General features: G+C 38.5%; 4 protein-coding genes and 1 long non-coding RNA gene across 8 annotated transcripts; 2 read left to right on the top strand and 3 right to left on the bottom strand.

Annotated features, from left to right (window-relative positions):
• The first annotated feature begins 48,303 nt into the window (after positions 1–48,303).
• On the top strand, positions 48,304–106,908 carry LOC126368250 (uncharacterized). 4 transcript variants are annotated; one of them, XR_007566571.1, is made up of 3 exons: positions 48,304–48,413; positions 106,162–106,340; positions 106,854–106,908. It is a non-coding gene; the product is annotated as an uncharacterized LOC126368250 (long non-coding RNA). The 4 variants fall into 4 exon arrangements; XR_007566573.1 differs by lacking the exon at positions 48,304–48,413 and adding an exon at positions 78,307–78,413; XR_007566574.1 differs by lacking the exon at positions 48,304–48,413 and adding an exon at positions 99,644–99,695.
• Positions 106,815–109,072, bottom strand: LOC126368232 (DNA replication complex GINS protein PSF1-like). Its single transcript, XM_050012137.1, has 3 exons — positions 108,440–109,072; positions 108,286–108,350; positions 106,815–108,170 (listed from the first exon to the last, which is right to left on the bottom strand). The coding sequence occupies exons 1-3, from the start codon at positions 108,509–108,511 to the stop codon at positions 107,720–107,722; spliced, it is 588 nt and encodes a 195-aa protein (XP_049868094.1). The 5' UTR covers positions 108,512–109,072; the 3' UTR covers positions 106,815–107,719.
• Positions 109,073–109,869: 797 nt separating this feature from the next.
• Positions 109,870–128,673, top strand: LOC126368208 (NF-kappa-B inhibitor cactus-like). Its single transcript, XM_050012106.1, has 5 exons — positions 109,870–110,501; positions 112,860–113,188; positions 122,592–122,680; positions 125,490–125,723; positions 126,715–128,673. Exons 1-5 carry the CDS (start codon positions 110,179–110,181, stop codon positions 126,787–126,789), a joined length of 1,050 nt encoding a protein of 349 aa, XP_049868063.1. The 5' UTR covers positions 109,870–110,178; the 3' UTR covers positions 126,790–128,673.
• Positions 128,674–129,635: 962 nt separating this feature from the next.
• Positions 129,636–131,084, bottom strand: LOC126368222 (uncharacterized). Its single transcript, XM_050012126.1, has 2 exons — positions 130,835–131,084; positions 129,636–130,582 (listed from the first exon to the last, which is right to left on the bottom strand). The coding sequence occupies exons 1-2, from the start codon at positions 131,034–131,036 to the stop codon at positions 129,933–129,935; spliced, it is 852 nt and encodes a 283-aa protein (XP_049868083.1). The 5' UTR covers positions 131,037–131,084; the 3' UTR covers positions 129,636–129,932.
• Positions 131,085–131,912: 828 nt separating this feature from the next.
• On the bottom strand, positions 131,913–143,928 carry LOC126368195 (sphingosine-1-phosphate phosphatase 1-like). The gene is made up of 5 exons (XM_050012093.1): positions 143,446–143,928; positions 142,700–142,950; positions 141,417–141,589; positions 138,412–138,564; positions 131,913–137,023 (listed from the first exon to the last, which is right to left on the bottom strand). Exons 1-5 carry the CDS (start codon positions 143,861–143,863, stop codon positions 136,759–136,761), a joined length of 1,260 nt encoding a protein of 419 aa, XP_049868050.1. The 5' UTR covers positions 143,864–143,928; the 3' UTR covers positions 131,913–136,758.
• Positions 143,929–144,179: the final 251 nt, after the last annotated feature.

The following is a 144,179-nucleotide window of genomic DNA, read 5'->3' as shown; positions in this document are numbered from 1 at the left end:
AGTAGGAATGTTCCCGTTATAAACAACTTTCGCTTTACATACATGTATTTATAAAATAACATGAGCCCATGACTACATCCCAATTGGGGTAGTCCGCGTAACTACATACAAGTATGAATGTTTAAAAACTAAAACCCGACTACGGAAAGATCACGTTCTAAAAAAGTATGAAACAAGAAATATTTCTCTGTAGGTAATTCTTCCAAATATAATAATATATCATTCCAGCCCTATTCGGCCATGGCGACAAGTCTCCAATCTAGGAACGCCTAAGATGCGCTCTTATATGGTTGACGTAACCGATCTTAGCAGTGAATGTACGGCCACATTCACTGCACGTCACACCGAATAGTGATGTTATTATACTAACCAATCCATAGTGTATTTCCTCCGTAGTCGGGTTTTAGGTTTTAATTTTATATTTTTATTAACTTTTGGCCACAACTACACGCCTAGAGGACGTCGTAACAATATTGCAATATGCAACTGCGCAATAGTGTACCAAGCATTATAATTGCACCTACCTACTCATTGGGATTCTAGTACTGAAATAGTATAGTTTACTTATAAAACATTACATCTAAATAAGTATAACAGCAGTACACGCAAGCCCAGTTCAAAATCCTAGAAAAAAGATCTTAGTTAAAATACATAAAATACAAAAACAATTTTCATTTATAATCATCTGCCTTTAAGTATACATAAAATTGATAATATAATACTTTTCAAACGGAAATTGTATGAACATTTGGTAAATAAATGTTATTATAGCATTAATTCTATTTTTATTTATATTATTTTGGAGTCTCATTTTATCTTATATATAAGATAACGTGTTCCCACTATATGTTTTATGTCAAGTTTGGAAATAAAACCTATCCGGATCATGCCTCAGCAGTTACGTTGACATCAATTTAACGTAATTATCGAGTAAATACAAGCAAACCCAGTAAAAGCTAGTAAAAGTACATATTTGGAACGTGCAAATTAAGCCACAATACCATTTGAAAAAAAATGTTTCGTCCTCAGTTTATGCCCTCTAGACAAAATCGTCTGAAAGAGCTCGACGAAAAACGCCAAAAACGCAAGGATCGTCCCAAACCCACCTACAGCTACACCTTTAACTCGGATGGATAGCTATTCTGCCTCCAATGTGACCGGGTTTTCAGAACAAAGTTTGGCTTTGCCAGTCACATTCGAGCGCATGAGAGAAGAGACTGAGGTCGCCGTTGTCGGATACGACAAGGAGGACTATATATACAGGGTGTTAGTGACATCGTAACGAATACTCAGAGGGATGATTCAGACCATGATTCTGAGTTAATATCAAGTGGAATTTTCCGTCGCAAAATTCATGTTATTTTTTTAGTTTTTTTAAATTATTTTCAATTCTATACTTTTGCGATGAAAAATTCCACTTGATATTAACTCAGAATAATCAGCTGAATCATCCCTCTCAGTATTCGTTACGATGTCACTTACACCCCATACAAGTACATACAGTAGCCATACAAGTAGGTATGGGTGTTAGTGACACTGTAACGAATACTGAAGGGGATGATTCAGACCATGATTCTGAGTCGATATCAAGTGGAATTTCCTGTCGGAGAAGTCATGAAAATTTTAGAGCTTATTTAAATTATTTTCCGTTCCATACTTTTGCGACGGAAAATTCCACTTGATATCAACTCAGAATCATGGCCTGAATCATCCCTCAAAGTTTTCGTTACAATGTCACTAACACCCTGTATATATATATATATATATAGATATATATATATATATATATATATATATATATATATATATAGAGGGCGCCACATTCAATATAGTGTGACGTCACATAGCCTATAACCACCAGACTATCAAGTCACTTCTACTAACATCTCATTTGTTAGATTCTGACAGGTGATTTCAAAGTTAGGTGGGAACAGATGTGCATACATACACAAGTACATAGCGGCCACACGCATAACTCTCCTTTTTGCTTCGCTGTTTTAGTAGCTTCTCTTTAATGCACCCAACTGTACTACAAAATCACTTTTGGTAACTTGGCTCTGCCTACGTCTATAAAGACTGTAAGCGTGAGTTATACATATGTTTAAATAATCAAAGCAAATCAATCATTTCTTGAAACTTCTCATTTGTAATATATGAACAGGTCTTTAATTATCCAACTTTTTGCCGAGTTAATACCTACTACTGTAGGCATTATATAATTCATCCATCCAATAACTTATGCCAATAGGTAGTGGAAACCTGGCTGGAATTAATTAGAAATTACAAACGGCGGCGCTCGAAGCCATTGAGAATTCTTGGTATGAAATTAAATTAAATATGAAGAAAGTTCAATATTTGTTTAGTTACAATTCCAATGCTGGACTGAGAGCGACTAAGGAATAAAAGACAGCGCTTTCTCTATACCTTTATTTTAGCAGGTTAATTGATAGGTTTGAATATTTTTAAATTCATTCATATAATTTACTTATTATTACCATTAACCAGGCAGAAATATTTGCTTTATCTTTTCTTTTCTTTTTATGATACATCCGTTTTAGGATTTCCTTTATGCAGGTATATTTGTGTTCTCCATATCATAAGTAGCTACAGGTTATCGTTTGATTATATAGAATAGAATAGAATAACTTTATTCCCAGAACAGTGAAGGTTACGATAGTACTTACTTATATAAATTATGACTAGTAGCTAACACTGCCCAGGGAAATGGGACTGACTCAGCATATACGTATTGTTGCTAAGAGTACGAGTACCCACTCTCACGAACACTGATATTCTGCCAGTATCCATGTTACTTGTGGCTCTGCTCTCCCCATTGAGGATTATAGGTGAGATTATGTATGCTATAAAACCAGTTCTTAAACTTTCAAGAGTTTGATTTGTACGTACGAGTTTACCGCTTTCGACGAAGGAATTTTTCTGCTCCTTCAGCATTCTAAGCAATTAACCCTTCAACGATTCTAACTTTAACCCTTTAAACCTTTCAAATCAAAATCAAATCAAATATACTTTATTGCACACAACATACAAAACAAATTAACACAGATGATGATAGATACAGTACAATCTGGCGGCCTTATTTTTAAGTAGCAATTTCTTCCAGGCAACCAGTGGAGTCTTTCCTGTCCTGTATATTCTTATCTATCCATCTTACAATCAGTATCATTGTATCTTCACACAAAATGATCAGCCAAGCCGATAAGTCCGTTAATCATCTCATCTCAATCCCGCAAACATAATTAATCAACAGATAATGCCAGCATAACAATAGCCTTCAATTGTTGCACGCGGACGTCAATGCGTGTCATAAAATCGCCTGCACCGATGCATGCATCACGCAACACGCATGCGATACGACTCAATCGTATGACACGCGTGCAAAACGCATTGATTTAGTAGGAAATATTTCAGATAAATGAACGGTGGGTGTACACGTGACCGAGTGATTTGTATAGTTCCGCGTGCCACAATGGACTAAGCTTTTCTATTCAAAAATGCTTTATTGATGGCCCTTTGGTATTTGAATTCGATTGGACAACTCGTATTTGCGTTACTGTTGATTGTCATTCAACCCATTCCAACAAACACTGACAGGGACCTTCGAAAGAAGGTTTTCAAATTGATATATCGGCTGCCTAAAAGCAAAACGCAGTAAGCCACATTTGGATAATTTTATAGGACAATTGCAACAGCACAAATGTGTTTTAGGCTTAATTAATATATCACAGAAATGAAAGCAATTCTTAGTAAGACTACGTAATACCCTGTTTTTCTTTTTGTCTCTTACCAGGTTTAACTTCAGTAATAACTATTTTTTTGTATAGTACAGTCATGGTAAAAACTGTTTGGAAATCAGCTTTTCATCAATTCGGAAATGTTTTTTCGGAATTAAGCTAGACTAAAATTAGAATATAAGAAAAAGAACGAAACTGACAACTACTCAGAATAATGAGCTGAATCACCCTTAAAGTTTTCGGTACGACGTCACTAACACCCTGTATAAATAATTTAACACGTCGACAACCGTAGGAACGGCGCTGTATTTAGACAATCGAATTGTCCGTCTGTCTAGACATTTTCAAAACATTTACTTAGTTACCGATTAACACGAGGGTTTTACCTGCAAACTTAATTAATTATCGATCAGAGTCGGCGGTTAAGTTCTAAATCAATCTGTTACATGTCCTCTTACTGAGACTTCACGAGGAGTTCTCCAAACAAGACGCCATGAATATTTAAACAGCTTACAATTTCTTCACATACCCTGTTCGTCAACTTTATTCCATTTAGTCACTTCAAAAAATTTACTTACACATTTTGTGCATAGTAAATTTTTTTTACGGTTGAACAACAATTACCTAATTAATAAAAGTAATAAATAGCCTATACACGACCCACTGCTACGCACAAGCCTCCCCTCAATCAACCGGAGGTGTTATGGAGCATATTCCACCACGAACCAACAGCTTAACGTGTTTTCCAAAACACGGAAACACCTTACTTTAAAAAAAAAGAATGTAAGAAAAAACATTTATTTCCATATCGGATGCCACATTAACAAACTTAAATTTAAGTACTTAAAAAAATAATAAGATAAATAGTAATTATCATTCACCTAAACTACACATTGTGGAGTCGTCCAAAATAAAGAAAAAGAACTCCCTCAGCATAATGGCGTGACACGCGCTTAGCACGGACAATCAGGTGGTCATTTAACATTTAATCACGTATTACGCTAAAAATTGTTAATTCCGCAGGTCTGATCCTCCACCTCGAAGATTCTAATTTGCAATCTTCATAGTTTAAGACGCGCGCCGGTCCACTAGACCAGTCTTCAACGCAATATTAAGAGCCTAATGCCTCCAACATTCTTGTCATCTCTCTAAACATGGGGAAAATTGAATACCCGGTTTTACAAAGGGCTGGCGGTTTTACGGAGCTAACAAAACTTAATCTGTGTTTAGTATGCAAATATCAGCGGAAAAGGTTTTAAGAAAGCATCTTGGGGGACATAAACGATGCTATTTTGGGATTGGCAGTGTCTCCAGAGCTTACCGAGCACCCAGCGGCTCGTAACGTCGTAAACATGAAGCCGCTGACACGCTAAAAGCATCGAACGATTCAGGCTTCAATGTAAATTAGAATGCTTAAATGACGAACGAAGCGAGCTTTCTATAGGAATGTTTGAAATGTATACTAAACACAACGTCTACTTCAGTACAATTAGTGATTATATTTCAATATACTTATATCAAGTTTTTCAATAGCTTCAATGCGATACGAAGCCGGTGTTGTGATGTTCATTAGCGGAGTGATGTATCAGTTGCGATTAGGACGATCTATTCTGTTCTATCTACCAATACCTAGTGAACCAATACGCCGCCAGCGTTATGAGCACTTTCCCACCGGGTGCCATAAGAAACGGTTTTTTTTTACTAATATATATGTGCAATAATGTATATGTGTTATGTGTGTGTGTGTATATATATATATATGAATAATCTAATTACTTATACAAAACATCTTTTTGTCTTTTAGATTATAATAATAACCGCACAAACCTCAAACAATGTGTCTAAGTTGCCATCAGGGACATGTGACTATAATGGTAACTTATAGTTGTAATTATTAGATAAATAAATAATAAAAAAAGTGAAAAAGATATATAGAAGATATATTGAAATAAAAAAAAATCTACCAAAATTATAAAAAATATGGGTCCAAGTAACTCTAGATCTAAATGAACCGGTTAATATTTCACTAATAAAAAGTATTTATCGCTCTTATTACACAGGACATAACAATAGCTGGCGAGGACTGGGTGTATTTATAACTGTATATCATAAAACTCTACTTACCGCTTTTGGGATACAGTCTATGTTATGTAGTCGTATCGTTCATATTGTAGTGCCTATCCAGTAATTAAAATCCGCGCGGCGAAGTCAAGAGCACATTTTTTTTATTTTTCATTACAAATGGCTTACACCAGGTACAAACTGCCAGGTCTTTCACCAGGTCATTTTAGACAACAGGCCTGAGGGCGCCTATAGTTAGGCGCGAACTTGCACGAAGCAAAACGTACATAGTAGACTTATCGATAGGTATTTCGTTGAGTCATTTTATCTAATTAACCCCAAATAGTCAAAGAAACCCAAATGGATTTTAAATGAGCTTGGGGAAAAAGCGGTAATTGTTCTCTTTTTAATCATCCCACTTATAAATGTCAGGGAAACCCAGTATTAGTAGGTAAGTAAGTGTTAGGGCGCTTGCAGACCGCACGTCTGTAATGACGTACCTGTAAAAATTAGCACAGCCATAGCTATACAGGCTGTTAGTGACATAGTAACGAAAACTTTGAGGGATGACTCAGGCCATGATTCTGAGTTAATATCAAGTGGTTTTTTTTGAAGTCGCAGGTTCGAATCCAGCACAGGCCTAAAACAATGATTGTCGAATTTGTTTTCGAATTCATATTTGGATCATAAATGATTAGCACGTGCTGAGCGGTGATGGACAACATCGCGAGGACACCCACATTCCGCAGAAATGTATTTTCGGAGATATGTGACCTAACCTGTATTGGGTGGCTGGTTATCCCTTCGCGGGTTGGAAAGTCAGACAGGCAGTCGCTTCTGAAAAAATCGGACCTGTCAAATCTTCAGCTTAGATAATCGGACCCTGTGGCAAATGGGATAATGCTGGGGAAATGATGATGGTAAGGACCAATATTACCTTTTTAGGGACGTTTGTGCGAAATTACGCTTTCAACTTTTTGGTTCCAGTAGTTAGTAGTTAACTGTTTTCTGGTAGGTATATTACACTCAGTTTCACTTGTTATAATATGAAGGTCTGCTTACCTCTTAAATAAAAGGTTTGGCAAACAATAGGCCGTAAATGTCTTTGTGTTCATAAAATAGTTTACTTGTTCATAAATTCTGTCTACCGTACAGATGCGTAGGCGTTTATCACAAACGAAAAGCGTTCATAGAAAAGTTATTTAAAATTATATATTATGCCGCTTCGTCGCCAGGTAAATGCTTCGTAAACTCAAGAAACTCATCTTTAAAAATAATTGTATAAAAATATTCAAGCATGTAAATTGGAACCTTTACTAAATGAGATATCATTTAAAATCCAACAGCTGTGCTTGGTATAATATTTTAAGGGTTTAAGAAAGCAAAAAAAAACAACAGAGATATTACAAAATGACAAAAAATGATTTATGGTAATTATGCATTCCTTCATTCTGTTTCTGTTCCAGGACAGAATAAAAAAATATTAAGATTAAGGTAAGATGGTTTAAGATTAGGGTAAGGTGGTGGCGACCACGTGTCGGACGACGCTCAGTGGGTAGGCCCACTACAAGGTGGAGATCCTTGGGGGAGGCCTATGCCCAGCAGTGGGCGTCGTACGGCTGATAATGATGATGAAGGTATAGTCGTATAACCTATTGAATAGGAGGTCGAAATACGAATAAAAATCCGTGATAGCCCTGTTCGGTAAACAAGTGACTTATTTACATCGTAATATTACAGTTATAAATCCCGGTCGGGCTTTTTATGCCTTTTATAATTATAATTCAACTTTATCGGTTTTTTTCATAAACAGTTGAGCGCTGGGCTCACAATCCGGAGGCCCCGGGTTCGAATCACAGTGGAAACATATCACAAAAATCTCTTTGTGATCCCATTTAGTTTGGTGGACTCTCCGAAAGTAAGATCATCTATGTTTCGGAGGGCACGTTGAGCCATGTCAGGGGCCTTTGGCGGCTCAATTATAACCCTGACACCAGGGTCGATGAGGTTGGTATTCTCAAAATTCAAATTCAAATTCATTTATTTCTAAAGTTTACAAAAACATTGTCTACAGGTAGAGTCCCAAGGCGACAATGCTTAAATATTCAACAGATTAACATTATAATAAAAATATGATTATGTCATGTTTTAATTATACAATGTCAACAATGTTTAAAATTCTAATAAAAATCCTAAAGTATATAAATTCTAATAAAATAATTCTGATCATCGTATTATTATAAATAGTCATAACAAGGATATAAAATAAATTAAAAATCTTATCATGCAGTCAAGTGAACCAACATGGCCGCAGCGAACTCCGCCAGAGTGCAATGAAATACATCAATGTTATTTTTGCTAATGTCATTGATTATTCTACCTCACAACCCACACGATAAGAAGACGACGTTAAGCAGTCGGATCCGGATATTAATATTTAAGTAAGTATGTAGTTCTTACAAGAGCCAGGGGCCTTTGGCGGCCCAATTGTAACTCTGACAGGCCTAAAATTAAAAAAGCAGCAGAAAGCGTTTTATATTATTTATTCACTCTCAGTCTAGCATAAAAACGATTTGTTCTACAGAATATGAATAAACTGTTTTCCAATTCATTGGATAGGAATAAAGTGCCATCGCAAAATAAAATCCGAATAGAATAATATTTTGTTATTTTAAACAAATGTCCATACACACTTAATTTCGCTGTACCATTTGAATACAGAACTGGCATATTATTCATTGAACAACACAAATTGCTGCCATATAAAGGTGATAATAAAACGCATTTCAATAAAACGCAATTTACAATAAATTCGAGTATTTAACAGTAAAATTCAATAGCTTTTTACCCGACTGCGACGACGCTAAAAGAAGGGTTTTGTGTGACTGCTATGTAAGTGTGTGTTTGAATGTAACTTGTTTGTATTATTGGCACGCGGTTATAGGCTGTGGTGAGCGTATTCTTAGAACAGATTGGCATATTATGACGACGATGTTTTTTTTTAAATAAAACATGCTTGCGTTTGACCATAATCTCACCTGATAGTAAGCAAGCTCACCTAGCAAATGCCTATTCTATCTAGCCTTGAAGACTCCCAGATTATAACGAGTTGGAAAAACAGACGACGGCAGATAGTTCCAGTCCTTTGCTGTTCGCATCAAAAAGGAAGAGGCAAAACGTTTAGTGCGGATTGGTGGTATATCCACAACATAAGGATGGAATGCGTCACGTCTAGTTGTCCGTAAATGGAATGGAGTGGGTGGAATTAACTCGTGAAGTATCTGTAATCGTAAGTGGAATTCAGTGATCTCTGCCTACTTTAACAGGAAATAGCCTACCTACGTGCACCGTGTGCGGTATGTACCTATGTGTTAATCATTATATTTTCGTTGGACAGTTACGAAATCCCGGGAACAAAACTTGACTCTTTTCTCCACCAGTGTAAAGCAATCGCATTTTACTATACAGATTACCATATCCGCCTTTATCAACGGTAGCCAGGACTCTTCTAGTTACTTATGGCTCACCACATAAAGGATGTTGGGGTGAGATCATCCCCACTTTAGAACCCCGTCGCATTAACATATTTGACATTTACTGAGACTTACAGTTCAATTCGTTACAAAAGTTAATGTGACATGGTACTTCTTCTAATCTTTTTATGGGTGTAGTACATCCCTGTGGGTATGTAGGGCTCGAATAACAGATTTCTACTCCTCGCGATCATTTGCAGCCTCTGTAGCTTGCTCCCATGATATGCCGAGAGTTTTTAACTCTTTTGGCCGCCCCCTTTTGCCTTTTCCACGTGCACACCAGGTCAGAGCTCGTCGGGACGGGTGTTCCATAGGTCTTCTAAGGACATGACCAATCCACCGCCATTTCCGTGTGTGTATGTGGACATAGTACTAAAGTGTACATTTTTTTTTTTGGGAAATGGGAAGCGCTGAGGGCTCTCACCCGGTACAAAATTTAAGAGAACAGGCCTGAGGGTGCCCAGTTGAGCACGAACCTCGGGTCAGGGCGTCGCCGCGTCGTCTTGGAGAATAATATTTGAAAATTGTTAGTTACATATTTTATAATAATAATAATAATATTTATTGACAAAAATATCGGTACATAGTTTTCCTTAAGTTAAGCATAATTGACATGAATATAATTGAGTAGGTACCATAGCCGACTAAGTATATAAATACTTGTATTTCAGTCTATGATGCCTCTCTCCTGGAGAAAGACACAAAAATATAGCCAGCATACAATCCTATGTTTCCGACAGAGTCAACAAAAAAGTTACAATAAAGTTATTATCATACAATAGGTTGTGAACCTCTCTTTGTGTAAGATGTAAGTGTACGTGAGTGATTGTGAGAGGGTGTGTGAGAAGAGTAAATACAATGTTCTTATAACTAATCATTAAATTGAGTACAAAGTAGATTTTTAAAGGATTCATACATAAGTTTAAGGGTCTGACTGATATATAATATACATGTAATTGCAATTTATTTTTATCATGACAAAATATGTATATTATATAGATTATAATAGAAACACGGTAACTTTCGCCTGCATCTCGTAACACTATAAGAAATATAGGGGAGGTTGGTGGCACGCGTGGTGTGATAATGGCACGTTTAGCATAATGCCTCACTCGCGACGCGCTAAACACTTTAGCTTGAACTTATAGCTGCAGGTTTTCATAAGCGCAGCTGAAGAAGACAACTATCTTTCTTTTTTGAGTGCTCGTGAGAAATTGGATTAATAAAGGTGTTATTCACAAGAAGTGTTAAGTGGATCTTATTGTACGTGTCTAGTGGTTAGAGCGTTGGGCTTCCGAACTGGAGGTCCGAGTTCGATTCCCGATGGCGACATTGTCGAAATCACTTTGTGAGACTATTCTTTTTTTGCAGGACATTGCAGGCTTAATTGCCCGAAAAAGTAAAATTCTTGCGTTGGTCCGTAAAACAATTCTACCAGCCCACAGTGAAGCAGCGAATGAAGAGAGACCTGTGTCCAGTAGAGGGACGTATATTGACTGTTTATGTTATGTTATTTGTTAAGAAGATCTTAGATAATAGATATCACGTGGTTTCCAAGATTTGTGCCCGGTTAATGGTAACAGGCTCGCCTTCTATTACATGGGACTTACACATAGCTAGCAAGGGAGAGAAATTCTTTGCCTTCTGTATTTCCGAATGCATATAACACTGGTGCTTTTAAGGCTAGAGTGAACAGGCGCCTTCTGGGCGTGCTCGCTGCATCTTAGGCCTCGTCAATGCCTTCGGACAAGTCTGGGGCCAAGAGCAAACCCATCAAAAATTAAAAAAAGCAAGGAGTGGGTGTACTACTCAACATTCGGGGATACAGGTGTGATGGTCATCATCATCAATTTAAGAGCCAAGCTGTTGTCGGTCTAGCATTTTCCTGCATGCTACTTTTTTAGGGAAAAATAGGGCAGTGGTTTACCTCTTGCCTTCCGCCCCGCAGTACTCTGTCTGACGCAAGTGGGATGGCGCCCAGAGTAGTCTATTACAAAGCCATACTAGGACTCCTGTCCTCCGCCTCTGAATAGTACTGACAGTTACTGCTGCCCTCTGTCAGGTGTGATGGTACGTTATGCTATTTAACAAAAGGTTCTTCCGATCGTTCATAATACCTACATTTTATTCGAATAGAATCTGTCCGGTGTCCAATATAATACGGCAGTAGAACAGCGCTATTCCAGTGAAACCCAATTTGTGGATATCTAATCTAGAAATAATATCTCGAGGAAAATATTGTTGTCGGCGAAAGCGGCTTTTTCCGATTTTTAGGGTACCGAGCCTGAAAATGAACCGGAAAATATCGGAACCGTGTAAAATATCGGACAGTTCCTATAAGAACTGTCTGTCAAGTCTTTTTCTAGTTCTAACAAGTCAAAACAGTTACTATTTACTAAACGTCAAAACACGAAATTACTACAATACAAATTGTATGATAAAATACACTGTGACGTCATAGAAAAATGTGATAAAAAGTCGGATTTATTATTACGTTTTTCTTGATTAAAATTCATTAAAAAGTTAAATAGCAAAAAGAAAATGATTTTCGTTAGTTAAATCTGTCTTTATTTAGTAATCAGAATTTCATAAGTTATCTTGAACTTAGTACACGACCCAATTGTTTTATTGTTCTATCACAAAACTATATTTTTTGCGATCTTCTTCTTTGCGAGTCGATGGCGATCGAGACTAAATTTTTGCTGACCAATAATTGGCCACGCTTACGGCATTTTTTGCGATTAAAAACTTTTTGCAGTTGGAAAACTAATCTCCACCTACGGCAAAGTCAAAGCTTCAGAACTCTCAGTGCGCGAGTGACGCTCGCGCTTGACCAGATTTTTTTAGATGGCGTAACACAATTCCATGGTAATTGTATACCGAGCTAATTTGGGGATGCGGAACAAATGCTGATGAGAATATCGGCTTTGTTGATATTTTATAAAAGATCGTGACAGAAAATTGATTCAAGAAATAAATTCATTAATAAGAAGTATCTTGCATAACTTTGAACGGAGATAAAAACGATCGTCCATACTTGCTTTATCTTGCTAGGAAAATCTATTGAAGAAGTTTACCTAAGCGTGATATACCATCACTATTCAACAATTTTAAATAACTTAATCTGATCGAGGGCAGCCGCAACTTTTCTCCTGGATTTATTATGGCTCTATCCAGCTTAATAGAGTTTGTAAAGACATGTATCTATGTATGTACAGCCGTGCAACTGTATAATATATTATATTTTGTACATAACATAAACAGCCTACATACGTGCTACTGCTGGGCACAGGCCTCCCCTCAATTAACCGGACTGGGTATGGAGCATACTCCACTACGCTGCTCCGCTGCGGATTGGTTGAGGTGATTGAGACGTGCTTGTGAGGACACTTTTTATGTATTTATGCAGTCGTTACTTGAGCCATGTCAGGGGCCTCTGGTGGCTAAGCAACTCTAGTATCAGAGTTGCTCAATAGCAACCCTGGCACCAGGGTTGATGAGGTTGGTACTCCACCTCACAACCCACACGATAGATGAGTAGACGATTTATTTTTCAAAAATCCATTAACGCTTCATAACTTTTCATCAAAATAGGGAGAAATGTGTAGGCGGACAATATCATGTAATATAATACTACAATGTTAATAACGAAAAGAAATATATGACAAGTCCTCTGGTAATAATGTGGTTATTCCACTACCCACACAGTGGAGTATCGAGAGAGAGGTAATCCGAATAAATTATTAGAGGCGAGCTTCAAAGTGCGGCTAAGACCAGGTTTAAACATTATACAATATACCTAAGGCGAAATTGCTAGCCAAAGAGTATGTTCTCATTTCGTAGAGGCGACCACTCGATTTAGAGGTAGGTAAGTAGATTTGATTTTATATTTATGGTATGGTTACCTATAGGTATTCTAAGTAAAAGGATTTTTGTTTTTTTTATAATCATTGGTTTGAAAATCATTGGTTCTTGTAGAGCCCTGAATTTTTCAAAACAGACATATCATTTTTCAAAACACAAATATCTTTGGAACTTAAGTAAGATTCTCCTTGCCTCCTTTATTCGTTTCCGAACATTAAAAACTTAATAAAGAAGTAAAGTAATCGACCGCTTATAAAGTTTATACCAAAACATTCTATCGCACTTTATATGTGAATACAGTTACAACGAGCATTCCCATTTATGTCGTTCAAAGATATAACATTCAAAGATATAACATTCGGAACAAGTAAATTGTCACAACATCACCAAACTGCTAATCCAGTACGCCACATCTTCAAAGTTTACTTTGTGTAAACACGCGCATTGCAGAGCCCTAAGTAAGTTTTGAAGCCGTTGTAAATAACTTGCTACTTAATAGTGCTAATTTACATTGTTAGCCAACTTGCCCCACAACTTGCGCCAGTAGCTGTAACTTAACCTTAACTTAGCCTAAAAGCTTTCCAGTGAATAGAATACTGACGACGTGTCATCTTCTCGCCTGATTACATTTGGGAACGGATAACTTGATAACTTTTGTCACATGTTAGTTTTTTATTATCATTCTGTATTTACTCATCCCCTGGCTTCCGTAGCGTACATTCGTAAGGCCTCAAACTGGCGAGCGGGGTACGAGCGGTGCGTTCTAGTCGAGCGGTGTCTCTGCGTTTGAAACTCGCCTCCACTCTCCTCGAAAAAAGGAGAGTTTCAAAACGATCATTCCCTATCATTATAGGGATTCAGGTCTTCTTTTGACCATAATAAATCGTACGAAACAAAAGAACTACAATCGAAAATGCGTTGTCGCCGTTTCGACATCGCGTTCATTTGAGACACAACTCTATACCGCCGCAACACCGCGCGATCTGGCCGCTGGCATCGAGAACGGAACAGCGGTCGCCGCGCCGCTATCGCCGACGCGCCGCCCCCGCTGTCATCCAGTTTGAGCCCTAAAAGATATTACTTGCATTACAATACCAAGCCAAATCTAATTACAAGATAAAATTTCAATTTGTTTAAACCTGTAAACACGATATTTCTTTGAGAGACTGTCCTTTGTTTGGTAATGACATTGCAAGCTCAATCACCTGATTGTCCAAAAAAGTAAGATGATTACGTGCTTCGGAGGGCACGTTAAGTCGTTGATCCCGGCCATTAGCCGTAAAACAGCTCCACTAACCGTGGAGCAGCATGCTGGATTGTGCTGCTTACCTCATTCGGTTGATTAAGGAGGGGTTCGTGCCCAGCAGTGGGACGTATATGTATAAACAAAAACCAGGCCTGATAAGAAGAATACAGAAAGCTGATTCCGTGAGTGTTTCTCTTTTTTCTTCAAGCTGGGCTATTTTCAGGTGTATAGGGACAGCGCCAGTGGTTATGATTCTTTCTTTTCTTCATCTTTTTCGTTTTCATATTAATTGTTTTTTCTTATTTTACATTTTGCAATTAATATAATATAATACATATAAGAGGATCCTAGGCTGTTTATGTTTTTTTTTAATACGATATACACTACACTTCGACAAAGACAATAAACATTCTCAATTAAAAAACTGTTGCAAGTGCCATGATAATAACCGCGTAAACTTAAAACAATGAATAAACAGTCTCCTCTACAGAGCTGAAGCTACTCTTTGGTAATAAGCCGGTCGTGCATACGATCTACCGTTGAGTAAAACTAAGCTGAAGTGGGTAAACCGGCCGAAGTTTAAGCCGATATTATGCTGACGTAATTTCTCCAGCCCCTTAAATATCAGGGAAAGAGTTTGACTATTGCAAACGGCGAGTATATTCGCTACGTGACTTAAAACCAATATACCACTCGCTGCCGGCGAGCTTAATGCGCCATCGGGTGACGTCAGACGTCAAACGTGTACATCGGCTTAGCTGCTACTAGATGCTTTAGAAAACAAAATATTTACTTAAACTCCTAAGAACCAGATGCCCTTTCAAATCCAAATCCCATCCTTTAACTTAATCCGTGATCCTGATCCGTGCTTCGGAAGACACGTTAAGCCGTTGGTCCCGGTTACTACTTACTGATATAAGTAAGTAGTAGTTACATGAGCCATGTCAAGGGCCATTGGCGGCTCAATGATAACTGACACCAGGGTTGATGAGGTAAGTAATTCACCTCACAGCCCACACGATAGAAGAAGAAGATTCTTCATCTATTGTGTCCGGAAATCCGGTTCTTACGAAGATAACATAAGTACACGAATAACTGACAAGACATCCGGGAAGTACATCTGGAGCACTGGTGATCCCGAAACACAGGCTCTGGCTTATCTCGTGCGCCAGTCTCCACTCGTACATACCCTTCAATTGTGCATTATTTTGTGAAACCCATCTATGTACATTGTGGAGAACAAATAAAAAGATCTTTATTATTATTATAACTCCGAATTTGGGTAGTGAGAAGTTCATCCATCGCAAGATGAACTATTTATTTATTTGGTTCTCCAACAACGAGTACAATACACATTAAAAAAGAATATACAAAATACATGCTTAAATACGATTGCCTCATTACTTAGAGGACAACACTGCATGCACAAAATGTAACATTTTATATAATTATAATTACTTTTTAATAATTGAGTAGATACCCGGGTCAGAGATAAATTAATACTAAACTTGAAAAAGAAGCCAATTTGCCCGGGTGAGAGCCTTCGCCGGGTGAGAGCCTTCAGCGCTCCCCATTTGTCCGGCCAAGTAGTTAATGCCATCTGCGGCAAATCTACAATAAGTCACGTCAAAAAAAAAAAGCCAATTCGAGATGATTCATATAAACAACTGTTTTTAACATATTAAATTAACTACACCTACTTCTCACCGAGCTTTCTGTTAGATCAACGTGATAAATGGAGCGCCATCTATAATGGTCGAGTTAACTGTGTTAGTGAAAACTGCAAGTTAAATTAATAACTCATTGGTGCAACCCGTTTGAGAAGCAAGCAGCTAAAACAGGACTTCAAAATACCTAATATCGTCGATACACTCTCACGCATTTAAATCCTGTCAAGGTAGATAAAACAATTAGTCTTTACTAATAACATGAAGTTCTTCACTCAATAGTCAGACATGGAGCAAATGTCAGACATGAAAAGTAAGTGCAATAAATGGTCTACATGGCAGCTAGTCGATTCCCCCGCGTCTTGATACTCAGTCTAGCCAGAACTTGATGTTTTTAGTGCACGTAGGTACGCTGTCCAATACTGACACTGGACTCTTCTCTACAGGATGTCTTCTAAAATACGCCTTTTAAGCATGTTAATTATAAGTATCATCATCATCACCAACCCATTAACGTCCCCACAGCTGGGGCACGGGCCTTCCCTATGGATGGATAGGGAGATCGGGCCTTAAACCACCACGCGGGCCCAGTGCGGATTGGTGGTTATTGCATGCTAGTGGCGGGACCAACGGCTTAACGTGCCTTCCGAAGCACGGAGGAGCTCGAGATGAAAATTTTTTTTTTGTGGTCACCCATCCTATGACCGGCCTTTGCGAAAGTTGCTTAACTTCAACAATCTCAGATCGAGCGCGTTTACCGCTGCGCCACCGAGCTCCTCAATAAATAAGAAGTATTAGTAGTCAATATTCTAGATAGACGGCACCGGCGTCGGTTTTATGACGATACACAGATCGAAGAATTTCACATGTACAAGAGGACCCAGTGGTGTAATGGTTAGCTCGCTCGTCCCGGCTTCACTAGAGCTGCGGGTTCAAGTCCCGTCCGCGTCAGAACTTTTTTCCATTTTATTTACTTTCTGATAATAATATAAAGGTGGGAATAACTTCAGAAGAAGATTACGTTATTTTTAGTAAGTATTTGTATTTGTGAAAAAGCCGTACCGAGCATTAAGTGGACTCATCCATGCATAATTATCTAAAAGTGTTTTCTGTGGTGAGCTTAGAATGCGTATCAATGGCCTAAATAGATACCCCTAACACTCCTTACTCTATGCCAAACCTAAGTGCGAGCGAGACGGACAGGCCGCGCGTGCCTTCACTGGTGGAGAGAGGAGAGTTGCCGTTCTATACGTAGTCATCATCTCCCTAGCGTCATCCCGTTTTTCACAGGGTCCGCTTACCTAACCTGAAGATTTGACTGGTCCGGTTTTTTACAGAAGCGAGTGCCTATCCGACCTTCCAACCCGTGAAGCGAAAACAAACCTCCGAAATTGCATTTCTGGGGAATGTGAGTTTCCTCACGATGTTTTCTTTCACCGCTGATCACGTAATAATCACCGTACCGTACCGTTCTACACGTAGTTTTAGTCTTTATTCTTTGCCCTAAGTCCACACACTCAATTTTACTTTAGTATCTGAGACCTATAATTTGCCGGCAGCCTGTACAGTGCTCCCTATCGAGTGTAAGCCTGGAATTAGGCCTTAATTACAGCTGCGCCCTGTACTTGTGTTCTTTCACACACTAGTTCCTATCGCTGGCACTTTCAGAATTAACGCCTCAATCAAAAGAATTACTTGGAATCCACTCTAGTAATGGACTTTTTGTTTGGAGGTCTTTGTGTTTATATTGTCTAAGATAGCGAGTTCTTATAATATTGCAACATAACATAGTATCTCGTCATCAAAGGTGTATAGTATACCCACTCCTCGCCAGCTATCATTAAGGCCCCATGTAGGTAATAGAAGGCGAGCCTATTGCCTTTAGCCGGGCACATTTCAGAGCCTGAAATTCTGATTGATTTTTGAGTCCTAATCTTCTTATCGTGTCGATGGCAAGCTAAATAGTATCGGCCTAAAACTTGGCAAAAAGTATGGCGCTATCTGCAGCGCTCATTAGATCCTCCTGCGTGCAGGTGTTCGGCCACGCAGGATACGATGTCACTAACACTCTGAGATTCTGAGAGGGATGATTCATACGGAAAGTTCCACTTGATATTAACTCAGAATCATAGTCTGAATCATCCCTCAAAGTTTTCGTTACGATGTCACTAACACCCTGTATATGTAAAAAATACGATTCAAAGTGTAACTATGTTACCTAATGAATAAATAATATTTTTTTTATTTTGAGGACTAGGCGAATTACGTCGCGCTTTAAGGAAGATCTCTAAGCTTCAAATTGTACCTGTACGTCACCACATAACTAACTGCAACCCGAGTTATCAAAGTTTCGCGCTAAGACTCGCTCGGGTGTGAGCAGAATACGAAACCCAGTCACCCTCAACTCAAACAAACAAGGTGTAAGTTGTAACTCCGAGTAATTCCCTTCCGTCTTTGATTGAAGTGTTGCTTGTCTGACGAACTCGGTTGCTTAGTCACTGTATACTTTGTCAAGAGAAGTGTATTGTGTGCTGTGTTTAGTGCAACATAAGAATTAAAGTTTAAAATCCAAAACCCGACCACGGAAAATCACGCTCTAAAAAGTATGAAACATGAAAATAGGTATATTTCTCTGAAATTCTTCCGAATAGTGATGTTTAGGAGATAGCCGCGGTCACTTTATTGTGGTAAGCAAACTATTAGGACGAATTGGCGTACGACCACCGCTATCTTCAAGAGAATCAAGACGCTTCTAGTGAGACCTCATTTATTAAATGTTCTGACAAGTGGATGAAAAGCACTCTCCTTTTTGCTCCGCCGCAGTCGGGTAAAAATAGAGCGAAGTGTTTGTTTACGAAATGATTCTACTTCTTCTGTCGTGTCAGGGTTATTATTGAGCCGCAAAAGGCCCCTGACTTGACTCACAAATCTTAGAAACCACGTGATATCGATATTCGCTACTTGACAACTTAGTATAAATTATTTTTTATAAGTTGTTATACTAGTTACCAGCCAGCCAACCGACCACCAATGGAGCAGCGTGGTGGAGTTTGCACATGCCCCTTCCGGTTAATTGACGGGAGGCCCACGCCCGGCAATGGGACGTAAGCTGTTTATTTCATACAAAATCACTATCCCAATACCTGACCAACACACATTTTCAAATGAGAATTTAAAGCTAAAAATATCTTTCTAAAACAAGGGAGAACCTTTTTTTAATAAAAAAAAAAATACGGCTCTTAATTATGCTGGCGACGGTTTTCACCAAAAATATTGACTTCGTTCGAATTTAACCCAGCTTTTCATTCCAATGCGATAACCCAATCCGGAATCGGAATCGGATGCGGTTACGGAGTAAAATTAACCTGCACATAGTGATGCTACTCTAGCAGTTTCCTCCGGTAACTCGGATTGAACACAAAACTCTACTCGACAGGAGTTCGATTCGTCTCGATTCCCTCGGCACTTAAAATAGACACAGTAAATATTGTGACACAATATTCACAAAAATAAAACTTTTTGATTTATTTATTATATTATTATTTATTTTGTAGATGTTCATAAATATATTTCAATAAGAACAATAAACAGAATGTAAATCCACCACAGGCTTTGTCATACGTAATAAAATCCGCACAAGCTTCGTCAAAAAATACAAACAAAGCCACAACTGGCTTCGTCCAAAACTACCTAAACCCTATATATCCTATTATAAAATCATTATCATTATATATTTCAATATTTTTATTTATTATTATTATTATTTTTAATAGTACTTCGTATCAACAGTGGCTGCAAGTTGTCTTTGATTACTTGTGGCTCTGCAGACCCCATTTGGGATTACGGGAGTGAGTTTATGTATGTATATATGTTAATAGTACTTATTTTATTTTTATCCTAATATATTAAATTAAAAAATACAAAACGAGTTTCAGATTTTTATTTCATGTAATGTAAAATGAGTGATTCATTCATATAATGACTTTATCAACTAGCTCTATCATAGTAGCAGCGTATCTGTACAACATGCTTCCGGTCGACATACGTTAAATAAATTCTGTAAATCTTTATTTAAACATCTTATGCAAAAGATCTCTTAGTTATAAGTTAACTGTACGTATAAATATTTTAAAACATAATAACTTAAGCGAACTCCACTCCCTCAGACAAACCGAGCGGGGTATTGTGGGGTTTTTATTGTACCAATATTTTTTGAATTCTTATGAAAAATAAACGTTTTACTTCCTTAATTACTTATATTTTTATTAATTTTGCTTATAAAATTACAGTAAAACGAATAAAATAGAAAACTTTCGGGAATTACGAGTTGATTCTCGAGTCAATCAGAGTTTCGGAACGAGTAAAAAAATAACTACTCGTTACATCACTACCCTGCATACACACACACCAATGACTTTATACATTTTATAGCGGGATTATTTTAAAATGTTCGAGTTGTAAATGTAGCGATTCCACTTGATATAGATATACACTGACCCAGTGACAGACTGAGGATTATAACCCATATATTTGCGTTACCCCTTCATTTCAGAACGCCTCGTACGTAAAATCGACCGACACAATTTGTTCTAACACAGTTTTTACCTACATAGATGGAGCTTATGGGAGTCGCCATACTGTGAATGACTGAATGTGGTCACCCGGATCGAACCCTATCTCACATAGTGAACGAGTGCCCTCTACGCCGGTTCCCAGGTGGCATAGCCGAGCTGCATTGTGTGACGGATGCGGCAGAGACTTGGTTAGAGGAGCTTAAGCTGGATATATGACAGGATATTTTATTTTGCCTACCATAAGTAATAATCATAATAACACAGTTTTATTCGATGTTGGTTTTGATAACACAAGTGAAGGGTGAAAAAGGCCACATCAAAGCAATTCATCTAAAAAAGCAATTGGTATTACAATTCGACATTTGCGCATATAAAAGTAAATCCGCAATGCATGTCAAATAGCAATATTGCTTTCTTAGGTGAGTTTCTTCGATATGGCCATTTTAAACCCCCTCGTACCGCAAATGTCCAAAGTAATAAATCCAAAGCTGTCACTATGGGATCCACCATATCCATTCTTTAGGAGGTCTCATTGCTGTCCCACGGCTGGGCTAAGCCCCGACATCCCACCACTAAATACGAATTTACCAAAACTACTACATTGTGTTATTATTTTAAACAATCACAAAAGCTTAAATGACAAATTTTTGCAACAAATCCAAATATATACTTTCTGCATAATACTTCTTAATGGAGGTATTGTGAACTTAAAATACTACTTACTTCCGTCGTGAAAGAACGCCGTAATCTTCAGAGGACAACATTTTTCACAATTCTTATTATAATTTCAAAGTGGCTGGAAGTGTTTCTCTTGTAGATCATCCGTTGAGTGGCGCAAGGAAATTAAAGCTATGCAAATTGACTAGGTACACTTCATTTTAAATTTAAAATACATATTTCGATATTTTAAAACAGCTCTTAAGGGATTTGGAAAGTTGATTTTTGATGAAGTTCTATTTATAAAGTCTATCTTGTTACCTGTAATTTAAAACCTATATTAAAGTTATTATGGAAATTTAACCAGCCATTAAGTACTAATTATTTTTAAAATATTATAAATTAGTTTAAAAATTCAGTTTTTCTGTTATATTGAGCGCATGATTAATTTAAATAGAATAATTTTTATTGTCTTCTTCTATCATGTGGGTTGTAAGGTGGCTTACCAACCACATCAATTCTGATGTCAGGGTTTCTATTGAGCCGCCAAAGACCCCTGACATGGCTCATGTAACGACTAGCTAGCTACTTACATCAGTAAGTAGTAACCGGGGCCAACGGCTTAACGTGCCTTCCGAAGAATGGGTCATCTTACTTTCGGACAATGGGGTAATCAGTCTGTATTGTCCTAATCAAACTAGGGATCACAAAGTGAATTTTGTGAATGTCCCCACCGGGATTCAAACCCGGGACCTCCGAATCGTGAGCCTAACGTTCAACTAACTGGTAAGGTCGTTATTAATATTCATTGTAATTTTATTCATCACAATATTATTAAATGTATGCTAGTCTGTTTGGGGTGTTTTTACGCATTTCTCAGTTTTTATTTGACGCTACTTGCTGCCGCACCTGTTTCCGCAGATGGCATTATCTACTTGGCTGAGCAAATGGGAGACCTGGGGGCTCTTACCCAGTATTAAAAAAAAACAGACCTGAACCCAGACCTAGCTCAGTTTTCATTCCCATAAATGAATGTAAGCGTGTCTTTCTACTTTCTTGTCATACATCGCATTGGGTTACACTGTGATGTTGCTTTGTCCGGCCAAGTAGTGAATGCCATCTGCGGAAAATGTACAATAAATCACGTCAAAAAATTTTTTAATGTTGTATGTACCTTTATAAATAAAATAAAATAATCTTTATTGGGTGGAACATGCTCCATACCCCCTCCGGTTGATTGAGGGGAGGCCTGTGCCCAGCAGTGGGACGTATATAGGCTGTTTATGTTTATGTTATGTTATTGGGTGAATAAAGTCCTATGCATACTGCGTACCCTAATACTCTGCACGATGTAAATGAAGACGTACTCCTTAACATAATGAACGTAAATAATACCTGCTCTGTTCTCCCTTATTATTCCGTGGAAACACATCTCTTGTCTGAAATAATTAAATTCATTATTTATTTTTTAATTTAAAAATACAGACATTTGAAAAAGTCTGAATTTGAAACAATGTACCTATAAAGGTAGATTGTGTAGAAACTAGAAAATGAAATCCCGACTCGAGATCGCGAATTCGAGATTCCGCGGGATTGGAAATTAAATCCCGCGAGATCCCGAAATTTTCGGGATCTCGTCTAGTTCATAAAAAAAAGTTAGGATGGGTGAAAACGATGAAAACTGCTTATTTGTGATAGAGAAATTAATTAAATAAACTTCAATATTACTAACTAAATAATTAAGTTTTCTTTGGAAATCAGCATAATCAAAATAAAAAGTATAACTTAAGCAGATTCACCCAATCTCGTAAATCTCGAATGGGATCCCGTCATATTATGATTGCATTCTCTAGACGAAACCTCGTCAGTTTTTACATATTTATTATTGCATTTAATTTGATATCTTTGTCTACCCACTAGGCATTATAGACGAGTATCTTTTCATTTTACACGTTCCGGGACACAGGCCGTAGGTTAATGATCTTTCATTCATTATGATATGACACATGTGCGTTCATACATCACCTGTGGACGTTGGGTCCTATACGGATTGATATATTAAACACTAGTTCAAACTATTTAACGCTATCTAAGTACTTCAGATTTTTTCAAATAGAAAGAACGAAAATTTATTAGTTCCGGTCACCACAGACACAGACAGACAGGTACATTACATTCAACATAGGACAGAAACCACACGGAAACCAATACACAGAAAAAAAGAAAAACAAAATAAAACAAAAAGAAAACCAAGATCAATAATAATTAACAAAACAAACATAAAAAATTCCTCCTTTTTTGAAGTCGGTAAAAAAACAAAAAAAAAAAAAACAAACCAAAATCATAAAAATAATAATAAATTTGTCACCCAGTTAAGTTACGGCGGTTACAGACCATCAACGTCGATGGTGTGTAAGCCCACTAGTAGATAATACTTTATGAAGCACGATTTCTATCTCGGTAAAGAGTTATTCCTACGGGGTATAGCGTAGAACCCTTGCCCAGGGATACGGGTGAAGACCTCAACGGTTGCAGAGGCAGAGATGGGAGCCATCGGTATGGCAATGCAGGACGGAAAGGGCGAGTCACCGGGACTGTACCCTGGAACCTGACAGAGGGCAGGAATAACTGTCAGTACTATTCAGAGGCGGAGGACAGGAGTCCTAGTACGGCTTTGAAATATATGTAGACTACTGTAGGCGCCATCTCACTCGGGCAGAAGGAAGAGGGAAAGTACTGCCCTATTTTTTCCCTAAAAAAGTAGCATGGAGAATGCACAATTAAGAGCGTGGCTCCTAAATTAGTGATATGAAAGATGTATTCACAGTATTAAATAGCAAGGAATATTTCGCAACGATTGTCAGGATGCAACAAAATCCAGTTTTCTTCTTATCGATTAATAATTTAGAAGGCTTCTCAAGTAATTCAATGCCAAAGTTTCCAACAATAAAGTTAACGAAATCCAACACCGTTCTCATAACGCTCCGTCTTTTCAGCGATCAATCATCATCAATTCCCAAAGACGGTGATCCGGACTTAATTTAGTCTGGATTTACCGTACCGGATTTATCGGACTTCATGAGGTAAAAAATATTTTAGGTGTATTTTTCTTGCGTAGGTTGATCTACTTTCGCGCGCGCGGCATTGTTTTGCTATTCTAGCCGGTCCACTTACCTGACCTAATGATTTGTCAAGACCGGTTTTTTATTGAAGAGAATGCATATTGACCTTCTAACCCAAAGGGAAAGCCAGCCCAATACAGGTTAGGTCACATGCCTCGCAAACGCATTTCTTGGGAATATGGATTCCTTCAGGATGTTTAATCATTGGTGATCCAAACATGAATTCGAAGATCGGCTCATGCGTTGATGCGAACCCGCGACCTTATAGTAACCGTACCTGGCCCGTATAAGCGTACGACTTTTATCTACGTTGATATCATTCGCTGCGTCTGTTAGTTAAAACCCTCGATATACTTCTTGCCGTGTGGACTGCGGACTGTGCTAACAATAAGTACTACCTTGGTTAGATAAAAACTGTAGGATAATCAAAGGAGCCTTGCTTTTGTGTGAGATATTTATGGGCTTTAGTCGACGCCCTGAATCGCCAACACCATCGTCGCTGATCTGTAAGCGCACTTAATGTCTCTTCCTGTAGCAATTGATCGACCCAGTAGCCGAATTATACGGAACATTCGTGTACCTTACCCAGAATATCACACAGCGGCCTCCGTGGTTGAGCGTTGGGCTCACGATCCGGAGGCCCCGGATTCTAATCCCGGTGGGGACATATCCCAAAAACGACTTTGTGATCCCTAGTCTAGTGCTTCGGAAGGCACGTTACGCCGTTATTCCCGGGTACTACTTACTGATGTAAGTATGTAGTCGTTACATGAGCCATGAACCCTGACACAGGTCTGATGAGGTTGATTCCACCTCACAACCCACACGATAAGAAGAAGACACAAATAAAAACTATGCGGGGTTCAGTTCCGTCGCTTATGAAAGTTGAGATCACAATCAGGTTATTATTGTTTATACTGCAAAAGAAAATTGCGAAGGGAACCATTTCATATTTCCCCAAACTTATTAAACATTATGACACTGCCCTTAGCCTTAATAACGTCCATCAAATACATTATTAAAGAACATCACTTATACCAATTTACACGTAAATGTGCCATCTCTGTGGGCAAAAATTATACTTTGAAATGAGGGGTATTGACCGCAAATTCTCTATGCTATGGAAATCCAGTTCAGTTTTTGACACAAGCCGGATTCGAACCCCGACCTATTTAAATGTATGTAAATCTGTGACTTGCTTAAGTGTACGCAATACTGGCTGACACCAGGAGGCTTGTCAGGCTGGATCAACAGGATAAATGTATATCGAAATGGCGTAGAAATTGTAATCCAATCTTTTGGAGTAAGTACTTAGATATTTGGGACAAAATAATACGCAAATTGCTGTGATAAACTTCAGCTTTGACTTATTTATAAAAATAACATGGTGATGGCCCCAATTCCTGCAGACACCTAATTTTATTTCAAGTTATACCTGTCATTTTCTTATCTGCCGAAAAGGAAAGGGACGGATGATTGTCAACAAGGTAATTTTAAAACGAATGAATAACCAGAGCGAATAAAATAGGCGAGATCGCTGGTATTGTAATCCGTTTGACGTGCTGTCTACTTAACTCTGTCGGGTTAAATTTTTAGACGGTTGTTTTAGATTTCTGCTTAAAATTGACGTGTATTCCATAAATTTTATGCCTGTCGATTACCCGTCCCTTTCTTTTCCAACGGATAAGAAAATGACAGGTATAACTTAAAATAAAATTAGATGACGTCTGCAGGAATTAGCACCATTATTTATGAATGATTCTTTTTAGGTGAAAAAACGCTTCCGGACTGGCGCAGCAGCGTGGTGACGTATGCTCCATACCCCCTCCGGTTGATTGAGGGGAGGCCTGTTCCCAGTAGTGGGACATCATCACATCAGTAATTTAAGAGCCACGTCTTGTCGGTGTAAATTTCTCCATGTTACTTTTTAGGGAAAAATAGAGCAGTGGTTGCACTCTTGCCTTCTGCCCCGCAGTACTCTGTCTGACGCGAGTGAGATGGCGCCCACAGTACTCTATATATATTTCAAAGCCGTACTAGGACTTATGTCCTCCTGCTCTGAATAGTACTGACAGTTACTGCGGCCCTTTGTCAGGTCAGGTGGGAGTATATAAGCTATGTATGTTGTTTGTTTTTTTATACATTACATATATACCGGGTGTTAGTGACATCGTAACGAATACTGAGAGGGATGATTCAGACCATGATTCTGAGTTAATATCTAGTGGAATTTTCCGTCGCAAAATTCATGAAATTTTGAGTTTTGTTTTTAATTATTTTCAATTCCATATTGTGTTTTTAGCTGCATAGAACCCAAATTTCAATAAAAAAAACAATAATGACAAATTATCGAAAATTTTCGATGTAATGGAGACAACAGCTGCTCGAACGGGTCAACGGCCACACGCACCGAGCCGCGCGCCCCGCTCCGCACGCCCCGCTCCGCGCGCCCCGCGCCGCACGCCGGCGGCGGCGCGGCGGCGCGCGGCGGCGCGGCCTACAAAGTAGGCACTACGAACCGATCCTATTTCTTTCTCTGTCTATCGTAAATTTATAAATTTATTTTATTCTTATTCTTAAATGGACGGATAATCAACAGGCATAAAATTTATGGAATACACGTCAATTTTAAGCAGAAATCTAAAACAACCGACAGAATTAAGTTGACAGCACACGTCAAACGGTTTGCATACCAGCGAGATACCTTTTTGATTCGACCGGGTTATTCATTCATTTACTCATAGGAATCGGGGCCATTATCTACCTAAAACAGTTGAAACAGTAAATAATTGTATTCTTTGTTGTCATTAGAATAACTAACAACCAACTAACACAACCACCACAGATTAGGTAATTAGTTACCTACTATGTCAACCATCCACCAACTTAGTATGTAAGTACCTACGCAAAACCTCGCTACACAAAAATCGAGCGAGATCGCGTCTAGAATTGGGCGGACACTCCGCCAGAGTGTTGCCTATCGATATTCTATCGATACCTAGTTAAAAAAAACCAATAGTAGGTACCTATCGATAGATCTTTTAGATCAATACCCATTATTATTACAAAGCAAGACCTATCGGTACTATCGCTAGTATCGATCTAAATGTACTATCACTACTTTCGATAGTTTAGACAATTTTCAAGTTCAACAATTGATAATCTACCTATCGATAGTTCGGCAACTCCGCCGCGTAGGCAATGTCGGCATGTTCAAAGAAAAAAATTGTCCGAGAGGAGTGATCTTATTTTTCTTGTTACATGTTGGTACCGAGGTACTAAGTACTAAGTTATTCGTGGTTTTAAATCTCATTGTTAAATCATCAGTAAAGAACTAATTAAACCTATCCTGTTCTGTGTACAATATTCATGTAACGGCTACGTGCTTACATAAGTACCTAGTAGACGGGAGCAACGACTTAACGTACCTTCCGAAGCACGGATCATTTTACTTTCGGACAATCAGGTGATCAGCCTGTAACGTCCCAACCAAAGGCCTTATAAACAGATTTTTGTGATATGTCCCCACCGGAATACGAACCCGGACCCTCCGCATCCCATCGCTCAACCACTGGACCACATAGGCCAAGAAGGTTCTAAGACATAATTAAAGGATCCTGGGACGCAAGACCTCCGAGTTAGGGCTTGTTTGATCTGTCTTGATGGATACTCGGACGTGAATAGCCTCACGGATCAAGGGCAACGCGCGCCAATAAAGTAGGCATTACGAACAGATACTAGGTATTTCTTTGAGTTGATAGGTATCAAGTGAAGTTTCCTGTCGCCAAATTCATAAAAAAATTAGATTTTTTTCAGTCCCATATTGTGTTTTAAGCTGCATAGAACGCACATTTAAAATAAACAAATAAAAATTACTAATTATTAAATTTTATCAATGTCATCAATAATAATAATAACGTATCTACAACTTCAGCTATGCGCAGGTGAATAGCCGGCGCACGGGTCAAGGGCAACGCTCGCCAATAAAGTAGGCATACGAACAGATACTATTTCTTTCTCTGTCACTTGCACCATAAACATACTTCTCTCTCTCTGTCTAGTCGTCGGCTCGACTCGGCCGCGGCCGGCGCGTCGTCGGCACGCCTTTGATGCTTTGCGCTAACGCCGCCGCGCGCTTCCGCTCAGTCGAATACTAAGCTTGACCCGAATCGCGTGATGTTTTTCGAGGATATTTTTTTTCGTGTTTGTGAGTGTTTTGTGTTTGTTTTATTCTGTAAATGAGTAGTGTCGACTATGATGATAGATCATAGACCATTTACTGCGCAAAAGTATGGAAGATTGTTGATGTTTATTAAAGAGCAAGGTGTTGTGTTTGTGAGTGCGTGTGATACCTACCTACCGCGGAGGAAACGCGATGTTGCATACCTACGTGACGTGACATGTTCTAGGGTACCTACCTAGGTACTTCATCCGAAGGAATAACAATTAAGGTAAGGCAAGAGTAGGGTTTTTATTGTTAATAAGTTAGGAACGTATTAATAACTGGTAGGTAGGTACCGTGCGTGAAAAATCGTGGCAGTAGGTGTTCTACTTCAACAAACAACATTTTTAAACGTTGAACCACTAAGCATCTAAATACAAGAGAATGAAAACTCCTACCTAGATATCAACATCGTATCACGCACGCGTAACGTAGCCGCGCGTAAGTTTAGCGTCTGTGTGGCGCGTTGTTCGACTTACATTGCGGCACAGTAAAAATTCAAAATCTTAATTAAACATTTGCGACAAGAAAAACACCCACCATCATTTTTAGTACAATAAAATAGGCGTTCCATTTTTTTTTTCGTTACGATGTCACTAACACCCTGTATATAAGAAGAATATTGGTTTATAGCTTTCCGCAGAGAGTTTTGTCGACACAATCACAAAATCAATTTAGCGATAAACGAATAAACACAATAAACAATAAATGAATTTGAATTTGATAGCGATATTTCTAAGCGTTTTTAAAAACAACGTTAGATAGAAACGGATAATATTCTTTGTTCAAAATTCTCATCGTTTTCCCACCAAGTAGTTAATGTGGCAAATCTACAATAAGAAAAAAACTGTGTGTTGAATCGGACAAATGTAGAGGTAAATAAATCCGGTTTTTTATTAAAAAAAACCGCATGAAACGTGTCAACTAACTCGGTTGCGGAATATCGAGTCTGGGTAAAAATAATTCAAACTGCAAGTTCAAGTCTGTGCAATCTTTTTGCGTCCGTTTTAATATATCCTCTCTCTTTACGAGACTCATTAGTCTGGCTGCCGGTCCTTAATTACATTTTTCTCATGAAGCTGTTACATGATTAAAACATGTTCAGGTGTGTCCGTCAGTGTGATTGTTCAAATGAATCATTGATGTATTATAAAATAACAAGCTCTTGCTCGCGACTTCGCTCGCTTTAAATTCCGGGTAACACGGTTCCCCTTTTCTAATGTACCAATTTTAAGCTTTCTACTTTGAAAACTGTGAAAAGTTCCATATACAATTTTCACAAATTTAAATTTATTTTTGTTGGTCACGCATGCAAGCATGCTCCATACCCTCTCCGATTGACTGATGGGAAGCCTGTGCCCAGCAGTGGGACGTATACAGGCTGTTTATGTTATCAAGTTTACCTACATTTCAACTCTAGTTTAAAGTTTCTTAGACAATTAGCAGATAGAAGGATGCTCTACATAATTCTGTGATACAGTTTCTTTTTTCATTGAAGGTACTAACGGAACTCTAAGTCACAAACAAGTAGAAGCAGCTGCAATTTCCTTCACTTAACAAGAATAAACGATAAAAATGATTCTGTCGGCAACTGTGCGCATATTACCTCAGTCATTTTTCTTCACCAGACCATAGAGTAAATAATTATACTGTGTATAGAAATGTAGGCCATTCCAATCGAGCGTAGAGCTATAGTCCGGCAATCTCGTGCGCGACCCTCCTGCGGGGCGACAGACGGTGGCGGGGACGGGGTAGCGCGTCATCCTTTTGACATTCTAGAACACGGCTGCACACGTAGAGAAGTGTGCCAGGATAAATGTTGCAATAAGTTGTACTTACTTGTGACGTAATATATGTAGGAGTGAATAAAAAGATAGAACTATTTTATTTTATTTTTATTATTATGCTTGAGGACCAATTATTAGGAAAACTAAAATATTAATAGATTGTTTTATTATAAATCAATTTCCGTATCGCTTTCATTTTCACTCTCCGTTTGATATTCTTCGTCACTTCTCCTTGATTTCTCCGTGTTTTGCTCATTAGTTATTTATGTACAACCTCCTTAAGTTGTCTTGAGATAGCCTTACTCATCCTCAGATATTAATCTCGTGTGCGTCGCCCTCAAAGTAGTACAGATTATCAAGCACGTGTTGCCGCTTCGGCTGCGCGGCCGAGACTGCCGTACTTGACGCGCAGATGCACGCGTTTCCCTTCCCCGCTACACCACCTGCTACCCGCTGACATCTTAGCTACCCCGTCCCCGCCACCGTCTGTCGCCCCGCAGGAGGGTCGCGCACGAGATTGCCGGACTATAGGTTTACCTCACCCACTCTCCGTCTTACTTTCGTCACAGAATAAGGAATAATACTACGTATGGGACGGCGACTTTCCGCTCCCCACCAGCGTATGAGCTGCGTTTACCTCACCCCTTCGGAAATAGTTTAGACTTGACTCGTATGGCGTCAGACGTCACACACACAGACGCGCGTGTACGATAACGTCAATGTGTGGTGTCTGTGTAAAACAAGGTTGTTTGTATGAAGTGTCCGAGGTGTGCTTTAGTCTAAACGGCCGTAAGTCGTTAAGGAGTAAACGGGGAGCGCGCGCATTGTCTGTCTCGTTCACTCTTACGCGTTAGACGGATGCGGTAAGAATGAGATTTTTGTACGGAGTGTCCAGGGTGCTAACAACAATAAATAAATAAAAAAAAAAATAAAAAATAAAAAAACAAATTTTATTGAGTATAAATATGACGGTTTACAGTAAATGTTACCTTAATTGTTAGGTATATTAATGTATCAATAGTACCTACTTACTTATTAATGTATCTGTATGTTACAATTGTGTTCCTATTACTATTGAGATGGTTTATTAGTACTCATTAATACCATAGTAACAGTTATTGTGTACGTCGGTAGTCAACCAACAATAGAATTTTTAAATGTTAAGTATTAATTTTTAACCCCCCACGCAAAAACGACGGGGTCTTATAATATTAATCTGTGGCAACGTAGCTTCCAAACGGATGATCCGATTTTAATGCGTTTTTTTTTTGTTTGAAAGGTATATCAGTCGAGTGTTCTTATCTATGTTTGGTGGAAATCGGTTCAGGTCTTCAAGGTCATCAGGTAGTTTGTTTGTTTGTCATAGGAATGTTACGCGCTTGACATTTAAAACACTAATGTCTTCTAGAACCATTGAGCTGGTCTGCTGTTAGCGTACTTTTTTTCTGGTCGGGAGTTTTTTAAATATTTATAGTATACACTTCCTCTCTTCCCGTTGTTGTGCCACCAGGGTCCATATGTTAGTTCCTATTCCTATGTAACACCCCATTGTACTACACGGAATGCAATAAATAATTGATTATTGAGTATTCGTGTGGCATTACTAGGTATAGGTTTTCTTTACTTTTATTAGTCCAATAAAACTAACAACTGTTAATTATAACAGTTATAAATCGGATCATCCGTTTGGAAGCTACGTTGCCACAGATTAATATTATAAGACCCCGTCGTTTTTGCGTCGGGGGTTAAAAATTAATACTTAACATGTAATGTGTGTATATCTTCATGTTGTAAATGTATAATGTGTGTCGTAGATTTTACCTGAATAAACTTTTTTATTATTATTATTATTATTATTATTATTATTATGTATATATCTGGATTGATTCCATCTCGGCTCTTTATTATTATTATTATAACTTGTATACATTTGTTGGGTTATAGTCTGAACCTAAACCGCACCTAATCTTAAGCCATATGTCTGTAACCTGTTGTGTATACTTAATAAATAAAGAAGTCCTGTGAAGTATCAAAGCTTTATAAATGACTAGCGGCTCCCCGCGACTTCGTCCGCTTGCTTTCCGTCGTAAAAATGTTTAATTGTTAAAGCCTGTGTGTTATTCTGATGTATAAGCTACATTATTAACCTACATTATTGTAAAGTTTCATTAAAATCCCTTCCGTAACTTTTGCGTGAAAGAGTAACAAATATCCAAACATCCATACTCACAAACTTTCACATTTATAATATTAGTATGATGTTACTAATAAAAAAAAAGTTTATTTGGGTAAAAACTCAAACTTAGTCAATATTAGAACCTTTTCAAATCCCTGTTTTTCCCCACGATATAAATGATTCGCAGGTCTCTAGGTCTCCTGACTCGTAACCTAATTACCCCGACACTGATTACAAGACTAATTCCAACTTCGGCAAAAGTGTCACTTGTACAATTAGGACATTTGACTTTTACTTTTTGACCTAAAAGAGCTGCGAGCTGCGACCTCTTAATACTGATTAATTGGTTGCTTTTCGGGTTAATGTCATTTAGTAATGTTTTAGTAAAAAAAATATAAAGAGTACCAAGTACGGACCCTACGGACCCTACCCTTACTCCTTCACTTTATCCTGAATGTAGGGTATTAGGGGAAGGGGGAACTGTATTTTGGGGTACAAGAGGTATGATGTATTTAACTTTATCTATTCGGTAAGTTGCGACAGTTATGAATGTAGAGTACCTATTCGTCATCATCAATTTAAGAGCCACGTTCTTGTCGGTGCAGCATTCATCATGCAACTTTTTTAGGGAAAAATAGGGCAGTGTTTTCCCTCTTGCCTTCCGCCCCGCAGTACTCTGTCTGACGCGAGTGGGATGGCGCCCAGAGTAGTCTGTTACAGAGCCATACTAGGACTTCTTTCCTCCGCCTCTGAATAGTACTGACAGTTACTGCTGCCCTCTGTCAGGTTCCAGGTTACAGTCCCTGTGACTTGCCCCTTCCGTTCTGCATTGCCGTACCGATGGCTCCCATCATCGCTTCTGCAACCGTTGAGGTCTTCACCCGTATCCCTGGGCAAGGGTTTTACGTTATACCCCGTAGGTCCCTACACAGAGGACCTACGGTAGGGTAGGGTACCTATTAAATAAGTTAAATATAAAACTTCAGTTATAAGCAAATACAAAACAGATTTACAAAACAAAAGTTAATTAGTTGAACAGCAAGAATATTATATGTTTAAATATGGAGTTGGAGGACCATTTTCTGTTATCTGACCTTCAACAACATTATTAAATTATTTTCTCTGTAAATAAATACTTTTAAAAATTAAAAATTACTTAAATGCCGCTCACCATTGACACAGGCTGAGTAAAATATGGCCGATGTAAATACAGCTGTATATTTTACACCGCAGTTCCTACAACAGACAGATCGACGGTTGCTGTATAATTTTACTATTTACTCGCATTTCCGAAGGTTGCGCGCCACTGCCAACAGTCATGGCGTAGAGTTACAATAAAATAGAGGAAGTATATCAAACCTACTTTTTAAAAGAATTTAATCTTCACAACTATGACATAAAATTTGTTCAAGAGTTTTTTTCTTGTAATGATGTGAGATTGTATTTTCCCGCGCGGATTTTTTAATTGACGATGGACAAATCACCTATCATTATACGGTACACCATATTCATCTTAGGACTTTGTAACAATGGACTTGTTGCTCTTCTCACCCTTTTTGGGAGTATGACCGTGAGTTTATTTGTTAAAACGTGCAAGACCGAAGTAAGCCAATAAAAGGTAAAGCACAATGAAATTACAAAGACTACCATCCCATTTATTTTCTTAACACGTTCACTGTGTAACTGAAAATTAGATATCAACTCCACACGTGCAATATTTATTATTGTTTGATAAACAAATTGGAATTTATGTACATAAACACGCTATAGCAAGAAAAAATGTGCCCCACATATGGGACATGCACGTATGAGTTTCAAATTTACTGCCTCATGTGGTTCATACACAGTGAACGTGTTAAAATAATAACTTAAGTACTTAAACAAATAGCCTATCCGTCCTACTGGACACAGCCAACCACTCAATCTACCAGAGGGGATATGGTTAAGAATAATTATCTCTATATTTCCCCTAGCTCCACACCCTACCTCATATTAAATTCAGGGGACGCCAACCAGAGGCGGTGATTAATTGGCGGCCATTTGTAATTTTTGAGCCAGACAGGTACAGAGAACAAGTTCATTTGACTGAAGCAGCTCGTCATTCTGCCTCTGTTTGATACGAGGTTTGTTTGGTGTGGTTGGCTTTTTCTGCTATGTCGAGGGGAACAAATTTTAAACGACTTTTTATGAATACTTACCATCTTATCTTTTTTTATAATATGACTCCTTACAAAAACGTCATTTTTACCATGTGCCACGAAACGCGTAATAAAGTGTGAACGAGACACGGTTAGCGCGCTATCTTCTTTATTTTTTACCGGCTTAAGATCCAAAGGAGCTGAGGTCGGCCCTCGATACCAATTGGTGCGGCGCTAACGTGGGTTTTTCCATGTTTACGTGGTTTGACGATAATATATGTCATACGAAATATCCTCGAACTAAACATAGAGAGTGTTAACGACGGGCTCCTTGGAGCGACTATATTGTCATATAAAATATATTTTTTTGATATGTCATTTTTATATTCTTGTATTTTCTTCATGTATTTTCAATCCTTATATATTTTATTTATTTATAAAACATACACCAACAGTTTATATAATAAAACATTAAATAAAATAAAAGTTACATCAGGAATTGCACTGTAGATACTTAAGCCAATGATAGGTGTCATTTGGAGTGTAAGACAATGTAATTCTTTAGGTACTTAGATAACTAAATTACACAAAGACAAAAATATACAGATATTTAAAAATTTAAAATTATGCTGGAGAACAAATATTTGTTAAATATTTTTATATTTTTTTTGTCTTCAATAAATTTGGTATTGCTTGCGATATTCGATGTATGCACTCACAACAATTAAATTAAGAATGTTGTGTCTAGATTTTTATAGTTTTAGTTAAATAAAGCTGACCTCTTATTATTCTTCGTAGTACGAAGACGGTCGATCCCAACGCTTTCCTCCTAGCAACAGAGAACAATTATAAAGAGAAAGCTATTACTTACTAAGAAAAAAACAGTTTCCGATTTCACTATTAACGACTAATTTGCTCCATTGAAATCCATTCTTTAGATAAACAATTGTACTATTAAACGGTTAAGGTAAAAGCACTTTATTTTGTAAGTTGAAAAGGTTAAAAATTAACTCAATTTCTGCGTGTGAATTTTAATTTTTCCTCTCTTGTCGGACGCGGCAGACTTTGCTTAATCCAAGTGACATGCTCAGACTGTTTTTGTTCCCTAGACAATCGCGTCTTGTAACGATAAGAGCTGCTTGCTAAGCTCCCGACCCTGTCTTTATCTGCCTGTAAGCTAGATTTATTGTCCGATGCATTGGGGCTAAGCTAAGCAGAGAAATAATCTCTAGTAATTGGTCTTCTGCGTAGAATGGGGCGTCGCGGTACCTTCTACGTAAAATCTAGATTAATTCTGAATAATCCTTTGGTGTATTATGAATTCTACTCGGAGGAACAATTTGATCTAAGTGATACTGAGAACTATGTAGTTCTCAAGACTGTATTCTGTGTTGAACAGCCTCCGTGGTCTAGTGGTTAGAGCGTAAGGCTCACGATCTGGAGGTCCGGGTTCGATTCCCGATGGGGACATTGTCGAAATCACTTTGTGAGACTGTCCTTTGTTTGGTAAGGACTTTTCAGGCTTGAATCACCTGATTGTCCGAAAAAGTAAGATGATTCCGTGCTTCGGAGGGCACGTTAAGCCGTTGGTCCCGGCTATTAGCCGTAAAAAACACCTCCACCAACCCGCATTGGAGCAGCGTGGTGGAGTATGCTCCATACCCCCTCCGGTTGATTGAGGGGAGGCCTGTGCCCAGCAGTGGGACGTATATAGGCTGTTTACGTTACGTTACGTATTAGGACTAACAATGAAGTTGCGCCGGTTCGAACCCTGGTACCAGACTGGCACCAATGAGTTATTCATTTTTTTGTGCGGTTTTTCACCAACACAGTTGACTCGACCATTATAGAGGTAAACTGTGATACGACTCACCATCCTGTTGGTCTAATAGAAAGCTCGGTGAAGTGTGGGTACTTAGTTCATAATTATTGAGATGGATGTACCTTTATCTACCCCAATTGGGATATAGTTGTGAGGTTATGTATTTTTCATTTTAGGAAGATTTACAGACACAAATAAATAAATAAATAAAAATATTTATTTGACCGTAAGAACAAGTTTAGGACATCGTATGTATATGAAACTGTTTGCACAACTATGTGGAAAATCTTCACAGTTCGAAGCAGCTCATTGAAAAGAATAATAACGCGTCACTGACCAAGAAGTCTATTTATAAATTTACTTATACAGAAGTTTACTGTTTACAAGATCTTGTATCAATTCCAGAACGCTCAATTATCGCTGAAAATTTATCCCTTACGGCTCATTAGCTCGACGGGCAGAATCATTTGGCTCGCAAAAATCGCTGCGACTAATTGTGGAATCGGATACAAACAGGAATTTCCATCAAATTTATTGTTTGTGGAATTAGCATCAATTTCAGGGATCGTTAAAACTAATCGGCCGATTAAATTGTTCAGCCGGTTTTTGGGCTTCACCGGTGTCTGTAATCCTCTGGTATTCATAATTTCATAATTACAAACATTTCACTTGCGCTACTAATAATGGATCATTCACTTTTTATTTGAGTTGGAAAGTTGCGCTCGAATTAGCGCAATTCCGTTTCCGACTTGTAAAAGCGTGCGTTGGAGAGTTTGAAGCTCGTACACCTACTGAAATAAATAAAAAAGAATACGATTTTATTATTTCCAAGAATAACCCTGGTGGGTTGATAAGATTGGTAATCCACCTCGCAAACAACATGATAGAAGATTATCTGCAATCATTCTCAGGATTTTAAATCAAAGCGTGGGTGCAAGTTGTCTTCTGATGGCTGAAGAAGTAATTCATATAAAAAGCAATAAATATTGCTGATTGACGTTTTTTTTAAAAAATTGCGCACTTACTCAGTATTGCTTTTTAGCTTCATGGTGGGTTTTTGAGAGCGTACCCTGTAGGTAAGTTATGCCTGTATCTGATAAAACAATAAAAAGGGCAAACCAAACTATTTATTTATTTATTTATTATTAGGGAGATCAACAGCATTCACTTACTGTCTAATCCTTAAATTAGTAACACAATGCCAATTATAGATCCCCACAAATAGTTGATAGCATAGAAGTAATAGGTGAGACAAAATATAATTATATATTATATATATAACCAAGAAAAAAGAAATACACACGCATCGCTTACAGTGGAAGCCTAATCACTAGAACAACCTAAAAAATTAAAAATAATAATAATAACCTACTATACTTTCATTGAGAAGTTCATACAAGCAACATACAAAGTGCTGTTGCAATACCATACTCGGCCGTCCTCTGGGAGGCGCCCTGATACAGCCAGACCGATGTTACTGCATTACTCATCCAGTTGTTACCATGTTCTGAACTGAAAGTTCTAAAGTTTACTCAGAGATTTATTGCTGTTGAATAATATTTATTATCTGTACTGTTAAAGACATAGACAGATTTTCTACGTCGGGCGTAATAAGTACATTGAGGGTTACCGAAAAACACCGAGTCCTCGACACAAAATTAAGAATAGTGTGTTGCAGGTGACAGCTGGAATTCTCTTTTCTGGATTCTCTTTTTAGCTAAAAAAGTAGTTTTCTAGAAAATAATGCTGTGTGCACCTGTAACAGAGTCCAAAGTAACTATAATAACTTCAAAAATATCGTGATAATCGGCGATCGTTTTCCAAATGCATACAGCACTTACGGAGCGATGTCGCGAGAAGCGAGGTGGTGAATGATTCGTTTTGTCATAGTATAAATATAACAGCAGGTTAAATGGGAGTTGAAATTGATCACGTCTGCGGGTTTACTGTTGAGAGCCTATACGTGACACCTGGGTGCTGCTAATCAATCGACATTTTCGGAGGAAGGCTTCGGCGGTGGCTTGCTACAACTCTCGTAACAAAGCCTTGTCGCCAAGCGATGTAACTCCGTGTTCCGGTAAAATGTCTGGAGACGTTGCTATAGGAAAGAGGTCCGGGTAGTTGTACTATACATGTGTGCTGATCACAGTGCCCTGGTGTACGCACTGCTAGCTAGCTTTAATAGTTCATAGATCATTGGGTAATTGTAAATGGTTCTGTGTTGTGGTGTTATTTGTATTCTGTGGCTCTCGAGTTGCTTATTATTAGGTATTTAGTGTGTACTATTTATATAAGTATATTATTTATTTTTGTACGTGTGTTTTATACTTATTTGCATGTATTTATTGGTAAGTTGTACTTATAAATTGTACCCGCAATCTTTCAATTTTTATATTTTTCCTCGCCTCATGGTTCTCTGGAAGAAATCGCTTTAAGCGATAAGGCCTCCATTTGTCATGTACCTAGTTAAGAGTCTTTTGTAAATATTTCTTTTTATTTTGGTGTAATAAAGTATATTTGTATTTGTAGGTCATCAAAATAATCAGGAAATCATCTACGAAAATAAGCATTCTGATTCTCGCACATTTATTTGACGATAACCTACTGATCTCTCTATACTATGGTTTTATAGTACCAGAGCTTCAAGCAAACAGTGACACGTACATATTGCTACGACGCTTGCGGGCGTGGCAGACCGAGAAAATGCACTGTTTGCCGTCCCGTCTGCTATGTAAATGCAATGTGCTAGTGTTCACTATCCGTCTCTACCCGACATCTCTACTGCTGTGATAGCGGTGTTTGATTGGTTCCACGAGTTTGTATTATAATACGTGAAGCCACTCGCCGTAAAGAGACTCGTTGTAGCGGGAATCGCCGTTCGGGGAGTCGCTGTCAACGCCATAATTCTAAAAAACCTAATTTAAAAAAAAAAATATATGTAATTTATTTTTGACGAAGCCTGTTGTGGATGCCTAGTCTTTTTTTATTTTTTTTAAATATATTGTTATCTAATTATTCATTACTTTAAAGAATTTTTATTTAAATATCGGTCACTAATAACTCTAAACAACTGTTGTGTGCCTTTTTTATAGGTGAGCACTTAAAACACTTAAGCGATTTTCACACGACACAGAAGAAAGATATTTGAAGTGTCCAGTGAGCGCGGTATACGCGCCATGCAAGTATGAGCAAACAGTTCATACTTCTACTTTGCACTCCACTTACGTGTGAAAGACAGCGATCACCCCAGCCCTCCGATTAGTTATCTTGGGATCGGATGTAAAGAGTCCACCGGACGATCGCTGCCGTTCGTGTGAATGCGTGTGTGTTAGGTGTTTTGAGTGGATTCTGTAATATGAAATAGCAAAAAGGGGTCACAATCCCTGAAAGTTTTATTGTAAATACGGGATACGCGGGTTATGACAGATTTTTTTGCGTAGTTGGATCTATGGGCAGGTGTATGGATCATATCAGTATGACGTGTGCGTTTTTTGGAGGTGTTAAAAGATATATTGGTGACAAAGAGGGGACAGTCAATATTAAAATTAAGTAGATCATACAGAAATAACATGTCCAGCATGTCACGGCGTTCTTGGAGCGTTAGAAGTTTACGCTTACGGCAGGAGTTAACATAGGAAGTGTACGGCGTCCTGTTACGATAGTTTAAGTACTTCTCTCTCTCTTTATTTAAGAGCTGCGCTCTTGTCAGTGGAGTAATCGCCTTCAATACTCCATAGATAGGGCGTGTAGAACGGTGGTTGCCCCAATCGCCTTCCGTTCCGCAGTACACCGACCAATTTCTCAATCGGTGATGTTCTAGCTAGAGCCCTACCAGAATCCATTTCCTCGGCCTCCAACCAGTACTGATACCGCTGCTGCCCGGCATCAATCATCATTTAAGTACTTCACGAATTTCTTTTGTATTTGTTCGATTTTATCTACTGAGGAGACCAGATAGGACTTCCGTACTCTAGTATACCACGCACACAAGCGTAATAGACTGTGTTTATATGTGCAATCAAGCGTTTTTGTATTGTATTGTAAGTACCTATCATGATGTTGTGCGTACGAGTCCTTAGGGAATCGAGAGCAATTTACTTGAAGTTTGTATGTGTACGTGGTTGTATATCATAACCACACAAACCGGAGATAAAACAAACGGAAGGAAATCATTTGACGAGGAAGGAAGGGGGCTTTTGCTTCAATGCACCATTACATGTCTTGTCAAAGGAGTCGCTATGCTTGAGAGTCCATTTGCATGATACATATGTACATACTTGTGCATACAGCCATCCGTAATGGCAAGTATAACTTAACATAGCATCACGCCTGCATCCCCGACGGGGTAGGCAGAGATGAGTACACCCCTCGCCAGCTATGTGTCGATCCCATGTAACAGAACGTACCCATACCCGTTAACTGAACACGTGATAAAATTATCGATCGATTGATTGATAAGTTTGTTTATTTCCCTTACATGCATGCCATGTGATTTTGTTCGTCATCATCATCATCACCAGATGGATAGGGAGATCGGGCCTTAAACCGCCACGCGACCCAGTGCGGATTGGTGGTTATTAACGACTGCTAATGCAGCCGGGACCAACGGCTTAACGTGCCTTCCGAAGCACGGAGGAGCTCGAGATGAAAACTTTTTTTGTGGTCACCCATCCTATGACCGGCCTTTGTGAAAGTTGTTTAACTTCAACAATCGCAGACCGAGCGTGTTTACCGCTGCGCCACCGAGCTTCTCATATAACACATACATAGATAAAATCGAACAAATACAAAAGAAATTCGTGAAGTACTTAAACTATCATAACAGGACGTCGTACACTTCCTATGTTAACTCCTGCCGTAAGCATAAACTTCTAACGCTCCAAGAACGCCGTGACATGCTGGACATGTTATTTCTGTGTGACCTACTTCATTCTAATATGGACTGTCCCCTCTTTGTCACCAATATATCTTTTAACACCCCCAAAAAACGCACACAAAATTCAAAGAAACACACACAATGAGACTGCTCACCAAGTGATTTCTACATGTCGAGGACCTGCAGATCTTGAGCCGGATGCTCTAACCAATAGACCATGGAAGCTGCTATCTATTTATTCTGTATGTTAATCATCTGTGTGAATTCATGTTTGGATCATAAATGATTATCACGTGCTCAGTGTTGAAGGACAACATCGTGAGGAAACCCAAATTGCCGAGAAGTGCATTTTCGAAGGTATGTGACCTAACCTATTTTACGGGTTGGAAGGTCAGACAGGCAGTCGCTTCTGTAAAACACCGGACCTGTCAAATCTTCAGGTTCTGTAAGCGGACCCTGTGAAAAACGGGAAAATGCAAGGGAGGTGATGAATTATCGGTGTATTTTGTTTACCCCCAATCCATCCAAGAAGTACCACCATAACATAAAATATTGACTGTGGGCTGTAAATTCCCAATAAACAGTATACTTTAATACGTTTATAGCTTGACTCAGTTATTGTTATGGTCTTCCTTCGTCACTCGGTTTTACTGCGTCATGTCGTAAATAACCAATGTTAAGGAAACTAAGAGGAAAAATTCGAGGAAATCCGGTGCTTTGTGGTCTGAGATGTTGTGCGTTATATATTGGAGTGTTTAAGAGTTTGGAGGCTGGTTGGAACCCCGATACCGGACTTGTACCAACGAGTTGGTAATAAAAAAAATAATATTCAAATTCAAATTCAAAAATATCTTTATTCAGTAGGTAACATAGTTACACTTTGAATCGTCAATTTTACATAACGAACGTCTCATCCGCCTAAAACTACTGCAGCTTCTCACAACCTGTATAGCCGGGGAAAAGAAGCTGCAAGAAAAACCTCGGCACAGGGCCCTAGACGTTCTTTAAAAAAATAAAAATAAACATAAAATATTGGTATACAATTGAGTAATTTAGCTGCCTAATATCAGTTCTCAGACAGTTAATCCCATGCATTCATATCTTCTAAATAATCACTAACTTTATAATAACCTTTTTTGTAAAGTTTTTGTTTAACTACTGTCTTAAAACAGTTGAAAGGCAAATTCTGAATGTCAATGGGAATCTTATTGTAAAAACGTATACATTGCCCCTTAAAAGATTTAGTAATCTTATGTAATCGACTGACTTGTAAAGCAAGTTTATTTTTGTTCCTGGTATTAACAATGTGCCGATCGCTATTTTTTGCAAATAATCCTATATGTTTTTTTACATATATTAAGTTTTCAAAGATATATTGTGATGCCAAAGTTAAAATATTAATTTCTTTAAATTTATTTCTAAGTGACATACAAACAATACAAACACGACTGACTTTTGACCTTCAACTGGAAGGAAATACCAAGCATCATTTAGTTTTCTTCGCTGTTTTTTAATATTTATGACCCACACTGAGTGCACATAAAGTCATCTCTGTATAAGAAAATAAAACTCACATAGGATTCGAAACTGCTACGGAATGTAAGGAACGCGACCGACTGTTTTCTTTTCCTCTTCCAAATAATAAAAACGACTATACAGGATGTTAGTTACATCGTAACGAAATCTTTGAAGGATGCTTCAGACCATGATTCAGAGTTATTATCAAATGGAATAATTAAAAAAAAACACAAAAAAATTCAGAATCATGGTCTGAATCATCCCCCTCAGTATTCGTTACGGTGTCACTAACACCCATACCTACTTGTATGGCTACCTGTATGTACTTGCGCGAGGTGTTAGTTACATCGTAACGAATACTGAGAGGAATGATTAAGCTCATTATTCTGAGATCTGAGTTAATATCAAGTGGATTTTTCCACCGCAAAAGTATAGAATTAAAAATAGTTAAAAAGAAAACTAAAAAATCATGAATTTTGCGACGGAAAATTTCACTTGTTATTAACTCAGAATCATGGTCTGAATCATCCCCCTTAGTATTCGTTACGATGTCACTAACACCCTGTATACATGCAAGACCAATAAGAAATACAACTGTATTGCAAGTTCTTTGTCGAAAGAAAAAAACTGATTGCACGAGTTATTAGAAATAACGAAAATGAACATAATCAATAAGAAAACAGGCGATTAGAGATAAATGGTTCACATCTGCGAGGCAAAAAGTCAAGGAATTATCTAAGTAATATTTGGCCTGATGTCGACCATCGCCGATACAACCTCTAGAGTCCTAATTAAACAGTTTCTGTCCGGTGACACATCTGATTCATTTGTCAGATACTCGTGTGAGATGCCGGCAGACAACGATCCAATCGCTATTGCTTCCGTGGCCTTTCGAAGTTTCGACGTGTTGAGGATCTTAAGCAACCCAATCTCAGCATCCCGACTCCCCCTACAACACAACACACAACATGACTAAATGTGCTGAGCGCTATAAGCTTCACTTCCATCGATATGCCTACCACATTTATGACAATAAATTTTCATTTCATTTCAGTTAATTTTACCTCAGGTAACTGATAAAATAAATAATATGCATAAAGTCTAATATTAACATAACCTTACGAAAACATGGCACCACATACGGGAATAAGTAGGAAGGGGTAGCCAGACGTGTATATTATAACTAGCTTTTGCCCGCGACTTCGTCCGCGTGGCGTGTTATAAAAGAGAGATCTTTGTGTGTGTGGGAGTGCATGTCAAATTTCAAGCATCTAACTTATGCAGTTTAGATTTTTTCATACAAATGTTTTTTCCCGCTAACTCCCGTTCCCGTGGGAATTTTGTAATATCCTGTTGCAACTAAGCTTAAAGTTTACTAAGGTACCTGCATGCCAAATTTCAAACGCCTAACTTGCGTGGTTTAGATTTTTCATACAAAAGGATTTTCCCGCTAATTCCCTGTATGGAACAGATAATGAAACTATTGACAAAGTGTTACTACATCGCAATCCTCCACGGACCAGCTTGTGAAGAAAGCAAACATCCAATATCTGCCTGCGACTACGAAGAGAAATCATTTTGAATTTGCTCAAACGCTGATTATAAGGTTCTCTGTGAGAAAAACCACTACAATTAAAAGCAATATATCTCGTAAAGGCGCGTTGAATACTTTCAATTCTTTGTGAATGCACACTGTAGAAAGGACTCCATGCACACGATGCAAATTCCAGGACACTTCTAACCAAAGAATAATATAATAGGATTTTGGTACTGACTCCAATACCCTTGGCATATAACTATTAACTGGGCAGAACTACTGGAAACCACGGGATATCAATTATGAAAAACTAATATCTGTAGTTACTGTGGTCCTGTGGTATACCAGCTTGATTTTCAATCGGTAGCGCCAGTTCGAACCCCGGTACTGGACTTGCACCAATGAGTTATTAATTTATCTCAAGGGCAGTTTTTCACTAACACAGCTGACTCGGTTATTATAGACGGCAATACGGCTCACCATCACATTGGTCTAACAGAAAACTTGGTGAGGTGTGGGTACTTAGTTAATCTTGCGGATGTACCTCTGACTACCCCAATTGGGATATATACGTAGTCGTGAGCTTAAGTTATGTTGTACGTATGTAATATTAGGCCACTAATAATAATTAAAACGTCTATTTGGTCATATCGTCGATGGTTCCAGCGAATTCCTTCGGTAAACGTTTATTTGTGCCAACACAAACATGTCGGGTTCAAGGCCATGTTTTGCAAAGTAAAGGATTTATGTTCTTGGCAGTGCTTTAGTTGCTAGGCAGTTAAGTCGTTTAGAATGTTAGAGCGAGAGAAACAATCTAAAATATATTGTGTCCGTGTAACGAAGCATTTCGGACCAGACGAGCCTTGTAGCGACATCTTGTGATTTCTGACGTCATTTTATGACATCACAGATGGCGCTGCAGGGTTATCGATGGGCCCAATTTTCTTTACTTCTAAATTATCTGCAACATGTATTTATTTTATTTACGTTTAGTTTTGGATTACACAAATCGATCGATTACAACACCCCGTCTTTGTCGTCTTACATTCGGTGTCTCGACAGATCAGGAGTTAACAGAAATAACTACGCATACTCAGGCTCGTAAACTGTATTTCGACTTCTTATAGTTTTTTTTTTTGATGTGACTTATTGTTGATTTGCCGCAGATGGCATTAACTACTTGGCCGGACAAAAGGGCAGCGCTGAGGGCTCTCACCCGGTACAAAATTTAAGGCAACAGGCCTGAGGGTGCCCAGTTGTAGACTAGACTATTTCGCAGGAATGTGGGCGTTAGGCTCAAGATCTGGAGGTCCGGAACAGCCTCCGTGGTCTAGTGGTTAGAGCGTTAGGCTCAAGATCTGGAGGTCCGGGTTCGATTCCCGATGGGGACATTGTCGAAATCACTTTGTGAGACTGTCTTTTGTTTGCTAAGGAATTTTCAGGCTTGAATCACCTGATTGTCCGAAAAAGTAAGATGATTCCGTGCTTCGGAAGGCACGTTAAGCCGTTGGTACCGGCTATTAGCCGTAAAAACACCTCCACCAACCCGCAGTGGAGCAGCGTGGTGGAGTATGCTCCATACCCCCTCCGGTTGGTTTATGTTATGTTGTGGGTTTCCTCACGATGTTTTCGTTCACCGCTGAGCACATGATAATCATTTATGATCCAAACATGAATTCGAAAACAAATTCGACAATCATTGGTTTAGGCCTGTGCTGGATTCGAACTTGCGACCTCAATGTGAGAGGCTAGCGTTCTACTAACTGGGCTACCACGGCTCCACAAGGTTTTCAAGAAATATTCTTCCTCTCAGACGACGCCCTGAGCTGAGTTTCGCGCCCAGCTGGGCAACCTCAGGCCTGTTGTCTTAAATTTTGTACCGGGTGAGAGCCCTCAGCGGTCCCCATTTGTACGGCCAAGTAGTTAATGCCATCCGCGGCAAATCTACAATAAGTCACGTCAAAAAAAAAGTTCTTCGTTATTGTATGGTTCAAATAAGTACTCTAATTTATTCTAAGCAGGATTATAGCGTCGGATATTTTAGACTGACAAATCTAGTGATGTTTTCATATTTTTGTAGTGAACCGATCTAGACAGCTTGGATGTTAAATCGGGAACGTTCCCTTTATGCAGGCACAATCCGTTCTTCGAGTGGCACGACGTGATGCGAATGATATTATCATCTCGCAACTAGACTCGCAAATAAGAAAAAAAAATGTTACTTAGTCACTTGTTGAAGAAAAGAGAAACATATTGAAGACTATAGAGAACCGGAGAGGAAATAATATGATTGGCCACCTGATACGACACGATTCATTCATAACAAACATCATAGAAGGAAAAATTGAAGGGAAGAGAGGAAGGGGTAGACCTAGGAGAACATTTATGAAACAAATAAAAGAGAAGGTGCAGGTCGTGTCGTATCGGGAGGTGAAGGTTTTGGCGGGAAGAAGAGAGAAATGGCGATTACTCCACCGACAAGAGCGCAGCTCTTAAAAAAGAAAGAGACAAGTCACTTGTTGTATGTAGGTTATCCTAAAATGGAAGGACCGCGATACCGACCCCGCCGACGTGGTCGACGACTTCCCTCAATCAGCGCTTATCGCTATCGAGCCACTAGGCTCGATTAATTCTTGCAAATATTTTTCCTCTCAGACGACGCCCTGAGCCGAGGTTCGCGTCCAACTGGGCACTCTCAGGCCTGTTGTCTTAAACGTTGTACCGGGTGAGAGCCTTCAGCGCTCTCCATTTTTCCGGCCAAGTAGGTAATGTACTCTGCGGCAAAACGACTATAAGTCACGTCAAAAAAAATCCTAAAATGTAATTTAAAAAAGGTAATTACTCGGCCGGTAGCGCTGAGAACCCTCACGCGGTAGGTACACAATTTAAGACCTTATTTGTTCAATTCTGATAAGTAGTTTAGAAGTTATGACAGAGCGGCCTCCGTGGTCTAGTAGTTGAGCGTTGGGCTCACGATCCGGAGGCCCCAGGTTCGAATCCCAGTGGGGACATGTCACAAAAATTTTAGATCCCTAGTTTGGTTAGGACGTTACAGGCTGATCACCTGACTGTCCGAAAGTAAGATGATCCGTGCTTCGGAAGGCAAGTTAAGCCGTTGGTCCCGGTTATTTCTTACTGATGTATGTAGTCGTTACATGAGACATGTCAGGGGCCTTTGGCGGCTCGGTAATAACCCTGATACTAGGGATGATGAGGTTGGTATTCCACCTCACAACCCACACGATAAGAAGAAGAAGAGAATAGACGTCCTTACACAGCGGTCGAAAACATAACCGTCCTCTTTGCTACACCGTATTCGGGAAAAATAATAATATTTAAGAGCTAATCGAAGTAAGTTTTAGTTTTGTTTTAAAAATATCTTTATTCATAGAAATTAAGGTCTAAGGTAAGCCTAGAATAAACAGATAAATAACACTTACATATATTATGTTTTGCAGGTTGTAAACACCTTTATAACACATTTCAACACTAAACATACACTATTTTATATCATAAAAATACTTGTTACGTAGAATAAATTACGTTCGTAGATTTAATAAGTTATTGTGGACACTTAGCTCTGAGTACATATTGTAGAATTATGAATTAAAAATTGGAGAAAATGACATTGTTTCGAAGTATGTGTGTTCTTGGCGTTTACGCGTGGATTTTATACGGCTAGCATATATCGGTCCATCGTCTCCAGTAAAACAGATCTGCAACACAGTTCGTGCAAGATAATCCCAGCGGTCGACACGAGACAATGGCGGCTCTCCAATGAAATAAAGATAACTCTCCTGCTTCGGGGTTTACTGTGAAAGCTTCCTAAAATGCTTTAATAACGCCTTCTGGGACAGACAGGTAGGTCTCTTACAATAGCAATAGAAGCTTATCTCCCTTGACAGACTTATGTCGCGTCAGTCTTTCTTTACAATGTACACATTAACTTTACAGGGGCTTCCACATTGAAGTTCTACATTATACATAAGTACCTGATGTCATGTATGCCAATATCTTCGAATGCAAATAATAAAAAAAAAATTAAAAAAAAATCTCCTGTATTTTACAATATCAAAATTGTGGACCTCCCAGTAAGCAATGTAAATTATGCTCGTGTCGGGAGTGACTTTTTTTTAAATAAAGTGAAAAGAAAAACAAAACGTGAAATGAAAACAAAAATTTGGATGCATTATACGTGTGTGTGTGTGTGTGTGTGTGTGTGTGTGCGTGCGTGCGTGCGTGCGTGCGTGCGTGCGTGCGTGCGTGCGTGCGTGCGTGCGTGCGTGCGTGTGCTTGAGTGTGGGTGGCCAATAATGGCTATAAACTTTGTCTTTTAACAACTTGTTGGTGTCTACCGCCAAAGTGTCGCTTCATTCTTTTAATCCTGAGATATCTTCGGAGGCAACCTAAGTGCTGCGCTGTAGTGAAGGTACTATATAACTACTCGTAACAACTTATGATTGAAACATCAACCTTTTTACAACAAAAGGTACCTTTAGTCTTCTTTGACTCACCTGATTAAAATACCTCTTTACTTGTTAATTCCTAAGTTAAAGCAATATTACTTAACACCGGCGCTGGCTAACGAAGCAGCTCCGCTGAATTGCGCTAGAATTTTAATTATTCTCCTCCGCACAGAAAATGTTTTGCTTTTTTAACAAATCTCCTCTTGCAAGTTTATTAGGTTTTCCTTTCACGGCAAGGTTTTGTTTCATACATTCCGTTGCTGAGTTTGACTTGGTATTCTTTCGTCTTTCTTTTTTGTCTGTAAAGGTGTAAGTTAATTAAAAAGTGTGCCTTTCTGAGGTCTCAGGTTGAAATCTAGCAAGGGCATAGATCAATGACTTTTGAAACAGTGTAATGCTTATATAAGCCAAGTCTTTAGGGGCCTTTAGCGGCTCAATAATAATCCTGACACTATACACAGACACACAACAGAATAAGTAGGGAAATATATAGAATACATTATAATAATTAAGACACCAAGAATAACTACATTGAGATTCATAATACTCGTAACAGTATTTGAAGCTCTGAAGAGAGTTAGCGACTCTGTTGGAAGATGGTAAGGAATTCTATAAGCGCACAGCCTAACGGCCTCCGTGGTCCAATGGTTGAGCGTTGGGCTCACGATCCGGAGGTCCCGGGTTCGAATCCCGGTGGGGACATATCACAAAAATCACTTTGTGATCCCTAGTTTGGTTAGGACATTACAGGCTGATCACCTGATTGTCCAAAAAGTAAGATGATCCATGCTTCGGAAGGCACGTTAAGCCGTTGGTCCCGGTTACTACTTACTGATGTACTTAAGTAAGTAGTCGTTACATCAGCCATGTCAGGGGCCTTTGGCGGCTCAATAATAACGCTGACAACAGGGTTGATGAGGTTGGTATTCCACCTCACAAGCCACACGACAGAAGAAATTACAGAGATTTATTATTTTTATTACAGAGTGTTCAAATTGTGCACTTTAAAACTGCAGCCTAATATAGGAATGCACGGTTCAATACATAAAACCGATTCACATTTTTTTTTCTCCCAAATCAAACTATCTAGGCTCTCCGCAGTGAAATAAAAATAGACTAGCGAAATAAAAAATGGGGAAAACAGAAGGTAAAAAACCCAGGCTGTGCTTTTCTATTTGTAATCGGGTTACCGCGGGTATAACCCCAGGATAGAGGACAAAAACCAGTGACTGACAGGAAGGATGGTTGCAAAGTTTTTGCCGACTGTACCCTCTATATTCCTCTATAAGTATGTATACTCTACGCAACGCACCTGTGCCAATTTGTGCCCCTTTACACTATAAACTAAAACTTTGCAAAAAAGGTTATTATAAGATTAGTGATTATTTAGAAGTTATGAATTAATGGGATTAACTGTCTGAGAACTGATATTAGGCAGCTAATTATTCAATTGTATAATAATATTTTGCGTTTTTTTAAAGAACTAAACAGGTTGTGAGAAGCTTAGTTTTAGACGGATTTAGGATTAGCCGTTCGTTGTGTAAAAAATGATGAAGGGTTATGGGCGAAAATAAACAAGGATTGCAGAGTAAATTATAGCTTTATTAGCAAAGGTTATATAAAAAGAAAAATACTACAGTGACTCATAGAACAGACAGTATGTGCGAGCGAGAGTAACAGCAAAATGTCAATCTACCTGTGAATTAGAGGGAGACATATACAAACTGACATGACCGACGTATCTATTACTGCGTTCTGATATTGCACTACAGCACACGAATTACTGCTTAAACTTAAATAGTCAAAGGCGCTTCGTTTTACTTCCAACAAATGACGATTCAAAGTGTAACTAAGTTGCCTGCTGGATAAAGATTGAATTTGAATTTAAGACGATAAGACATTGTGTACAGTCAAGAGCATTATCATATACCCACTTTAGAACCCTGTCGCACTATCATATTTGATATTTAATGAGACTTACGGTCTAATTTGTCAAAAAAGTTAATTTGACATGGTTTCAAAGTGTATCCTATTAGTACTCGTACATTACGTATGTACCTCTTCTAAATACAGACTTGTTGTTATAGCGATCCGCGGTATATTACAACTAAATAGGTATTACCTCTGAACAGACTACTAAGTATCATTTCTCATGAAGCTCGCTGATGGACGTGTAATAATAGTGCAGGTAATAAAGGGGTGGGTAATTAGAGGGGGGGAGCTGCCGGTAGCTAATAGCTGTCGTCTTTTAGCTTAGAGGGTTTATAGTAATAAATAAGATGCATTTTATTATGATTTATGATTACTGTAGCAGAAATGTTCTAAGACGAAAAGCTACTGCAGTAAAGATTAAGGAAAACTTAGGCTACCTATTTTTACAAATTATTTTTTTTATTTGGTTGGTTTGGACACGTAGAGCGGATGAAGGATAATAAAATTGCAAAAGCGGTATATAAAGCGAAAGTTGATGGTAGGGCTGGCAGAGGAAGACCGAGAAGGACTTACGATGACCAAATTGGAGATGTCCTTAGAAAAGGTTCAATACGATCTACTCTGAACCGGCGTGCGTGTATGAAGCGATTGATGAATGTGGAGGAAGCAAGAGAAGTGTGTCAGGATCGAAGCAAATGGAATTCTATAGTCTCTGCTTACCCCGGTGGGAAATAGGCGTGAGTTTATGTATGTATGTATGTATTTTTACAAAACATAGTGACTACTGAAACTTTTATAATTAATTACATACATACTTAAACTCACGTCTATTTCTCACCGGGGTAAGCAGAGACTATGGACACACTTCTCTTGCTTCTTCCACATTCATCAATCGTTTCATACACGCACGGTTCAGAGTAGATCGTACTGAACCTTTTCTAAGAACAACTTCAATTTGGTCAATGTACGTCCTTCTAGGTCTTCCTCTACCAGCCCTACCACCAAACTTCGCTTTATATACTGCTTTCATAATCCTATTATCTTTCATAATTTATTTTTTCTACTCCTCTACTTTAATCTGGCATTTAAATAACCAAAAAGTCTAATATAAGTACATACATAATTAAACTCTTTGAAAAAGTGTACGCTCTATGGCCTATAAAAGCATTGTTTACAAAGTGTAACTGTACTATAATGTCGCCAAAAAAGCATTGTTGTTGTTTTTTTTTTTTGACCTGGAAACTGGCACCTTTACTTTGTTTGGTGCCATAGATATACTATAAAAAAAAAGTATACATTTGCCGCCATTTTCCCGCGCGTTGGAAAATAAATTGGAAAATTTTTGTGTTTCGTTTCAAAACACTAAAAAGTATAAAATAAAAAGGAAAAATGACGTCGTCGTAGAAAAAGTATTGTATGCAACGTTGTATAACTAGGTCAAAAAATGCTCGTGGCGTCTCTTATTGCGATGTTCGCCAAGGCTCACATCGCAACTCACGCCACTCGCATTTTTTGACCCTTCTTATACAACTGTTGCATAAAATACTATTATTTTCGATTTTTATTTATATTACAAAACAGGTACGTCTTAGTCTGTGGTCTTAGTAATACAAAACTATGTAGTAGTCACTCTGTTTTGCAAACAATAACCAAAATTTTGCTTATATTGTTACATACCCACATGCATGCATAACCTTCACGCTCGTAATCTCTAATGGGGTGGGCACAAATAAGTAAAAGGCAATTTGCAGCCACTGCTGACTATATTTTGTTGAATAACAAGACGATCATGTCGTCACCAACATTACTATCACAACAACATTACTCACAGTTGTGTATAATAAAATACAGTCCAGAATACTGTACAAAATACAGTAATTAACCTTGATTTATCAAAACAATATTTCGTATCTGCTTATTAAATAAAATTCGCCGTATATTTTTTCCGTAGACAGGGCCATGAAGCAGGGACTGGGCGTGCACTGGGTTGTTGTATGAAACCCAGGGGGTAACAGAATATATTTTGATTCACAGCGTTTCGAATTTTAGGACGTTGTTACCAGGCCCGGACTAGCAATAGGTTTTTTTTTTATTGACGTGACTTATTGTAGATTTGCCGCAGATGGCATTAACTACTTGGCCGGAACTAGCCATAGGGCAGGTCGGGGAAATGCCTGATGGACCGGGCGACGGGATGGCCGACTGCCCCAGCTGCTGGCTCGTTCGACCATCGACTGTTCTACTATAATAAATTATTTACACTATGTAAGCAGTTCGTCCGCCGCGTCACTTCGTTTCCGTAAATATTATGAATATAGTTCAGTAAATATAATATCAAAAAAAAAAGTAAAAAAGAAAACAAATTAAATCACGAATTTTGCGATGGAAAATTCCACTTGACATTAACTCAGAATCATGATCTGAATCATCCCCCTCAGTACTCGTTACGATGTCACTTACACCCTGTATGTAATTTAGAAAAAAAAATAAGTATGTTACTTAGGTTTTAAGACTGGTAGTTACAAAATGTGTCACTTTATACATGTTTACAAACTTATAGGGATATAATGGCCCAACATGTTAGAGAGGATACAATCTCTCCGTCGGATTTCTCGACATGCCCGGGAAGATAAGCAGCTGAATTTGAAAGTGTATCGGAAACAAAACGAGTGCATTAAAAGTAAATTATAGACCGTGTAGTCGTAAGCGGAGTAGAGAAGAATGTTCCTCGCGGCTGTTAATGAGTTTTATGTGAAAACTTCGAGCTCCGGGCGACTGTGGGGTAGTATTCTATATTACCTCCCTTTATGAAGATTCTGTTATTTAATATTACCACAAACTACTTCCAGAGACAACTCTGTCAGGGCGAGCTGAATGTTCTGCGTTTGTATTCCTACGCGCAAATACCTATCATTACTAATTTAAGAGCCAGGCTCTTATCGGTGTAGCATTCTCCATTCTTGTCTATCAAAGACCAATTCCTTCATTTTCTTATAAGACACGACGTTCGCCTTCTCTTTAACGGGCAGAGACCATGGGTCATTGATGGTTCATAATAAATAGTATGACACCTTGGAATCCGAACGTCATTAGACATTCTGACCTTGAAAGTATTAATCAGTTCCATGTAAGCTCTTCTTGGTCTTCCCCTCCCTCTATTTCCTTGTAGCTTCCCTTCTATGTTTTTTTTTTAAACAAGTACCTATAGTTCATCATGTTTCACTGTTGTTTTAAATACGCTCCATGCATAGCCGAGAATAAAAAAATAATATTTAATGCCGCTGATATAGTGGCGTTCAACAAAATCTTCACCGTAATTGTACAAAGAACATTGAAGACGTGTTTAGCAATAGAAACGTAGTGCGATATTGAACTGTTCACAGCGATAAACAACAGTTGTATTCAACGCGGCGATAAATCCTCCCCTTCTCGTAAGCAAATAACTATATCGCCCTGGATCGCGTTAGAATGCTATAAACCCGCGCTGTAGACACATTGTGAAGAATAAACGACGAACATAGAATTTTAAAATAGGAACGTTATCTACAACACACCTCTGGGGCTTTAGCCAAGTTGCAAACTATTATAAACATCTACAGGATATTCCTTTACGTAGCTTATTGTAGATTTGTCGCTTAAGGCATTAACTACTTGGCGGGAAAAATCTGTAATATAATTTATAATGGTCTGAATTCCTGTAGACCACCTCCCAATTTTTATTTGTACGTGTCATTTTCTTATCTGCTGAAAAGGAAAGGGATGGATGATTGACAACTATTAATTTTGAAATGAACGAGTGAATGAATACCCCGGCCGAATAGCGGGTGAGATGACGTCAGCTCGGCTAACCTTGAAATGTTAGCTGTCACTTTTGAGCATACTTGGTGGGTGTGCATGACATCCGCGCCGCGCGCGGCTCGAATTATATTGAGCGCTTCGACCAATAGCCGTTTGACGTCCGTCTACGTAGATAGCATTCGTATCGTTTATTGGTCCAAGCGCTCAATGTAATTCGCGCCGCGCGCGGCGTGGTTGTCATGCAGACCCGGCTGGTTTTCTTATACCATGGTAGTGGTATAGAGGTCAGTGGCAGCGGTCTGCCGACGGGTGCCCGTCGGTACCGCCGCCTCACGGATTACTCACCGCATGCATATATTTGAATGCACAAACATCCCCCTTTGTTCAGCTATCGCCTCTCAAAGCTGTAAATTCTATCGAGTTTCAGAAATCAATACAAGTTTGCCTCGAGACAATTGATCGTATTGTAAAGTCAGTTTATACTCGTAGCTTTAGTGGAATTATTTAACTAGTATTAAACTATGAAATATATGTTTGGAGTAGATTTATATTTATGTCTATGCGTTTTATATTAAACTACGGCTAAATAACAGTCACATTTGACAACCACAACGTATGATATATTACGGGAAGTATAATGAGAAGCTTGAATATGTACTTGGGACAACAACTGCCTCTGTATTTCCCAGTGAAAACGCGACGCGTTTGAAGTAAAGAATGTTTGATTTTTCAAATTAAAATTTGGAACATCTGACTTTCCGAATTGAACCTAAAATAACCGCTCTAAAATTATGTTTAGTTTTTATTCCTAATTGGGTATTTGACGGGGTCAAAGATAAATTATAAATTTCCAATCTATAAATAGAAGCCAGTCTACGATGTTCAAAAATCAATCTCTTTTACTTTATGATTTATTTTTGAATTTTAATTACGTATTAAGTAACACTTTTTCATTTGACACCATAAGTGCAGCATAAGTGCACCATCAGTGCTGGAAAGAGTTGAGGAAAAGAGAACCATATTGAAGACTATAGAGAACCGGAGAGGAAATATGATTGGCCACCTGATACGACACGATTCATTTATAACAAACATTATAGAAGGAAAAATTGAAGGGAAGAGAGGAAGGGGTAGACCTAGGATAACATTTATGAAACAAATAAAAGAGAAGGTGCAGGTCGTGTCGTATCGGGAGGTGAAGGTTTTGGCGGGAAGAAGAGAGGAATGGCGGTTACTCCACCGACAAGAGCGCAGCTCTTAAATAGAGAGAGAGATTAAGTAACAATAAGTGACGTTTGAACGCTTTTATTGATGACGTCACAGGATGGTATTTCCACACAAACTTTAAAAAAAAAACGTTTTCACGTTTCGTAAAAAGTATCTCATTTGACTAGGTTATCAAGTAGCCTATTATCTAAGTACTGGTATTTAGTATTTTTATGATAATCCTTACGAAACATTAACTTATGGGGTCACATCCGTTACTTCGTGTGATCATCTTCGCGGACCACTTTTCAGTACACAATTTCTAATTATATCAATAAAATCTACCTATTATTTACCTTCACGTATGACTGAAGCCGATATTTATCCTTATTGTAATTAGAACAAGGGTAAAAATGGAATAAAAGTCTGCCATGCCAAATGTGCTAAAAGAATTATAATTAAATTGTAATTAAAATGTAAATTTAATTTTATTTTTATGAAACTTACCGACTTTATAATATATTGTTTTTAAATTTATAGGTCACTCTAACCTTTTAAGTACTTACAAATGTTCATAGACTTAGTACATTTCTTTCAGCACAGAATTCGTACAATCTTTCTCTTCCTTTCAATGTCCTCATCCGCATCGCCTACGCGAAATTCAAATTCAAATTCAAAAATATCTTTATTCAGTAGGTAACATAGTTACACTTTGAATCGTCAATTTTACATAACGAACGTCTCATCCGCCTAAAACTACTGCAGCTTCTCACAACCTGTATAGCCGCGGATAAACCTCCCTTTCAATTCGTTTAACAACACTCGCTGCAAGTAGATTTATTTACCAATCATCTTCGCACTTCGCTTTCGCAACTTGTCCGACTCTCGGCCAACTGCGAGGGAGAAAGCAATATAGAACATTACATAAATCAAACCGGGACAGCTGTATGCTACCAACTCGAACGCAACTGGCAAATTAGATTTTTCTTCTTTTGTTCAATAGTACATAACAGAAAGAAAGAAAGAAAGAAAATATTTATTTCCATATTGGACGCCACATTTACAAACTTACATTAAGAAATAAAAAAAAAATAGAAAAAAAAAAAACACATTATCATGCCTGTATCTGTAGGCAGAGGTGTACAGTATACAGTCATGAGCAATATAATGTACCCACTTTAAGACTCTGTCGCACTAACATATTTGACATTTAGTGAGACTTACAGTTCAATTTGTCAAAAAAGTTAATGTGACATGGTACCAAAGTGTATACATATTAATGCTCGTGACCGTACATCCACTCCTAGGAAGCTGCAGCTAGTCTCATGTAGGAGGGGGCGACATTAACCGGGCACATATCCTGGGAACACAATGTTTGTGCTTCACCCGGCAGGGTCCACATAATATCAGCGTCATGGTTCACGCCGCGACTTGTGCTGAGTGAGGCCCTTTCATTTCAAGACGTCCACCATCACATTATGATCATTTCTACAAACGCCTTTTCGTTATTGTTTTGTGAAAATTTGGTAGTCCAGTGGTTGAGCACTGAGCTCGCGATCCGGAGACCCGGGTTCGAATCCCGGTGAGGATATATCACAAAAATTACTTTGTGGTCCCTATTTTGGTAAGGATTACAGGCTGATCACCTGATTGTTTGAAAATAAGATGATCCGTGCTTCGGAAGGCACGTTAAGCTGTCGGTCCGTGTTACTACTTACTGATGTAAGTATGTAGTCGTTACATGAGCCATTTCAGGGGCCCTCGGCGGCGCAATAGTAACCCTGACACCAGGGTTGATGAGATTGATAATATAATCCACCACACGACCAACACGATAGGAGAAGAAGTCTTGTTTTTGTCTTGATTTTATAACATGAATTCAAACCCACAAAGTCAAATTCTTTTTTCGTTGAAAAATATTGTTTATTATCAGGAATTACTGAATGCTCTAAATAAACAAAACTGGCAAGCATATCTGTTCATAACGGATCAATACAAGTAATTAAATTTAGCAATACGGTACTATTTATCTACGCTTTTATATTTTCCCTGAGGAAATTGTGTCGAGACATATTCGTTTGTAAAAAAAACAGCATGAACACAGTGCAATTGCCTTATATTTGGCTACGTCGCTCATAAATCATAACTTCTCGTTTTGTTGCACCCCGGGGATTAGATTATATAATAACATGAAATATAATCCTTTTAGCCAGTTTAACATAATGGAAGCTTGATAAACGGTTATATTTCAATTTATATTGTTGACTGCAGAATCCATTAACCGTGTTTCGTCTGTAAAGGATCTCAGGGATACGCGCCTTACCTTCAAATTCAAATTCAAAAATATCTTTATTCAGTAGGTAACATAGTTAGACTTTAATCGCCAATTTTACATAACGAACGTCTCATCCGCCTAAAACTACTGCAGCTTCTCACAACCTGTATAGCCGGGGAAAAGAAGCTGCAAGAAAAACCTCGGCACAGGGCCCTAGAAGTTCTTAAAAAAAAAGAAAGTAAACATAAAATATTGTTATACAATTGAGTAATTTAGCTGCCTAATGTCAGTTCTCAGACAGTTAATCCCATGCATTCATATCTTCTAAATAATCACTAACTTCCACGAACACATACTAACTCTTGCGGCTAACTGTTATCTAAGGTTGGGTTTTATTATCCGCAATATAAGTGATTTCAATAATACCCAGATCCTAATGGTGATCTACACTTCTCTTCTTTTTTCTTTTTAACTTATTTATGAATTTTAATAAAGAAAAATAAAATAAAAAGTGTGACATTTTGTCACATTTTTCTGTGAATTATTCTGTTCTCACGTGAGGACACAGTGAGTGCGGTTTGTCGTAGTGAGTTTGGTGCGAGTTCAGATGGTTCCGAACATTCCGACATCAAATACATAAACAAGCGGCAAAGAAAGAGGATAGACAGATATGTTTGCCCGTAGAAAATTATGGATCTACCTACTCCACTCCAAGCTCATCCCGTGATCATGGCACTTGCAACAGTGTCGAAATATCGGAAGTCTCATAGCCCTGCTTTAAACGTGGTAAGAACCCGTTATTATGTGTTTTAATTATGATGAGAAGGGTAAGAGACTGGTTTAAGGTGGACAGCATAGATCAACTAATTCGCATTAAAGTCAGAACGACATATGGACAAACGATCGCCGAGCTCCAGAATGGAGATGGCACTTGAAGAAGAAGAAGCGCTTCGTTCAATTCCTCAGAGGATAAGCAGCTGACCGCATTCTATGTTCTCTCAATGCAGCAATAGAAGTTACAACACTACCCAAGTTCATCATCTCCCTAGCATTATTCCCTCTTCTCAGGGTCCGCTTACCTAACCTGAAGATTTGACAGGTCCGGTTTTTTACAGAACCCATTGCCTGTCTAACCTTCCAACCCGCGAAGGGAAACCAACCCAATACAGGTTAGGTCACATACCACCAAAAGGTCTCGGGAATGTGGGTTTCCTCACGATGTTTTCCTTTACCGCTGAGCATGTGATAATTATTTATGACCCAAACATGAATTCGAAAACAAATTCGACAGGCCTATAGTTTTGGTTTAGGCCTGTGCTGGATTCGAACCTGCAACCTTAAAGTGAGAGGCATGCGTTCTAGGATATACGAACTAGGCTACCACGGCTCTCACAATACCACACCACCCGAGTTAAATTACTCAATAACCAGCTGGACTAACTCCAAGTAAAGTTACGTGAGAATTAGCTCAACTGAGATAAGTTGGGAATGGCTGTAATTTGCCCACTAATCAAACCTGGGTGTATTCTCACAGCGCTGACCATTACCGGCTACTACGGAAGTACAGAAGCGAGTTCACCCTTGGGAATGCTTACAGCAGTCACCGGTGGATACTGGTTGTTTCCCGGTATGTTATTGACATACGAATTCCTCTTGAAATGAAATAACAAGTCGATAGATTAAGTTACATAATATAATGTGCAACTAACAAACTTTAGACTCGGTTACATTAACAAATCACTAAGTATTTCTTATGCAAAAGATTAGATATGCATATAGGTAGAGTCATGGGATATCAAAATTTCTTTTAACACGACTAACATCTGAGTAGTGCTATGGAAGATGCTAGTTTTCCTATTACACTACCAATCAATGCACGTAGTGTCACGGGAGAGAAAATCTCTCATGGCACTACTAGCAGTGCCAAGCAGTAGTGCCTAAGTAAAAAAAGAAGAATTATGGCTACGGCAGCCATAATATGCTTATGGAACACGATGTTCGTGCGTCACCCAACAGGGTCCACATAATATCAGCGTCGTGGTTCACGCCGCGACTTGTGCTGTGTGAGGCCCTTTCATTTCAGGCCGTCCACCACCACATTATGATCATTTCGACAAACGCCTTTATGTTATTGTTTTGTGAAAATTTGGTGGTCCAGTGGGCACTGAGCTCGCAATCCGGAGGCCTCGGGTTAGAATCCCTGAGTGAGGCCCTTTTATCTCAGGACGTCCACCACCGACAAACACGACGAAGACGAGAAACATCCGTCTTGCTTTTTTTTGTAATTGTTTAGTGGTGGTATGATGTTGTCTTTTTTTTGTGTGGCTCCCTTTTATAATAAACTCTTTCTATTCTATTCTATTCTAATATTAGTCCCATACACTTTAATTCTATTAAGGTTAACGAAAACTGAATATCGATAACTTTCTATTTATACACTTATCTACACCACCTATCTTTTTAAATAATTTGTTTAAACTGTCACTCTAATATAAGACTCTAAACTTCCCCAATTTTTTATGTACATAAACATACACGCCCGTAAACCATAATGGGATAACGGAATCACTTTCAATACGAAATCCAGACGTGGCTATGATGAACCGTATGGTGACTTTCCACGCTTTATTCATCGTAAGTACGTATATTTTGATATTTTCAATTCGAGTCCGCAGTTTCCCGGCGTCGGGGTGTGAACTCATCATGCATGCATAGTGGGCGGAGTATTTCATTAGCGAACGTATCGGAGCGACGCGAAGCGAAGCGGAGTATGGCGAACGGGTCACAGTCGCGTAGAATGCAGTGGGTACATTCCGTTTTAGAGGACGAATACACACTCTTGTAAGGCTTCTTCACGTCAGACACGTTCATCACTCCATAGGGAAAAATAATTTGATATTCGATACCCGCGTTCTCTGATAAAATTATTATTTAAGATAATTGTTTACTATTTTACGGCTAACCGCGCGGTCACCCGCTGTGTGAGGCGGTACACGTGTGTGTCGGTTTAGATACAATACAACACCACCTTGCATATCGCTTATCCGCCAACCGCGGCCGCGACAGCAGCGTCGTGTGATAAGCGCTTTATTCCATGCTTTGAGATGAGATTTACGCTTATCAACGTGTTCTTGAGAGCTGAGAGCCCTCAGACATCCCCATTTATCCAACAATTCACAAAAATGTGCAATTCGCTTTTTAAGCAGGGCCAGTGTACGCAGACAATGTCGACGGGTAGGTATTTTATTTATTTAGGTAGGTATGTTGTACCACCAGTTGCCAACTACTTCGGTGACAGAACATTCTGTAAACGAGTACCGTATCTGTACAATATGCTGCCGATCGACAGACGTCACGAGTGCGATATAAATAAATTCAGTAAATCTTTATTTAAACATCTTATACAAAAGATCTCTTAGCTTATAAATTAACTGTAAGTATTTTAAAACATCATATCTGCATACCCACAGATAAACCGAGGAATTGGTTTTGTGGGGTTTTTATTGTACCAATATTTTTTGTATTCCTATGAAAAATAAACATTTTACTTACTTACTTTATCAGTATATACATACGCACACTAGATGAAGTACGACCATGGTACAGTAAGTCAGAGTGTTCCTACTGGTTCCGTTAACTGTGTCCATTCAAAAGCAGCATCAGTGTGTTGCGAGACGGTTCCCGCGCGAAGTGGCGATATTAAATCACTGCCTCATCAATGCGCATCGATCGAACTGCAATCAATCCAGCTTCAACTATTATACTCAAATTCCTGTACTTTATTGTCCCATATTTAGTAAGTACTCTTAATTTACCATGATAATGATTTTCGATTGTTCTTGCGCGAAAAAAGTGTGTATAGGTCTAACAGAAAGCTTGGTGAGGTGTTAAATTATAGGTATACTTACCTAAAAGTAAACAACATATTCAGTAATATCGTAACAAAAACTGAGGGATGATTCAGACCATGATTCAGAGTTGATATAAAGTGGAATTCTCCATCGCAAAAGTATAGAATTGAAACAATTAAAAAAAATAATGAATTTTGCGACGGAAAATTCCACTTGATATTAACTCAGAATCGTCTGAATCGTCCCCCTTAGTATTCGTTACGATGTCACTAACACCCTGTATTCCCAACTGGGCTAGTTAAAGATGTACCCTCGATCCACCTGAGCTTTCTGTATGACCAATGTGGTGAGAGGTGGACAACCATATCGTCTACCGAATTGTTCCTGTGTCATGTAGGTACTTGTATTGTATTTTTTCAGGTTTTAAAAAATGCCAAGTCAAGATCATACTAAAACCGTAAGAAGGTTTTGATGACAATTGAAGAAACGAAAGTGATGATGTCCAAAAAATGTTATAGGTATGTCAGGGTCGTGACAAGTGGAATTCCGTGGTCTCTGCGGACCTCAATGAGAAATAGGCGTTATTACTTCATAATATTTAATTTAGTTATTTGTTTATTTATTATTCTAATATACGACTAAAGGTTTTACCTGCATTTCCCAGGCCTACATTTCCAGCAAAACACAGTAAGTTATCTCGTAACATATTCCTTATTAATACTGCTGTAACAGTACCGAAGATCACGTAGCATAAACCGCCATATCGATGGTACGCGCGGACGTGAGCGCCGGCGATGTTCCGTCGGATCGAATTAGTGTGAAGTGAGCCGCGAGCCGCAATTTATAGGTATCAGGAGAACAAAGTTAGCAACAAACATCGCTGCAAATGAATTTGTATGCGGGGCGGGCGCAGACGCTGGTGGCTGCGAGAAGCGGTCGCGACCAGGGTACCTTTCAGATAAAGCCAAGGTGGTTGTTCAGATTGATTACGCTTATGGTTACGCTGGTACGGCCGTATCCTAAGACGCGAAGACGACTACTCCTTGAAAAAGGCTTTAAGTATATCCGATCGACTATGTGGAAGCGGTCGGCTGCCTTCTACCTGGTAGTCCAGCTTGCAGAAAGATATCCAAATGAAAAACCTGAGCACAAAGACAACCCGGAACAGAGCTATCTGGAGCGTGTAAGGAGTCTAGACTAGCCAGCTAGTCACAAATTAGTAGAAGGTTGTTCAGACAGATGGTGTTGCTGGATTCAGGCAATATCAGCAACAAAATGGTGCGATCTATTTTCCGAGAACCAAGCTTTTCGAATTGGACACTCTCTTAGCAGCTACAGGAGGTGTGTCTCGTAACTCGTTTCGTAAATTACGAAAGTTTACGCAAATCTATATTCCGACAACGACGCAGAACTGACCTATCCTAAGAACGCATAAGTTACTGGAAACCCCTCCCCGCTCCGCTAGTCGCTGCCTCTTATACCACGACTCGCACCCCCGACGTGAGCGGCGCGTAAATGCGGCCACTCTGCTAAATGGACCCGGCTGCCCTCGGCTTCCGAGATAAAACCAACTCATCAAACTTTTTTACGTTCAACTTTAAAGAGACGCGCAATATCGCGATTAATGATCTCTGAAGTTGAATCGCTTGAGGATCGTTTGCTACGATCTAATAATTATCTATCAGTCTATCTCGGAAGGTGCCCAGCAAATATTATGGCGTCAAAAAGGCGCTTCTTTTTTTCCATTCTGAGGTCGCTGATCGTGTTATTATTGAGCCGCCAGAGGTCCCAGTCATGACTCATGTAACGACTAAGTGCTAACTTTACTAACATAATTAATTGGTGACCAAAAAAGTTTGGTTCAACATGGTTCGCCGTTATAATCTCTAAAGCTTATTTATTTTTATTTATTTATTTATTTGTACACAATAGAACACAGAACTTATTACACACGGATCCGGGAAAACGGGACAAACAAAAACGGAGCGCAGGATCTTGTTTGCGGCTTCATACAAACCCGGCACTATGTGCATGAAGCATTAGCTACTGTAGCACTGAATGTTCGTTAGGCTACCTGGTACGCCATGCTTCCAATTTTGAATCGTTTCGGAGCAACGGCTTACTGCGAGACTTCCAAACAAGCAAATATTTACTTCCTCTACTCAGGCCAATTGTATAGCCAAAGAGACTATAGCGCCAATTTACGTTTTCAGCCGCGCCGTTTCAGCTGTTAGGCAAATTAAATAGAATAGAATAACTTTATTCCCAAAACAGTGAAGGTTACAAAAGCATTTACATAAATTAAGATTAACAATTTGTGACTAGTAGCTAACACTTCCCAGGGAAAGTTGACTGACTCAGCATATTGTTGCTAAGAGTATGGTACGCACTCTCACCAACACTGATATTTTGCCTGTACCCAATTGACGCTTATCAATTGGTAATAAATGAATTGAACGTGCCAACAAAAAACCGTGCCGTGAATTGTTTAAAACGAAAAATATAAACGAAAAAGTATAATATGAAAATCAGTAGTATGCCAAGGGGTTAAATCATAATTAATAGTATAAATAAAAATATATAAGCAAATAGAATAGATTACTATATTGGTATGTAATTGGTAGGTGTATGTATATGTGCAGAGTTCAGTCAACTCATATTTTTTTGAATATTAAGAAGATGTTCTCTAATTTTTTTCCTAAAAGTGGGTTTTGAGGTAACTCTGTTTAATTAACTCAGGACTTGTACGAAGTTTCTTTTGTCTATGTATTCGTCTAAAGAAATTATTCTATTTAATTATTTGTGTACTTATCTTTGAATTGATCTTATACTTCCTTCTTGTTTGACTAACGAACTAAGATAGTTTTGTAAGCTAATTACGTTTATATCTATGATATACTTATTTGGTAATTGTATCGTGGCTTGCACCTTACTGTAAACAAAATATTAAACACTCCATTCACAGATTCATGCCATTCGGATATGGACACTATATCAAAGGGTACTTCGACGAACTAAAGTGCTATTGAATCGTTACGCGACTGTCCATGATAGCTCTATCCGTCATTGAGACAATAAAGTGAAATTGCCTCTTGACGGGAATCCCGGCAAGGATTGGCCCGTGAGTAGTGACGTGTGAAAAGGGATAGGCCCGATCACGGATTATCCAAAAGTAGCCAAACAAATAAATAACCTAAAAGGACAATATCACATTTCATTAGTTTTGGAATCTATTCATAAAGACGCAATAGCTAGATTGGACCTTATTTCTCTCCATATGTTTAAAAAATCATATAGTAGGTACCTACTTCCGTGAGAGCCGTGGTAGCCCAGTTGGTAGAACGCTTCCCTCTCCCTTTGTGGTCGCAGGTTCGAATCCAGCAAAGGCCTAAACCAATGATTGTCGAATTTGTTTTCGAATTCATGTTTGGATCATAAATGATTATCACAAGCTCAGCGGTGAAGGATAACATCCCATATTCCCGAGAAATGCATTTTCAGAGGTATGTGACTAAACATGTATTTGGCTGGTTTTCCCTTCGCGGGTTGGAAGGTCATACAGGCAGTCGCTTCTGTAAAAAACTAGACCTGTCAAATCTTCAAATTAGGTAAACGGACCCTGTAATAAAACGGGATAATGCTAGGGAGATCATGATGAGGTACCTACTTCAAATCACTAGTAAATTCAGATTGTGGTCAAACCCTATTTAGAAAGAGACGTATTTCCCGTTCAATCAATGACAGTTTTTTTAGGTATTTCCAACACAATCAGAAAGTTCTCAATAGTTTCCTTAATTCTGTAATATATTTTCGATTTCTACACATTTCCACGTCCTTCCTTCCTTGTTGTATGTATGTACATTAGTGAAAGAAAGGCCCTTCTATAAATCATGAACTACGTATAGACACGTGGGCCATGTCTAGTGTTACGCGTGTTAGGAAGCGAGACTGTGCGACGCGGGCGTGAGTTAAAAATGGACGGATAGACTCTCTAAAACAAAATACTTAGTACATTTTCCCTCGTACATAAATTGGACAGCCGAGAGTAGGCGTATGTCTATTACACTAAATTGCTCCTCTGCAGGATAGTGGAGAAAAGTGTAAGACATTGATGCAGGCGAGTGAAAAATTGTGAAAATCGGAAGGTAGTTTTGTTCTCCCGTCATTTTGTGGGGCGAGCTTTAAGCTCGATTTTTTTTTTACGTGACTTGAAAATCGTAACTTCCCATATAAATCGACACGTGAAACATCACTAGTGCAACCCAACCCAAGCCCTGTTACCGAAGTTGCAGAACGTGTTGTGCGGTTTTTCAGTTACCAGTTCGAGGGTCCTTCAATTCTACAGTTTGGCTTTTGTGGTTGTGGCTGGGAGGGGAACGAAAGATCACTTTTATATCGACAGTTTTATTTTTCTACGTTATTATGCTGTGTTATTTGATTAGATTTTTATTTTTTAAACCCAGACAACTGTAGAATTTTCTCTCTTTGAGTGTCTAAAATCAGAGCCCTAGTGGCCTAGTCGGAAAAATGCTTGCCCCTCATTGTAAGGACACGTCCGAATTTGTCAAATTAGACATTTAAGATTAAAAATACATCGTCACTGGATAGGCAAAATTACATAAGCGCCAAAAATAATATAACAGTCCATTTTATAATACGTTTTGCTAGATATAGAAATTGAAAAACCGTGTAATCTTACGTTGACGTCATCTTAATTGAAAAAATTGGTAAAAAGTTATGATAAAAAAATGAAATAGCTACTTTAAACGGCTTTTTCTTGAAATGACATTTTGACGTATTTTTGCCTTTTCAGTGACGATATAAATAGAGTAATAAAACAAAACAAAGCAAATAACTATAAAATGTTTTTGACCATGGCTGGGTTGAGGAATGAAAGAAGAAAGAAACGTAAAGATACAGACATCGTGTTCTAGAAAGATTTACAGCCAGGTAAGTAGTTATAACAAAAGTTAAACTAACAGAAAGGAGGACGAGTCTAATGTTGGATATTATGAACTGGAGCCATTCCCGTTTAATCCGGGGAAGTTAGACTCGCAGTGCGATCTGGGAACTTTCTGAGCAACTCGGAATGTTGGTGGGGCTTCGAAATCAGATGGGAACTGTCCCGGATTACGCTAGATTTATTTATTCACAAGCTTAGTATGTGGACAGGCCTGCTTCTGCCAGGGAGCTCATAAAACACTGTTTCTGTGATAAAGTCACATAAACTCTTTATTTTTCACTTTCCTTCCACCTACTGTAATTGGAATAACATTGTATTTAAGTCTATAAATTATGTAGTACAAACTGGATTAAAAAAAAAGAATAGAAAGGAAAACATGAAACAGTAGGACTAGGGCCCTGTGCTGGGAGGTTTTCTGGCCACGTCTTTCCCTCAGCGTTACAGATTCCGATGTGGTAGTAGTTTTACAATTAGTTACATAATATGTAATTTAATTTTTTTTGACGTTCAAAAAGCGCTAACTTTGTAAGCCAATTTTGAAAAATAAATATTTTTGAATTTTGCTTTCCGCCCGCGACTCCGTCCAAGTGGAATTCGGTTACGCGCACGGCTTTTCATTTCACCTTTAAATAAAATAAAAAAATATCCTAAGTTCTTTCTCAATGTCTAATCTATCTCTGTACCAAATTTCATCAAAATCGGTGTAGTCGTTTTGGTGTGAAAGCGTAACTGACAGACAGACATACATAAACAGCCTAGGTATGTACGTCCCACTTCTGAAAACAGGTCTCCCCTCAATCAACCGGAGGTGGTATGGAGCATACTCCACCACGCTGCTCACTGCGGCTTGAGAACTTACATAAAAAACTTGTAATATTTACGTTCCCAAACTTGTAAGCTAAAGTACAGACTAATTACGAATATGTTAATAAGTAAACACAGCATGCGTTTATAAAGCATAACATAAGCTAACGACTATATCCCAATTGGGGTAGTCAGACGTACACCCATCACAAGATGAACTACACTACACATTTTACCGAGGTTTCTGTTCGACTTTGGACTGTTTCTGTTCTTCTTGACGTGTGGTTTATGAGGTGGATTACCAAGCTTATCAACCTCTGTTGATTTGTGAAAGAGTTGAAAAAGTCACATTATTATTCTCTCGTATGGGTTGTCTTGTGTGATTATTTGGGTGAATCTCAAAATTTCAAGTTTGGTGGCGAAATTTCATATTATTTTTTCGTGAAAAATTGGGTTCCGACATGAAAAAGATCCAAAAGGATCCTCGGTTCCGACATACAAAAGGAATTTTTCAATTCCCAATTACCCCAATTTTTCACGAAAAAAATATATGAGATTTCGCCACCAAACTTGGCACATTTTGATATTCACCCATTTATGAATTTGACAGTTTTTACTAGGTAATATTGTTTAAATTGGTAAAGAATATTTCTTGGCCACAAATCTGGTCAGATAGTGATCTGTGACGCGCAACTTTGGACATCTTACATCCTCTTCAAAGCTCACTGCAGGAGGTATTGGAATCTAATCATGGAATATTTCATAACCCTCAGTACTTTGTACGAATACATATTATCTATAGTATATATTTCATTTGTAGTAGCTAGTTGATTGGCATTTAAGCATTATAAGTCAAAACAATTTGTAAATTAGGTTGTAAGCTCCCGAAAAAACTAATAAACAAAATAAAATAAATAAAATTACCTGTGTAAGTACGTAATAATATGAATAGGTAAGTATCTCATAAAATTATAATAACTTTTGAAGTAAGCACACAAGATAAACTTTCGAAATAAAAAGGACTCGAAAGTGTTTAAATTTGTATAAGTTGCAAAGAAAACTAATATTTATCTACAAAACTACTAATATTTTTTATTTCAAATCTCTAACTTCTACAGTTTCGAAAAATATATTTAAAAGTGTAGTACTTAATTTTGTAGGCCAGTGTAGATATACAGTTATGTAATGAAAATACACACAAAATAACTATGATATGACTAATTGCTCTAGATGTACGTTCATGTTGTTCATAGAAGTTGGTAAAGGTATTCCCTCAACGCGAATATTCGCCTGCAATGTAATGTTACAGATCCGAGCATTACATCGGTGAGGCAGGAGAACCTCTAATAAGCAGCTAAGTAGTATTGCAACGTAATGCTCAAAATCGAAACATAGTTATTATATTACATTACAGACGAATGCTCCCGGTGAAGGAGTACCTTAACGCAGATGTACCCTTCAGGGGCCTTAATCGTATGCAACTTAAATTATAAAATGCTAACTGATTACAAAGAGTACGACAAATTCTATAGAAATGTATCGTTTTACGTTTTGTAAAAAGTATCTCATTTAACTAGATTGTCATATTGCCTATTACCTTGTACATGGAACTATACATATAGAGTTACATGACAAAAGAATGATAACGTATATTATTTGTACTGTATACATAGAGCAACACGGACCTCCCCGCGGACTCTACGTATATTATTATTTCTGCTAAGACAGTGAAGTCCCAACAAAGCTGAGACAGTGCCGATGACAGTCCATTGCCGGATGTTGTCAGACTGAGCCTCGACAACCGGAAACAGGACATTCCTCAACTTGCGAACCCAAAGACCGCCTTCTATATGAAGGAATAAATAGTTAACTTTATATTCTTAATCTTTATGCAAAAAAAATGTTTTATCATAGGGCTACTGCGATACAGGGGAAACCTTACCGGGTGAGAGCCTTCAGCGCTCCCCATTTGTCCGGCCAAGTAGTTAATGCCATCTGCGGCAAATCTACAATAAGTCACGTCAAAAAAAAAATGTGGAAACCCTAGTGCAGGGCCCACTATTAACTTGTGTTAATTTTACTTTATTTGAAAAAAATAACTTTTACTTTTTTACTTACTAAAGTATGCTGATTTGACTAGTTGAAAATAACCAATTTATATTATTATAATTTTCAACGAGTCAAATCAGGTACCTTTTAATGATTTCATTTAGTAATCAGTAAGTATATCATAATTTATCTTTGATCCAGAAAGTAAGCTTATTTCCTGGCTGAACTAATCTTATATAATGTCTGAAGGGAAGAAATCACAAGAACATCCATAGGTTACTATGTTACTACTACGTACTTTAGGAGCATTTTTTTAAATAATATACGCTCGCGTCTCTAGTTTGGTTAGGACATTACAGGCTGATTACCTGATTGTCCGAAAGTAAGATTATCCGTGCTTCTGAAGGCACGTTAAACCGTTGATCCCGGTTACTACTTACTGATTTAAGTAAGTAGTAGTTACATGAGTCATGTCAGGGGCCTTTGGCGGCTCAATAATAACCCTGACACCAGTGTTGATGAGGTTGGTAATCCACCTCACAACCCACACGATAGAAGATTGTACCTACCTACTTTTTGTAGGTCGGAAATTCCGTCGCATATTTACCTAATCTTGACGGCAGTCAATATGTATGTGGGAAATAGAAATAACACAGGATATTACTCCTTTTATTTTACACACACCTTATATTAAAACCAAAATCCACTCACCCGACCGACATCGCACCAAAGACTCCCCTTTCTTACTTTTTAAAACTGCCTTACGTCCCATTCATTAACCATCCTCCTTTCATACCATAAACAATCAAATTCCCATTCATTATCCTTCCATAGCGTTCTCACTTTCCTACATGTACCTAATATAAAAATATATTACTGTTCACCGTTCACCGCCTTACTTGCCGTTGGTGTGTCGAATACCCTACCGCGGGATCAACGATACCACGATCGACCGAAGTCTTGCTACAAATATTTCCATTGCCGTCGGTACTATGCGGGACGCGGGAATTCGTGAACATTTTGTACGGCGTGTCGAAAGTAAAATATTGCACTGCCGTCTTTGAATACAGCTGCGAACTATTCTTTAAGCACACTTGTAGCGCACACAGTATATGTACATATTCGCATCCGAAGTAAATCTAAATACAACACATTGTATCAGTTATCCCTTGATCATGGCACTTGCAAGTGTCGAAATATCGGGAGTCTCACATCCCTACTTTAAACGCGGTAAGAACCCGTTATTATGTGTTAATATAATACAATACTTATCACGACATCTGGTCAAACGTTATGATTAAAAAATGATTGTTTTTTGTCCATCGAACCACATCTCTCTCACAAGAATCGTTTTCTGCAAAATATCAACAAGAGTATCCAAAACGCTCATGTGATTTCTAGATTAGTATTTTTTTAGTAACTATTATTGGTCAGCAAAAATTTAGTATCGATCGCCATCGACTCGCAAAAAAGAAGTAATTTATCATTGACCCAGTCATTTAGCCTGTCAAACAGAGGGGATATCCCCTCCATATGGAGCAGAGAACTTTGCTAAAATTCAGGTCGACGCGACTTACACAACGCGAACTTTATAGCAAGTAACGAATGTATACCTAAATAACAATAATAAGCGATTATATTATGTATTAAGCTGTAATGTGTAGGCCATCTGACGCCTGTATGTAACCGCAGATGATACATGACCTCCCACAACAAGTCCTTGATATTATTCACCCTATGCATCGACGGTACAACCAAATAGACTTTAATGTTTCGTTTTTTAGCATAGACTTTATTCTGCCAACTGGAACAAGGAGTTGGGAAAAGCGAGGCCCTACTTTTATAATGGCTTATTTTTTTATTTTATACCTTTAACACGTCGACAGGTCACGAAAGCAGTGGTGATTGGTATCGATTGTTGCGATTGTCGAGCAGCATCTTATATGTGATGTATTAGTCGTATTTGTTAACAGAACCCATTCGTCTGTTATAAGGAGTCTAGAGGTTGTATCGTTGATGTCTATGCATATATACATAGCTCTGTTGAGATGCAACGGTTCAATAGCTTACCGAGAACTCGGTAAAGGCTCGGTAAAAAGACAAATGGCTGTTGAATTAACGTCAATATAGAATGCTCAGAGTCAAACACAGTACCTAGCAACTAGAAGCTAGTATAATATAGAAGTTGTGACTCTGATATCTGGGACAGTGAGGTCTCTGTCAGAGGAGGTCTTAGGTTGCTGATGTATCATATGATGATGATGTTTAGAAAATATTATTTCTTATATTGTATAAATTATAACGAATGTAGCAGTGTCGAGAAAAAAATACCATGACAAAAACTTGAATCTCAAAAATTTGAGTAAATACCTAAATTCAACTTATATGGATTAGGTTAGGTTAGTATGCTGATCACCCCGCTGGCTCAGGCTGAATAGTTCAGCACTTTTGCCTATCCTGGTAAAAACAACGTTAACAATGTCAAAGTGTGAAATTTTAGGTATAATATACCTTTGAAAATAAAAGTTATTATCTCAAAATCTAAAAGATTCCTCACAAAATAACTACCTGGTTTTGAACCGTGCAAAGATTCCCCGTTACTCAAGTATACAGGGTGTTAGTGACATCGTAACGAAAACTTTGAGGGATGATTCAGACCATGATTCTGAGTTGATATCAAGTGGATTTTTCCGTCGCAAAAGTATGGATAGGAAAATAATTAAAAAAAGAACGAAAATTTTCATGAATTTTGTATACTTGGTTTTCCGAAAATCCGGAGGCAGAATATAAGATTTTTACCAAAATAAGAAATCCGCAACGCTCAAACCTTCCAAATATTTTACTAGGAATGTACGTATATTACATTCCATCATAAACTGCCGTCGATCACATAGAGGGGGACCCGATAAAACACGTCCAATGGCCCGACATCCCGGCAACCTGACAAACCGGCAAGTCTGTAAAATAAGAAGGATCATAACGGACGATTGGGCACGTCACCCGCCGGTGACGGGTGACGGGAAAAAATGGCTACAATGTACCCATGTTCATATATCATTCGTGCTTTTTCTATTTTTTTAACCCGCTTTTTCATTTACGCTCCAAAGCTCCTCCAGTCGTGAAGAAGCGGTGCCAAGACGGGTCGTAACATATAGACGCTGTCACGACACTTTTTGGCTTTTAAATGAAACTGCATTTTAAAACAAAGTTGGTTATTTGTTACCAACAGGGATCGGTCCGTTCTGAACTACATAAAAAACCACATTGACTCTTTAAATCAGTGAGAGGAAGTGTGTCAGAGGAAGCCGATCCCTAGTGAGGTTAAAGGGTGGTATTAATAAACTAATCTCAGGTGCGATTGCCCTCAAGACCACGCTCAAGTCCCTGTTTTTATATAAGAACTGTCACATTGACATGATCTTGAGAGCAGTCTCGAAGCTGAGATTAGTTTATTAATACCACCCTAAAAGAAAAATTTGATCTTTTGACAAGCAACTACAACAAACGAACGGGAAATAGGCGTGAGCTTGTGTATGTATGTATGTACAGTCACTGCCCGAAAAGGTTCGTCAGCTTTCAAATTGATTCGTTGCGAGGGTGTGAGCAAAGCCTTTTGAAGATTCGTCTCAGTAATGCCTGTTGCCCAGAATTTTATGCTCAACTGTTCGATTAGACAGTTTAGATTTCTTGCAGCAACAGCGAATTTGAAAAGGCGAATTTGGACTAAAACCTACATATTGGTCTGGCGTGCCAATTATATTTATGAAAAAAAAAATTGGTTAATGTCAATTGTCAAAAATTGTTGTTGATAAAGCAAAACCTTATTAATTAATAGATGACAAATATGACAAAATGTTGGCAGCTCTGTTTTTTGTACCGGTATGTTGGTATGAGTGATTCTTGCAGAGCCAGGCAAAATTTGCTTCAAGGTGACAAACCTTTTCATTCCCTGACTGTACCATCAACTCTTTCTGATTCAAAACCACGTTCGACCGGAAAAACAACCGTTTTCACAGTTTCCCCGGATATTTTTCCGTTGAGATTTTTGAGGAATGTCCCGAGGACATGACAAACAGAAACGGCATGTGACAAATGCTCGCAAACGCCTGCCGAATACTGGACTGCATATCAATAGCTTTGGACCCAATACACGAGCGTTTTTAAAACGGTCAAAGAGATATGACTGACAACGATGCATGTATCTATTAGTTAGCTATAAGTGGAGACTTCATTTGCTAAATAATATACCTACAAACTATCGGCATTTTAAAAATTGTTATTCAAGATGTTTGTTTCCTAATTCGACATCAAATGACGATTTTTTGTTAGTGACCGATTCTTCGTTAACTCAAAGTATATAAACTGGTCGGTCATATTTCTTTTGAATGTGATAGGAAAGTAATAAGCCTACGTTCTAATATCGTCGATTATTGTAAGACTTATTATTGGAGCCGTGGTAGAACGCTTGCCTCGCACTTTTAGGTCGCAGGTTCAAATCCGGCACAGGCCTAAACCGATTAAGTGATTGTCGATTTTGTTTTCGAATTCATGTTTGGATCATAAATTTTATCACGTGTTCACTGGTGAAGAAAACATCGTGAGGAAACCCACATTCCCGAGAAATGCATTCTCGGACTTATATGACCTAACCTGTATTGGGCTGGTTTTTCCTTCGTGGGTAGAAATGTCAGAGAGGAATTCGCTTCTGTAAAAAAACGGACGTTTCAAATCTTCAGGTTAGGTTAGGACCCTGTGAAAATCGGGATAATACTAGGGAGCTGATGATGAATCTAGAAATAAAATCTTGTCTAAATTAGTCTAGATTAATAATCAACCCCATTTTTATTTTTAACTGATTACAAAGAGTACTACGTTGCCCCCATTTATTAATGACATCATATGTTCCCGAAAAATGCATTTTCGGAGGTATGTGACCTAACCTGTATTGGGCTGGTTTTTCCTTCGTGGGTAGAAATGTCAGACAGGCAGTCGCTTCTGTAAAAAACCGGATCTGTCAAATCTTCAGGTTAGGTTAGGACCCTGTGAAAATCGGGATAAGGGAGCTGATGATGTAAGACTTATTATTATTGTCGGTCGTCTGCGGCACCGCATTTTGCGAAAGTTTCCAGACGCCCACTCGCCCACTCCATTCATAAAATTTTCGACCTAATCAACTTTTGGGTTTATTTCGATCTATTTAAGCTTTTGTCCATTCCAGGTACGAATCGTTATGGGACGATCTATTTTTAGATAATTTATCAACAGTAAACTAAAATAACCTATTAGTATGACTTGCTTGAAAACGCCTACACTGTATCGTACCAGTCAAAATCAAAACCTTGCTTTTATTTAAAACCAGGCGCTATAAAACGATTTAGAAAGTATCAACAAAATTTAAAAAAGGTCTTTCAAACCACAGAAATATGTGGTATGATACAATTTTCCACACGCCAAATATATTTATGAATTATTGATAAAAACATGAGTTTCCTCTGTGCCTCCCGGGAAAACCAGTAATCAAATCGGTTGATTCATCACTTCATCACATTTGCTATTAATGTTATTACATTTTATTTTGTGTTTCCCCAACCCTCGTTTTGGTTCCAAGAAACGTGCTATATCGAGAATCTAGGTCGCATTCTCGATATAGTAGGTACGGTCACGAGTACTAATATGTATACACTTTGAAACCGTGTCACATTAACTTTTTTTGACAAATTGAACCATAAGTCTCATTTAATGACAAATATGATAGTGCGGGGGTGGGCGCCTCTTACTTCAGTAGGCCGGAGTGAGATGGTGGCTGAGTTCGAATAGGGACCCAGACCTACGGGGTATAACGTAGAACCCTTGCCCAGGGATACGGGTGAAGACCTCAACGGCTGCAGAGGCGGAGATGGGAGCCATCGGTACGGCAATGCAGGACGGAAGGGGCATGTCACAGGGACTGTAACCTGGAACCTGACAGAGGGCAGCAGTAACTGTCAGTACTATTCAGAGGCAGAGGACAGGAGTCCTAGTATGGCTTTGTGATAGACTACTCTGGGCGCCATCCCACTCGCGTCAGACAGAGTACTGCGGGGCGGAAGGCAAGAGGGAAACCACTGCCCTATTTTTCCCTAAAAAGTAGCATGGAGAGTATTCGGAAAATGCTACACCGACAAGAGCGTGGCTCTTAAATTGATGATGATGATGATAGTGCGAAAGGGTTCTAAAGTGGGTACATGATATTGCTCATGGCTGTCCTCATAACGCAGTACATTCCCAATGTAAGAATCATCGTTTTCCTGAAAACTAAGAATCGTCAATTGCCCGTCCGTGATAGCCCTGGCGATGATGGTGATGATAGCCCTGTTCAGAGAACAGGAACATCGAACGAACATCGTAGTGGCCCTGGTTTGATTCCCGGCTGAGGCTCTAAACCACTGATTCGACTTTATGAGTTTGAATTCATGTTAGGATCATATGTATTTATGTATATCTATTTTATATATTTGTTATTTATCCCCACCGGGATTCGAACCCGGAACCTCCAGATCGTCAGATCAGCTCAACCACTGGACCACAGAGACCGTCGCGTCGGCCCTTGCGTTGCTCGGTTGGGTAGTTAATAATTGCAACCTACTGGGGAAAAACGCGTATGATAATATGAAAATTATAAATAAAAATAGGTACCGTAGTGAATCATTTAGATACTAAAAGTATTATCAGGACAATAAATTCCAGTGATAACAATACAAAGTCCGTGTTGTGTCCTACTACTTGACACAATTATTTGTGCGAATTGGTGTAACTATGATTATGTTATAACTCTCTCTCTTTATTTAAGAGCTGCGCTCTTGTCGGTGGAGTAATCGCCATTCCTCTCTTCTTCTCGCCAAAACCTTCACCTCCTGATACGACACGACCTTTTTTTATTTGTTTCATAAATGTTCTCCTAGGTCTACCCCTTCCTCTCTTCCCTTCAATTTTTCCTTCTATGATGTTTGTTATAAATGAATCGTGTCGTATCAGGTGGCCAATCATATTTCCTCTCCGGTTCTATATAGTCTTCAATATGGTTCTCTTTTCTTCAACTCTTTCCAGCTTATACCCTCCATCCTTCGCCAACACCACATCTCAAACGCTTCCAACCTCTCTCTGTCTCTCTGTTGTCCTGTTATAACTATCCTATACATATATACCTACTTATAAATTAAGGTACTTATATTATGTAGCAATAAAATTGTTAAATCTCGGGTCGTGACGTCACTCTATCAGTCCATCGCTAAACGACATTCCGGCGTTGAAACTTCTTTAGAATTCATTCATCTGAAAACGATTCTTGTAATAGCTACTAACGAGCTACTGCGTAAAAAGCTCACGACTATATTCGGATATCCCAATGAGGTAGTGAAAAATAATTATATATCATCGCAAGATGAACTAAGTATCGCACGTCACCGAGCTTTCTGTTAGAGCAACGTGATAGGTGGTGAGCCGTATCGCCGTCAATACCGTACCTCTATCTACCGCGATAGGGATTATAGACGTGGAGTGTGTCTATGTATGTTTATCATTAATCGGACTCGGTTACCACAAGATAGTAAGAGGAGTGAAACATGTGCGCAGTAATTACTAGGTTTTTCCCATTAAGAGTAATACAGTCATGCATATTATTGATTCCATCGCGGAACTCCCATTTTTTTTGACGTGACTTATTGTAGATTTGCCGCAAATGGCATTAACGACTTGGCAACAAATGGGGAGCGCTGAGGGCTCTTACCCGGTAAGTACAAAATTTAAGACAACAGGCCTGAGGGTGCCCGGTTGGGCGTGAACCTCGGCTCAGGGCATCGAATGAGGGGATCACATTTGAAAGAATTAATCGACCCTAGAGGGTCGATAGCGGTAAGCGCCGAATGAGGGAAATCGTGGACCACGTCGGCGGGGTCGGTATCGGGGTCCTCAAGTATTTGTTGTCGCGATCACGGAACGTATGACATGTACAGAATCTGGGAGAATTAATAATATTACTCGTGTCTTATGGGCAGGATCGACACGAACTATAATACTATATCAATCACCGAACATGTACCTACCTACTTTCAAATGCGATCCTAAATCTACTTCCTACACTCCCAATCTACCCGCATATTCACTTATACATGCGCAGTGGAGACGCGAAAGCGATCGAGCCTGAAGTCTTCCTGAAGTAGTTTTTCGTGCGCTGCGGCGGCGGCGCGGGCGGCGCGGGCGGCGCGGGCGGCGCGGGCGGCGCGGGCGACGCGGGTGTGAAATCTCACGGTGACTTTGATAAAGTATCGCGGCCGAACCCCGTTTTTTGGCCACTAAACTGTGGATTGACGTGACACGCTAAAGTGGCTAAGAGACGTGAAATGTGCGTGAGAGCGCACGATATGTCGGGACATTTTAGTGGAAATAACCGGATTTATTGCCCGTATCAAAGAACCGTTTTTGTAGCGAACAAGTACCCATTGTTAGAAGTTTGTGAGTTGTTTGAAGGAGTGTCGTACTGTAAGTTATAATATTTGCGGAGTGGGTTGTGAACAGAAACGATTTGGTCCTTCCTCGACAAACCCTCTAGTACTTGTTGGTAACCTAACAAATTTATTTTTTTACGAAGCCTGTGGTGGATTTAATGATATATTTTATTAAACCATTATTGTGCTTATATTTATGAAAATTAGAATAAATTCCTTATTACATACATACATACATAAACTCACGCCCGTAATCCCTAATGGGGTGGGCAGAGCCACAAGTAATCGTAAGTAATAAGTAGTAGTAAGTAATAAATAAATTCCTTATTTTTTACTAATATTTTACTATGGCAATTTTTTTCTCTCTGCTAAGACCTAGAATAATGACTATGCGTTCGAATAATAAATACAAGTTCGGTGCACTCGTACCGAATAGTACCTCGAATTTAAATAATTTCTAAATACATACAACACCTACTTATCTATCTTTAGCAGGTATAAGCTAATAATTGGTTTATACATTACAATTAAAACCAATGAACTGGCTGGTGTGTAGATGATGATAGTAAAAAATACGTCGACTTTGAGTTTTTACCACGTTATATGTATTTTAAATTACCGATGCATATTAACGTTGCAGTCGAGCGATCGTAGAAAAAGATAGAAAAAGTATTGCCATTTTATAAATAAAACAGTAAAAAATACAATTTGTTAAATGTTCCCAACAATGAGAGCGAATGAAAACCAATCCACTTCACAGAAACAACGAAATTAGCCAGAAATAAATCTCTCGGAACAGTATTTCTGGATTCCCAAAGGCATTGTTAGAAATTTGGAATTTAGTGCCTACAGAGTTCGCGAACGTTTAACGGCATATCTCGGTGGGTTTCCCAAAGTGTGGAAAACGTCGTAAAAGTTGAACGCGGCCATAAAATGTGCAGCTCTCGTTATAATGCAGTTACTGGCGTTTTATATTCATCATACAGACGGACTTTACGTCTGTTGCACGCCGGTTTATACGCGTTTAAATGTTGACACTTCATGTAGCGGGATATTACGGTATGTTATTATATCACAACCCAGCTGCGATATTAAATCTGTCCAATGGCACTCATTATGCGCGCGTTTCGGCACAGAGAAGTTTTAGTTTATTGTTTTACGGATTCATATTTCTTCTCTCGTGTGGAAAAGGTTCTTCAAAGTCGTCTTCAACACATGTAATACCCAGCGTACTGCGCAAATGTCCTTAGGCGGCGGTGATTACTTACCCAGTGGCCCACCTGGCTAGTTAATGGTCCAAGTCAAATAAGAAAAAGCCTCCTGGTGTCTAGTTGGTTGCACAACCAATTTAAAGTATGATGAGTTAGGTACCATCTAAGACAAAGTCCCTGAAGTAAATAAAAAATAAATCCCCATAACGGAGTTTATGTATGTTTCCTATTAACTTACATCAAGGGAGTTGTATGTCAGCGAAGTATTACGAGGTTCACTTAATTAGAAGGAGTAATACTCGACTGAACTAAGTCAAGTACCAATTTGGTACCAAGTTTGGTGCCGATTGGTGCGGCGGTCATGCATGTCCTAAACTTAACTAAACACTAAACATGTAGATGGAAGCTACTCTAAACGAGACACACAAATTCAATTTTAGCCAAGTTTGTCAATAGTCCCCAATTTAGTTCGGAACTGTGCTTGATATCTACCCGCCTTATAAAGTTGGTAAGTGGCGTCACAGGTTAGTTACTGCCTTTCATTGACATACACCTCGTCCAAATTGCTCCAAACTATAAGTTAAGTTTAGAAAAAACCAGAGCGTGGGTTATCATCAATTTAAGAGTCACGCTCTTGTCGGTGTAGCATTCTCCTAACTCTCCATGCTACTTTTTTAGGGAAAAATAGGGCAGTGGTTTCCCTCTTGCCTTCCGCCCCGCAATACTCTATCTGACGCAAGTGGGATGGCGCCCAGAGTAGTCTATCACAAAGCCATACTAGGACTCCTGTCCTCCGCCTCTGAATAGTACTGACAGTTACTGCTGCCCTCTGTCAGGTTCCAGGTTACAGTCCCTGTGACTTGCCCCTTCCCTCCTGCATTGCCGTACCGATGGCTCCCATCATCGCCTCTGCAACCGTTGAGGTCTTCACCCGTATCCCAAGGCAAGGGTTGTACGTAGTTTGGATACTCAGCTTATTTTGATGGATGATTGGAATACATAATACCGGGTTCTTATCGCGTTAAAATCAGGAATATGAGTAGAACCCGGTATTATGTGTTTTAATTATCCATCGCAAAATAAACTTAGTATTAAAACTGAGTACATACCGCGTAAGCCTCAAACAATTTGCTATGGATATAACCTTTAACTAGCCCAATTGGGAATGTAATCGTGAGCTTACGTTATGTCGTCATATGTTCCACTTTAGAGAAGAAATTATATATTAGATAAATGTTTGCCGAGGACGAAACATCATCATCACCATTATCCTCATAGACACCAAGCGCTTCGCTTCATCTTTCATAATGCGCACAGCCAAGGAATGGAATGGGCTGCCGGCGTCGGTGTTTCCTGTATCTTATAACCTGGGGTCCTTTAAATCACGGGTGAATAGGCATCTTCTGGGTAAGCTCGTTCCACCGTCGATCTCTTTTCCTCGTGGAAAAACGAAGTCAAGAGCAAACCCATCTTAATTTAAAAGAGACATCATTGGCCTATACGATGCAATACGCTTTAGTTTCGTTTCAAAACTAGAAGTAGGCTCAGTTTGTAGTTACAATAAATTGCCGGTGTCCACTACCGACAGGGAATCCTTTCGTACGTCGAACAATACTGCAAATCCGACGTTAATCACATCGATTTTCTATATTACATAGTGGTTGGTACTTCGATTCAATTTCCCAGCGGATTTGTCGATGGCAGTAATTTCGAAAAAGGAACGTTAACTCTCCAGTTTATTTTTAAAATAAAGACCAGAGTTTATTAAAGACAAGTCCGGTATTTTCCGTTTTCTTTTTAACGTTTGGTTTGAAATAGGATAAATGTAGATAGGTACTTACTCATTATTTTTACTAGGTTTTCATTGCTTTGTTCCGCTACCTGCGAATGACGCCCGCCAAAATCTAATCGAAAAAAGCAAAGATAAATGTTTTATTTCTATAATGGACTCCAGAATACAAACTTAACTAATAATCCAGCCGAATTGAGAAACTCCTCCTTTTTTGAAGTCAGTTTAAAAGGAAAATAGTAACCCTGACACCAGAGTTGTTGAGGTTAGTACTCCACCTCACAACCCACACGATAGAAGAAGTAAGAAAATAGGAAAAAGCCTTTTCTTATCCCGATGTAAGTACCTCTACATATTATTACCAATTAAAAATTCTTCGACTGTCGAACTATAAACTATTATTAGTAATTCTATTCAGCAAGTCTAGTTTAGAACATGGCGCAGACTACCGTAAACAACACACCGCAGCGCTGTCAAAATTGCATTTTGTACGCGAACAATAAATAAAGTTTGCATCATATATCAGCCGGTGATGTGGAAACCATAACTCTGCTGCAGCTACCACACAGGACTGGGGTTACGACGGGGATATTTTTATACTGAAATTCATCATACATACTTAGATATAAATACACAAGAAAAGCCTGAAAGAAAGGCCACTTCAAAATACTCTAAGCCAGCGAGCATTCGCGTGATGCGTGACTGTAGGACAGTATTTGAACCACTTATGCCTGTTAGATCTGTCCTGATCTGTCATATAATTTGTTTTATTTTTATGAGTTTTATATTAAGTACTTACTTCAAAAATTAAAACATATTTATTTTTCAAAATTGGCTTACAAAGTTAGCGCTTTTTGAACGTCAAACATAATTAAGTTACATATTATGTAACTAGCTGTAAGACTACTACCACATCGGAATCTGTAACGCTGAGGGAAAGACGTGGCCAGAAAACCTCCCAGCACAGGGCCCTAGTTCTACTGTTTCATGTTTTCCTTTCTTTACTTATATGGAAACTTGTTTGTGACGCTATGGATTTCTGTTATGTTGCAAATATAATAAATGAATAAATAAAATCTTCTTCTTCTATCGTGTGGGTTGTGAGGTGGATTACCAACCCCATCAACCCTGGTGTCAGGGTTATTATTGAGCCGCCATAGGCCCCTGACATGACTCAAATAACGACTACGTAATTACATCAGTAAGTAAGTAGTAAACGGAACCAATGGCTTCGACAATCAGGTGATCAGCCTGTAATGTCCTAAACAAAATAGGGATCGCAATGTGATTTTTGTGATTTGTCCCCACGGGGAATCGAACCTGGGACCTCTGGATCGTGAACACATCACTCAACCACTGGACCACAGAGGCAGTCGTAATAAATAAATAAAATAAATAAAGACTTTGATGAGCGTCGAAGTAGTGAAAGTGGTGTAATCAGAATCGTAATCACTACATAGTATAAAACAAAGTCGCTTTTTCTGTCCCTATATCCCTATGTACGCTTAAATCATTAAAACTACGCAACGGATTTTGATGCGGTTTTTTTTAATAGATAGAGTGATTCAAGAGGAAGGTTTATATGAACAGTCATTAAATAGTGGAGAAATACTGTTATTTTTTGAGGTTTTTAATGTGATGTCGTAAATAATTTCATTTTTTCCTCAGTATTGCACCCGAGCAAAGCCAGGGCGGGTCGCTAGTATAATATAAGAATAAGGATTTTACACATCGCACCGCCAATAGAATAAAAACAAAACATTTCAATCGCACCTAATTACCAAGAACAGATGACTTCATTCAATAAACAATTTCAATGTTACTGGACTGGACTCGCGGTATTTTCCGACATGACCTGTATACTTAATTATAATGAAACTCACGTGCTGTGGTGACGTGAGGTCATGGTGGGCGTAAACCACTTCTCCGCCCCCACTGGCTCCTCCCACCATCCTGGTGGTGATACCACTCCGTGTTTCCTGTCAGCTATGCTTACGTATGGGATTATTGTGTAGGTATTCTATTATGTGGGATTAGGTGTGCTTGGGTACTTAGTTCATCTTCCGATGGATGTACCTCTGACTACCCCAATCGTTGTGGGATATAGTCGTGAGCTTAATTCAAATTCAAAAGTATCTTTATTCAGTAGGTAACATAGTTACACTTTGAATCGTCAATTTTACATAACGAACGTCTCATCCGCCTAAAACTACTGCAGCTTCTCACAACCTGTATAGCCGGGGAAAAGAAGCTGCAAGAAAAACCTCGGCACAGGGCCCTAGACGTTCTTTAAAAAAATAAACATAAAATATTGGTATACAATTGAGTAATTTAGCTGCCTAATATCAGTTCTCAGACAGTTAATCCCATGCATTCATATCTTCTAAATAATCACTAACTTTATAATAACCTTTTTTGTAAAGTTTTTGTTTAACTACTGTCTTAAAACAGTTGAAAGGCAATCTGAATATCAATGGGAATCTTATTGGTGCTAGTTAGTGCTACCCTTCGAACCTTTACTCTACACACATTACACACTGAGGTTAGGTCTCGATTAGTTTATCAACTGCCCATAAGTATTTATTCGGAACTAGCCACCCGCCCCGGCTTCGCTCGGGTACAATGCTGAGGAAACAATGAAATAATTTACGACATCACATTAAAAATCTAAAAAATAACAGTATTTCCCCACTATTTAATGGATATTATTATACATATAAACCTTCCTCTTGAATCAATCTATGTATTAAAAAAACCGCATTAAAACCCGTTGCGTAGTTTTAAAGATTTAAGGGACTTTGTTTTATACTATGTAATGAAGACATTTTGCCGTTGAAAACCTGTTGCTTCCATACGTCGACATAGGTGTGCAAATAAATCCCCTGAAGGTTTAGATTCCCCTACGAGATGTATGAAAGTATGGTTAATAGTGGCCGTATCTTTTAATTGCGTAGTAGCTTGATTTTTTCGAAGCTAGATGTTAATTTGAGATGTCCTTAGAAAAGGTTTAATACGATCTACTTTGAACCGGCGTGCGTGTATGAAGCGATTGGTGAATGTGGAGGAAGCAAGAGAAGTGTATCAGGATCGAAGCAAATGGAATTCTATAGTCTCTGCTTACCCCGGTGGGAAATAGGCGTGAATTTATGTATGTATGTATGTACATGTTAATTTCAACTTGATACCTCCACGCGTTCCCGAGAAAAAGTGTATTGACAGACAGACAGACAACAAAGTCCTATCCTCTTACCAGCTTGTAAATAAAAAATAAACCACGGATGAACGTGGCTTTAAGTATCTGACAGCTAAGCAAAGTTCAATCGAATTGTATGGTAATTAGATTCAATTACTTAAACCCATGTCAAATACTTAAACCCATGTTCATCCCTGGTTTATTTTTTATTTGTAAGGTGGTAAGGGTAATAATGATGATGATGATGATTATATCATATAAAAAACAATAAATTCAAATGTGATATGCAGTTGTTATTAACTTATTGAGTCAAATGCGGAACTCCTAAGATTAGACTTCTAAGAAAAGATACTAGATAGGTATATTGAGTATATCATCATTTGAATAATATGCCGGTCGGGGTTACATTCTGCGGTTTAATTTTACCATGATTTATACCTACTTGTTATTATTATAATACAGACTCCGCCATATTGTTAATGCTATTTATTTGAGGAAAACGTTTAATTAAAACAAACACTGGGTTTTTTTTCTTTGCAACAACAATAGGAAAGTTAAAAATTCGCACATTTTCTAATTTCATACACACATAAAATCACATTCTGAATGCGACAACACACTACTTACATACACACGCTCATATCTGTAATTCCTATTAGGGTGGGCAGAGCCACAAGTATTCAAAAACCGACGTGCAGCCACTGTTGATACAAAGTCCTAAAATGGATATGATAAACCTCATAGAACATCATCACTAATATATAAAAAAAAATTGAATTCTTTAGTCTCTGCTTACCCCGGTGGGAAATAGGCGTGAGTTTATGTATGTGTATGTACTTACTAATATAAAAGCCTCGCTCTTGTCGGTGTAACATTCTCCATTCTTGTCTATCAATGGCCAATTCTTTCACTTTCTTATAAGACACGACGTTCACCTTCTCTTTAATCTGTTCTGTGTAAGCTCTTCTTGGTCTTCCCCTTCCTCTTCTTATGAAACAACAGTAACAAGCGAAACGCAAAATAATGTCAGAGAGAAGATACCTACACTAGAATACAAATTTAAATTCAAAAATATCTTTATTCAATAGGTAACATAGTTACACTTTGAATCGTCAATTTTTACATAACGAACGTCTCAAACGCCTAAAACTACTGCAACTAATTCACACCCTCTCACACACTTGTGATATACTTACACTTCTGGTAATTATCTTTTGTGCTATCTATCTATCTACTCAGCCTGTATCCACCCACTGCTGGGTATAGGCCTCTTCTCTTTCACGCCATCCTTTCCGATCCTGTGCAAGTCTCATCCATTACTTTTCATCATTGATTTTGTGATACTGCTATACTTACCTTAAAATATACTGTTAACTATTACTTGCGCCTTGCACCAATGACTTATTCATCATAATCACCAGCCCATTAACGTCCCCACTGCTGGGGCACGGGCCTTCCCCATGGATGGATAGGGAGATCGGGCCTTAAACCACCACGCGGGCCCAGTGCGGATTGGTGGTTATTAACGACTAATGATTAATGACTAATTAATTTATCTTAAGTGCAGTTTTCACTTACGCAGTTGGCTCGACCATTATATTGAGCGATACGGCTCACCTATCAGATTAGTCTAATAAAAAACTCGATGAAGTGTTCTCCAGAGGTTCACGTTCATAATTAAAAATTAGATAGAGGGGCTCATTAGCTACCAACACAGCGAGTAAAATAAAGGAATTATTACAAAATAACAAACAAAATAATGATTTTGATGCGACAAAATAATGATTTCTGAAATGAAGTAGAAAATCTAAGAAAAGGTACAAAATGGGTCATCGTTAACCGGAAATAATCGCTGAACATACATGGGGTGTTTCTGGTAGCCAATGAACCTCTCTGTCTAATGTTTCATTTCAAACCTCTGGGCTGGGACTCACCCCAACTTTTATGAACACTTTCCTTTTACTTCGACCCTGACACAGTTATCTTGCTCCCTTCATATTCATCAATAGTTTCATACACGCGCACCGCTTCAGAGTATTCAGCCGTGTCTACTTTCTGTACATTTTCCCTTCACTTCGCTGTCGGACTGACAGACGTGTAAACCCCACGAGTGTTCCGACGTAAACAGTTAAACACACAATTTGGAACACCAGTTCTGCACTCACCATGCTCTGCCTTTCGCTGGTTATTCGCGAAACGTTACACATTTTCAGTTCCATTTGCATACACGAAATACCGATACCATTCCTAGGTATACCGATTCCTTATAAAATAGATTATGTTCTCTCTGAAACCAAAGAAAATATAATCACCAAGTACGTTTTATCTAAAACCATATCGCCTTTGTGAAGGAAAGAGAAAAGCATGCGTCTTTTTCCTTCCTTCCGTTCACCTGTCTACACGTTTTCCTCCGCTAATTTGCTCGGACTCGCGAACAGTTGAAGTGGCAATAAAACGTTTCACGTCTATGGAAAATATTGAAAAGTCTCGACCTTTATTAAATTGGCCGGAAACGGTAAAAAAGGCGACGTCGAAGCGAGAAGCCGTTGATTTTACAATTTGTGCGAATCATAAAATACGTAAAGTGGCCATTAGCCGAGGCACGGCCGGCTATGGCCCGTCACGGTACAACGCCGATATGTTGCCACTGGATAAGCTACATTACAATTAATGACTCCCATACTATTCTTCCATTCCAGTCTATCAAAGGCCAATTCCTTGACTTCCCTATAAGACACGACGTTAACCTTTTCTTTAATCTGTTCCATGTAAGCTCTTCTTTTTAAATGCTACACCGACAAGAGCGTGGCTCTTAAATTGATGATGATGATACTATTCTTCAACTGCCTCCGTGGTCCAATGGTTGAGCGTTGTGCTCACGATCCGGAGGTCCCGGGTTTATCTATTTCATAATTATAAGTATTCCGGCCTATCTATGTCAAAGATATCTATGGGGCCATTGGCCATACCTACACGCTGGGTTAGAATTCATAAAGTTTTATAGACTTCCATTGTTCCCGGCGACTGCGCGGTACGGAGTACGCTTGGCAGCTTAGAATCCAGTGTCCATTCTTCCCCTTTATTAGCCTTTCAAAGGGAGAAATGTCGGGATTTCAGTATGTGGATTATATTTCAAAAGACCATGGAGGTGGCTTTGTAAGACATGTAATGAAACTTATTTTTAGAGTATTTATCGATGTTCAAACTCTAGTGCTTAATCCTTGTTAGGGTGGACAAAGACAACAAGATTTTTGTAGCAGCAACAAAAAATACAATGGTAGGTACCTAATATCGATGTTGTAATAAAAAAGCTAGAGTAACTTGTGGTCATCCCGTGTGTCAACACATAGGTACATATGGGGTGGTGAAAAAATCCACTTGATATTAACTAACACTGTAACGAATACTGAGGGGGATGATTCAGAACATGATTCTGAATTTATATCAAGTGTAATTTCCTGTCGAAAAATTCATGCTTTTTGTGTTTTTTTAATTATCTGTTCGGCCAAGTAGTTAATACCATCTGCGGCAAATCTACAATAAGTCACGTCAAAAAAAAATAGGCCTCCCCTTAAACAACTACCTATAGGTACTTACCTACAAATTCCGCTTTCACTGGACATTGGAATCAGCAATTCATTGAAAGAATAACGTTTGGTTAATGAAAAACAAATGGTGTGACATTGAATCACATTGCTGGGGTATTTACGTGTGGAAAACCCCGTCACACATAATGCCGTCCACACATGTTCATGTTGGCCTCTTCGTGTGTAACAGTCCCTATTGTTTAGGACATTTCCGTATGAAGTTCAGTCTAGTTTTGTGACCCTTGTTTAATAATTGAAGTAAGTGTAACCTTAGGTAACCTGCGTGTAACTTTATTCATTTATTTATTTCACTCAAAACAACTATCTTTACAGGCTAACCTAATGCGACAGAGTTGGGGACTTATTTATACATATTTATAATTAATCATTAATTATTTTTTACTAGCACAATATACGATTTCCTTACTTAAGTATAACAGATCACACACATAGCTATTTTTGCGAATTCACTCTTGGAACACGAAAACAGATCCACTAACTAAAAATGTTTCTACTCAGTTGTTGAATGAAGAATATTTCTGTTATACTTCTATTTTTATTTTATTAGTTTTCTATAATTTTTATTGACTTTTATTAATTTGAATTTGATTTATGTGAATTAATTTAATGACATTTATTTAAATCTGTACAACAATTAATTTCATTATAGGACATTTGTATGAATTGACACTTTTATATTTTAAATTTTATAAATTTTGCATGATTTATGTAATTTAAATGCACGGGTAACTATATTTTTTGTAACATCTGTCACACTGCATTTACGGCAAATTAATAATCTTATCTTAAAACAAATAACTCTAACTATATACAATCCGATATATTATAATGATAAACAATGTACTTAGATGAGTATTATTTTAAATTCTTATCAATGGCATCTACACTGGCACTCCGCACACTTTGGACACTACAACACTTAGCTTAGTTTTTAATTGCACTTGATGACGAGTCTATATAAAGGTTGTCTGTGTGCTAAAATGACTAATACAAAATCGTTTCATGCGGAAAGCCACGGGAGCTCCGTGGTTCCTTCGCAATGAAAATCTGCACTATGACCTAGGTCTGCCAACCATTGGCCAATGGCTCAAATTAGCTTCAAAACGTTTTTTCGATTCTGCTCCGCAACACCCAAATCCCCTGGTAGTTGCGGCTTCCAAATACGCTAAAGTGACTTGCACCAATGAGTTACTTACAGTAAATACCGAACCGATTCATACTAAGCCCATCAATGTGTACAACAGGGTTTATTTCAATTCAATTCAATTCTCAATTATTTATTGCATTCCATGTAGTACAATGGGGTGTTACATAGGCATAGGAACTAAAACATGGACCCTGTAGGGCACAGCAACGTTGAAGGGAAGAGAGGAAGTGTGTTTTTTATTTCGTTATAGGTTCTCCTGGAAATTCTGATTTCCAGGACTTGTACCTAGTTAATGGCAATAGGCTCACCCCCTACTACGTGGAATTTAAACATACCTGGCGAGGAAAGGGTGTGTCTGTACAATCTGCATGCCTCTTCGGAGATGCAGGCGTAACGAACTATTATTAAGTTTAAGATGTATAATGTACAGTCATGAGCAATATAATGTAGCCACTTTAGGACTCTGTCGAATGGAATAGAATAGAATAGAAATAGTTTATTATGAAAGGACGCCACACACAAAAAGAAAGACAACAATATCATATCTTATTTCCACTAAAACAATTACAAAAAAGCAAGAAGGATGTTAGTCGAAATGATCATAAGGTGGTGGTGGACGTCCTGAGATAAAAGGGCCTCACTCAGCACAAGTCGCGGCGCGAACCACGACGCTGATATTATGTGGACCCTATTGAGTGTCGCACTAACATATTTGACATTTAGTGAGACTTACAGTTCAATTTGTGATAGGCTGAGCTGTAGGCCATCTACGGGGTCCACAGATGGCAGATAGTGGAACGGCCATCAGATATGATGGTTAGCTACGAATATAAAAATAAGCAGTCCCCGACCAAACAGCGACAGGATTAGCAGAACGTAGTGGGTAGCTCACTGGGACGGACTTACCTATAAAATGCTACTTAGGTTCTATGACCATCTTGTGACGTAGCTAGTAGGCGCCGCTACTTCAAAAGCGCACCCCTGATGCCGGGCAGCAGCGGTATCAGTACTGGTTGGAGGCCGAGGAAATGGATTCTGGTAGGGTTCTGGCTAGAACATCACCGATTGAGAAATTGGTCGGTGTGCTGCGGAACGGTAGGCGATTGGGGCAACCACCGTTCTACACGCCCTATCTATGGAGTAATGAAGGCTCCACAGACAATAGCGCAGCTCTTAAATAAAAAAAAACGGTTCAATTTGTCAAAAAAGTTAATGTGACATGCTACCAAAGTGTACATATTAAAGCTCGTGACCGTACCTATGATCCACAATAAAAAATATCTTATCTTATCTTATTATACGTAAATTGGTAACGATGAAAAAGTGTACGGGACTATCGCAAACAATAATGGTAACAGCCAAACGTGTAAGTGGTAGAGTTGGAAGAGGAAGCGCTGGGCGTACAGTAATGAGCAATATAATGTACTTACCCGCTTTAGGACTCTGTCACACTAACATATTTGACATTTAGTGACTCTTACAGTTCAATTTGTCAAAAAAGTTAATGTCAAAACAATGAATGAAATTAATGCTCGTGACCGTACATACCGCGATCAGATCCGTACAGGTTAGATCACAGTGCATTTCTCGGGAATGTGGGTTTCCTCGCGATGTTTTCCTTCACCGCTGAGCACGTGATATAATCAATTATGATCTAAATATGAATTCGGAAACCAATTCGCCAATCATTGGTTTAGGCCTGTGCTGGATTTGTGTGGCGTACTTAAGATACCTATTATAACAGTATATCTTGTAATCCAAACACGTGGCCACGTGGCTGGCAAAACCCTGACACAACATTTTTAATATCAGTTAGCAAAAACACGTTGCAATTTCAGCAATTTCCTTCCTACTTTTAAGGTAAAACTTAAATTAAGGAGTTATCAAAGAATTACAAGGAAAATAAATATGATTAAATAAGTAGGTACTACGATTAAGTGAAGGATCGTTCCTGAAAAATGGATCTTCAATTTAGCTTTTTCAAACATTCATCATCACTAATTTAAGAGCCACGCTCTTGTCGGTGTAGCATTCTCCATTCTTGTCTATTAAAGACCAATTCCTTCACCTCCTTATAAGACACGACGTTCGCTTTCTCTTTAATCTGTGCCATGTAAGCAAAACAAACATTAAAAGTTAAAAATTTAGAAAATGCCGAGTAGCAGTGATGGGTGCAGAGTGGTTCCAAAAAAAGCAATTTACATAGAACAGCGACGCAGCAAATTGGCGATACAAAGTATAAGCCAAGCTGCGTCTTCGGCAAAAACCCCGTTTTAGAAATAAGCAATTTTAATTTCAAATCCTGACCTTATGGCATCTGTGACGTTTATATTATCATTTTAACCAACTGGAAATGTGGCTGGGAAATGTGCCGCCTTATTTCCTGCTGTTGCTTGTTGTCTCCATTTACACTACAAACAAAACGAAAATAAATAAATAGTAAATAAAAGGAGTAAATGATATTATCCATATTTGACCATTTTGTTTTAGCAATACTGGCATCTCATCTGTATCTTCAACCAATCCGTAGTAGAGCAGCGTGGTGGAGTATGCTCCATATTCACTCCGGTTGATTGAAGGGAGGCCTGTTCCCAACAGTGGGACTTATATAAGCTGTTTATGTTTATGATACGACGAATGTCTTCAGGGGTAAATGTTACATAATTAAACATAAGTACATACATAAACTCACGCCTATTTCCCACCGGGATAAGCAGAGGCTATATAATTCCATTTGCTTCGATCCTGGCACACTTTTCTTGCTTCCTCAACATTCATCAATCGCTTTATACACGCACGCCGGCTCAGAGTAGATCGAATTAAACCTTTCCTAAGGACATCTCCAATTTACATAATTAAAAAAAAACTTATTTTTACGTTCTTATTGTACCGTTGGATTTCCACTAACACTGTCTATTCTTTTGCCTTGTGTTTCCATTTGTGTGTCTTTTTATTACGATATTTTTACTAAAGACGAATTTCGTTTTAATCTCTAACCTGACCAGCACTCCTTAATTTTTGGTCCTTTGGCTCGACCATTATAGACAGATATACCTCACCACCTATCACGTTGGTCTAACATAAGCTCACGACTATATCCCAATTGGGGTAGTCAGAGCAAGATGAAAAAAGTACCAACATCTCACTGCTTTTGCCGCTTTTTTGGGCTATTTTTTGTAATTGTTTAGTGGAAATTTGATAAGATGTTATTGTCTTTTTTTGGAGTGCGGTGCCTTTTTATAATAAACTATTTCTTCTTCTTTCTTTTAAACCAACGTGGTCGCCGTATCGCCGTCTATAATGGTCGAGCCGTCTTAAAATGAACTGTTTTATTAAAGTAGTGAAAACCAAAGTACATAATATAACGTGGTGTCCAGAGAGCATTGCATGTTGTGAGTATAACAAGGTAACTAGACAAACAGCAACTTGCTACTGGCTAGTGAATATTCACGAACAATGGATCCGTCTCTCCGCACTTCGGACACTGCAACACTTAGCTTAGTGTTAGCTTGCACTTGATGACAAGTCTATATAAAGGTTGTCTGTGTAGTAAAGTGACTTGCTCCCATGAGTGGTTACAGCAAATACCGAACCGATTCATACTAAACCCATATTTGATCCTCACCAGGGTTTATTTCGTTATAGATTCCAATGTAGGACTTAACAGGCCGTATAGATGACTTTGTTCAGATTTAACGTGATAATTACCCATTTTTTCATTACTCGAGATACATAATTACTTATTCAAAAGTGACAGAGTCACATATAAAAATAATTGTTGCTTGATATTTAGGTCAGAATAATAATGGAAGACGTGTTGTGCCTGGGTGTAATAACAAAGGTCATCATTTATACCCAAAATCAAAGATAAAAGTTGCTTTTATGAAATTAGAAGATTAAACGAAAGCAAATCTGTACAGCGCCATCTATAATTTTTTTCGGGGAACGTAGCCTGGTTAGTCTCTCATTGGAAAACAAACAAACACTAGAAGAAAAATCTTATAAACAGTGTTTTCTTAGTGATCCCGGATACAACTTACTAATACACTTCTCATCAAAAAAATCGAAACACTTCCGTTTTCATTGTTTCTGTCCGAATTTAACACAAAAAAGAATTCATACGATGAAAAAAAATACATAAATGTATAGCTGGCAGTTTGGCCATTACAGTAATAAGCAAAAATTCTAAATTCAAAATTAGAATTTCATTTGTTTATCTTATAAACGAAATGAATCACAGTTTTGAGACAAATGTGTGTTTAGGGTTGGAGTACCTACATTTAGCGTTTAAAAACTAAAAATTGGCGCCTATCCTTAAACTTTTTGTTTTTTATTTCAATACTGTGACTTTGGGACGTCTGAAAAAAGGTTTTTTTTCTAAAACGTATGGATACTTCGCCCACAGAAGCCGCCCAAGTTGTGGCATTGCTGGATTCTGGCCTTAGTCAGCGTGTTGTGGCTGCAAGACTGCATCTAAGCCTGTCATCTGTTCATAGAGTCTATAAACGTTATCGGGAGACTGGTTTGTTCACGCGCCGTTCAGGATCTGGCAGGAATCGGGTCACTTCTGAGCGAGATGATCGATTTATTGTAACAACTTCTTTAAGAAATCGACGCTTTAACGCTTTTCAACTGCAGCAGCGGCTTCGTGTTGTACGAAGGGTGGCTGTAAGTGACTCTACAATTAGAAGAAGGTTGAAGGATCGTGGACTGGTACCGCATAAGCCAGCAAATGGGCCGAAATTAACTGCAGACCATCGAAGAGCGCGCCTTAACTTTGCACATGAGCACCTAAATTGGTCATACCTACAGTGGAGCAAAGTTCTCTTTTCTGATGAGTGTAAAATTATGCTGTATGGTAACGACGGAAGGAACAAGGTCTACAGAAGAGACGGAGAACGCTATGCACAATGCTGCATTGAAGAAAAGGTCAGCTACGGTGGCGGTTCGTGGACGGTTTGGGGAGGAATCAGCGCCGACGGTAAGACAGAGCTTGCTTTCGTGTCTGGGCCACGTCTGCCTGCACTAAACTGTCATCGGTACGTCGAAGAGTGTCTCGAGCCTCATGTGATGCCCTATGCACATTTTATTGGCAACGGCTTCATATTCATGCACGACAATGCTAGGGCTCACACCGCGGGCGTCGTACGAGAGTATCTTAACGAAGTCGATATCTCTATTATGGAATGGCCAGCAAGAAGCCCGGACATGAATCCCATTGAACATCTGTGGGATGAATTAAAGAGACGAATTCGAGCAAGAGATCCTGCCCCAGAAACACTTAGCCAGCTGCAAGATGCAATCCAAGAGGAATGGGACAATATACCACAGCATGTGATCGTGACTCTCATCCGATCGATGAAGAACCGTATGGAAGCAGTAATTAGAGCTCGGAGAGGGAATACAAGTTATTAAATAAACGTTTTTTAGCTTTTTTTTTCATTTACGTGTGTTGTTTTATCCATTTCCTTTATACTCCATACGGAATAAAAATGACTCATTTAACAAAATACGAAACCTATGAAAAATTCATTTAAATTTAGAACATTAACATTAAGATTTGATAAGCTCATATTACTCACTATTAAACGACATTTAACATTTATTCCTAAATGTACACATTTTTCTGATAATCCTGACAAAACGTAAACTTGCAAGGTGTTTCGATTTTTTTGATGAGAAGTGTATAAGAACGTAGCCGTAAATAAACCACAGATCATGTTATACATAAATCATGTCACGGGCCTTTGGCGGCTCAATAATAACCCTGACATTAGAGCCCTGACATTAGGGTTGATGAGGTTAGTTATCCACCTCACAACACTCACATGTTGGCAATTTCAAAAAAGGAACGTCACGTCACTTTTTAAGAAAAAAAAACATTTTGGCGGGTGTTCCGTCTGGGGCTACGAAGAAAAAACAAGTGAAGACGATTATTGTCGAGAGAAGCGAAAATTGAAAGACTAGTTGCTATATTCTTTTGTATTAATATTTCTTATTATAATTTGTAGTAATAATATTTGGTTTCCGTAATACGAGTGATATTTGTGCTACTTAACATTTACTGATTACTGAAAACTGGGTATGTTACTAATATTTACGTTTTATTGTAGAGTTTGCTAACACACACTTATTGATTGACTAGCTTTTGCTCGCGACTTCGTCCGCGTGGCGTGTTATAAGAGAGATCTTTGTGTGTGTGGGAGTGCATATCAAATTCCAAGCATCTAACTTATGCAGTTTAGATTTTTTTCAAAATATAGCCATAACTAAACTTTATATTTACTAAGGTATGCATGCATGCTAGATTGAAAACATCTATCTTACGCGGATTCGATTTTTCATACAAATGTTTCTTCCCGCTAACTCCCGTTTCCGTGGGAATTTTGCAATATCCTGTTGCAACTAAGCTTTAAGTTAACTAAGGTATCTGCATGCCAAATTTCAAGCGTCTAACTTAAACGGTTTAGATTTTTCATACAAAAGGATTTTACCGCTAATTCCCGTTCCCGTGCGAATTCCGAGTATTCCTTTCTTAGTGCACCTCTACGGTACTTAAGCTACGTCCCTTCCTTTCAAGTGCCTACGTTTAGCCGTTTAGGTTGTGCGTTGATATGTCAGTCAGTCAGTTTCTCCTTTTATATATGTATTTAGATTAAAAATTAAGATGAATAACTGATAAAGCGGATTGATCCATTTGGGATTCTAATTATGTATTCTGCTTGGATTGCGATGCATCCTCTGCCAACACCGCTAGCGACCCGTCGTGGAGATAACGTAATATATCGAAGGGGACAAAGTGAGGTAATTACTTAAATTAAGGAAGGCAGAACACTGTAGCTAATTACCTATAAGAGAGAAGAGGGTTATAGTATATAAGTATGTAGGTACATATAACTTAATATGGGGGTATAGGTTAATCAATTTAAATAGTCAATTGCTCTCTAGTAATTACTTATAAATGCATGTGTACAGGGTGTTAGTGACATCGTAACGAATACTTAGGGGGATGTTTGAATTTCGTGGTGTAGGATATACTCGTGCGCAGAAGCTGTCAGTTTACAAATAGGTAGGTATCACATTTTTTTTAATATACTAAGGAAAACATGAAATAGTAGGACTAGGGCCCTGTGCTGGGAGGTTTTCTGGCCGTCTTTCCCTCAGCGTTACAGATTCCGATGTGGTAGTAGTTTTACATCTAGTTACATAATATGTAATTTAATTTTTTGACGTTCAAAAAGCGCTAACTTTGTAAGCCAATTTTGAAAAGTAAATATTTTTGAATTTTGAATTTACTTGTAGTTACTTACTTACTTTTTTCTGAAACATGGCAAAGGAAAAGTAAATAAAAAGAAAATATAATTCATTTTTTTTAAATGTTTACATTCGGATAATAACTTTACCTAAAGAAAGTAAACAACTTTTTTCTTACATATTCATTATCATTATTTATGATACCAAGTTGTAAATACTAAGAGCTAAAGATGAAAAAATACAAAGCAACTTTATTTTACTGTCTTTATGCATGTCGAACAAAAGTAACGGTCAGAAAAAACTGGCAATTGAATCGCAATTCCCAGAACCCAGATGATTAACCTTGTTACCCAAATATTTCAAACCGGGAATCCCAGGTCAAAAATTCAAAATAAATGATGTGTAGATGTACTGATGATTCAGCTACAAAATGGTTTAACAGAAATGCCTTTCATTGGGTTTATAATGGATGTCATTGTTGTTTATTATTTTATTACAAATCGGAAAGGAGTTTAGAAAGTACTAGAAGTAAGATAAATGCTGAATAACAGGTCGGCGACCCGTTATTCAGCATACTGTTCCTTTATGACTTCTCCGATATGTACCTATAAGGAACTTTCCCACTTAAGTACTTAATTAATTAACTTTTATCCTTCCTAGTATTACCTATATCAAAATGAAAAAAAGAAAAGTCCTAATTTCTCTTATGACATCATGCTGCTTTCCTTGTAAATGTGTTTGGTCTCAAATCTTCTATCGTGTGGGTAGTGAGGTAGATTACCAACCTCATCAACCCTGGTGGTCAGTGTTACTAAGGAGCCGCCACAGGCCCCTGACATGACTCATGTAACGACTACGTACTTGCATCAGTAAGTAGTTATCGGGACCAACGGCTTAACGTGCCTTCCGAAGCACGGATCGTCTTACTTTCGGACAATCAGGTGATCAGCCTGTAATGTCCTAACCAAACTAGGGATCACAAAGTGATTTTTGTGATATGTCCCCACCGGGAATCGAACCCAGGACCTCCGGATCGTGAGCCCAACGCTCAACCACTGGACCACGGAGGTTTCAAATGACTTAGGGTTTTTCCGAAAACTTGGTACCTATTGAACTTTGTACTCGTATTGCACAACCCTATCGTCAACATAAAACTAAAGTTCGCCTTGTCTTTGGACCTTTTGGAGCGACACGTGTTGAAATCAAATACATTTTGCCACATGGCAAAACCCCATTTCTTGACGTACTTAGTTACTTATATACCTATAAGTAAATTGTAAAAACAGTGATGAAAGAAAGATTATAATTATATATTATAATTATAGGCTATTTAAATTTTATTGTTCTATTTTGTAAAAATGAAAATGATTGTCTAATTTGTTTTCAAATTTATGTTTGTTTAAATGATTATCACCAGCTAAGCGGTGAAGGAAAACATCGTGAGGAAACCCACATTCCCGAGAAATGCAATTTTGAAGGTATGTAAGCTAACCTGTATTGGGCTGGTTTTCCCTTCGCAGGTTGAATGGTCAGATAGGCAGTTGCTTCTGTAAAAAATTGGACCTGTCAAATCTTCAGGTTAGATAAGCGGACCCTGTGAAAAACGGGATAATGCTAGGGATGGATGACTGAGTGGAAAAATGGAAATATGGTCAGAAGGATTGACTGAGTAACTGAATGACTATTAATTTCTTGCAGTCTTTATAAATAGGCACCTACTACCTACTTTTGGGTTTAGAGGTAGCGGTAAGTTTAATAGATTATCTTTACCTTTTACTAAAACGAAACTTATACCAACCAGTACGTAAGTCCAGAATTTGAATATAGTGAAGGCGAAACAGGGACGACAGTACATTGTAGAATTTGTGTAGAGAGGCGAGGAGGCAGCTCTGCCAACAACATGCGTTGGTTAAGCTGACATCTACCTTAATATTATTATATGAATATTTGTATTTGCGCCTACTTACCTATTTACTTGAAAACGGTGTCGGTAAGTGCACATAGCCATGCCGAATCCGGCAGACACCAACTTAATTTTAATTTAGTTTGACAGTTGTAAAACTAGCTCTGTCACTTTCTTGCACTAATTGTTAAAAAAGGATAGCATATATATTAGAAGACTGTCAATTTAAGATTAATTTTGTAGGATTAAGTACCTGAATCAGCACGAAACTGCGTCTGTTTATTTCAAAAGTCAGCGTAGCTTGGTTCATCTAATATTCCTATTATTTATTCTGGATACAGTTACTTAAACGAAAACCTGCACGGCAAAATATATCCAAAGACTCTGCAATAAAAGTTAGATGAGTTATTTTTGTGAATTTGACATCGCACGTTTTCGCCACCGGCTTACGTGGCCTCGCTACGAGTCTACCAGTTTACCTACTATGACATTATCACTAAAATCACTTTATAAGCCCTAGTTTGGTTAGGTTAGGTTAGGCCGATCACCCGATAGTCCGATGGTAATAATCCGTGCTTCGCAAGTCACGTTAAGCCGTTAGCCCCGGTTACTACTTACTGATGTAAGTACGTAGTCGTTACATGAGTCATGTCAGGGGCGTTTCGCGGTTCAACAACAACCCTGACACCAGGGTTGATGAGGTTGGTACTCCAACTCATAATCCACACGATAGAAGCGCACGCGCGTGTATTTATTTCTCATTGTCATTAAAACTATATTTTATTATACTCCCATCCATTCAGTTCGGTCAGTGTACTGCGGGAAACCCGTTGCTTGTATAGAATATACGTATTATTAGGTACTTTCTATACTATACTTGCCTATTGTGGATATTTATAGGTGTACGCTACAGGCCAGAATACATGACTCAATTTCAGTTGTCAAGCTGTTTCTTCAGTTAGTGCTACGTAACGTGAATTGTGTGATTAGAAGCCTACTATTCAGCCTGTTCGTTTTATCTACATAGATAAAATTGTCGTAGGCGTTGGGAGAGTATCCAATGGGTTATGTATGTCACCGGGAATCCCAGCTGGCCAATAGAATGAGCATTAGTTCATTTAGTGCTCAGTTCTCAGTGGAAGATCGTTGTGAAGTTCGTTTTTTTTTTCTTTTTAGGTATATACTAAGTTAATGCTATCCAGCCAGCGTGGGTAAGAAAGTTTTACATTTTAATGGATCTTTCCTAGTGTCGCAGTTTGTCGTAGAATTGATATAGGCAAGCAAAATAAGAATGAGCCACATGGTTAAACGTATCTTTACCTTATCCTTCTATCGTGTGGGTTGTGAGGTGGAATACCAACCTCAGCAACCCCTTGTACATCCTCGTAAATACAATTTTCCTAAAACGCATTATGATATTTCACAACGGACAGGTTACTTTTCATCCAGGTAAAAAAATGTAGCTCAATTTATTCCCGGATCGAAACTAGTGATTGTGAGGTTTAGGTGAAGTAAGTCACATCAAACTGTATGTGTTTAAGCAAAAAGCGCTTACTATTTATTTACTTATTTATGGTCACCAACAGAGTTAACAGTAAATACATTACAAATTACTTAATGTAAACAAGAGTAATTGTTACCCTAATTATAGGTGACAACGGCATGCAAAATTAACTACAGCAAAGATAGCTTAAATGAGAAAAAAGAAAAAAGAAGCCTAAAAGTGCATCACGCTTGCACAGTTAAGGCCATCTACATTTACACATTTGTTGTTATTTAAAAATAATTGAGTACAAGTTACTTCTGTATGCATTGGGCTTACTCCAAATATCCAATTCAGTTCTATTACTTAAACTGTTATACATCCTCGTTAGTCTGTTTAGTGGTGAATTATATCCCAAGTTGCTTCTACCAAAGGTCTCAGAAAAAAGCCTGTGTTTTGAACTACTACGGCAGACTATGTGGTCCAAGAAAATTAAGTCTGGAAAGAAGATCGGGCGCATCCAATGTTCCGTTTACAAGCTTATGAAAAAATATTCCATCCAGCAAATACGACACTTACGAGGTTTTCACTAAAAGGCGGCTTCTTACAATCATCTTACATTCACACAGGCTTTAGAATCATATTGCCGTGCAGAACGCACCATATTTCTTTGTGTGTATTACCCAAAACACATAAGTTCGATTAGATTTAGTCGCACAAGTTACATACCTATACAAGTTACATCAATTGCAAATTTTGCACATCTTAATCACGTGTGAAACCAAATCATCGTGTGTGAATATACAAATGTGTACACTCGACCAATAACGTTACACACAAACAAACAATGAGTTTTGTGTTTAACTATTCCCGTGTAAATACGTACCAAGTATAATTCGTACCTACCTAACAAAAATGTCTTCTATATGCTCTTCTGATTACTTGTGGCTCTGCTCACCCTATTAGTGAATGAGTAATGAGCATATCGTGTTTTATTGATTCGTGTTTTGTTTATTGATTTTATTTTGGACAAATTATTGCTATTTTATTACAATATTTTTATGACTTGTAACAATAAAATATTTATGTCGGATATGGTAATTTATCATACTTAAGGATACTTGACTTGGATAAGTATACTGTAATTCTGTTTTTTAGGATCATTTTTGAATATTTTTATTTACTTACTTACAAAATAAGAATGCTATTTTTATCACATGACCCGAAACACGGGCTGCCATGATTGAGCTTCGTGTGACGTCACATATCACAAAACAAACAAAAACTGTCACGTTTTACTTATGGACAGTTTCTTTGTTTAATGAAATGTGACGTCACTGGACAAAATGTCACGACATGAAGAAAAGTATGGTTTTTTTTTCTATTATACTTATAAAGCTTTTTCGAGGAACTAAAATATTTTGAGAGGTATGAAATAATTACTTACTTAGCAATAAATTTATTTTATTCTTATTCTTATTCTTATCCGAAAAGTAGCCGCATGTTTTTTTTTAAATAAATAAATAGGTATTCCGTGCTTGGGCGCATGTGTACATGTATGTATTCCAGTTAAGAATTTAGATAGCTAACCGTTCGACAATTACTCGGGGCGTGGAGCACTGTCGAAAGTACACGAGTAAGTTAACAAAGTATGAAGTATGCGCCAACTCCCAGTATCGGCCGCGTTTATCGTCGTAACACGTTAATGTCACATAAAATTAAATTATCGCTCAAGTTACAGTATCTTATTAGGCAAAATAGTGACCTGGGAGTACCTCCCTCCACTTTGCCGCCACCCGACAGAGTTTAGCGAAGATTTTTCACCATCCCCTCGAGAACCATTTTGCAATCGATAATGTGAACCTAACTCTCATAAACTTGCGGCTACGTATGCTAAACTAATCTTTCCCTCATTCAGCGCTATCGCTATCGACCCACTAGAGTCGATTAAGTCTTTCAAATACTTTTTCCTTTCAGACGACGCCCTGAGCCGACATTTACTACATTTTCCGACTCAATAATTACCTCATATTAACGTAACATTTATTCAAATAGAAACCCAATAAATTCCCGACTATTAATAATAAACATTTTCCCGTTATACCTGAAGTGAAAACCCACGCGGCTCGACCAGACTTTCCCTGAACTTGGACTATTGAACGTCATGAACTATATGCACAAGCCGTGGTAGCCCAGTTGGTAGAACGCTTGCCTCTCACTTTGAGGTCGCAGGTTCGAATCCACACAGGTGTAAACCAATGAATGTCGAATTTGTTTTCGAATTCATGTTTGGGTCAAAAATGATTACCTATCATTATTATATTATTATAGACATAATTATTAGCTTCTACGCTGTTCTGAGAGGGGAAAAAACATAGAACACGTTCTGCTTGACAGAGGGCGTCATTTCTAATGTCATGGACTAATGTTATGTCCCTTGTCACCCTAAGCTTCATCATATCCATCTTAGAACATCGTACCAGCAGTGGCTGCTAGTTTTCTTCTGCTAGCCGCCACAATAGGGATCACATGTGTAAGTTTATGTACAGTCATGAGCATATACCTGTACCCACTTTAGAACCCTATCGCACTATCATTTTTTTAATTAAGATGTGTTTACTCTTGACTTCGTTCTTCCACGAGGAGAAGAGATCGACGGTGGAACGAGCTTACCCAGAAAATGCCTTTTCACCCGTGATTTAAAGGACCCCATGTTATAAGATACAGGAAACACCGACGCGCCGGCATCCTATTCCATTCCTTGACATATTATTTATATTTGACAATTAGTGAGACTTAAAGTTCAATTTGTCAAAAAAGTTAATGTGACATGGTACCAAAGTGTTATATTAATGCTCGTGACCGAACCTATGACTCCTATGAGTGTCTCCAGAGGTCACAGTACCCACCTACGTAGATGTATTGTACGTAAATTAATTTTCCCTCCGATAAATTCAGGGTTTTTCGCCGTAGACACTGTATGAAAATTGAATTATTTCCAATATGAATTTCGTGGTCGAACTTCCTGGCCTGATGTTATGTTACGTACCTACTTGTCTAAAAGCAGGGCTGACTAAATTAGAGGAAGCATTTTCGCATGTTGATAATTTATTATTATTTGTACAATATAAGGAGATGTTTTCCACCAGGACCATGCGACTGTAATGTTTCACTCATTAATGTGCATTACTATAGATTGATTAGTCACTGCCGATTTTTTTGCCTATCTGATTTACCGTGTACCTAAGTCTACATACATATAACGTCCAAAAATTACTTCATGGTAAAAATGGACAAACTGTCTATTATTATTATTGCCTAGCCCGGGCACAGACCTCCCCTCAATCAATAGGACGGGTATGTAGAGAACTCAAACAACGCTGCTCCACTGTCTGCCCTGGTGATACGATAGGTGCGAACAAAATGTACTTAGTGGCTACATCCTCTTTGGTGCGAACTTTTCTTTTATAATAACATACTTTCAGTAATGTAGGCAGCCCTACGGATGATATCAAAAATACGATGGCCCGGGAATTCCTGCGATGGAAGTAAAAACGGAAATAAGCGGCGCCCGCGCATTACTCTACTGACCGTTAGCACACCGCCAGGTCGTGTTTAGTGTAGTTGTAGTACAATTTGTATCCTAATTACTAGTCATTTATTTACTACTATTCATTAACTCGTGATATAATGGTAGCAAGAGAAGTTTTAAGGTGAATTTAACATTTAAATTATATTTTTCCTCATCATCTGTCAAATAGAAATACCTACGCATAATTACTGACACACGTGGACTTGTTATAAGTACCTAGTTCACAAGTTATTATCTCACTCTAGGTGTGGTCGGCACAACATGTATTCCTCTTCTATTCATCTCTGTCGGTCGTCTTCTCCACACTCACACTTTCTTCGCACAATCCATCCACACTTTCTGGAATCGCCCCCTGCCCCTTTATCCATCCACATTCATACTTATCATTTTCCTCGTAATATGCCTACGTAGTTAAAAAGTTATAGGTACTTGTCGAAAATAAACAATAAACAAACTTAGAAACTCAGCCAGGGAACGTTTTAGTAAGCTTTCCAGGGACTTTACAAAGGGTTTGTGTGACGATAATTACAAAGTTGAAAATGGTTACCCGCTGGCAAACGCAGATGGGGTGACCTATTAAATAGCTTTCAGTTTGAAGAACTCGTTGCATTTCCATCCCCGGCACCGAACTTGCACCAATGAATTATCTATCTTATTTGTTTATCCATTTCGGTGCAATTTGTAATCCTCAATTACAAACAGCTGAATTCTCCGGCTGCTACTTACTGTAGTGAGTACGTAGTCGTTACACGTCACGACAGGGGCCTATTATTGTTTTTTATTGTTTTTATTACAATGATTAACTACGGACGTATAGATTGAAATGAAGCCACATCACGGTTACGTTCGTATAATTTCATATGGTCTCATCCTCGTCCAGTATTTCGACCAACCTTTACGATAGAAGGTCTATCACTTAACCTACCTATCTAAGTATGAAGGTCTAGACCCTAAAAATATATAAGTGTTGCGCGACCTCACAGACAATACAGTTTTTTTTTTCGATTAGTTTACGGCCACCGCAATATACCTAATTAAATCTTTTAAAAATGTCGTTTAGGTTTAGGTCTAATTCACAGGGCATGTGCCCAATTCAGTTACTCCCCTGTAGATTCGGGGCTGCCAGTCAGGGTGGTCCCGTCTTGGCTGATTTTGGCGCCCCCCTTAAAACGGCGTCCAGTGCGATCGCACCGTTCGCACCGCCCTAGAGCCGCCACTGTGAAGGTCATCTGAGCCAAATCTACAATTAAATAACATCTAAAATCTTGACTTAGAACTGCAAAGAACCACGCAACTTTTGCGGTCCTCTATAGGTATCTTCTCTACCTAAGCCGCAAACACTGACAATTTTGGCGGATTGACCCACCTACTTCTAGGTAAAGTCATAGTCATCGAAAATGGTGACGAGTAAGAATACTTTTGAAGATTAATAAAATTCCCAACTGTCGTCATACTCCTCACGCCGGTAATCATAACCACTATCGGAAGAAATAGGTAGACTAGTGCGCCGCGATTATTTTCATACAGCATTAGTTGGGTGCGCTCGGGTTATCGCTCCGTAAAAAAATACACCGGCGTTTTAGCACTGCATCCGATTGTTATCCGTTCCGAGTCCCAGAATGACGGATAGTAAAAAAATACTTAAGAGATATCGAATGGATATAGTGCGCAAAGTACCGTACGAATAGTTTGTACGGCGACTTCGGGTCCGTCATTTGACGGACTCGGATCGTATAAGAACCAGGGTAGTGCGAAAACATCCTTAAGTTGATGTACACAAAGCCGGGGAGAGGTACCCGGGATTCTGTTTTCATAACATTTATAACATAATCATCATAGCGTCTCTGACTACCCCACTTGGGAATATTTCCATGTAGACCTAACTTAGTACCCACCCCACACTAAACGGTTTTTGTTTGCAGTTTCATAAAAATTCCCGCGCCGCGCGCGTCTCACATGGCCTTTCCCAGATGTGTGCAGCAAGCATTAAATCCTCATTCCTAAGCATGTTGACGTCACATGTAAACAATCCCATGACTCTGCCATTTCCATCATGGGTTATGTTTTAAAGCAGGTACCAAGAAATTTCGCAACAATGTAAATCCCTCATTTTGGCGTCCAAAACTACGATTTGAAAATTCCCCGTGTAGCATGATAAAGATAAGAGCAATATCTCGGAATTCCCCTAGCTACTTTTAGTTTCTGCATACAATTTTGTCTTCTTGATGTAACTAGATGTGGGGGAAAGTTTTCACATTTTGTAAGCTTACAGAACAAAATGATCACTACTATAGAGCGCGATCCTATTACTTAATGTCTTTGCCAAACAAAGGACAGTCTCACAAAGAGATTTCGACGTCGACAATGAGGAGAGACAAGATGAGGCTGTTATTACTTTTCATATTCATTTAATAAAATACACATATACATACATAAACATACGCCTATTTCCCACCGGGGTAAGCAGGGACTATGAAATACCATTTGCTTCGATCCTGATTCCTGACACACTTCCTCTTTTTAAATTTAATAAAATAATTAATCAAAAAAGGGAAATCCACAAACAGATTTCGCAGAAGATAATATTTTCGTGAAATTCCAGAGTGTCGGCCGTCCAGGAGGGGAGGCGCGACAGTAGATGCGCGCGCAGATGCCCTCGGCCGGCCGTGGACCAACCACGAGCGGTGGACCAACGGGCTGCGCCGGCGTTCATCACGCGATGCGCGGGAACAGATATGAGCCACACACACTGCAACGTTTGTCACATCTGCATACTTTTTCGTGAGTTTATCAGTATTTTTATTATAATTTATATTTAAACTTATCTGTGCTATATAAGGAGCCGTGCCGTGATAGGTCAGTAGGTATAACTTCTCTTGAGTATCATGCCTGAAATTTAGAATACTTATTTTGTTTTGTATTTATGTCGTGTACGTATTACGCTAGAAACCGCTTTCGTTACGCTACGCCAATGCTAACATGGTGTGGCATGAGATTGACAAAAGCTAGCGAAATTTCACATGATTCCCTTATCGGCAAGCGCAGAATAGCGTTAACGAAATCGAAAACTTTCTGGCTATGCCCTCAGTTCCTCCGGCAGAGAACAATGTAGTTACGTATTCGGCCATGGCGAGAAGTCTCCAATCTAGGAACGCCTAAGATGCGATCTTATATGGCTGATGTAACCGATGATGATTTACTGCTAAGTAAATATGCGTACACGTCGGGGTAACACTTAACACGAACTAAACACACTTTTTTACCAAAACTTAATGTTTTATTTCATTGTTTCAGAACAACATTGCGATGCATTAATACGGTAAGTAAACGAAACATCATCTAAAGGGCGGCACCCATCGAAGCCGTACGCAAAGAGAATCTATAAACACGTATCCTATCAGATTCTCCGCAAATTCTCACCTCATTAAAGCTGCGTTTCAGCGTAAGATGGACACCAGCCTTTATAAAAAAATAATTAACCCCAATAGCAGGAATACATGAAGCAATCTTCAATCACTCACAAACAAATCATACAAATATTATAAATTTAGGCAGTACCGAAAAATCTTTCAACTAGGCGTTAAGATAACAATGATTATTATATAAATTGAAACTATCCTAGTACTTCAAGCTACTTCTATACAAAACCCTGAAATAGTTCTGATATTGAAGATAATGTAATCAGTATCAACCAAATACCTTCTCAAATAATAATTAACGAGTTAACCATCAAATTGACATTCAAAGCCACAAAACTGTAATTATCACTGTGATTTACATTGTAGCAGTCATATTCACAAGATTAGATATTCAAGACCATATCAGTAATCTGGTGGTCCCAGGCTCATATCCCGATGGGGACATATCACAAAAATAACTTTGTGATGCCTAGTTTGGTTAAGACAAACAGGCTGAACACGTGATTGTCCGAAAGTATGATGATCTACGCTTTGGAAAGCACGTTAAGCCGTTGGTCCCGGATGCTACATACTGGTGTATGTTAGTATTTGCTACATGAGCCATATCAGGGGCCTTTGGCGGCTCAATGACACCAGAGTTGATGAATAAGATTGGTAATCCACCTCACAACCCACATCATAGAAGAATAATATAATCCTAAAAGATACAATTTCATGCTTATTTTAAACTATAACTTAAAGCTAAAGGATCTGTTTCAATATACCCTGTCGTATCAATGTTTGGCACTCTGACGTTGGCAGAAAATGTCTACTGTTCTTCTTTAACATGATCACATCACCGTCTTCTAACTCCAACTTCCCATAGTCAACCATACACAGCACTTCAATGTATAATGACTTTGGAGGTTTAAGGTTCTCAGTCAAATCTATTCCACTGTAGCCAATATCTTGTCCGAGTGATCTCATGTACGATGCTAAGTTTGTAGAGTATTTTGAAAACCATTCGTACTCGTCATCTGAGAGTAATTCGCGTACATCGGGAGGCAAGACGGAACCAAACTCCCAGCGTAGTGTTTTGATCTTATTCATTCTACTATATAAGTAGGCAAGGAGACAGCGCTTGTTACGTTCCAAAGCTGAATGTCGCACCTGCACTGTTGTCCACAGAGACTTGTTCTCTGTTGTTGCATTACTGTAAATATACAAATGTAACAATTGTTAATAGAAAAGTCAAACTCAATATTATGTAAATAACCCAATCTTAATGTGTGCTTCAATATCTTTAAAAAAAATGAGTAATTACTTACGCATCATTCATATTTAATTTAAACAATATCTGCATTTCTTCTATGATCTGCCGGATTTGCTCATCCTGAAATGTTAGATTTGTTTGTTAACTAAGTTTTATAGGTTATGTTCACTGTCATGAAACCTTAACTTGAATTGCTTCAATATACTCACATTAAATTGATCGATTGTGTCAGGATTCCTTTCGGCTTCCTTCAATAACTCAATTACTTTTTCGCCAAACATTTTGCACAGTTAAAACTACAATAAAAAGTAAAACTGCAAGTGTTAACCAGTTTTCTTAAAAGCTCGCTTTTTTAGTAAATAAAATTTACAACCTCACATTTATATGTATAAAATCATAATTAATTTATTAAAACTCATAAAAATAATTAAAATCCTGAGAAAAATCCGTAAATAGATTTTTTTTTTTTTTTTTGTTTTGGTTTTCCCCGAAGGGTAAGGCAAAGGGAACTATGCCCATACAGCCATGTCTGACGTATTTTTTTTCTTGATGATTAATGAAATGATGAAAGGTGATGATGATGCAACCTAAGCCCCCACCCTCGGAGTAGACTCCTACTCCGAACCCCAAACGAATTAACTCAAAAGTCCGCATAAACTTTTGAGTTATGAAGCGGCTTCCTGACACGAAGCGAAAATAGGCAGATACACTTTGTTTATTGAATACTCCAATATAATAACACTCGCGAATGTCTTCCGACTAACTTAATGCGATCATTAACCACAAAACACCACTTCGTATTAATTATTTAGATTACTCAATGAAGAAAGCAACTGTCCCGTTCCCGTTTCCCGCCAAAAAGCCTCCGTAAATAGAATAGACGTAAACAAACAATGAGTTAAACAATTTTTTTTTTTTTTTGGTTTGGTTTTCCCCGAAGGGTAAGGCAAAGGGAACTATGCCCATACAGCCATGTCTGACGTATTTTTTTTTCTTGATGATTAATGAAATGATGAAAGGTGATGATGATGAAACCTAAGCCCCCACCCTCGGAGTAGACTCCTACTCCGAACCCCAAACGAATTAACTCAAAAGTCCGCATAAACTTTTGAGTTATGAAGCGGCTTCCTGACACGAAGCGAAAATAGGCAGATACACTTTGTTTATTGAATACTCCAATATAATAACACTCGCGAATGTCTTCCGACTAACTTAATGCGATCATTAACCACAAAACACCACTTCGTATTAATTATTTAGATTATTCAATGAAGAAAGCAACTGTCCCGTTCCCGCCTCCCGCCAAAAAGCCTGAGTTAAACAATTTCATGTGTCAAAAAACAGCTGACTTATGTTCGGATACATTAAACACAAATTAGTTATTTAAAAAAGTACAAAATTAAAAAAAAAACTGTAAATTAAATCTAAACCAATAATCAGTCATGCATGCATGATTATAAACGGCAAGCTATCCTACCCACGAGTCACAATCACATTAGAATACGTTACTTAGAATTATACAAACCGCGTTTGAAAAAACCAGTCACGGAAAATACATTTATAATCATTCGTTGAAAACAAAAAGACGTCTTGCAGTCTTGCATTCCAGTCACTTTCACCGTTGAGCTTGGACGTGTGTGGATCGAAGCGTCCTCTATAAAGTGATTGTGGAGCAAAAACAATAAAAACTACGAACGTGTATCCGAATCCGAACGTCATTATTTCGTCATGTTCCATTTTCCGTCGTAGTAGCTAGCGAAGGAGAATTTTGCTATTATTTATTCCATTCATTGCGCACGCGTTTCCGTAGCGTATCGGTTGTTTGTCCGCGAAACTTTTCTATTCTTATCAAAAAATGCTTTCGCGCAGATCGTAGCTGTGAAACAAACAGTAAAACATTAACAATATTTTATCGCGGTTGACCTTAGTGTAGTGAATTCCAAACAAAATGAGTGCCAATAAAGGTTTTCAAACAAAAATTCCCGATGACGACAACTCGGACTCTGGTTTTCTGTCGGGGCCTATCGACAGGTTGCCCGGAGACCCAGAAGAGTCACAGGAGGAGTCGAAAGAATCAGTGGGAGCTAGTGATAGTGGGAATGTGAAGTGTGATAATGAGCAGCGTGGTGACCTCGACAGTGGGCTGGACCTGTGCATGTCGGAGTGCCTGCAGTCGCTGCGAGTGAGCGACACGCCTGCGCCCTTGCCGCTGGAAGGGGCCGACATCCCACCGCTCGCCTTCCTCTTCCAGCAGGATGATGATGGTGATACGTAAGTACTCCACATTCTATACAATATCCATGCAATATATGACATGACTGCAAACCTACAATAACTTTTGAGACTCAATACATAAGTTATACTTGCACTGCTTTTCCCTTCACCCCTTTGTATAATCACTTATAATGAACTAAACCTGCTTCCAAATCTGAGTTTAGCCTATCATAGGATAGAATTATATCTGTCAAGATAGAAACTGAGTTACACGAACACAACTTGAGAACATAGATTGGTATGAAATATAAACAAACTTCACAATACAGCCATATCAAATATTCCTTCGTTTTCTTTTCTGTGGTACCATTATTATATACCACAGATGTCTCCAACTAAGTAGATATGATGCCCAGTAAAGTGACTGATTTCTAACTAATTTATAAGATATCTGTGGTGGCTGATCAACCCACCCAAGTATTGATAATCAGTATTTGTAAATTGTCTTTCCTACTACTTATTCTGTTCCATTCATAACCACCATATTATTTGTATTAAATTCAATAACTCTTTATTACACACAAAAGAAAACATCACATACATGTTTAATGTATTAAAAAAAGAAAAACATCTGAAATCATATTCTATACCTAAAGATTCCCTGCAAGGAATTGCCACCTTCTGTACCATTATAATTAAATTATAATGTATACCTAAAGAATCTTTAGGTATAGAATATAATTTCAGTAAATGTGGGACAGATGGCCTCATTGTCATTTTACATTATGAAAATAAACTCACAACTCTTAATACAAGTTTTGCACTTTATTTATTTTAATTGCAATTTTTTTTTAAATATATTACATCCATATTACAGTTACCATTCATTATGTAATTAGACTTGTTAAGTGACTTTTAAAACTTTTAAAATTAAATATAAAGTATATGCTACTACTACTACCACCATTATAATAAAAAATATATACAGGATGTTAGTGACACCATAAAAAATACTGGGGGGGGTGATTCAGACCATGATTCTATATGAGAAAAATATTGATATCAAGTGGAATTTCCTGTCAGAAAATTCATGAAAATTTCAGTGTTGCTTTAAATTATTTTCAGTTCTATACTTTTGCGATGGAAAATTTCACTAGATACCAACTTATCAATCAATCACCCTCAAAGTTTTTGTTATGATGTCACTAACATTGTCACTAACATATATTAAATATCTACCTACATATAACATTGTACCTCCATTTAAATAAAAGTAAAGTAAAATATATAATAATAATATTATTAGTAAATCTAATATTATGTTTAGATATTTTTTTCTTTCATGTTTATCACAAATAATATTAAAAAAAAACTTCCTGCTTTGTGTTCATGTTATTAATAGGTTTTTCCAAGCATTATGTTATTGTTATTCATACTAACATATTAATTTAATTAGGCCCTTCTAGAATCTTTTATATTTCCTATAATATACAGTTTTGACATAAATAATCAGTTCCTATTGTAAAAATTTAATTTAATACAAAATGGTATATTTATTAAGTCATCGTTGACAATCTGTATTTTAAAGTTATGATGATTCAACTAGGTAGGTACTCTGTTTACTAAATAAATAAATAGTTTATTAGTCATCTTATTATAGCATTTTTTAGGGTTCTGCAGTCAAGTTAGTGGTGTCATGTCTATCTGTTTAAATAAGTCACAAATTCACAATGATTATCCATCTATTATCATTCATCATCCTATTATATGCTTCTCTTAATTAACAAACTAAAGGTGATTCTGTTGTGACCCCTGAACAAAATATATTACCTAATGTACCTACCCTATCAAATGAGAAAAGTATAAAGTTAAAGTCTGGCCCATTACATGGCAAATGTTTCTTGATTATCATCATCATCTGTCATGTCTACAGAACCCAGTGATGCGCGGGCGTATCGTACTTGGCATGTTTTTTTTTTATGAATACCAATATATATATTATATATCTCCTTTGTGTCAACAAGACAAGAAACTACTGTGATTAAATGTAATAATTAAATGCGTAAGAAAATAATGATATTAAAACTTCAGTCAGTTATTATTGTTTATTAGTCAGTCAGTTGTCTTATACTGATTAAAAAATAATAGATAACCTTTAACACAAAAAGCATAATAATAATTGTTGATATTGTGTTTTGGTTAATTCTCGCCCACAACACTTATTGTGGTAACAAAAACGCAAATCCATTTGTACCATTAAGTAAATGCTACACTATTAAATAAACCATTGTATTATAATAACGATACTTCTCTCATTAGCAACAAGACATCTTTCCTCTGGCATAACTAACCACTAGACAATGAATCATAACATGCATTTAAATCTATTTATTGACACACATATGTAATTTGCAGACAGTTACACATCTCGGCAGTACACGGGTGCCAGAAGTCAGTGAGCACACTCATTAGGGTATGTCCAGACAAATACTGGCTGGACCTCCCGAATGACTATGGCCACACAGCGTTGCACCTGGCGGTGATGAGCGGGCATGCGGTGGTAGCACGGATGCTGGTGCAAGCCGGAGCGTCGCTAGGCCTCAGAGACCTCAGAGGAGACACCCCCATCCACGCAGCCACCAGAGCCAAGAACGTCGAATGCCTACAAGCACTCCTCGCACCTATAGACAGTCACAGACTCACAAAGAACCTAGCATCAATATTAAATTTGAAGAATTATGGAGGTGAGTCTATGTTTTGACTTTAATTTAAGCAGTATTTAATGGCAATGGCTCGGTTTAATATACTAAACAGTAACATTTAAAAGTATAAATGGAATGGAAGTTAAAACCAGATTTTAATAAAGTTACTTTGTTTTGGAAGCGAACTTTATTTTCAGAGATTTTGTCATTAGATGTTGCTATTTTGTTATTTTATAATATATTGAATTGTAATGTTTTATTATCTCGACGTGTGACGTCATGAGGGCACTATGAGAGGTCATATAAATTGCAGATAACGAACCGACCATTCACAAGTCTCGTAGCTGAATTTTAATGTTGAGTGCCGCACAATAACTACGTAGCACAGACAGATAGGTATTGCGATTGACAAATATGTTTTTTCCGAGAGCTACCGGGATTAGCGCGGTATTCAGCAATAACTTGATATCGGCAATAGATAAAGCTTTATTGTGTGCGGTGAAGTAACGGATGCGTCGCATGTGGTTCACCTTCGATGGAGCATTGTCCGGAGGTTACATCCGGCCGTCGTGTGAACATGATGCGGAGACTCTCTAGGATGTGCCGTCAATTGAATTGCAGCTCTAATCAGAACAGGTTGTGTCAGTAGGACATTGTTTACATGTGAACGCACCGCGAGACACCAAGGTCCTCGATACGCTCAATGCCAAACTAACAGCCGTCCGCCGCCCGCGGAATTTCCTATCTGTGTAAATTACATTAAAAAGATATTAGCAAGTCAGAAGTATTTATATTGTCGTCGGTTTTCCCGAAGCGTTCGTTATTCAATGTTCGGTTGCGCAAACGCGCAGCCTCTCGGCCTTTCAACCGTGTGGGTTTACCCGACTGCGCGCCCGACCTCAACATACGGCCGGCGAATTAATTTTGGGTCCGAGTTGTTTGACCTGGCCTGTAGATATCAACTAGGGCTGCCACTCTATACCTCCGAAGTATTGTAGAACAATACTTAATGATGTACCTCATAAAAAACCCATTGTCGCAATAAATATCCTCCTCCTCCTCCTAAAAGGTCCCAACTTGCCCTTTTTAAATAAAAATAACTTGGAATGTAAAACTGGAATTTGCAACAAAAAATGTAGTCAGCCCTCGAGCGAGCGGGTCTCAAACCGGCTGGGGTTTCCCGGGACTACGTGTGCGACGGCTCGTGGGCCGAAGTATCTAAATAAGCCGGTGAAAGTCCGGACAGATGGGGTATCTTGCCCCGACCGCCCCGCGGCTCCCCGCCAATTGCCAACCTTACGTGCACTTCGTATGCTAAGCACACGGGTTTCCCGACATTTCAATATCCCACCGTCACGTGCCAAAGACAATAAGTACATGTGTCAATCGATATTTTCATACCGTTTTATTAAACAACCGGCTATATTACGTCTGCGGGTATTTTACGTCGTTTTCTCACGTGATATACAAGATCGAAGAATGTTCTAGTACAGTCGTTTGCATTCGTTTTCCGAGTTTCAATCCAATTTCAATTACCTTATATTTAAATATCTTCTTACTCAAGCCGACTATCGTGTAATCTCTTGAATTGTAAATACAGTAGATTATCTTGGGAAAACCTACAAGTAAAAGGTGGATATCTCTGCAGGGGAAACTAAAAATCTAAGTCACAGCGCAGGTGGCGTCAGGAAAACCGCAGATCGTTCTGCATGGTGGTGGAATAATTGTGGAACAAAACAATAGTAGAGTGATGCGGCGGAGCAGCCCGCGTGAAAGTGTGCCGGCCGCGGAAATCCCAGCGTTACGCGATGGACTTTCTCTAAGAGATTGGTTGCGAATGATTCTGCGATCGTATGAGCGATCTGGGCCCTGTTTTATAAAGCTGACAATTCGACATATCTGTCAAAAAATGACAAAATTGTAGAATTGTCGCGCTTAGGCTGTTTTATAAAGGTAACAATTATGTCAAAAATCGACCGTGAAAACGTGACATATTTGTCATTTAAAAAAGCGTTTAATAAAACTCGACATATGTCAAAAAACCACAGTCAAATTATTACGTCACCACAATTGTGGGATTGTCGTGACAATTATGACGAATTTTGACATATTTGTAAATAATAATGTTTTATGAAGCTAAATGAGGGTAGAATAGAAAAAATATTAACAAAGTAAAAGAAAGAATCAATCACTATACTATTGAATATTGAATATATTGACTAGTGCAACTTCGATTGTTTGTATTGATCGCGTGTGATGGAAATGCACAAGAAACTAAGTATTTTGGGGATTATCTATGAAAATAGAAACATACTGTTTGGGAAGTTTAGTGCCCAATTGACTTTCACTGCTCGATGATAGTACCATTTTTTGTAATGCGTGTTTTATAAACACTTTCTTACTCCTGTAAGAAAGTGTAATGCGTGTTTTATAAACACTTTCTTAAAGGAGTAAGAAAGTGTTTATAAAACACGCATTACAAAAAATGGTACTATCATCGAGCAGTGAAAGTCAATTGGGCACTAAACTTCCCAAACAGTATGTTTCTATTTTCATAGATAATCCCCAAAATACTTAGTTTCTTGTGCATTTCCATCACACGCGATCAATACAAACAATCGAAGTTGCACTAGTCAATATATTCAATATTCAATAGTATAGTGATTGATTCTTTCTTTTACTTTGTTAATATTTTTTCTATTCTACCCTCATTTAGCTTCATAAAACATTATTATTTACAAATATGTCAAAATTCGTCATAATTGTCACGACAATCCCACAATTGTGGTGACGTAATAATTTGACTGTGGTTTTTTGACATATGTCGAGTTTTATTAAACGCTTTTTTAAATGACAAATATGTCACGTTTTCACGGTCGATTTTTGACATAATTGTTACCTTTATAAAACAGCCTAAGCGCGACAATTCTACAATTTTGTCATTTTTTGACAGATATGTCGAATTGTCAGCTTTATAAAACAGGGCCCAGCTCGTCACACACGCCGACGTATACAATTATTTAAATACGAAATTAGGAGGCCAAAGGCTTCGTGACTTTGCGGTTATCGTACAATTACCTTCTGTAGATGATCAATATTGAAAACATTCAATTTCGAAACCCGTCTCCATAAGCAACAAGCTACTCGATATTAATAGTAATAGTAACTGGTAATTGATATCGTATTGTATCAATTGACCTGTGCTAATTGTCGTGTCGGACGTTCATGTCGATGACCAAAGTTTCTCGAAATGACGGAATCCGGTTTTAGTTTGATGACCGTGATGATCATCGCCACACTCATTTAGTCTTGACTTTATTTGTACACTTGGAATTTCCACAATAAAGATTAAACGCGATTGTCACTACTTTGATAATGTTTGTATTTAATTGGTTTTCAGAACATAGATGTTTGTTGTTTTACATACATAATAGTTGAGAACAACAGTAGCACAGGACTTGTTTGCGTTTGTTGTATAACAATGTCAATGGAGGTTAGTCAGAAACAGAGTACAAGTACTTAACTTGATCAAATGACAAATGAGGAAAAAATTGAAGAGAATCGACTTACAAGGACGGACGCTGAGTACGGTAGAAAAAATGTAACAACATCAAACGTTACAATTAAACTGTTTGAAAAAACAGATCGGCGTTGTTCTACGTGTTTTCTAGTGGAGAAAAAAATAGCCCCGCCTTCGTGTTCGTTGTTAGACGGATTGCCGTCACTCATCGTCCAGTTAGAGTAGGCATCATTCGAAGTAGCACCATGTTGGAAGTCTAATATATTGTGTCAATGTCAAAGCCCATCGTCGCGGACTCGAGCTGGGTATTCCCACCGCTGACCTGGTTCGCGCACCCGCTACACATAACCCGACAATTTCAACATCACCACCCATCTCAACAATGGAAATAATGACAAAGAAACGTCAGGTAATACCGGGGTCACAAAACGTTGGCGCGTCCCTAATTTACTTACTTATCTGGGTTTTTCACAAGTTTCGTCTCGGCACTCAAAACTGGCTCCTACCAGTGTATTTGATGGCGTAACGTCTCATTTAGTGTGCGATTATATAAACAAATTAATTTTAAAATCATGCATTTGTTTCTTGTCTACTTTCCATAAAGTAACAAAACATGACGCGTACTAAATAAGTGGTCTAATAAATCTAACAGAGATGAATCATTATGCTCACTCTTTCATATCATATTCTATTTGTGGTTTAATTTGTTGTTATATCGTAAAAGGGCGTAGTGTGTCATGTAAGATTCATCCCAGCTGCCGGTAGACTCATGAGGAATAACCAGTCCGTTGACCGTGGTAGCTGAAAATACGGAAGCGGAGAAAATATCTCTTGCCGCGCGGCGCTGGCCATGTTTGGCGCGAGCGAGTCGCCCTGGCGGCGCGCGCGCATTCTTGGGAAAACCCCATCGCCGCGCTGTGACGTCACGGCACCCATTTAGCATACCTGCGATGTAGTGCGGGCTCGCTCATTGTATACTGTACGTTTTGTGCGCCATTTCTTACTACGGATTTTCTTCTGTCAATTGTTCTGTTGTCTGTAAACACGCGACGCGCATTAGGAATTCCATTCAATTGTCTTTTTTCCGACAGATGTCGATGTAAACAGTCATCCTTTCGGCACCTATGTTGCTGTAATTGTTGTTCTGAGGTCACGTTATACAGTAAATGGAATTGACAATGAGATGAGAACATTGTGTTTTAAAATTAGGGACGGAATATCCAGCGCGCGGTTTTCCTCTGAAGCGGTTGCATTGAGTAATCTAATTACAAATGTTGTAGGTACACTGTCGCATGTGCAAACATGTAACAATAGAGTTATAAAGCTAAACACTGGAGAACTCAGTGTACTTACTACATACTTACCTACATCACTATGTCTTACACGTGTAGTGTAGTCTAACTCATGTAAGTATATAAGTCGTAATATGGAGATATACCTACCTACCCGCAATATGTTACATTGTATTTTGTACTATTAGAACACTGAAATACTGAAACACGCCTGTATCCCCGCAGGGGTAGGCAGAGGTGTATACGTAAAGTATTACAATACACCTCCTGGCCGTCCATGTTTAAGTCTCACGTATAGAAAGCGAGCCTATTGCCATTAACCGGGCGCAAATTCTGAAAACCACGAGACGTCAATCGTCTATAATCCAAACATGTATCCTAACAGACAGCCGTAATGTTGGTAACCTTTTTTTTTTTCGAGGGGAAATGCCTACCGCATACCCCCCACCGCGGGGGCAGCGAGAGGGTTATGTCGGGCTCACACCGACTAAAACCCCCCGGTGTCCGTATCACCGCCGTTATGCCAAGCTACGGGGACGCTTTCGCATTCTTCCGCGGAATCCAGGCACCCTAGCCCAACCCCTCAGGAAAACCCCAGACATTTAAGAAATGCTTTGTCTATTGTTCATGTTATTACTCAACCAATTGACTAATAGAAATGTTAGGTATCAATATTATAATTAGCACGTAACTTTGTAGTCTCGCGTACATACCTTTTTTAATACTATGTGTGATTAATCAATAATATAAGACATCTTCAAACAAATGTCCCTAATTGTTGAATCATCAAGTTTTTCTTACATTGACGTATATGTATTTGTTAATTCTACACGTCTATACATATACATACGCGTAGTACATACGCGTGTTACGTGTAGCTGCTCCATTCATTTTCGTATTAACAAAAGGCAAATCTGCCTTTGTAATTTGAGCGTCATTTAGTGTTTTTATTCATTTAGTCCACGGATAAAAATCAAGGAAAAAGTTAATCTACACGTGTTTTAAATTAGCTTAGTTAGATATTTGAATACCTACAGGGTACAGTCACAAACGTTCTAATCTCGTTACCATCGAACAATTTAACCGCCTATTTACACATGAAATTTGAATAATCATATCCTAGTTGTGATTTTCCAAGACAATGTTTGTCTTTAGCGGGTCTTTCTATATTCGCCAGTGAAGCCTCTACAGTAGTAAAACCGGACCATTTTGATTTTTTTCCTTAAATGTTTAACGTGAAGGGAAACCCGAATCAAAAGTGCGCAGTATCTTGAATGAACTTTGGACTGCGCAAGGCTCACAGCATAAACCCCCGTCAGGGTACTCAAGGTTGTAACTCAGATCAGAAAAAAAACTTGCAAACATTCAACACTAGGGTCAAAATATAATAAATAAATGTACCAGCGCACTGCCCATAACGTTAGGCAGTACTTGGCCCCTTCAAAGACTTTTATGCCAACAGCGGTAGCAAGAACATCGGCCATTCTTATATCCTCCCTAGTTCCCCTGCCACGAACCGAAACATTTTAATTCCAAAATATAAATTTAGAATAGTATTATTTTTAAAGATACTTGTGAAAATTGTAGTAACAGCCAGAGCTGGTACTGAAAACATTGAGCGACGTATTTAGCTCGCGTCTATTTTAGACGCGTTTAAATAAACTTGGAGCTGATCCAAGTCGGCGATCCAAGAACACACACGTACGCGAAAAGATGAATTTGTCAAGGATCATGTCGATGGTAATCATTCAAACAGACAGACAAAAACAAGCGGACATAAACCATCGGGGCGATAATTCTCCATAAGGAACAAGTTACCTCGTAGCTAGGACTATCCTTTTTTTCACTAAAACAATATAAAAGTTCGCCACCAAACTTGGCACATTTTGATATTCACCCATAGACAATTTATTGAGCCATTAGTACCATAATATAACATCACACCTATATACCGACAGATGTATACTATAGTATACACACCCACTCCTCGCCAGCTATGTTAAGCCTTATGTAATAGGGGCCGAGCCTATTGCCATTTACTGGGTCATCATCATCACCAGCCCATTAACGTCTCCACTGCTGGGGCACGGGCCTTCCCTATGGATGGATAGGGAGAACGGGCCTTAAACCACCACGCGAGCCCAGCGCGGATTGGTGGTCATTAACAACTGCTAATGCAGCCGGGACCAACGGCTTAACGTGCCTTCCGAAGCACGGAGGAGCTCGAGATGAAAACTTTTTTTTTGTGGTCACCCATCCTATGACCGGCCTTTGCGAAAGTTACTTTACTTCAACAATCGCAGACCGAGCGCGTTTACCGCTGCGCCACCGAGCTCCTTACTTTCATGAGCTCATTTACTGGGTACAAATCCCGAAAACCACGTATAAGCAATTATGTTTAATCTAAACATGAAATCAAATTCATAATGTAGAATTCATTGGTTCAGAGCCAGAGCTGGGATTAAAACCTGTGACACTACAATGTCACTCGTTATCCGAACAAGGATATCACGGATGTAATGAACCAATGTTGTGAAATATTTAGGCATCATAAAGTTGATAGCTAAATGAACCTGTTAATATCTAACATAATTAACTTGAAAACTCGTTAATGAATACGAGTACAATAGGAAGTAAAATATTAATAATTACATTGGTAATCCCATCTGGAATGTTCCATGTTGTTAGTCGGTGTATTGTAGAATTTTCGAGCTTTGTCATTTGATTAAAATAATTATTTATACATTTTAGACTGCGGCTGAGCGATGGTCACTTAGTAAAAATGATCTTTATCTTTAGTAGACCCGGAGCATCTTATCTTCTCTTGTTTTCAACTTCACAGACAAAATTAAGACCACTTATTGAATCACTTTAATTCTTCTGAAGTTTAATTTATCCTCGTCAAACCAAGGAATTGTTCCCCTGCTGCTTCAATAAGCTGGCCGCGAGCGATTCATGCCAACCGCCGCGGTAAAACCACGTTTGAAATAACCTTACTATGGCGTAGTGATTTTCCCCCTCATATCCAAGATTTCCATGGAACCTAAACTTGTCTGAGAGTGACGTGTTCCTCCGAGAACGATGTCGCCGCCGCGCCGGCGGAAATGCCTCGGCTAGCGCTGAGGGAAAACAGGAAAACATCGCACAAACTTCACACCCGATAAGGGCTCGACATTCGGCGGGCCTACGTGACACAACGCTAGCTTTGTTTTTTGTTATATTTATTAGTAGGAACCTTATCTGTACTTTGTACCGTGTTTTTTCCCATAGAATATACACCTATACCTATATGTGCAAACTCGTATGTATGCATCTACTCTCTGCTTTTAACTTTTAAACTAAATAGCAGTATTTTAATGAATTTTCACTAACACAGGGGGCTCGACTACTATAGACGGCGATACGGCTCACCATCTATTGCGTTGGTCTAACAGAAATCTCGGTGAGGGGTGGGTACTTAGTTCATCTTGCGATGGATGTAAGTGCCTCTCACCATCCTAATTGGGATATAGTCGCGTTTATTTGATATTGTAATTTATTCATCAGTTCTAAGTGGTATTCCCTGTTACTTACGGAGCTGTTTACATTTGATTTTTGCTGGACAAACAACGAGAATGTCTATAGCCGTCTATGGCCGTGTGGCCAAGTAATGTCATTTAATTTAATATACTAACATAGTTCGTAAGTCTCTATTGTTTTACTAACATTATATGGATGCAGAATCTGAAATAAATATTTTATTATTATTATTATATAGATTCGGACTAAGTTTAATGTTATGAAGTATGAAATGTTTACTGCTTCTAACAAAGTCTGTTGTCGACAGGCTCAAACATAGCAACAGATGCGATAAAACAGTTTGATTTAGATAGCGCGCGCGCATTTGATTAATTCAGTAAACGATTGACACGCATTTTATTAGGTCATGGTTGTGATACCTACATTGGGAAAATCCGCCGGAACGGATTTCCTGATATCATAGTTTTAATCTGTGTGTAATTTGTTTTTGATTTTTATATACCGACATGCATACACGTTGCTAAGTGAAAGCAAAACCTGATAGTAGTTTTAGCTGTTACTATAAGGCACCTTCTAAACTATTTTCACTTATGACATCACTTAACGTATCAATTTAATACCGCCTATAAAATACATGGCGATCTAGCGATAGGTGAATACACGGCGAATGATCTATCGTGGAGAGCGGTCACTACATTGGGAAGGTCACAGGAAAAACCCGCGTGGCTTTACAAACGACCGCATAAAGTCGCCATGAAACGATACCGTATGTTTGTTGCACTGGCATTGTTATATTGCCAGTTCAACATATATGTTTTTAATAAATAATAATTCTGTGTGCCCTTTGAGTTAGGCTCAATACTAGAACAACAAGAGTCCGGAATGTGCACAGTAATTATCTAATAACAAAACACTCATAAAAGTGAAATATTTATAAATTGACAACATTAGGAGCATAATGATATTGGTGCGCGTTCAAAGTAAATAGTAGGTCAAAACCCGTATTACTGCTGCTCTACCCTCGCTTCCTCCAAATGACCCAAGTAATCAGAATAAGAATTGAAAAGCATTGTTCCAAAGTCTGATTTTAATCGACGGTGTATATTTTTTTCAGGACAAACGTGCGTTCACTTGGCAGCGACAACAGGACATCTTCCCACCTTGCAAACACTCGTCTACTATGGAGTCGACATCAATGCTAGAGTAAGTGTCACTATCCTCAAAAAAATCCAGCCAATCACACGTATCATTTAAAACTTAATACGTGATAGCGGCCGCCTCTGATTGGTGGAACAGCTTATTCAAATATGGCGACGAATTTCGAGCACAACTCATCAATCTAGTCAGTTTTATTTATCAAAATTATTATTATGGAAATGTCCTCATGAAGTGGCGCGTGCAAAATGACGTCACGTCGTGACCCGCGAGTAAACAAATCGTAAAGATCGTGATCATGCAATGATTCAAGTTTATGGAAATCGTCATCGGTTTCCCGGTACGATCGCGGTGTCCCCAGCAGTGCGTCACCGTTGCAGCAAATTTCCGTGAGAACCAGCCCTTGCATCACAGTCAATAGTCCACAAGATGGGCAATTACCCAGCAGTAACGCCGGTTTTCTTACCGGTGACGTATTCAACTAGGATCTTTGATAATGAAATCAGGTTTTATTTTTTATTGTAGTACATAACACCATCGTGATCTGACATAATAAGGATACGACTCCAGTCTATTATAAAATATTTTTTTTATTTAATATGATAACATTGTTTTATCGGAAAAGGGAAACAAAAACAATATTTAGGTTTCGTCTGCTCATTATTCATTTGGTTACATCTGCGGTGTAGTTTTTCCTATTACGGAAGAAGTGAGCTCAGATTTGGTAAATTTTTTAACAGAGAATTCTTGTTGTATATTTTGTATTGAGCAAAACCTTTACTGTACTTTCCCAGTTTCCGATAACATTGTCTGTTATCTGGGCAAACTTTTGGAATGAACATTTTTAATTATCGGTGCTTTATTGATTAAATAATGTAGTGTCCCTAAAATGCGTTGTTTGTGTAACTTTATGTTTATTTGTAGAGACTTGTAGCTTTGTGTACTTTATCGAGTAATCTAACGTGAAGGTTGCCAGTCGGTTTCCACGCTGGAAAACCCGCCTCGGGCAATCAGCTGATAGCGCCGTCTATCTACACACTCGGGTTTTTTGCACTCTTGTACTTGCGTACTGATATGTCCTTAGGTAGCTGGAAAACAGATAGGTGCCGTTATGTGCGTCAATACTATGTTGTATCATCCATCATAGTATAGCATCATCATCAATTTAAGAGCCACGCTCTTGTCGGTGTAGCATTTTCCAATCCAGCATGAAATGTAAAATTTCAGTTAGATAGGAACTCTACTACGTGTTCATAGATAGAGTTCCTGCAACACTCTTTTAAAGAGCTTTTAACTTTTATTTTAAATAAAATAGGCTCGTGTTTTACCACAATCTCACCTGACCTGACGCTTACCTAGCAAATGCCTATGTAATATAAGTAACTAATATTAAGTCACAAGGAAGTGCATGTTGTTTACCAATACACAGCAGGTCAGATCTAGAACTCTTTTAAAAGGCCTGTACGGTATCGGAAAGTTTTGACTGCACAGAAGTGGAGCAGGAAAATCCACAACAATACTTGATTCCATAAATTATAAACATCAAGTTGATATGAACTGGACTAGTAGAGTATTAACATAAGTGAAGATATTAACGACGCGAGCGGATTTTCCAAATAATTGCATTAGTTGTCTTCGTGATATCTAGAGGATTAAGCGTGCGGTGGTTAATAAAAGGAAAAGATAACGCACAAATATTATTACAAATACTTTAACGAGCAGATAAATACAATTTTATTAATCGGCGCTGCGCATTCGGATGGCTATGTCTGTACATACCTTCTTCGTGCCCAAAGTAAATAAATAATTTAGAAAACAGAACGCAAAGTGGAAACCACAAAGATGCAAACATAGATAGACCGCAAGACCACCATTTGTAAACGTACGTTAACACGTAACATGACGCATTACGCATCTTACGTCGTATCGACGTCAGGCACGAAGCGCGCGGCTGGGTTTTTTGACAGACAATCACTTTACGATATTTGAAAGTCATATTACGGATACAGCACCGTTGGTTTTTCACTTGACTCACACTTGCAGGCAACGGAAATCTCATGACAGTACTTTCAGATAAAGACTTTTTATGGACTGTTTGAAGCGTTTGATTGATGATCTCCGCCTCGTTGAACAAGTAAATTCCCTCGATTCTAGGTAATTGTACGGAATTAATTGTGGAATATGTTATTTTTATTGCCGTGTTTTTTTCCGAGAAAAGCGGTCCTTTAGATGTTAGGTCATGGCATTGAATCATATGTTATAGTCATTTCGACATTATTTAGTAAAGATATCGTGGATACCCATTTTTTGTTACTCCATGATCTTACGAAGTCTGATCATAGTTCAAATTAGTCATTTAGTTAGGGGATGCGCATGTGTGATTTTATCACGGTGACATGTGTATTCTTTTCGCTAAGAAATGCTATTACGGTGTAGGACCGACTATGGAAAGTCAAACCATCACCTATGTAAATGGGGCTTAAAGGAGTCACCATACTGTGAATGTGGTCACCCGGACCAAACCATATCTCACATAGTGAACGAATGCCCTCTGCACCGGTTCCCAGGTGGTATAGCCGAGCTGCATTGTGTGACGGATGCAGCAGAGACTTGCTTAAGGGAGCTTTAGCTGGATATTTGATCCAAGCAGGATATTTTTCTGCCATACGCAATAATAACAAGGTTTTTGATGTCAATGTTCCGTGTCTTGCTGCAGTATTTGAAATCGGCAATTTTCTGATGATTTTTTTGTGTCGGTTGTGACCTGTAATCTCATTCAACTGTGGGGTCGGGGTTATTATCGAACTGGCACAGGCCAATAGTCAGTATAGTAAGATGGTGTTGTTGTTTGTTCCAGGAGGGCCTGGGCGGGTGGACGGCGCTGCACATCGCGGCGCGGCGCGGCGACGTGCGCCTGGCGCAGCACCTGCTGGAGCGCTGCGCCGGCGTGGCGCCGCGCGCGAGGGACTACGCGGGCCGCACGCCGCGCCGCCTGGCGGCCAGGCACCCCGCCTTCGCGGCCCGCGACGCCCAGCGCCTGTTCGCGCCCTCCGCCGAGGACAGCGACACCGACAGCGACGACGATGACGAGGTGAGTCCTTAATCTTAGCACCCGACCGCCCTGTAGGTGAGGGTAGGTCTCTAGGAGAGAAGAGAGAAAACGTATCGCATGCTGTGTCGATTTCACACGTCTCTTTTCCACTCCGCTTTGATGGATACCTCCCCTTTCCGGTGCATTCTGCAAGCGACAGATGTCTACTAATTTCTCTACGATAGATACAGTTTCGATGTTGGTAATAGTCATAGTCGAAATAGTTTACCTACTTCCCCATATAAGTTTAGAATATTAGAATAGAAACGACAATTCCGATTTTATTTTGTTCTCTTTGAAACTCAATTTATAAGTATATGTATGTATAAAAGTAGCGATTGAAACCTCGCTTGGCTTAGGATGACGTTCCACTGAAGCGGACGAAAAGCGATCGAAGCGTTAAAGTGGAGCGGAGCGGGGAGGAGCGTGGCGGAGCGGAACGCAGCGGAGAGCGGCGCGAACTCGTGCGCAAGCGCGCGCACCGCGCCTCGGAGAACACGTGACCCGTACGTTCCCCTCGCCACGCTCCCACTCACTCTCCATGCTATGAGCCTGGCCCGGGGTCGCTCTGTCACACTGTTTGTCACATAATTGCATGTTCTTTATTCTTCACTATTTTAGTTGGATACCAACCTATCATTCATTCAGTGCACTGTCAATGTAAAAACGGAACAGCTGTCTTCTTTCATTATTTACTTTGATACGTGTGTTTCCGATCGGTCAATTCCTCAGATTGTTGTATGATCATAACGGTGAGGCCCGCCCCATCGGGAGGGTCTAAGTTGATCGTTCGGATATCTATGCGCTTGTATTCTTCTGTAAATGCATCCTAAGTAATCTATCTTAGTTTTTGTGTCATGTAATGAACTCCATATCTACAAAAAGTCAAGTTTGTATCCTAAAGATAATCTACTAGTATTTCTTAGCTATTTTTGGGTAATTGACATTCCAAACAACATGAGATTTAATATTTGTATATTTTTGTCCACAGTACGATAGTGAGGACCCGGAGTCGTTATTCGACAAGATCCGCGGCAGCATGGCGACCGCCGTGGTCTCCAACTAACTGCCACCAGGCGGCCCGCCGGTCAGCCGACCACGATCACGGCCGACCACGGCGGACCGCCCAGGCAACCTGGGCGATACAATAAACGACTGTTGAAGAGACACTCCGCCCCGCACCGCGAGGTACCTTACCCCACCCCCGATTTGCGTACCCACTCCAGTCCGTATCACGTAACGCACGCGCGGATTATCTGTCTCGCTCGGTCGGTACACTCAGTTGCGCGTGTATAAAAAGATTTTTGAATGGAGTGTCCGAAGTTCGACAATGTTCAGGCGCCTGGGCGGTCCGCCACATCATGTAATAAAACCACAAAATCCATCAACAATTGTATAAGTAAATAAGAGGCATATACTTGTGATGTGTTAAAACTACTGAGTAATGTGAAATTGAAAATGAGTCTAAATGTTGCATAAATTTACTCAAATTTGACCTTTTCGATAAAATATGACCGCAAGAGAGATAAGACAAATGTTTGTTTAACTAAGATGTTTTTTTAACAATCTTTCTTGGATTGAGAATGTTTGGAAGAACAGAAGTCATATTAATGTAGAAATAAATCCGAGTTGAAAGAGAGTAAAATGTACCTATATCAGATCAGTAGGAAGTGTTGGTATTTGGTAGTTTGTGTCATGTCTTCCTTTCCGATAACTTGTATGTATAATACGAATTGTTTTTGATGAATTTAATTCATTTTGTAATGCCTGAATAGGCTGGCATAAAACCTTACAAGATTTGTCTAAGACGCGTCAGTTTGTTGAAATGATTGAAATCAAATTAGCCTTATAGTGAAAAACCATGTTCGTGTGTTTTAACGAAACCTCACAATAGACCCGCTAGTGACAATTCAAGTAGAAAAAATTAGTCTGTATTTTATTAATTGAATTAAATCGAGGTTTTGTCGAAGAAAATTACATCAGAATGTGTGTTTTCGAAAAGGCGCTTACTAGGTTTTCACTATGAAGCGAGGATATACAAGTAAATCCATGTTTTATCAATACAAGTACATTCAGAAAACTAAATAATCCCTTTGTGATGTCATTCGTCACAAAAGGCGCGTCTTCGTGTGACAAGCAAGTTATTCGCACATTCATTCATTTTGTAGGCCTGTTGGTATTTATTTGATGTCAGATATGTTGTATAATCGTCTATGAAGAATATATTACAAAGATGTAAACAGATCGTTTGTATAGTGTGGATAATATTGGTGCTACGCAACATTGCCCAGCGTTTACAAAGATACGCAAAAGCTAAAAAGTTTATCGTTTAATCGCAGGGTTTAAAACTTTTTATTGGAATTATTGGGATAATATTTGTAAAACAAAGCGCACAGGCAGTCTCTATGGGTTTTGAAGAGTAAACTTTCGGTCTCAAGTGCCTGTCTTGCTCCAACTTTCTGCTGAAAGCAGTAGTTAAGACATCAGAAACATGTTTTCTGTAAAATTATTGTATAAATGAGACAATATTTGTAATTTAGTATGTATTTATGTATTTGTTCAGTCTCGCGACGAGGGCGGGCGTCAACGTTATATACATCTCTTTTCAACTTTATTGATGTGTGAAAGAGATGGGTGTATACTTCTGACGTCGTCGTGCGGTGCGAGACATGTGAATGACCAATCGGAACTGTGTTTCCTTGTTGTGTAATAATTAACAGAACTACGTCACGCCAAGTTAAGAGGGAATGTGACTGAGGTTGAAATGTGTTTGCCTGTTGACACTCCTCGCACTGCGGCGCACGTGGTTGTATGTATCCGTTATTTAATGTATGTATTTAAGGTAAATAGTTTCGTTACAAATTCGGATTATTTTATAAGTAAAACTTACTATATTTTATGTATTGTTGTCAGGTTAAAATCTATTCAGTATACATGTATGTAATTTGAATTCCGTTGTTTTATTTTATTATATAATCCTCATGACTTTTACAGTGATATTTTCTCTTGCGTACAATAACTAATATGGTAACGTCTCGACACTGATTCTAATCACTGAATCAATCTCTACCGTGGCAGTGATCGTCAGTTAGTGGAATAAAAATAAACACAAGAATTTAAATCTTCTCTCGTGTGGATTGAGAGGTGGATTACCAACCTCATCAACCCTGGTATCAGGGTTACTATTAAGCCGCCAAAGGCCCCTCACATGACTCATGTAAGGACTACTTATTTACATCAGGAAGTAGTAACTGAGACCAAAGGCTTAACGTGCCTTTCGAAACACGGATCATCTTACTTTCGGAAAATCAGGTGATCAGCCTGTAATGTCCTAACCGAACTATGGATCACAAAGTATTTTTGTGATATTTCCCCTCCAGGAATCGACCCCGGGACCAATTTAAATTAGAATTAGGGAGGAATTTAAATTAAGAATATTCATCGGAAATAATTATGTACACTGTGTGGAAGAAACTTGGGCATTAAACTAATATGACAATGGGGGGGTTAAAAATACCACATCTAAAAAGTAATATTGCTATTTGACATTTGTTATTGCGCAATTACTTTTAAGTATATGCCTAAATGGCATATTGCAATGATGTTTTTGAGATGAATTGCTTCAACTTTTTAGACCCCCTAAACGGACCCGCGATGAATCTGGCTTGCTTTGGTGTGTCTCTAAAGAGTTGAGGCGGTTTTCGAAAAATAAAGAGAAGTGAGGGTAGTTACACCCACAACATATTATACTAAAATCGCTCGCCTCAGTCGTTCCGTAACCACGGTCGCTGCAACATGTGCGAACGCCGGGAAATTAAATTGCCCAGCAGGCCTCCCTCAATCAAACGGAGGGACGTAGCGTATTCAACCGTACCATTCCACTGCGAGTTGGTGCTAGAAATGAATAAGGTAATTTTTAATATTTTTTTAAAGTTAGGTATAACACGTAAAGATCCGTTAAAAATCTAGCATGTGTAATATACGTGTATCGAAGTAATAAAGACGCAGAATGTAGGTATCACAAAATATTTTTTTAAATTTTAATTAATTCTAGAACTAAACTAAGTAATGGTTACTAAACATGTGAGAATCTCTACAAAATATTACCTATGACTTCAGTATTTCAACCTTTTATTTAAAGGTTTTTTATTTTTTTCCATTGGCATTCCAACATGTCGAACTTAGTGCTTCACTATTTTCGGCCTCAATTTAATCGAAAGTAGATTCCATTTTCGCTATTTGGTCTATTTCTATCATAGATTCAGAGTGATAACTTTGTGACGCGGTGGATGCTGCCGACGGCGACTGCGCGGGACCCGCCGTATTCAGGTAGTTCCGTGGCCAATCCTCGCACCTCGTCCGTCTTTTAATGACCTGTATCAGTTTTATTACTCCCGATTGAAATTCCAACGTTTGGTCATCATCAAATAGCCTAAGAGATGGTAGGATACTTTGGAAAAAAGTTAAGAGTCTACCCTCGTTTCCCTGGTCCGGTTGGTTTGCTAGGGCTTCCATAAGACTTGGATGTTTTCTCTTTCTACCTTCATCCTGACTTCCAGTTGCTTTTCTCTTGTTATGATCCCTTTCAACGTCATCATTATCTTCATCGTCTTCTTTTCTACTAATTTCAATCTGTCCGCTTTTACTTTTACCTAATACAATATATTTGTCGTTGTTTAAATTTCTGAAGGTCTCAGGACTATCACGGAAGTCAATAACTCTCTTTAAAAATGACAATTGCTTATCGTATCTATAAGGCGTTGCAGAACCAGAGCCCGATTTCCTCACCGCTCTCCTAACATTCAAAGTTTTTATCCAGGCGTCTCTTATTCGTGTCCATCTCAATGTAACACATTTTTCTGAAACAAACATCTAAATAAGTATTTGTTCAAACAGAAATTTAAACAAAGACAAAACTATCTAAATAAGTAAGTACTTACTTAAGTAGGTTTGCAGCTGCTATCTATGGCTACGGACGGCGCCGGTACGGCCCGCGTCGTCGCACGAAACTCGTTTTTGCCACTAACGTGTTGCCCCCGGCCCCGTGGATTCTTTGTTTTTCTTCTTTACAACGTGTTAATATTGTAAAGTACAAATAATAAATTACTTACCAAAAAGTTCTCGTTTATTTGGCTTCATATTTTCAAAATCATCTTTAAATATCGAACATATTTCCCGCCATGCTAATGCTTTGGCGACTTTGTCTTTGTAAATTTTCAAGTCCTTGTCCCATAACACTGGTCTCTCTTCTACTAAACGAATTAAGAGTTCTCTGTCTAATAATTTATCAAAGTCTGCTGCTGTTTGAGACATAATGGTCAGTGCCAGCGCTTGGCCAGCGCAGCGCGTGTTTTGTGTACAACTGAATGAACGCTACTGAGCACGCCGGCCCCCCCGTGCCTTACGCCGCGCGGCCCCACGCTGCCGCGCCGTGCTCCGAATCGTTAAAAAACCGTATTAATACGCGAAATCACGACGACGCGCGACTTTTTGAATTTGAAACGGCTTACCGCGCTATAATTGATCAAAGTTAGTAAACGAGTTCACACCAACATTATAGTCGCCCACTCTAACGAATCAATATAAATGCCCCGCGGTGAGTCCTCCGGAAATCTGTCTCATTCAATGATCTCATAGTGTCAAGTAAATCAATGGTGTCAAGTCAAAAATCCTAGTTCTTTTTGTTGCATATTCGTTTGGAGTTGGAACGTACACGTGTCTTACCAAAACTTATTAAGTATTTACCTAGGTAAGTACTTAAGTTCTGACAGAATGTTTGAAAATGATTCTTCATAATTTTTTGCCCGTAACACGAAATTTCTGGTGCTATGAAACACAGTATTATAACTATTTTTGAAAATTCAGCATTTGGTAGTATTATTAAACGATGATTGTTGTTTCTCCCTGCTCTTTTGTGATGCCCTTACAGGACGTCACATTCCCGTACATAATTATATGTACTTATAGCACACCCCGGACACTTGATACAAACAACCTTGTTTTACACGGATACGTAGTATTATTCCTTATTCTATGCTTGCAGGTAACAACTTGTAATTACACTTACAATGTACATACATTCATAAGAACACGTTTATTTTCCGTTGGGGTAGGTAGAGACCACGGAATTTCACTTACTACGATCCAACTTCCGCTATACCATGTGACATGTTAAAATAAATAAAAGTCTTTTAAGCGGTGCAAATAACGTTTATTGTATGGCAGTAATATATTGTAAGTTATCACATCTCGCTCTCTATCACAAACATTACACGAACACACGGCTACTGTAATATAAGCCGGTTGGCATTCATTTAAATGGCTAGTACTTTGTTGTGTTAAATGTTAGCTTTTTTAGGGTGCCGTATCTACCGTAACGGGACCCTATTACCAAGCCTACGCTGTCTAACTCTCTCGCATGACTATGATATTTTTAAGTTGATATTTATATCCCTACAGTGTGATTCCTAAATTGTAATTTGTGATCTATTTATTTTGTAAGACATTCCAACACAATGTAGGTATATTGTTTGCGGAATAAATGATTGAAACTGTCCGTCCCAATGGTCCGTCCGTACTAAGTTTAAAGGGCTGTATTTATCGAACTTTTTATTCATAGGTAGTATAAAAAATACCTATTTATAGATATTCGAATCGACTTAATAATTACAGTACAGTGTAATGAGTTTTCTATATTCGCTCTTGTAAAAACCCGAACCTGTCAAATCTTCAGGTTAGGTAAGCGGCCCCTGTGAAAAACAGGATAATGACAATGTCCACGGCGAAACAGATTTTGCTCAAGTACTTATATACGACAAGGAAGAACTGAGGAGGTTAAAAAGGCCACATTGAAGCAATTCATCTAAAAAAACAATATTGTAATTTGACATTTGCGCATATAAAAGTTAGTGCGCAATGCAATCAAATGTTAAATAGCAACATTGTTTTCTTAGATGAATTGCTTTGATGTGGCCATTTTAACCCCCCCTTATATTGACGTTGAAGAACTTGAGTTTGAAGGTACTAAGACTTCATACTCACAGAGACACACTGAGACCTTTCGCCATAGAGGCAGCCAATCAGCTCGCGACACCAAACACTTCAGGGCCCCGATACCGACCCCGCCGGCGTGGTCGACGATTTCCCTCATTCAGCGCTTATCCCTATTGACCCACTAGGGTCGATTAATTCTTTCAAATATTTTTCCTCTCAGACGACGCCCTGAACCGAGGTTCGCGCCCAACTGGGCACCCTCAGGCCTGTTGTCTTAAACGTTGTACCGGGTGAGAGCTTTCAGCGCTCCCCATTTGTCCGGCCAAGTAGTTAATGCCATCTGCGGCAAATCTACAATAAGTCACGTCAAAAAAAAAAACTGAGACCTTTCCGTCTTCCATAAAGTTGTCGATGACGTCACAAACTGACGTATCTAATTTTTTTAGCGAAAATGATTTGCACCTTTTGCTATCGTCAATAAGACACAAATTATTTTAGCAAAAATGCAGATACGTCAGTGTGCAAAGCCAGCCACGTAGTGTTTGCTAATTTACAGTAGCCGTGTATTATAAATATACATAGTTAACAAACATTAATAATAAACATATTAACAAAAGGCACTGGATTGGCGAGCACATGTTGATATACAAAAACAAACAAGATATATCTAGGCGGATCTACGTGCATATCAAGAAAGTGATATGATAGTGTCCATACATTAATGTGACTTGATCCGTACACATCGACATGTATACCTTTGTGTTTTGTGCAATATATGATCGATCGTGTAAATTAAATGCATTGCCGTGAGTCGCCTTGTATCGGCCTTAGTAAATCTTAGAAATAGTTAATAAGGAAGCATTTGAAATTGCTCCATCTCACATGATGATTACAAAACTCAATTTATGCGTCTTTTATTGAGGGACTTTCCAGGCTATGTTTCTCAAAATCAATATAGATGGCGCTGTACAGTTTTTTCTTCGTTTAACCTTCGTTTAATACATGCATATTTCATACTTTGTTTTTTAGGGTATCTATATGGACCCTTTTTATTACACCCAGCCACAATTACATTTTCCACCCATTCTGATCAAAATAAAGAGAAGCAATATACGTAGCAATATAATTATACAGGGTGTTAGTGACATCGTAACGAACACTCAGAGGGATGATTCAGGCCATGATTCTGAGCTAATATCAAATGGCATTTTCCGTCGCAAAAGTATGGATCTGAAAAAAAATTAAAAAAAATGACATGAATTTTGTGACGGAAAATTCCACTCGATATTAACCCAGAATCATGGTCTGAAACATCCCCCTCAGTATTCGTTACGATGCGATGTCACTAACACCCTGTATTACTTTTGTTGTTTTTTTTTTTAGTTATTTAGATTCACGACATTCGTAGCGACACCAATGGAATGTATTATCAATAATACTATTATGAAACCTAACGACCGGGAAAATATAAAAAAGCTGGTAGGTATGTATAATTAAATAATTATCCCATGGCCTTCTCAATAAACAGCAAGTTTTCTATGTAATTATACATACCAAAATAAACACTTATTCCATAAAAACCAATGTTGTGATGAAACGCCAAAACAAAATAAGTTATTCGCTGGGTGTGCGATGCCAGCGCCAACTAGCGGTTACAATTGGGTACTTTCCTATGTCAAAGATAAATTATGAAATTATGATAACTAAATAAAGACAGATTTAAAACTGACAAAAACATTACATTTTTTCTATTTAATCTATTTGTGAATTTTAATAAGTGCAACATTTTGTCACAGTTTTTCTATGACATCACAGGTTGCTTTTTTTTGTTTTTTTTTTTTGTTTTTTTTTTTTGTTTTGGTTTTCCCCGAAGGGTAAGGCAAAGGGAACTATGCCCATACAGCCATGTCTGACGTATTTTTTTTCTTGATGATTAATGAAATGATGAAAGGTGATGATGATGAAACCTAAGCCCCCACCCTCGGAGTAGACTCCTACTCCGAACCCCAAACGAATTAACTCAAAAGTCCGCATAAACTTTTGAGTTATGAAGCGGCTTCCCGGCACGAAGCGAAAATAGGCAGATACACTTTGTTTATTGAATACTCCAATATAATAACACTCGCGAATGTCTTCCGACTAACTTAATACGATCATTAACCACAAAACACCACTTCGTATTAATTATTTAGATTACTCAATGAAGAAAGCAACTGTCCCGTTCCCGTTTCCCGCCGAAAAGCCCATCACAGGTTGCTTTTTCATACAAATTCCATGGTAATTTCGTGTTTTGTCGTCTAGTAAAAAGTAACTGATTTGACTAGTTGGAAACTACCCTATACGTACATATTATGACCGACTGTGAAATGGCTAGCTGTCTTTACGAAGAGTAAGTAAATAATCAGTATTTTTGAAATGACGTAATTTATATTTCTTGTATTCGATTATGTAAATCTATGGTGTCGAGAATGATGTTGAACATTTTTATTTCCCGTCAAAAATGGCAAAATCAATAACTTTGAGGACCTTTTCATGGCTGTAGTCTCGTTTCCAACTTGCTTGTGGAAAATAGAATGTGTGAACAGTGTTTTTGCCATTATTCTTGCACTTAACTATGCAGCAGGTTTCGATACATGTTTATTTTTTTTACTCAATAATGCACGGCACGGTACGTAAATGCCGCTATTAAAGTGACAGGTGGTCTGGCGAAAGTTCCGTTTTGACCGCGGCGCGCGCTGCAATCGATTCGTGGTTCTCCCACCCCGTACTTCGCACCCAGCCAATAACAAAAGTTTTTTTTGTTTCTGGTCAGACTTAAGACAAAAAAGTTTTGGTACAATAATCTCTGAAACTCCTAGGCCTTCAGTCGCATATTAATTACATTAACATAATGTAAATATTATACTTTCTTAACTAAATGTGATCTGGGGCCTATTTCATAAAACTGACAATTGTAAATTACAAAGACATTTGATGTACATTGCGGAGTGTGTGATGACAAATATTTCGCAGCTTCATATTAGCTACGTAATGAACACCAAATTGTCGTTGTAATTTACAATTGTAAGTTTTATGAAACAGGCCCCTGGCAATAAACCATTAACGGTTTATGCACATTTGACACGAACAGACAAGCAAGTGAATTTTTACTTAATTATCTCTTAAACATAGACTTTGCAGTTCATATTCGATATTATCTTAAAACTGAATATTTGTGATGTCATTCTACCGAATCTAATTTAAATAATGCAGATTTTAAACTTCTTTTATTTGAATAACTTTGAATTTATTCAAAATTAAATTTTATGCTACAAAGATAAAATTGATGCTGATTATTGCAGACAACAACTTAATTGTAATTTAGTATCACAATTCTAAAACTAGCTTTATCTCTGTCTTGCACTCGTCATACGTGAAGGACGGCACTATTTTTTAGAACTATCAGATTAAAATATAATTAAGTTGTGTCAGAATAGGCACCTAACTTTATACAAAATGTTTTGTGCATTTCTTTTTGGTTAGATTCAGTTATAGGTACCTGACTTACTAACAGTACTTAGTAAAGCCTTCGATGCAAAAAAGTTAAAGGTTTAGTCTATGGATAGAGAGAATAACGTGTCGCGCACTCGTTGTTTATCACTTTAAATAAAAATTAAGTATATCCAATAATTTCAATATTCGAATTTTACTTCTGTAATCTTAAGCTTGAATAAGAATGACAGCAGGACAGAGATATAGCATACGACATAGTGCGAAAGAGACGCGGAAAATGTAGCTGTCATTCTAATCAAGCTATAGAGTTAGTGATACCGTAACGAAAACTTTGGGGGATGACTCGGATCATTATTCTGAGTTGGTATCAAGTGGAATTTTCCGTCGCAAAATTGAGTTACAAACTTTTGCGATGTGATATTAACTTCCCCCTCAGTATTCGTTACGGTGTTAATTACACCCTGTACAAGATAATTTGTATTTCTTTTGAGAATTCTCTCTAACAACAGTCAAAAACCAACTTTGGACCGATGCACGGTTGTGACTAGAATCAAATCTCCGTGTAGTACGTGGGCCTGTTGATTTTTAGCAGGTCAAACACGTTGGGGAAGACATACGTGGTGTTGAACCCGATCATGCCGTACGTGAAGTACTTGTAGCAGAGCTCGACGAAGATCTTGTTCTTGTTGTCGAGGCTGTCCTCGGAGTTGCGCAGTTCGTTCTTGTCCTTGCCTAAGAGAGCGCATACGAACGCGTAGGAGAAGGACTTTGCAATCGCTCGCGTCGCCACCACGCCGCAGAAGCCTAGTATTGTTCTGTGAACACAGAAAAATAATAATACTAAAGTTAGCAAGGGATTAAGGACATAGGTACTACAACATATAATAACGGGTTCTTACCGCGTTTAAATCAGGGATATGAGACTCCCGATATTCCTAAACCATATACAGGGTGTTAGTGACGTCGTAACGAAAACTTTGAGGGATGATTGAGACCATGATTCTGAGATGATATGAAGTGGAATTTTCCGTCGCAAAAGTATGGAACAGAAAATAATAAAAAGAAAAACAAAAATTTTCATGAATTTTCCGACTGAAAATTCCACTTGATATCAACTCAGAATCATGGTCTGAATCATCCCCCTCAGTATTCGTTACGGTGTCACTAACACCCATACCTACTTATATGGGTTCAGTATGTACTTGTGCGGGGTGTAAGTGACATCGTAACGAATACTGAGAGGGATGAAACAGCTGATTATTCTGAGTTAATATCAAGTGGAATTTTTCATCGCAAAAGTATAGAATTGAAAATAATTTTAAAAAACTAAAAAAAATCATGAATTTTGCGACGGAAAATTCCACTTGATATCAACTCAGAATCATGGTCTGAATCATCCCCCTCAGTATTCGTTACGATGTCACTAACACCCTGTATATCCTGATATTCTCATATCCCTGATTTAAACGCAGTAAGAACCCGTTATTATGTGTTTTAATTATGATAATAACCGCGTAAGCCTTATGTAACAACATGGTGAATTGTTACATAAGGCGGCGATTACAATAGATCTTACAAGTCGCAGTGATAACAGTGCATAAAATAAGGCGTACAAAGCCTCCAACCAGCTTAGAAGAAGCGATATTATACTTTTATCCCAAAGCCCGGATTTTCAGAGACGATAGTTAAATCATTGATTTTGAATTTTAAAACGCATCTAGGCCTATCGCACGCCTTGTATACTTTGCATTGCAAAGCATACAAAAGAGTATTGGTACAAAAATCTCAACATTCTCAACGCTTCCGCTGTTTTATACAAGCCCCGCTTCCCACTAGTTTCCACCACGGAACGCCTCCGTATTTTTACTGATATTAGCCGGGACAACAGCTTAACGTGCCCTCCGAAGCACGAAATTAACTTATTTTTTCAGATAGGTGATTCAAGCCTGTAAAGTCCTTACTAAATAATGGACAGTCTCACAAAGAAATCCTTTAAATTTTATAAATTTCGCATGATTTACGTAATTTAAATGCACGGTAAACTATATTTTTTTGTAACATCTGTTACACTGCATTTATGGCAAATAAAAAATCTTATCTAAAGTGATTTCGTCAATGTCCCCATCGGGAATCGGACCCGGACCTCCAGATCGTGAGCCTAACGCTCTAACCACTAGACCACGGAGGCTAAGAGGTATGTTACCTGAGTATGGTGCAGCCCAGCATGTCGTTGGAGGGCCAGATGATCCGGTAGGGCGGCGTGTCTTGGCTGGCGACCATATTGCCCAGCTGGTAGTTGGTCCACGACCCGAGCAGGATGCCCGCGCACACCGACACTATCATCGTCGTGTCGCCTCTGGAACGGGGGAGAAGATCGTATAACCTCACGTCCATATCTCAATTGGATAGTCGACGACATCCATCGCAAAGAAAACTGCTGAGTTCTTAGCCCACACCTCACCGTGCTTTCTGTTAGACCGACGTGATGGGTGGTGAAGGAGAAGGAAAATATTGGTTATTTTCAAATGATCATTAGGGAACAAATTGGAGATGTCCTTAGAAAAGGTTTAATACGATTTATTCTGAACCGGCGTGCGTGTATGAAGCGATTGATGAACGTGGAGGAAGCAAGAGAAGTGTGTCAGGATCGAAGCAAATGGAATTCTATAGTCTCTGCTTACCCCGGTGGGAAATAGGCGCGAGTTTATGTATGTATGTATCATTAGGGAACAGTCTTATTGAAAGACAAGATTATGTATTATAGACATTATAGTGTATGTTAGTGTACCGAATGTGCCAGCGCCGCGGCACGGTTGTCGCGCCGCGCGCGGGGCGTATTACATCGAGGGCTTTGACCAATACGACGCTTAGTATACAGGTATGTTAGTGCACATGGTAATGAAATCTTTGAGGGACGATTCAGACCATGATTCTCAGTTGATATCAAGTGGAATTTTCCATCGCAAAAATCTAATCTAATCTAGCCTACAAGATCCCACTGCTGGGCAAAGGCCTCATCTTCCTCAAAAGTATGGAACGGAAAAAAATCAAATTTTCATGAATTTTCCGACAGGAAAATCCACTTGATATCAACTCAGAATCATGGTCTGAATCATCCCCCTCAGTATTATATCATTCGCTGTGAATATTGGTTAAAGCCCTCGATGTAATTCGCGCCGCGCGTGATACCCGTGCTTCCTCAGGGTTATTATAATATATAATATTTTTATAAATGACTGTAATGTGGCTAACTGAATTGGTAATTAAATGTTCTTCAAAGGCCATTGGGCCAGTACACTTTGCAGTTGTCAAATTATGAAGACTTGAGGCTGTTTACATCTACCTCAATAGGAATTACGAGAGTAGTTCAACAACAATAATATAAGCTCACGACTATATCCCAATTGAGGTAGTTAGAGGTACATCCATCACAACATGAACTTAGCACCCACACCAGGCGGTGAGCAGTATCGCCGTCACAATGGTAAGTAGTTCAATGGAACTTTGGAAACATTATTAAGTTCGCCTGGAAGGTTAATTTAGTGATAAACCTTTGCCCACCTTAATCATAAGATGTTACTATATTTTTTTATCTACTTTACTACCACTGATAAAATGTAACATGTCTACATTACTAATAATGTTTGTAGTTAAGGATTAAGGTTATCGCAGAACATTATAGTCCACATGATTTCATTTGAATATTTTACATCTTATATGTGCGTGAATGATAAATATAACAAGAATTGAGTAGAAAAGACTTTGTATTATCCTTGGTAATTCGTACCAGTTCGCATTGTAAGTAAAATATTAGTCGTGTGATCATGACTGTTCATCAAAACGCAGAAGCATCTGAGCACAAAATCAGGTTTTTTTAAGACGATTTTTTTAACCTCACGTATATTCATAATATAACAAGATGGCGTAAATCTCGCACATAATATCTATTAGAGTCGTTAGGGTCACAAGTAGTCAGAAGATAATTTGTGGTCTAATCATGTAACTCACTTTCTATATTGACATAAATACGTTCTATCCTGTGATTGATTGAAACTAACAACTCCTGTAAATTAATTAATATTTTACCCAATCATAGGAGAGGATTACATCTGAACATCCAGTAAAGGGAAGCCATGCAATCAACTGTACATGAGTCTCGCAATTCAAATTCTACCTAGTTAGTTACCTACTTCTTTTTCAATTGTTCTTTTTTTACAGTAACGGACGTGGCGTGGCGATAAGAAAAACAATTGTTTCTTTCTAAAGTACACTCCGCTTACCAACAAGCAGGTGTAGATAAGATACATCTGTTGTTCTCAAATAAGTGGTAGCATACTGATAACTATCTGATACCGGTCACCGCATGCTTTTTCAAGACATAAATATTGACACTGTTACTAAAAATAGGCTCGCTTGCCCCCTTCGTTAAAACATCGTGAAGAAACCCGCAGTCCTCAGAAATGCGTTTCGGAGGTATGTGACTTAACCTGTATTGGGCTGGTCTTCCCTTCGCGGGTAGTAAGGTCAAATAGGCTGACGCTTTTGTGAAAATCCCGACCTGTCAAATCTTTAGGTTGGGTAAGCGGACCCCGTGAACACAGGATAACGTTATCCTGTTCATCATGATGAAGGTCGCTCATTATATAGCTGGCGAGGAGCGGGGTTATTGTCTATTGTATACACTTCTCTGCCTACCCGTTCGCGGATACAGGCACAAAGCTATGTTATGTTGTGTTATAATAAATAATATACGCTCCGAGGTCGTTCTCGCCAACCCTGGTGTCAAAGCTGTTGTTGACTCAATACAGGTCGCTAATATTGTCGCTACGTACTTTCCGCTTTCCGTCGGAGTTTGGATCCCGGGTAAAACCTGCCAAAGTGCCAACTCAGTGTGGGGCAAAAATGAGACGACTGATTGGCATCATTCGGACTACAATATTCTAATAAAATACACACACATACTAATTTATTATACCATACTAAAGCATAGAAATAACATAACATAACAAATACTTTATTGCACAAACAGGAAAAAAACAAAATACAAAACAAAAGAGAAATAGAATTAGTACAATAGGCGGCCTTATTGCTAAGTAGCAATCTCTTCCAGGCAACCTTAAATAACTCAAGCATAGAGATATAATATGCACTCTATCATACTTATTGGAGGCAAAGTGGAATGAGTCAAGAGAACGCATCAGTACCCACCTGGTAGGCGTCCACTTGTCAGCATTTGGATGGAACACAATGACGAGGATCGAGACTGCAATGACGAAGCATGGAGCCGCATAGCTGGTGAGCAGCCAGCCGTCCAGGCGGTCAACCAGGGGGATCAGGCCCACGAGCAGCCCTGACGACAATAGCAGACCTGCTGCTATGTCCTGTAACATAATTATCATTTAATAAGCACCTAGAAATTATTAGCATACTTTGATAAACAATCACCATGAATAATTACGTAAGTAAAGATGCCGCGCGTGCACTGCGGCGCGTGCCAATTATTGTCAGATCAAATATTTGAATCAGACAAAAGAATGTCAGTGTCCAATTTCAAAATTCGAACACTTATAAAAATTAAAAACAATATTCCGCGCGCAGCCCTCACGATTGAAGACTAAAGTAAGTCCAAGTATACCTTAGCTTGTGGCGTGAGAGCAGAGTTACCGTTCTATATCTAGATTACTATCCTAACGATGACTGACCAAAAATAGGTCACTTCCTTTTCTCGATACTTGAATATAAAAATCTACTGTCGACTATTTTATCTATAGGCACTATGAGCAGTGACTAATTCAGTATTATACGTATGTCATAGGTTGAATGGATTCATCGCACTCACCCACCTTGCTTTTTATTACACCATCGATCGATCATGTAGTATACTCGTAATATGTTATGTCATGTTTCGTAAGCTAGTAGGTAAGTCTTTCTAGAAGGAAAATCTGTACATAATGTCCATATAAATAATTTACTGAGAAGGATTAATGCCTTTGCACAAGATACGAATAGTAGGAAAAACAAGCCACGCAAGTTTGACCTTCACATTTTTCCCTATCTTCTAACATTTTAGGTCTGGGTTCAAACCTGGGGCCCTCAGAATCCAAGGTGCATTCTAACATACTACAACTTGATAATTATTTATGAGTAATCAAATTACTCATAAATAATAAGTTATAGTAAGTAATAGTAATTTGATTAATTACTTACTATACGTATAGTACAGAATATTCAAATGTTTTGTAACATTGATTTCAATGCATCAATTTAACTAAGGATTTCGTGATTAATCATCCTTACCTAACTAAATAAAATAAAATAAGGATAATGTATTTAATGAATATTGATGAACTATTGTTTGTCCTTTGTAATTTATTCCATATTCTGATTTGACATTGACAAGTTTAGTTAAGTTACCTAAACCTAACAGCAATCTAGTAGATACTTGTAAAATGTAAAAAAGTTAGAATCACAAACAATATGTGGGTACTTACTAAGACACTATGCATGCCAAGATAAACTCTGCTGACACAGATGAGAGTGCACCATGAGACCGCTATGATGGCTCCCCAGTGTATGGGATACTGGTACCGGTCTATGGTGTACAACAGTACGGAGAATGGTATGGACACTCCCACCATAGCATGTGTCGAAGGCATCCCATATTCTATAGCCCACTTCTGTTGCAGCTTTTTGACTGGGTATCCTGGTCGTGGCCATCTAATGATATCTTTGAAACCTTGGCCTGAAATTGAGAATAAATAGGTCTTTATTCAATGTTATTATAGTGCTAAGTGCTAGTATAAGGCACTAATCAATCGCTAAGAAAATGTGATTGTTTGGTGAAACAAACGATTCATTATACACACTATAAAAGTTAATGGCCCATATCTACCAGTGGACTTCTACAGACTGAAACTTATAATAATGTACATATTGAAATTGTCATAGTTATGTATTTAACATTTATTCTAGAAATATAGTTGTAATAATAATCATTTATTTAAATTGGTTCTATAAAATATTTGAATATATTTTGTGAATATTACAACAACGAATAGTAAGCTATGATTAAGAATTGTGACTCATTGTTAGACATGAGACACTTCAAGGTAAAGGCAAGATTAGTATTACTTTTAGAGACTTCACTAAGTAGATCAATATACTTCTAGCTTTTAAATATACACTTAGTTAAACATTTGAACTAACTATTATGAGAAATGAAAGTAAACATCATTACCTATGTACATAACAACTGTCCAAACAAGGACAACTCGCCGTCCTACAGCTCCATCAATGTTCCAGAACCAGAAAGGAATAAACGTGGCGTAGAATATTTCATCCCCGAGCGCCGTCCCCAGCACGAACACATAATACCAGAATTTGTTATTTATGAGGCACACTACTTCTTCCGGTTGCGGTTGCGGATCCGAAGCGTCCGTATCGTAGGATAGCTGTGAAGAGCTGGAGGTGTCGCTGGGGATACGCTTGTGCTGCCTGATGTCGAACTCCTCGGCTTCCCGCTCCAGTCGCTCCGAATGCACCACTTCACTTTCATCGCGAGAGTCACGCGCACTTTTGTAAATAACACCGAAAAAGTTCTGCACTTTAACCACTAATAAAGGGTCTTTTAAATATTCTATCATATTATCCCACATTGTGGACCACGTAGTTTATCAATGTGTACCCTAAAATTCTTGTAATAATACTGAAATAAGATTTTTTAGATGGATTGCTGTATGTTCACGTTCACGCACGTTCTTCATTTTTTTTTTTTTTTGTTTGGTTTTCCCCGAAGGGTAAGGCAAAGGGAACTATGCCCATACAGCCATGTCTGACGTATTTTTTTTCTTGATGATTAATGAAATGATGAAAGGTGATGATGATGAAACCTAAGCCCCCACCCTCGGAGTAGACTCCTACTCCGAACCCCAAACGAATTAACTCAAAAGTCCGCATAAACTTTTGAGTTAT

Source organism: Pectinophora gossypiella, chromosome 7 (assembly GCF_024362695.1).
Source record: "Pectinophora gossypiella chromosome 7, ilPecGoss1.1, whole genome shotgun sequence".
Lineage (NCBI taxonomy): Eukaryota > Metazoa > Arthropoda > Insecta > Lepidoptera > Gelechiidae > Pectinophora > Pectinophora gossypiella.
This window is presented reverse-complemented; position numbering and strand designations above follow the sequence as displayed.

Coding starts and splice junctions, on each gene's coding strand:
- LOC126368222 (XM_050012126.1), bottom strand. CDS start 131,036: ATGTCTCAAACAGCAGCAGACTTTGATAAATTATTAGACAGAGAACTC. Junction 130,583..130,834: donor AAATAAACGAGAACTTTTTG/GTAAGTAATTTA, acceptor TGTTTGTTTCAG/AAAAATGTGTTACATTGAGA.
- LOC126368195 (XM_050012093.1), bottom strand. CDS start 143,863: ATGTGGGATAATATGATAGAATATTTAAAAGACCCTTTATTAGTGGTT. Junction 142,951..143,445: donor GACAGTTGTTATGTACATAG/GTAATGATGTTT, acceptor TCTCAATTTCAG/GCCAAGGTTTCAAAGATATC. Junction 141,590..142,699: donor TTGGCATGCATAGTGTCTTA/GTAAGTACCCAC, acceptor ATTATGTTACAG/GACATAGCAGCAGGTCTGCT.
- LOC126368232 (XM_050012137.1), bottom strand. CDS start 108,511: ATGTTTGGCGAAAAAGTAATTGAGTTATTGAAGGAAGCCGAAAGGAAT. Junction 108,351..108,439: donor ACACAATCGATCAATTTAAT/GTGAGTATATTG, acceptor CTAACATTTCAG/GATGAGCAAATCCGGCAGAT. Junction 108,171..108,285: donor AAATTAAATATGAATGATGC/GTAAGTAATTAC, acceptor GTATATTTACAG/TAATGCAACAACAGAGAACA.
- LOC126368208 (XM_050012106.1), top strand. CDS start 110,179: ATGAGTGCCAATAAAGGTTTTCAAACAAAAATTCCCGATGACGACAAC. Junction 122,681..125,489: donor GAGTCGACATCAATGCTAGA/GTAAGTGTCACT, acceptor TGTTTGTTCCAG/GAGGGCCTGGGCGGGTGGAC. Junction 125,724..126,714: donor ACAGCGACGACGATGACGAG/GTGAGTCCTTAA, acceptor TTTTGTCCACAG/TACGATAGTGAGGACCCGGA.